General features: G+C 45.5%; 2 protein-coding genes and 1 long non-coding RNA gene across 4 annotated transcripts; 1 reads left to right on the top strand and 2 right to left on the bottom strand.

The window, feature by feature from the left end:
* Positions 1 to 12,710: 12,710 nt before the first annotated feature.
* Positions 12,711 to 60,292, bottom strand: P3H3 (prolyl 3-hydroxylase 3). Its single transcript, XM_084835186.1, has 15 exons — positions 59,628 to 60,292; positions 54,509 to 54,661; positions 43,687 to 43,873; positions 41,383 to 41,514; positions 41,116 to 41,249; positions 36,696 to 36,785; positions 25,097 to 25,149; positions 24,803 to 24,861; positions 23,459 to 23,583; positions 23,252 to 23,347; positions 19,651 to 19,801; positions 16,807 to 16,924; positions 14,641 to 14,716; positions 14,051 to 14,191; positions 12,711 to 13,756 (listed from the first exon to the last, which is right to left on the bottom strand). Exons 1-15 carry the CDS (start codon positions 60,060 to 60,062, stop codon positions 13,538 to 13,540), a joined length of 2,169 nt encoding a protein of 722 aa, XP_084691312.1. The 5' UTR covers positions 60,063 to 60,292; the 3' UTR covers positions 12,711 to 13,537.
* Positions 59,477 to 83,321, top strand: LOC146352932 (uncharacterized). Its single transcript, XR_014787889.1, has 3 exons — positions 59,477 to 59,648; positions 62,019 to 62,156; positions 82,532 to 83,321. It is a non-coding gene; the product is annotated as an uncharacterized LOC146352932 (long non-coding RNA).
* On the bottom strand, positions 82,118 to 106,286 carry GPR162 (G protein-coupled receptor 162). Of its 2 annotated transcripts, XM_084835187.1 has the most exons (6): positions 105,819 to 106,286; positions 100,888 to 103,000; positions 97,282 to 97,471; positions 94,775 to 94,929; positions 92,013 to 92,093; positions 82,118 to 83,065 (listed from the first exon to the last, which is right to left on the bottom strand). In XM_084835187.1, exons 2-6 carry the CDS (start codon positions 101,740 to 101,742, stop codon positions 82,526 to 82,528), a joined length of 1,821 nt encoding a protein of 606 aa, XP_084691313.1. In that variant the 5' UTR covers positions 101,743 to 103,000; positions 105,819 to 106,286; the 3' UTR covers positions 82,118 to 82,525. The 2 variants fall into 2 exon arrangements, with proteins under 2 accessions (XP_084691313.1, XP_084691314.1); XM_084835188.1 differs by lacking the exons at positions 92,013 to 92,093; positions 105,819 to 106,286 and having other exon boundaries at positions 100,888 to 102,484.
* Between the last annotated feature and the right edge of the window lie 24,524 nt (positions 106,287 to 130,810).

The raw sequence follows: 130,810 nt of genomic DNA, 5'->3' as shown, positions 1-130,810 counted from the left end.
ACGTCAGGAAGCCATCAGTCTAATCAGCTGGGCCACTTCTGGGCCAGAGGTAGCCACCATGCTGCTGCAAGGGCCAGCCACCTCACATGTACCTGAGTGAGAGCCTCCTACAAAAAAAGCATAATTTACAACCAGATTCTAAATTAGCTCTGAAGATATGGAAAAAGGCACTTGGATGGGGAAGATCAGAAAGGGGCAAACTTGAAACACATTTAGTTTTCCTTCCCTGTCTCTGCTCTTTCCCTTTAGAGTATAATAACAATAAGACTTCGCATTATATAGTTCATTACAAGCATTCTAGGTGCTTAACATATATTGCTTCAGTAATGTAACAGCCCTGTATGGTTCTGCCATGCCCAGACTAGAGGAGTCCTCCTCAGGGGAGGAGCTAGAGGCCCCAGAAGCCCAGGATACCCCAGACCAGGGACTGCCACCAGACCACAGGAGCCTGAACCCTCAGGGGAGGTGGCTGCAGGGCCATCCTTGTCAGGAGAGAGGGACTCTGCCTCTGAGGCAGAGGCTGAGCCACCTCCTGATCCTGAGGAACGTTGTTGCCTCAAGAGACAGGCTAACAGGGCTCCTGTGTGAAGGAGTGCTTGCCTGCAGAAGAAGTCTCCTTGGGAGAAAGGGACTCCTCAGGAGTAAGCTCTGGAAAGGGAGCTCTGACTGCCACAGCTGAGCTCTGGGTGGGGTCTGGCTGGCTTTGGGCTTAAAAGCCTTTACTGAAAACTCACCCAGCGTTGGAACAACTTGGTCCTTCCAGCCTCTGCTGCGTGCCTTTCCTCCTGAATGGTGCCCTGTGTCTGATGCTCTGGTTCCTGACCTTTTGGACTGCTCAACGACCCTGCTTCTGGACCGAGTACGGTAGCTGACTGCTTTACTGTGTTTGACCTCTTACTTGTGAACTTGACGTCTGCTGCTGCCTGTTCCTTGTTGCCTATGATTGTTGAACAATCTGTGAACAATCTGCCTGGATTGTTGACCACTCCCGCCTTAGCTTAAAACTCCTTGGACTGAAACCTGTGGGCTTGACCATTTGTTTGCCATCTTGACTACTCTATTGCCTCACTCCCTGTACGTGCTTGCAAACAGCCAAGACTTGATCTAGAGCAGGACAGGTTCCCCCCAAAATGTCTAATTTGCCCTAACATGCTAAAATATTTAAGTTATTCAAGTAATCGCACAATAGTATTTAAACAAAAAAGCACTTTTGAGCAAATTAGAAAATTGATTTTAAATGGTTTTTTAAAGTTAGCATGCTCAGGTGAATTGTTCCTTCCCTCCCACACAACTATGTCACCTCCCACTAATGTAAATGGTATACAGCCGAATGTATGCAGTAAAAAAAGGTGCTATGCCCCCTGAAGTGTGGAAAGCTACTGCAACATGTAGCTTATAGGGGTACATCAATGCTTGGATAGTATTTGGAGCCACCAGCCAAGAAGCACCTTCTCCCACCCAAGGCCTAACCCATCCCAGGAATGGGGTTGTTGTATAGGTAGCAGACTGCAAGAATCAGCAGGCCTCAAACACAACTGTTCTTTTTCAGCACACACAGAAGTGAAGAACTTAGCAGAAGCTCAACCCACTGTTGCTACTCCCAACTCTACAGGAGCTGTCAAGGTTCAAAAACAATACTGTAACTAAGCCACAGTACCCCCCTAGGATACATAACATTCCTCCCCCCTTTGCTATCATAGTCTTCCAACTAACGAGGAGGTACCCTTTCACGGCATAGTTTCTGCACTCAGCTAGTAGATGTAGATTGCTAAGATGACATTCTTTCAGTAACTGCCATAGGTAAGGAAGGAGTATTGCTCATATCACTTAATGGCCCTCGTGTTTCAACCAATGGTGAGAGAAACACATCAGTTCCAGATAGATCTTCAGCAGCTACCTCTGCTGATGACAACCCACGCCAAAACACCTTCTCAGCTGGGCAACATGGGGATGCCACACTGACCCATCTGCACACTGGACCTTGTATAACACAGGTCCAGTAACCTCAGAGATAGAGGAAGGAAGCCCTCTCAGTCCAGCACCGTAGTTCCTTGCAAACACCTGATTTTGTGGGACAAATGAACGGAGAGTAGGAGCTGAGAAGGCAGTATCCAGAGATTACTCCCGTTTGCTTTATAAGTCTTTAGCTAAATCTGGGTGGAGACGGTCAAGGCAAGTTTTTAGACACTGCCCCAAAATTAAGTCTGCAGGACTGACTCCTGTTGTTGCACAAGCAGTAACATGTAGAGCAATGAGAAACTTGGCAAGGCATGTTGGCCAGTCTCCTCCTGCAATGTGTTTCAGGGCATTTTTGTTGTCTGCACCATTCATTCAGCTTGTCCATTTGCTCAGGGATGACGAGATGCAATGGTGACAGCCCAAATAAGGTTCTTGTCCACAAATGTTCTAAATTCAGCAGATGTAAAAGCATTTCCATTGTCTGAGACGATAGTATCAGGCAACCCATGGGTTGCAAATAAGTGGTGCACTGCTGTGATTGTTGCAGCGGCTGTTTGTAATGGTACTAAGACTACTTCAAGCTGCTTGGAGTAAGAATCTACCAAAGTTTTTTCCTTGAAATGGTCCTGCAAAATCAATATAGATCCTTGACCAAGGCTTCTTGCTCACTTCCCATGGAAAGATACGTCCCCTTGGTGGATTGTGCCTAGTGGCTTGACAAGTACTGCGCTCATTTACAGTTTTTTCAATATCTGAGTCAATACCTGGCCACCAGACATAGCTCCTGGCCAGTGCTTTCATAAAAACAGTCCCTCGATGAGCTGCATGCAGCATGGTCAAGATGACAACACGGTTTCCCCATAGCAGACATCCCTTATGGGCAGGCATCTCACGCTGTTGGCGTTTGAATGGCTTAAATTCCTCTGGCAGTAACTCATCAGGCCATCCCCTCCATACCCAGTTTAAAACATGAACCAGTACAGGATCTTGAACAGTCAGCCTAGCAATTTGATCAGCCTGAAGAAGTGGGTCAGGAAGGGCTTCTAGCATCAAGACTTCCAGTGGAGGAGGTACAACAAAATCTGGAATTTGATGTGGTACCCAACTCAATCTGTCAGCACTAGCTATTGCCTTTCCTGGTTTGCAGACAAGTGTATAATCATAAGCATTGAGCAGGATCCAGCATTGCATGCAAGGTGATAGTATGCAGGAAGTAGACTTACCAGGTGAGAAGATTCTTAAAAGAGGCTTGTGATCTGTGCCAAGAGATTTCCAAAAACATGGCCATAGAGATAGTTGTGGAACTTGCTGACATCTGCAGTAACAGCCAGGGCTTCTCTGTCAATGTGTGCAAACTTTCTTTCAGTGGATGACATAGTCCTTGAATAATTAGCAATTGGTGCCTCTGTACCTTCTGGGAATTTGTGGCTTAGCACAGCACCAACCCCATAAGAAGAAGCATCAGTAGTAAGTATTAGTGGCTTTTTTTCATCATAATGTACAAGCATAGAATTTGAATTTAACAAGTGTTCAATGTTTTGGAAAGCATTCTCATACTGGCTGGTCCATTTCCACGGAACTCCTTTTCCCAGCAAGCGATGCAGTGGCTCAGCAATGGTAGCCTTTTGTGGAAGAAACACATGGTAGAAATGGAGAAGTCCCCCAAAGGCTTGAAGTTCCTGCTTTGCTTTTGGAGCAGGTGCATCGTGAATTGCACATATTTTGTCTTCAGTGGGGTGAATACCAAAAACATCAATATGATAGCCCAAAAATGTTATGCTGGAGGTTCCAATTTCACATTTCTCCTTTTTTACATGAATACCAGATGTGTCAAAATGATGTAGGACTTCTTGAAGTCGTTCAGCAAGTTCTTCCTCTGTTGATACCATGAGGTTATCATCAAAATATAGTACAACACCTGGAATTCCAGAAAATAGGGTTTCCATGAATTGTTGGAACATTCCAGGAACCACAGAAATTCCAAATTGCAGACACTTTACTTGGAATGCCCCTCAGTGAGTGATTATTGTTTGGGCATCTGCTGTAGAATCATCAACAACCAACCGTTGATATGCGTGGGCCAGATCAAGTTTTGCAAAGACCTCCCCTCCACCAAGAACAGCGAGGAGTTGATTGACAGCAGGCACTGGATATGGACGCTGCTTAAGTGCCTTATTCACAGTGCACTTGTAATCCCCACACAGTCTCATCTTCCCATTAGGCTTTCATACCAGCACAATGGGCATAGCCCACTGGGTCTTGGTAACTGGTTCTAGCACACCTTACTTGATGAGATGCTCAAGCTCTTCAACTTTTTCCCACAATGCAAAAGCCACATTCCTGGCTTTTATGCAGATTGGTGCAATAGATGGATCCAGATGGAATGACACTGACTTCCCCTTGTATTCTCCCAGTTCTTCAGAAAATACCCCTGGAAATGTATTAATAATTGCTGCAAGCTGACCTGTAGTAAGGGCATGAATTCTGATTCCTATTGATGAGAACCAATTTCTCCCCAAGAGCTTTTTTCACTGCCCCTCCACAATTATAAGTGGAAGTTTCCCTTGGAAGGAGCCATACTGTACATCTATAGTGTAGCATCCAGCAACATCAACCTTCTTTGCATTGTCATCATGCAGAATGCATGGTGGACTTGACAACTTTGAGCAAGAGTCCCAGAAAATATACACTTAAAGGTGTCCCTGTTAATTACGGATACCCCTGACCCTGAATCCACTTCCATTTTGCACCTCCAGCCATTGATTAATACTGTTGCATACAGCACAGAATCATGAGGTTGCTTGCCACAGACCTTCTGAATGTGATATACGTAGCTGTTGAGTTTCATCATCGTGTGGATAATCAACCTCATGGGACGCTAGGTAGAGTGACTCTTTGCTATAGTTCCTTGGCCTTGTGCTGACAGATTTAGAATGGCAGACTCACTCAAGGTGACCCTTCTTCTTGCAAAACCTGCACTCAGCATCCTTGAATCTACACAGAGAGCGCTGATGTGGCCCTCCACAGTCTGAGCAGGAATAGCTACACCATGGCCTATCTGCAGATTTTATGGAGGGTGCATTTCCTGTGTTCTGTTGACCTCGCTGCCCAGAATTCTCAGCCTGCTTGCTCCAGATGGCATTTACATCCTCTGCATCTCTCTAGTTCTGTGATATATACTGATGTAGTCTCACTGGCTAATGACTTTTCCTGAGCCATTGCAAATTTCAAGTTTGGCTCGGAAGGGAGGCATTGTTGTAGTGCTTCATCATAAACCCCACAGACAAGGTGATCCCTCAACATATCCTCTAGAAAATCCCCAAAGTTACTGTGTTGAGAAAGATGACGCAGTTCTGCAATATAAGCAGCAATGCCCTCTCCAGGTTGCTGCATTAGTTTGTGAAATTTAAATCTCTGCACAATAACTGAAGGATTTGGTGAGAAATGTATCTTCAGTAATCCTAAAAGTTCATCAAATGTCTTAGTTTTGGGTGAGCAGGAGCAGTGGGGGATCTTATGATGGCAAATGTCTGTGGCCCACAAACAGTTAAGAGCACGGCTCGCTTTTGTTCAGCATTAGCTATCTGATTTGCTTCAAGGTAAAATGAAAGCCATTCTGCATAAGAATCCAAGGAAGCAGGTTGACCCACATCAAACTCTTCAATATGTCCAAGAGCAATCATTTTTATTTTTGCTTGCGCAGGAGTTGCTCAAGTTCTTAAGTGGGCCTAGCTGAGTGCTTACCAGTTAGCTGTATAATTGGATTCACAGTCCTTGCTGCCTATATAGCTCTCAAATCCCACCTTGGTCACAAAAAAATATTGTATAGGTAGTAGGAATGACTGTAAGAATCAGCAAGCCTCAAACACAATTGTTCTTTATTCAGCACACACAGAAGTGAAGCAGAAGTTCCACCCGCTGTTGCTACACCCAACTCTACAGAAGCTGCCAGGGTTCAAAAACAATAGCTAAACCACAGTAAACCCCCCCCCCCCCATAACAGGAGTAATTGTCATTCTTCCCTCTCAGCTTGTTTGGTTACAATATAATCCCATCTCTGAATGCTAATCCTCCCAGGCAGTAACAGTGGATTGTATTTATTCCAGCCTGGAAACAATCCAGAAAGCCTTGTCCTTCCTACTGTTGACTGTGTGATCTAATACAGATACAGCCTGTGAAAATCTAAATAACTCTCAGTAGGAAAACTTTGCTAAAAGTCAAGCCTTACCTACAACTCTCCTCCTAATCTCACCCAATTTGTATTTCCTGAGGGAAGGGCTATTCATCTGTTTTCCCTTTTTCCAGGCCTGTCTCCCACAATCATTTGTTAATTAAATCTTTTCTTTCATCAGCAACACAGATGCCTCACTGCACCCGTTCTCTGCTTTTTTCCTGTTGTGATAGCTCCTAGCAAGATAGTAACACTCATCAAATTGGCCCTGTTGGTTTTCATCGGACCTCAGCAGGAGCTGGGTTTTCTCACAGCCACATTTAGTACTAGAAAGCTGTGTTGTTGTTGTTCAGTCGTTCAGTCGTGTCCGACTCTTCGTGACCCCATGGACCATAGCCCGCCAGGCCTTCCTGTCCTGCGCTCTCTCCCGGAGCGTGCTCAAGTCCATATTCATTGCATCGGTGATGCTATCTAGCCATCTCATCCTCTGCCGTCCCCTTCTCCTTTTGCCTTCAGTCTTTCCCAGCATCAGGGTCTTTTCCAGGGAGTAAGCTGTAGTTTTCCCCTTTGCTGCTCAAAGCTGCAAAATGCCTCAGGTGCCATGTAGACCACTGAGGCTGAGTTAGTAGAAAAGTGTGATGGCATGGCTAATGTGATGCCTATACTTCTAGCCATTTCTTTACTTGAGAAACAATTCACATAGCCACATCTAGGGCTCACATTCGGTCTGTGCTGACTTTTGGGGGTGGAAGGCTGTCAGTCCAGAAAAGCAGTTTTCTGGGTGCTCCACTGTAGATCATACTACCACATAGGAAGGAATCGTCACGATAGGGGAAATAAAAATCTGGTTGCCTGTTGCAGCAATCAGACACCATCTACATCCATATCCAGACCCCCATTATGTCTCTGTATACTCAGTCAATGGGAAAGCTTTTGTCTGTGCAGGAGCTGTATATGTGCATCAAAGCTTCTCCAAGCACCAGGAACCTCTAGGTAAGACTTGATGTCTATATTACTGAAGATTGCTGAATGGTTTTTCAGTTAAAGATAGCATGAAGGAGGGATCCATACATTCTTCCCATTTCTGGTAAACTGCTTTTGCAGTGTTTCAAAAGGTGTGTGCGTGCGTGCACATACACATACCATGGGAAGACTTCCAAATCCCTCCCAGTTCTATGAAAATGATTGAACTGCTAATTGTTCTGTCTCCACTAGAAGCTGTATTTTTATTTTATTGGAATATTGGTCAGTCCTAATAAAATCCTGAATTTTGGATTTTTATTCTACGTTTTTAGTTATTGTATATTTCAAATTTAATACAGTATTTGTTTTGCTTTTTGCTCTCTAATCCACCCAGAGATGGGGAATGGCCATATAATTCTAATAAATACAATTTACTGTCTTCAGACAATATGTATTTAGCCCAATAATCTTCAGCTGGTTTTAAAAGCCCCCATGACTAGTGAAGTAAAGAGCATAAGAAAAAAAATATTTAGTTGTTTGCACTTCCTAGCAACTTGATGTCAGATTGACCATAGGAAGTCTTGAGCATATATGTTATCCTCATGGAACCACCGGAAGCTAACAGTTTATACCATTTTGAGATTGAGGTAGTGATGGTTCTCAGCCCACGTAGTTGTGCGATAACAGAAGCGAGCACTTTGGGGGGGGGGGTGTTGAACAAAAGTTCTTTCCTTTTGTATACACTTACTACACTTAGGGCGCAATCCTATGGCCACTAGTCAGCGGCTGGACGGCCGTAGGATAGGTCAATTCCCTGAGAACTGACCTCCACCCCCTCCTGCACTGCCTCGTAGGCAGTGCGGATCAGCCCTGTGCTCATAAGAGAAGTGCAGAACAGCAAAAACAGGGCGTTTCTGGGGTTGGGGCGGGCAGATGTGCCTTTCTGACACTTCCTATGTGTCGTCCAGCGTCCGCCCCCCCCTCCGCTCTGATTTCCTGTGACTAGAGAGCTGAAATCGGCTCTCTAGCCACAAATGCAGGGCGGCTGAAGCATGGAGGAGAAGATGCCTTCCGTGCTGCTCCTGCCCTGCATTGGATAGGCAGTTGCCTCCGAGTTTGGGGGCGGCTGCCTATCCCGATAGGATTGCACCCTCCCTATCACAGTTCTTGTAAAAAGATAAGTAAATCCTAGATTCCTTGGAAATACCACTTTCAAAACCAGAACTGTACAATGCAAATACATGCAGATTTAAGTAATTTGTGATACTGATAGTGACTAATATTTTCTGCAAATTCATGTAACTGCAGAAAAAGAGATGAATGTAATACTGGGTGCAGAATCAAAATCCTAAGAATTAAAGCATTTATGGGTTTTAAAATTATGTTACTAGATCTTATGACTGAAATCAACCAGCAAACAGAGCACTGATCTACTCAGGATCAGGTGCAGACATCATGAGCTGTTCTTGGGATATACTCCAGAAAATTATCTGGAAGAAACCCACCCTTAGCATTCCTCTTCTGCTTTTGGTACTTTCATATAAACATGTAAAAAAGAGCTAGGAAAATGATATTTAACGTTTATTAAATTAACCGAATAACTTTTGGACTGACATGTGTCAAGAGATGTCCATGTTCACTCAAGCTCCAAAACGGTGGGAAATTGCGGCATCTTACTCAGGCAATATGGATACGGTCCGGTATCCCATGCTGTGGTTAGTTGCAGCTTCACCATTACCTTGAAGCTGGATTTATTGTGTTGCTTACGCTGAAAGAGACTGTCTTTCTGCATGTGTGTAATGTAATTCAAATAAAATCTTGTGCGTTACCATTCCATTGCCCCCTCAGCCACTTACCTAAATGCAGATTCTTGGTGCTCTTCTTCTTAGGATACATTCTTATGCCTACTTACCTGGGAGTAAACGCCACTGAAGTCAATGGGACTTATTTCTGAGTAGACACGAAACGGGATTGCATTATTACTCCTTTCTCAGAGGTGTATGGGGTATTTCAAGTGCAACCCAAATTGACAAAGTGTGTTGCTTTAAACCAGGGGTGCACAAGCTTTTTGGGCTGAGGGTCACATAGGGGGTCTGCTGGGGTGGCAGGGGCCACATATAGGCGCACCCCTCCTACACGTATTCACACACACACTCCAGAAGAAACGGGTCTTGGTCTTGAAGCAACACCATCTGTTCCATGTCACAGTATCATGGTGTTGAACCCCCTCTTATTGCCAAAGAAATGGTCTGGAAACGGGCTCCATGGTTCCTGCCATAGAAGCCTCATTCCTAGACCATCCTAGGAAGTTGGCAGGTATCTTCAAGAATGGCTTCCTAGGATGTTCCAGGGATACTCTAGGAATGGAGCCTTTATGGCAGGAACCATGGAGCCTGTTTCTAGAGCAGTAGAAACACCCCCCCATCTCTCTTTTGGGTGGTGGCAGATGTTGGGGGTCTGGGACCTGCCAAACAAGGCTTGGGAGTAGCCTCCACTTTTTGCACCCTTTTTCTAAACTTTATATATCTCTATAAGGGTACTATACAACAGGAGAGGAGGAGTGGATACTGGAAGAGTTTAATGGCCAGAACATTATTTTGTTTTATGTCCACTTGGATTTTTAAAATAGTAGTAGTAATGATGATGAAGCAAACTTCAGGGTACCCCCAGTTGGGTATTTTCCCATTATGTGCACAAAACTGGAAGCAAATAACACTGAGGTGTTGGGCATACTTTTGAGTAGACCCACAAAGAATCGGGAATCTCAAGGATGAAGCTGGAACACCAGTTCATCAGCAGTGCTGATTTATGTTGCTCTAAGAATGAGGTTTAATGAAACCTCTTTGAGTCTCTTTACCATGATAGCCAGATGGAAGCTCCATGTTCAAAGGCATTATACCTCTGATTGAAGGAGAAAGAGACATTTCCCACACACACAGGGGCCCCTATGAAAGAGCTGAACATGACGGGGTCCACCTGTCACAAAATTGTAGTGCAGGGGTTGAGACAGTCACAAAATGGAGGCAGAGTTTGGCATTATCAGCTGGAAGTTACTGATATAATTTTATGTTAATACTCAATCCCTCTTTGGAAATTGCTAAATTCTTTGCCAAAGTGACTTCCTTGTAGCAGGGAGTTCCATAATTCAGCTTTCCTCAGGTTGTCCAGACATTGGTTCTGGAGGTATCATGACCTATAATACAGATGCACACATGGATACAGAGAAAAGAAATTGTGTAGACAGTCACTACCTTAGATGACTGTTAATTTAAAAAACACACTAAACAAATTCATACAGGACAGATCAATCAGCACTATTAACCACGACAGTAAGACAGAACCTCCACATTCTTATCTACCTCCACAAGGAAGGGTTGATGCCCCTGTTTGTGGACTTCCTAGAGGCATCAGGCTGACCACCGCTGGAAACAGGATACCGGTCTAGATGGCCTTTGGTGTGATCCAGCCAGGTAATTTCTTACCGTTTCATTTATAGTTAGATAAAAGAACCTCCACGTTCAGATGCAGTTTACCTCTGAATAGCATTTGCTGTCGGGCAATCAATCTGGTCACCCACTGTTGGAAAACCGAATGCAAGACAAGATGAACCCACTTTGGTATGATCCAGCAGGACTCTTCTGTTGTAGAAGTAAATCCCTGCTATTCTTTCTTAGTAAGCGTGTGCAGGATAGGGCAGCCTTACACCCTGACCCTATCTGTGTTTACTTGGAAGTAAGTCCTACAGTGTTCAAATGCAGCTTACAGGCGGAGAGAGTGACTTGCTCAAGATGTATTGGTTACTATTTTTTTTCTTTTTGGAATCTGCCAAGACAGCTAGACAGTAGAAGGAACCTTGGATGCAATCTACCATGCAACTTTGTATGCAGAGGAAGACTTGCATCTGAAGCTGGATGTTCTGCTAACTAGCTGTCATGGTTTCTCCCTTGTGTTTCACCGACTCCAACCCTGCTCCCACAAGGTTTAACACAAACACATATAAATGTTGGGTGACTGAATTATTGTGCAACAAGTACATCCATCTCGGTATGTTTTTTAAAAAAAATGTTGTTTTGTCTCTTGAGAGAAGCCAAGCAAGGAAGATTCTAAAAATCCCCCAAACCTCCATGTTCAGCCACAGTCTACCACGCAAACATGTTTTGAGCAATAGACTGCACCTGATCATGGTAGTTCTACTATCTAGCTGTCATGCTTTCTCTCTTGTAGTGCATCCCCCACCCCACCCCACCCCGAGGTAATTCTGAGGTAATTTTTCGTGTGTGTGTGTGTAATATACTCTCTCACTACCATATATAATTTTTCCAGACGTAACTATAAATGGTTTTTCCCCCTAAGGTAAATATATATACACATAGTGATTAGGTGACTGATTGGCTGGGCAAGTAAATCCCATTGCTTTATCATATTTATTTTAGTACTCAGAAGTATTTCCCCCGCTTTTTAAACACCAGTTAAGGTGATTGTCTGGACAAATACATCCAGTTGCTTCAGCAAACTCCTTTTTAAAAACAATTATGGTGTTCTGATTATTGGTGGGAGGTGTCTTAGTATAAGACAGAAGCCATGAGAGGTAGAAAGGAAAAAAGAACATCTATATTCAGATATAGCCTACTATGTAGGGATGGCGGAGAATTTCTCCCCGAATCTTCGGGAGGCCGAGCGCCGAGGCATTCGGCCCCCCGAAAGTGTTGGGGAAATTCTCCGCCGGCCCCCTGCCCCCCCCCCCCGGGATGGGACTTACCTTCAGCGAATGTCCCTCTCGGCGGCGGTTCAGCGGCATTTTGTCGGGGGGGGCGGCTGGTCTCCCGACCGGCTGCCACCACCGCCATTACAAAATAAAAAAGTAAAAAAACCAAAAAAACACCCGTGATAGGCTACGTGACGATTTACGTAGCCTATCACGGCTAGATTTCCAAAGTCAGCCGTGATAGGCTACGTAAATTGTCACATAGCCTATCACGGGTGACTTTGGAAAAAAAAAAGCGCGTACGTAAATGGCGGCGGCCCATGGGCGCCACCATTTGCGTTCCTTATTTTGGCACGTCTAGTCTACGTAAAGATTTACGTAGACTACGGCGAAAATAAGGGCACGCTATTTGCGTACGCTCTTTTTTTTCCCCCCCAAAGTCACCCGTGATAGGCTACGTGACGATTTACGTAGCCTATCACAGCTGACTTTGGAAATCTAGCCGTGATAGGCTACGTAAATCGTCACGTAGCCTATCACGGGGTTTTGTTTGTTTGTTTGTTTACTTTTTCTTTCGTGGCCGGGGAGACGGGGCGCTTCTCCCCGGCCTGAATTTCGGCCGGGCGAGGCGGGACGCCTCCCCCCCATCACCTGAACTTCGGGGGGAGAAGTGAAGCGCCTCCCCCCCACCGCGAATCATCCCTGTGAAAAGGTAAGTGACTTTCGTACATCCCTACCTATGCAACCTAATTCTGAAGTAAACTGTGGCTAAGTTCGAAATATAAACCCTACCTACTGTCCCCCCCCCGCCCCGCATTGCCTAGCAATTTGTAACCTGTTGCTAGGCAACACAGGTTTGTTCTGGGCATGCCTAGCAGGACAACTTAAGAGCTCCCATAGAATAAAATGGGCCAGGGGGAGATCATATTTTTAATGAAACTTACAAACACTTTATACTACTACTAGGACACAGCACATAGGAGATATTTCCCCTGACCTAGCACAAAACCCGAATAGAAACGGACAAATTGGCTGGCACAGGCTAAGCGCAGCAAAGCCTATGGGAAAAAAACCCTGAAAAAAACAGTCAGACTGCTGGAAGTCACTTGTTGAACTTTAAACTCCTATAAATACACCATATCTTACCCCTTTTTATTCAAAATGAGCATAAACCATCCTCAAACAGACCTCTCCTAAAATGTCAAATTTCAGCTCAATCCACTGAGCTGTTTTCTGCTTATCAGCCATAGCACCTACTGCACCCATCCACCCCAATTTTTGGTTATAATGGTGGAATGCAATTCATCCAACTCAAGACTAAAAATGTGATAAAGCACTTTAGAATGTTCAAAGCATTGCTCATATTACCTCAGTTATTCTTGCAACAACCCAGTAGGTCAGTATTTATTATTCCAGTACTGTAGATGAAGGGCTCTGCCTGAGAGTAGTGACCTGTGAGTACATGGCAGATTTGAACTAGGGTTTCCTGATTCACAGCTCAGTCTCTTTTAGCAATTATTGTGCACTGGCACACTTGCTGGCATCCTTGCTGGAATAAAATTATTCTCAGGCTAATGTGGTGGGCATGGTCCTGGGGCCCAAAGTCACCTTCTGATGTCATCTCTTGTGATGTCACAAAGAAGCAAGGCAGACCTTTTTAGTTCATTGTACAAAGGCCAACATTCATTCACTTGGGAGCCACTTACAAGAGCTGCAAGGTTGGTGCATGCCCAACGTGCTCAGAATTCATCTCTGGCTCGTAGCCCCATGGACTGTACCCCAGACTCTGAATTTGGTTTGGTCCTTCGGCTAGTGGATCTGGCTCTTCCCTTAGGAGCAGGGGGCTCTGGTGAGTCTCCACTGCTATGTCCAATGCTTGTATTCTCCTTGTCAACTGAATGTGACTGTTCCTGTTCTTTCTCCTTCCGTCTCATCAGCTCTTCCGCCTGGGCCCGTTCCTATAACCAGAGAGAGTGCCTATGAGTGGGAAGGGGGAAGGAGTCTTGTAGGACAGCACTTTGCCGTTTTAGTCTCCTTCTTGTCAAACCCCATAGAAAGATGTTTCCCAATGTGGTTTCAAACAAAAGCCATTTCCTCCTCTGGAAATCCATACAGTGCTAAATTCATCCTATTGTTGCTTGTATGCTCCCCACACAGGCCACCCACTCCATTTTACCCAAATATATGTATTTGGACATGGTTACTGGGCTCTCTCCTCCCTCTCTCTCCCACCTCTTCCCTTCCTTTGTTACCTGTTCTGCATGCTCTGAAGAGAGGGTGTACCAGAGGGCAATGGCACAGCGCCTTCCACGTGTCACGGCCCACACACCATGGGGGTTCTCCCCACCAGAGCTGAAGGCCACCAGTCTTCCACACTTAGGGCGGACTTGGGCCTGGCAGAGGCAGAGGCAGAGGGAGAAAGAAAAAGAAAGAAAGAAAGAAAGAAAGAAAGAAAGAAAGAAAGAAAGAAAGAAAGAAAGAAAATCAACATTTGTCCCTGCTTTGTAATCATCTTCTCCTGGGGTCCCATTTTGAATGGCAACTCTCTGAACAATTGAGGATGTGCCAATATCCACCTGCTCTGGAACAAAGAGTACCATGCAGGACTGGAGAGGGACAAAAAGAAAAAAGAAATCCAGACAAACAGGGAGCTGGGCATGTCAGTAAAGGAGGATTACATGTCTGTTACACTGTGAAATTTGGCTGAATTTGCCTTTGACTGCCCAGTTTGAATCTCCTGTTTGCCTGGGACAGATCCTGTTGGAGGGGAGGGGCACAATCCCAGTCCCAGCTGCCCTTCCTTCTCCCCCATTCCCACACTCGGGCCTTGACCCAGACTCACTGTAATGGTCACAGCATCTGTCTCAGTGAAAAAGAGGTTTCCCCCTTGGAAATCATCATTCAGGTAGAGGATTGCACTGCAGAGAAATGGGAGAGCAGTTAGGGTTGTGGGTATCTGGGAACTGTCCCATGATTCCTCACTCATCCTGAAGAGCCAAGGTACACAACAAAGTTGTTACAGAGGCTCACATCCCTGAGGTTGAATTTTCTACATATGCATGCCAGTACCACCAGAACGTTCGACAGAACTCACTGTGTGAGTCAGAGCCATATGGATCAAGGTCTATCTATCCAAATGCTGGTTCACACAATCAAACATGCTGGGTTGTAGTGTGTGCTGGTGGCCGTTCAAGCTGTGACTGTGGCTTGTCATGTTCTCTGAACGTGGGGACAATGGGTTATGTGAGGACTGTTTAACTTTTGTATAACCCACGTTCCATGGGTTTGGATGAAACAACAAGCTGCAATGGGGCTTGAATAATCAGGATGGCGCCTGCAGGCACCACAGCTTGCTGTGGCTTAAATCAATCCATGGTGCTCATGCAAACCAGTCATTCTGTTTCTAACAGTTGGCTGCAAGATTCTTCTAGGAAACTTGCAAACAGGTCATGAAGACAACATGTAAAGCCATCTAAACCAGTGAACTAACCACATCTTTGGCAGCAAATTCGATGTGATAATTAAGAATAGCGTAAAGTATTCAGCCTGTCCTGAAACTGCTGCTGATCAGTTTTTTCAGGTGACCATGTGTTCTAGAGTTAGGCGAGGGACAAAATGTTTTCTCTTTCCACTCTCTTTGCACCATTCGCCTACTTCCATCAATTAAGGCTATTCCATCCATTGCTCCCCAACCCGCCACATCTTTCTCCTCCTGCCTCCTTTCCCTGCTCTTTCCTCTCACAGATTTTTGATGGGATTTGCAGGCAAGAAATCAATCTTTTTGTTGAGGCTATTTTTCACTGTGCAGTGGTGAGTAACCACACCATTTAATTTTAAACCCGCATTCCTGCACAGCTGTGAAGGTGCACATGCAGTTACCGGACAATTTTTTAAAAGCAGCCTGAAATGGTAGCTTATCCTCTTCTCTTGCAAGTGTAACACTATACTGTGGCTTGTGCTCACAAAGGATAAAGCACACATAAAACACAAATGACCTTTCATGCTCTACCTACGTCTCCCATGTTTACAACACCATGCATTGGCGTGTGGTACTTGATCATGTTATAAAACAGTAGGTACTGTGCTGCATTCACTAGCATGTGCCCACAGAGCAGCAACTGCAGTTAAAAAAAAAAAAAAGCCTGCACAGTGTTGCCTCAAAAACAATAGAAGTTCTAGCATTGAACCCACCCTAGACACTATGGGGTGTGGCTCAGCAACAAGGAATAGGGAGGCAGCCTATACGAGGAACTGGGCGAGGTGAGCAACAGCATGTGCTTCCTACGTTTAGAGAGGCTCCTACTTCTCATCATCAGCTTATTCTCCCAGCTGCTCCCCTGGGCAGCGGGTGGTGACAAGAAGCAGCAGCAGCAGCCAGTGCCAGAGCTGGGGTCAAAGACAGCAGTGGTAGCTGCTCCTCCTTGGCACAATACAAGAGAAACAGAGTGAGAGAGCAAACTAATGATGAGGAAGAAAGCAGTGCAGAGCCGCCTGCAGCAGCTGCTGTTCTCGTCCTCCTCTTCACCATTGATGCAATCCCCCAGCCTGTCCCTCTGAGTGGCAACAAGGAGAAGCAGGAGTCCTTCCTTCCTGTGCAGGAGGGAAGTGGAGGCAGGAGAAGATTCTGTGCAAAATGGTGGCGTCCTGTCTGCAATGGGCCCCCAGCAGATCGTGCTGACCTGTGACACAGGACCTGTGTGTACAAAGGTACTGCAGTGAGCGTAGCAGAGGCTGTTTTGTTACTTTGTAAACAGAAGTGCTTCCACTCTAAGACAAGTTCTTCAAAAACGTGCTTGTGCAAGTTCTCAATGTGGTGAAGCTTGAATGCGGAAGGTCTATCTACTGGCTGGCATTAATAACATGAACAACCTCTCTCCCCTCCCCAAACCCCAGAGCACTTTTGCAACTCTTCTAAAAATGTTTGCAGAGTTATTGTTGTCTTTAAATAAGGTGAAGACATGTGGCTCTTTAAAAATTATTACACCAGTCTTCATCCACAGCCTGTCACCTGTAGTCTCTGTATATGTAGGCAGGGGGCTCCATCCAGCATGTGTTTCCCTCTGGATCCAAGAGGCAATTGTCAGCATGGACTGGGTGGCTGAGGTCCATGCGACCTTCCTGTTCTCCTGAAGGAAGACCAATGGAAGTTGTAACCATCTTGCTCCTGACACCAGCTTTTATTTATTTATTTAAAACATTCCTTGGCCGCCTTTCAGGGCAGAAGCCCTCCCAAGGCGACTTACATAAAAACAGTTAAAATATTAAAAGTGATGAAAACATAAAAGCAATAAAAACAACAATACAAGCAAACAATAAAACCAGCAACAGTAACAGCAGTAACAGCAACAATAGCAGTCAAAAGTCACAAAAAAAGCAAATGTCCATGCTTCACTTTCTTCCATAGCTTTGTTCAGAATTTAGAATGAAGACTGAAGCTTTTTGACCATAAGAACCGCATCTGGGTGACTGGTACAATTCTGCTAAGACAGTGCTGGCTCATTTTGGTGCTTGAGACAGCAAATCCAAATTGCTCACCTGCCCATCCCCACAGCAAAATTTCTGTTGTTCCCATTCATTTCAGTGGGAATTGAACAGGAGAGGTGTCACAACCCCAGCTACAAGCACAGACCCAGACCCTGACTCAGAAGAGGAAATGTCAGAGAACTCAGGGGGCAGACATCCAGCTTAATTCTGCAGGAAAGACAGGTTGCTACCTGTAACTGTAGTTCTTCGAGTGGTCATCTATGCATGATGATCACTCCCACTAGGGACATATGCACTGGGACAGTGGGAGAAGGGTTCCAGCAAAAATTCCTCAGTTATAGAAGTTTCCCAAATCAAGGCTCTGTGCAGGCGCAGAGCTCATGTGCGTGATGCATAGAGACCACAAAGAAAAAAGACAAAAACCAATTTGAGTATTGCCTTGTGAAAAAGGCCTTAAACAGCATCCTACCTCTAACAGACATCAGTGTTAGGGATTCCTCTTGCTATTGGATTGGTACACAAGAAACAATACCCCCACCCCCACCCCCACCCCGGTACTAACGTTACACTGAGTTTTGCGTAGAGCTGAAAAGAATCCTGTCCTGAAACCTTTTCCTACAAATTCCCCTCTATGAACTTTGATTTTAAATATTCATACGATATTCTCTGAATGTCATAATCTTTGTCAAGCATCAAGAGTCAATGTAATGTAATGTAGCGGATACAGTACTGAACACAGACCAGGGCCCCGTCTACATGGCACTGCTTTCACCCTTCACCCCGTCGCAAATGCGCAGCATTTCAGCTTCAAATTAGCTTCTGCAGGGATACACTCGCAATTTACCACGGGCTTCCCTAACAGACTCCGCCGTGCCCTTTTTTTTGCCATTATACTTTAATGTGCAGCTGTGCAGTTCTGTGAGCGTGGGGATGCAACACTTCAGTGGCTGTTTTGTATTTTAGGGGTTCTGTTGTGTTTTTCTGTCCCTCATAAAAAGTGGGTGTTCTGTGCTCCTTCATTTCCATGCCATCTGTTTGTCAGTTCCCCAGCTTAAGACTCTCGCGATGGTTCGCACTCACAAGCGTAAGCAGTACGTGCCTACCCATCGCTCCGAAATGGTGGCCAGAGGGAAGCTGGTCCTCCCCCAATGCCCCCGCCCTGGCCCTTGGGCACCGAGTCCAAAAGCAACCATTGCGAAGATACGAAGCAGCAGAAATGTGCAGAAGTGTGATTGATTAAATAAATGAAAAAGCCTCTCTGTGCCTCTCTAACTGTGCAGCTGTGAAGGGATGGGGGGAGTAAAAGGGGCATCACAGAGTGACCCAAGCACTGCACACGCCTCCAATACGCCCACTGCAAAATGCGAAGTCGGTTTGGGGAAGGGACAGATAGCTTGCAACTGTGGGGAAACCTGCAGCAAACAAAAAACATTGCAGCAAAATGCCTCCTTGGAAATCTGCATCGTCTGTCCCAACGGACCTCAACTGGCAGCTGCCCCAGAGTAAAAGGCTTGTGTAGATGGGGCCCAGGGTTGAGGCCTATTCCTAATGCCATTAGTTAGCATTAACTAGGCCATGATTAACTAATTGCTTAGTTAGCAAGAGGAATACAGGTGTTTAGCAATCATCTTATCACGACTATGTTCTGACCTAATAGGAATATTACACAGGGAGACCAATATACAAATCCCTGTTCAGCTATGAAGCTCACCTTGGCCCAGTTACTCTCTCTTAGCCTAAGCTATCTCACAAGTGGTTACAAGGCTAAAGGTTGTGGGGGACCAAGACCATATACGCTGGCTGGAAGAATAGGATAAAAATGTAATGAAATAAAACAAATATCCATGAAATATTTTATATCAGAATTTGATATCCAATTTTATTTCAGTATTTTATTATGTTTAATAGTTAGCATGCAATGATATTTCAGCCACAATCTAGCTATACCCACAGGCATAATGGGTCATGCATAATGATGGGTGGCCCCAGATGGGGAAGCATAACTGCATCAAAAAGAGATGCATCCAGACACTTCGGTGGGGCCCAAATGAACACTGCAGTGCCAATGGTGCTGCATATTCAGATCACTGATGACGCATATGGAAAGCTGCTTTATGTGTGTGGGTCTCTCTCTCACTGGAGTGAGACAAGTATATTTGATGGTTGTCAGTTCATGAGATTTCATGTTTGATACATGCCCCCAAATCATTGTTGATCTTGCAGCAGTACATTTATCAACAGACTGAGTGCGTAGATTCTACACTGTAGAATAATAAATGCTAATTGTCAGTGAGGAGGACTCTTGATCAGTTGGAGCATTATGTTGCAGGTCCTAAGCATGCAAGGAGAGGGGTCAAGAGTTCCTTACCTTCCATAGCTGTGCGACACACAAGATGTGTGAATGAAAAATAGAGACCTTTCCCTGGGGTGAAATAGGATTCCACAATTTTTCGGGATTTCTCGCTGGCTTGAAAGAGTAGTTTAGCATCCCTCCAGTTCACAGCACTTTCCTCAGCCAGCTAGAAGACAAAAACACATTGGCAACAAGCCTCACGTACAGAAGTGCTTATTTTGTATGAAGGTCCAGGCATATGTGTATGTGAAAAAGATAAAGAAAAATGACAAAAACAACATGTAGCAGTACCCTTAACAAAATATGATGAAGGAGGAGATGGCTTCTGCAGCTTTAACAGTTGGGCGACAATTTCTGCTGGTGCTGCTTTTCTTACTCTTTCAAGTTGCCAGATTAATGTGTGTTTTCAAGACCTCAAAAAAAGTGAGAGAAGAAAATGCTGTTGCTGTTCTTTCCCTGGTTCTTTCAGTGTCCTGCTCGAACCAGGTTCAGCTCTTTGCTATGCAAACACAGAGTAAATTACAATAAAGAAGTCAACTAAGCAAGGCAAAAATCAAGCACAGGCAAATATGGATTTTCCAGAGACGTCAGAGCAGGAGCCAAGATCAAATGCACAGGATATCAGTCAAGTAGAATCAGAATCTAAAAGGCAGAATCAGGCAGAAGTCCAGAGACTGATATCACAGGGGTCGGAACCCAAGTCAAGGTCTGAATACAAGATACTGGAGCTGAAGAAATGGTGCTGTTTCCATTAATGACTAGACTGGTATGGAAGGCTTATATTGCCTGAGTTTCCTGAGCCCCAGCAAGGGCTGAGCTGTGCTTCATTATAGGCCTTGCTCCCGAGGAGTCCTTTCTTCTTGAGCTGTCCTCCCTTGCAATCAAGCACTTCTTCTTAAAGGAGCCCTACAGGCCTTCCTCTTGAGGCAACAATACTCTTGTGGGCTAGGTGGTCATTCAACCTCTGCCTCAGAGGCAGAGTTCCCCTCCTCCTTGAGGGATGGACCTGTGGTCATCTCCACTGAGGGCCCAGGCTCCCCCAGGTTTGCTGATATGGGTGACTAGTTGGCACTGTTCATCTCTGGGAGCAACAGCTCCTCAGAGGCGGAGGATTCCCCCAGTGGAAGCATGACATTCAGGTGCCTTCTTCACTTGCCTGAAGCATGGCAAACGTGGACCCTTATTTGTCCCTGCATGACGAGTTGCGCCACCTGCCAAAATTCCTTCATCTGTACAACTGTTTAAAGTACAGGAGCCTTGTCATCATCCTTTACAATTTTACAACTGGCCATCCTCTAGGGCTGCAGAGAGGGCCTAAAGACAAAGCATGATGGAAGAGATCTTCCACTGGTTTTCATGAAATGGGGCTGCAGCATGAATGCTCACAAAACACTGTGCATAACCAAGCATAGGAGAGAGCAAGAATGCCAGGAGGCTTCGCTGCCACGAGACAGGCACACCCTGTGAATGAAGCACACTTGCAACGCCAAAAATGAAACACAACTTAAGAAATATCTGGCACTGGAAAGGAATGTGTGGCATTACCCCCACCAGATCACTCTTCTCCAAGGCTCTTGCCAGCAGTCAGTCTGTCCAATTACTATGGACCATCCTTCTGTTATCTCCTGCAGATTCTGTTCTCAGATGCCTCCCAACAGGATTCTCCATTGTTCATGAATGCTCATAATATGGCCTCAGTCTTTTTCTCAGGGCTTCTGTTACCTCTCATCTCTCATTCTTGATGATGTCTACATGCAAACTTGCAATATTTGGAATTGCTTGGTATGAGTTAGTAACACTTTATTTAATGTCAGCTATGGGTAAATGTTTTTAGATGGGGCCAAGGAGAAGTGTGTACTTTGTAAGATGTGTTGATTTTAATGTATTTGTCCATCTCCATCTACTACAAGTGTCCCCAGCCTCCTTGGGTTGGTGGGCACATCTGGAATTTTGAGAGAGTGTTGTGGGCATTCTCACAAAATGGCTGCCACGAGGGGCCTTGTTCATTAACAAAATGGCTGCCACGAGGGGCCTTGTTCACTAACAAAATGGTGGTGGATGTGGCACCAAGAAGGTTAACTTGTGAGACTAAAAGAAAAGAAACTTGCCCAAAAACCTATGTACAAGGCAGTGGTGGGGTCTGAGCTCCAAAACACAAAACCCCTCTTTGGAACCCACATTTTTCTTCTTTTCCCATTTTAAAGAAGGCAAACTGATGAGGCTCAGAGACAAGTAACTTGGCCAAGAAACTGCGTACAAGCCAGAAGTGGGGTCTAAACCACTAGTGCCAAATCACATATTCCCCCCCACAAAATATTGATTTCACAGAAGGCAAATTGATAATACTCATACATGCACATCCAGGCAAAACACAACCATGCCAAAACAAACAAGCCAGCTGACACACCACACAGAGGCAAAATACCCTGCCTTGCTCCCAAGTACATGCTCTACCACCATACCGCTTACCCTTTTCTTTGGGAAGGGGGCATCTTTCAAATGAAGTGTTGGGCTGCAGCCACTGACCATATGGGGCCCAGAAGCATTCTTGGAAATAGATATGGTACTGGAGGTCAGCAGTTCACTTTGCAGCATCATAGCCTCCCAGTTAAATTATTATTGAATGATGTAATAAGATGAAGATGGTATGAGGGAGCAACAGCTGCCCATAAAGGAGATTCATTTTTTCCATCTCTCCTCACTTTGGGTAATGGACACTTAGAGGTACATCAGACTTTTTATAATCTGCAGTGGGAGCAAAACTAATAATGGTTCTGGGGGTGAAAAGAAGGGGAGAATCTAATGGACCAAATCCAGGGTATGATGCCATATGTAATAATGTCGATAAATTCTTTGTTCTTGCATAAATTAAAAAGTAAATGAAACAGGTTTTTGTAGCATTTCAAAAACCTGCAAAACCTATTTGGTGAGGGATGATAGTGGGAGAAAAGGAATAAATACGTACATCACAGGCCTGTTAAATACATAAAGGAATAAATATGTACTGTACTGTTACATGCAAATGTGTTTAGTAGAACATGTATTTTACAAGGAAAAGCAGCTTCCAGAAGAGGCTGTTTGGGGTCAAGAAGCATATTCTGTGTGCTTAATAATTTTTCTGCCTGCCACTTCTGTGCTCCAAATCACACACCCCAAGCTTCTTTTTCCAATGAGGAACTCCAAACAATGTGTTTACCCTTGTATGTATGCATTTGGCACCCTATGGGAGAACAGTGTATTCACTAGGGTGTTTTGGAGTGGAGAAGTAATGGGCAGGGGAAGGCTTAAGCACTGCCTTGCCACTTCTCATTTGAAAATCACCCCTCCTGAAATTTATTTTCCCTGTAAGAAACAATTGGGTTTTTTTCCACACAGTTGCATATAATATGCAGTTCCACCCACAGTGAGAGAAAATGTGTGTGCCCGCAACACTGGCTCACATATTGCCTTCAGCTCTCTTAAAGGATCTCACTGTCTTTTTAATTTGGCTGTAAGAACCAGAGGCCACAGTACATTGCCCAGTTTTGGGTTCTCTCTCTAGCTTCTGAGAACCTCCAGTGAAGCCCACAGCGTAGGACTGGGAAGTTACCCGTTGTGAAGTCACCCAGAGATTTACCTGCAAAGCCTTTAACACCGTTAAGCCTTCAAATCTCTCATGTGGGGTGTGAGGTGAACGCCTGCCACGATAGCCATTTCCTGTACCTCCAGCTGCCTGAAACATGTATGAACATATAAGGGATTCAGTATTGCTCTTGCCTCCCCTCCCCCTTGGCCAGTGCCAAACGTTTCCTGTTGGAGGGGGTGACATGGCACTTGTCCTCACCTTAGCCAGGCGGAGGATGTCTTTGCATTCAGATTCAGTCAGTATTCTGTCCAAGACAACCCTCTGGGAACCATTGAGTTGTTGGGAATCCATGGTGATGGTGATGCCCTCAAACGGTAGTGGTTCTGGGAAAATGAGATGAGCAAGATGCTGTAGATGTGCACATATGAGGAGAGCCTTTCAAGCATTATAGCTGTGCCCAGGGAGTGCAAATAAACAGGGAGGAAATGTGTTCTTCCTACAATCCCCAGTCAAGTATGTGTTGTTTCCCTAACTTGTAACCAGCACACCTGTAAGGTTTTTCAAAAGGCTTCAAGGCCACTCAACTGATCTGCACCTGCAAGTTTTTGTTAGAATGTCAATGGTATAAATATACTTTGCTGCTGTATAATTCAATCCACTGTTGCCTACTGAGCTCAGAATTTAGATGCAAAGGTTTTCCCCATTGCTACTTTGCATCTGGTCCAAGGCTCACATAGCCTTCTGTTACATCAAATAGTCAATAGCAGCCAGAAGGACCATGACAACTGGGACCTAGATTATTTTACTTTATTTTACTTAAAACTTTTAAACCCTGCCTCTTCAAGGCTCAAGATGGCTTCTAACGGAAAGTTAAAAAGCAATAAACAAAATTAAATGATCCATTGGTTTGGTACCTAACTGAAATTAGAGAAACAGCTGCCCAAACAGGGGACAAGACATGGTGCTCAAGAGCATCACACCTTGGGTCATGCAGGCAGGCCATAATGCTTGCTCTAGAGCAAATCTAGATCATTAAACAGGGATCAGCCAGGATCCCCCCACCCCCTCAAGGGCAGGATCTTGTCCTAACTTCATGTTACCTCTCTGAAATGCAGCACGAGGTCAGGGAAAAATCTCCAGCCTGGGTCTTGGAAGCTGGGGAGAAAACATGTCCCACCCCCTACAGTTCAGCACTGGGGGGAGCAGAAGCTTGCTCTGCCTCTGCATGTCTGCTACTTCAGCTTGGAACTAGAAGGGAGAGGTGGAGGTGTGTTGTATTGTCTTGCCCTGCCTCTGAACCTGATGGGTACTCTAAGCACATGTCAGGTGCAGAGGCAAGGTCACATGCCTCCACCTCCTCGCTCCAGGTCTCTGCAGGAGGCAGGGGCTTGTTATGGCTCTGTCCTTGTGCCCAGCAAGTGCAGAGCCAAAACAAATCCCAGGCTTCAGCTGAACTTTGGGGCTGAAGAAGTTCATTCCCTCTCCTCTTTAGCTCCAGGTCTGAAGGAAGCCCCAAGCTTATCTTGCCATGATGAGTGGGGCAAATTAGATTATTGAACACTAGCCTTCCTCCTGCATATTAGCTCTTTTACTGCTACTCACCACTGTGTTTCTCTTGTCCCATATCTGAGGCTTTCAGACTTTGCTTCTCCTGATCTCCTCTTGGGATTAACAAAGACAGAAAGACCATCAGTAACAGAATTGTATGGGTTCTGTTATCTCTCCACAATAAAGAAGCTCAGCAATAAACCAAAACTATATCTTCTATTGTTTGTCTTTAATTGTTCATATTTTTATGCTCGAGCCAGGCCTCTCTACACAGATTTTGAAGCATTTCCCTTCCTCAAGCCATCCCAGAATTCCCTCTACATCTTAAGTTGTTGCTTTGGATCTTACTTGCGTTTTTCCTTCATGTTTTCAGGGAACAATTCCTCAGGAGTCCACGATTCCTAAAGAAACAAACTCACGGACTTAGTTGCACAACAAGACTCTTCCACAGTGTGGCATATCCACAAAGCTCTTTAGTCTAGTACCACACCTCCTTCTGCATATCACAGTCTGGGGGGCATGTGCTCCCCCTCTGTACACACATTCACCCTGCCTCTAGCTAGTCCACATTACAGGGATCTTTGTGGAACCACAACAGGCTGAGAAGTTTCACTAGCTAGCTCCCTTTGTTGACCATGGAGGTACCTAGTGAAAGAGAGTAAGCAGTACATTTCTTTCTTTAGGAAATCTGCACACTTTTGGCTTTAGGAATTTATCACCTAACAGGCAGCAGCTGTCTGGAAGCATCGTTCCCTTGACATCTATAACTGGAGCCGTCTTGGTGGTGGCACCCCATCTTTGGAATGCCCTCCCCATAGAAACCAAATTAGCACTGCATGTTATAAATCTGGCAGGTACTTAAGGTGGGGTTGCCAGAGGCTGCTGAGAAGGAGCTTGCAGGAAGAGGGAATTGGACCAGCTGTACCTGTTAGATCCTGAGGCTGTGTTTGTGTCAGGAGTGCCCTAGCAGCCTCTTTCAGTAGACTCCAATAGCCAGCTCAAGACACAGATGAAAGGATTCTTTTCAAGGCTTTAATACTTTTACAGCTTAATGACTCTTTCAGATGCTAATCACCAGCGACTAAGCAAGGAACAGCAGAGTGGCCTATGCTCTGGGTAGGCAGTTGATCCCCGTTTGAAGGAGAGTCACTTGAAGACCCTGAACTTATGGGCTAGGGAGAGATCCTCCCTTTCCCTTGGGTCCACGGGAGGCGGCCGTTGCTTGCGTGCCAAACAGGTGCTACGCCTCCTTTCCGTGGCCTCCATCGCTCGTCACTCCCTGTGTCTGTGTCGAGCGTCCAGCAAGCCCCCTTCCCGCACTATCTCACTGCCCGGGTCACTATCTATCTCAGGAATGCCGGCAGGAGGAATCTCTGCCAGCTGCTGTGCCTTTGAGGGATGAGCTGGCTCCTCTCCCACGGATTGCTGATCCTCCTCAGAATCAGAACTGCTCTGGGGTTCTATTGGCTCAGTTTCCACCCTGACAGTTTGCTTCTCTCCCTGCCCAACCAGGTATTTAAGGGAGGACTGCCAGAGGTTGCACACTTAGCATTGCACTTGGTGTTGTACAGGAGGTTACACACATCCTATGGCTTCTGTGGTGAGGCAGCGACTGAGCAATAGACAAAGGCTTTTCTTCCTACCATGCCCTCCATGCTCATGAGAAGATCCTTTCCAGACTTCCCTAGAAGCCCCATCTTATCTGGCAGAGGCGAATCCTCCAACAGAGACTATTTGGGCATAACATCTGCGCTTTCTGACTCTTCCACCCACATGTTACTCACATGTTCTTCAGATTTTGATGTTTGTTTGTTTTTAGATAGTTTGTCTCTTTTACTCCTGCTTTTATCTGGGTTCAGGAAAGGGGCACCTGTGTTCAATTGTTATTACTTTGTTTATAGTAAGGACATTTTATTGGTTGGTTTATTTATTTGATTCTGTGTGTAATGGTTTTCACTAGACAGGGATACAAGAAGAAGGGAATCTCTGCATGAGAGAGAAAGGGGACAAAAGAAAATTACTAATTTCTTCTCTTCTGAAGAAGCAGCAACTGGTAATAAATACAAAATTCCATCTTCCCCCATCCCTAGCATGGGCTGGTCTGTTGATCACACAAGAGGTCAATTTGGGAGAAGGTGCTATTAATTCAGCTATGGAAATGGCCTTTGCAGAGTTTATTCACATAAATACAATTGGACAGATTATAATAACTTACTCTTAAGTAAGGAGGCCGAGTATATTTTCAAATTGCAATCTGTGATCCCCAAAGGTTTGAATGTCTCTCTGAATTTGGCATCCTATTTGTAATATACATAGGCATTTGTATCAGTGATACTTATTTGACCTTGTATGAAGACATACGTTATATCTTTAATGGGAATGTGGATGAATCAGCATTTTTCTAACATGGGTATTTAAAACCTTTTAGGAGTAGAATATCCACAGCTGCCAACTCAACTTACCACCATTAGAGCATGCAAAATTATCAGCCTGTGGTTTGAGGTTCATTTGTTTGTTTTCTGTCTCATTCTAATTTTATCAGTACTGCACTGATATTAGATTGCTTAAAGTTTCTTTTTTTTCTTTTTTTAAGCTCTGTGAAGCTGTACAAGACAAAATACAGACAAAGCAGCCTAGTTCATAAAAAAAAAAACTTTGCAGTTTGCATCATTGCCATGGCATTGAGTCTGAGGCAGTGAGTCTTAGGGCGCAGTCCCATTGAGATAGGCGGTTGCCTCCGAACTTGGAGGCGACCGCCTATCCAAAGCAGGGCAGGAGAAGTACGCACTTCTCCTGCCCTGCTTTTTCGGAGCGGGGAGCACAGAGTGGGGAGGGAGGCTGCTGTACGACACATTGGATGTGTTGTACAGGCAGCTACGCTCTCCCCGCACTGGAACGCCCCCAGCCACACCCCTTTCCAGCTGCTCCGTGCTCCTCTTGCGAGTGCGGAGGATGGGGCTGTTCCACGCTGCCTCCAAGGCAGCACGGAAGTTGGGGGAGGTTGGTTCTCCAGGAACCGACCTCAGAGCGCAGGCTCCGAGGTTGGTTCCTGGAAAATGGCATATCCTATGGCCGTCTAGCCACTGTCTAGAGGCCATAGGATTGCTCCCTAAGTAACTTCTTTGTTTGTAAATTGTAGCCCCTGGTTTTTGAAAATGTTATTGCAATAATTATTAAAAAAAATAATTTCAGTGCTTATTTGCAATAATTCTTAAAAAATTATTTCAGTGCTTATTTGAAAAAACGCTCTTATATATTTGTAATTATAATGATTCATAATGAATGTTGGTATATTCATTTTAAAGAAATTCATGCACAGATTTTATATTTGCAATATTTTTACAGTTTTTTCAATCTGAAGAAGCTATATATATGCGAAACAGAATCATACTGGCTTCCTGTAAAACTTTCAGAAAAGACTTTTGGAAAAAAGATCTTTTTTAATATACTTTTCAATATAGATGTTTAAATGTTCTACTATTACATGGATAATATTATACCTATATTATTTTTCACAATTGTATTATTTCCTTTCAAGCACTAATTATTTTCACTAAACACTATTAGATTAATATACTTACACCAGTTTTCAGTTAAGTGCTAATTGCAGTTTCATAATTGGTTCTGTACAACTGTGGCCATATTTTTTGTTCAATGGCCTTTGGAGAAAATTCATCTGCTGCTGGTAGGCTGGTACTTGCTGAGAGAGGGAAAATATTGGATGATTTTATGTTAAAACAGGTTAAGGAGCTGGCACAGCATCCTACTCAATCAGAGAATGAAGTTTCTTTAAAGCTGAGAAGGGTGAGCAGAAAGACAGTAATTCACTGTTTCAATGGGTTAAGATATTTTGGAGGATATGAAATTGATAAAATTATTTCTTTGTGAGTCCCATGAATTGCTAACTACACTAATTGGATTGTTGAGTTAATCAGGAATGATAGTGGCCAATTTGACACAGGAACTACAAATATCCAAGACATGCCCCCTAGGGATAAAATCTCTCTTTTAAAAAAGGAAACTGCTTATAAGTCTAAAGGTGAAAAAAGAATGGGCCCATTAAGGCAAAGCAGAGTAAGAATATCAAGGATTAAAGCAAGGTCCAAAAAAAAAGCGTAAGGAAAATGAATTATTATAACCTATTTAAATTACTGTAGGGGAATCCTAGAAGAGCTCCTAAGTCTGAAAGGAAGGGCAGAACTCCAAGAGGGAATAAGAGCCCCCCACACACACACATATGCTCAATATATTTCTAACTCCCCTCCTGTAACGGATAACAAGGAAATGGCAATACAGGACCCTTGGTCTGATGTCCTAAAAGAAAACAATATTAGAGAATTAAATCAACACTACTGCCACAGTTAGCAGATTCGAAATATAGCAGCAATTGGGATTTACAATTAATACATCATACTTTGGTCATTTGTGGTTATCCAAAACAGAGGGGGATGCTTTCCCAGAGAGAACATAAAACCCATCTAACCAATATATTGCAACCTGTAATGATTGGTATACTTACTCCTGCTAATATTTGGAAGATGGGATATTTGTTTTATAATTACACCCATGCTCGTGCTGTAGTAACTTTTAAGGACAGCATAACAGCTAGTAGGATAAGAGGGAGGATCTGCTAGGGCTGGGCATAATAGTACCTATATACTTCAAGAATGTGACACATCCCTCACCACTATTGAAATTATGCCCAGATGGGGTAGACAGAAGTATATTAGTTTTGGCTGGCAATACAGCCAGTGAAGATCTTATATGAGGAGGGCTTTGGATAGGGGTGAATGCTCCTTCCTTGTTCTCCTCGACCTCTCAGCAGCTTTTGATACCATTGACCATGTTATCCTCCTGGACCGCCTGGAGAGGCTGGGCACTGGAGACATCATATTACGGTGGTTCCGGTCGTTCCTCTCCAGCAGGTACCAGAGGGTAGCACTGGGAGAAGACATTTCGGACCCATGACTGCTCACTTGTGGGGTGTCACAGGGTTCCATCCTCTCCCCGATGCTATTTAACATCTATGTGAAGCCGCTGGGGGGGCTATCATCAGGAGGTTTGGGGTGCGGTGTCATCAATATGCAGATGACACGCAGCTCTGCCTCTCATTCAGATCTTCACCAGGGTTGTCCGTAGAATCCCTGTCCGAATGTCTGGAGACGGTGAGTGGCTGGATGGGGAGGAATAAGCTGAAGCTGAACCCTGACAAGACCGAGGTACTTTTGGTGGGAGACAAGAGGAGGTTGGGTGATGCTGACCTGGTGTTGAATGGGATACGGCTACCCTTGAAAGACCAGGTCCGCAGCCTGGGGGTCATTTTAGACTCCCAGTGGTCCATGGAGGCTCAGGTGTCAGCCGTGAGCTGGACAGCACTGTACCAACTCCATCTGATATGGTGGCTGTACCCCTACCTTCCTGACCATCTGCTCCCATCGGTAGTACATGCCCTGGTCTCCTCTCGTCTAGACTACTGTAATGCGCTCTACGTGGGATTACCCTTGAAGACGGTTCGGAAGCTGCAGCTGGTGCAGAACGCAGTAGCTCGCCTGATTAAAGGCAGCCGCTGGCGTGATCACATCACTCTGGTGCTGAAGGAGTTGCACTGGCTACCAGTTGTTTTCCAGGCCAAATTCAAGGTATTGGTTTTGACCTTTAAAACCCTATATGGTTCCAGCCCAGCCTATCTCAAGGAGTGCCTCCAGCAACACCAGACAGGACGCTCAACAAGATTAGCCTCGGATGGCCTTCTCTCTGTCCCATCAGCTAGGACAGGTAGGCTGGTGAGGATGAGGGAGAGGGCCTTTTCTGTGGTGGTCCCCACTCTGTGGAACTCCCTCCCTAAGGAACTCCGCCGTGCCCTCTCTTTAATGAGCTTCCGCCACGCATTGAAAATTTGGTTGTTCAGGCAGGCATTTGGGGTGGGCTAGGGTATTTTTAGACAATGTTTTAATGTGTGATTTTACTGATTAAATTGTATTGTTGTACATTGCCCAGAGTGGCTGGGTGACCGGCCAGATGGGTGATTAAGAAATTTAATAAAATAAATAAATTATAAATAATTAACTTGTGGGACACACATGAAACTATTCCACTTACAAGCTGTGAAAAAAATTGGAACATAGTTCTGAAAGAGCCTAAGGCAGCCCTAGAATCCCAGTGGGATGATCAGGGGTTGAGAAACAAGCTTAGTCTGAATGAAAACAACCTTCTGGAGAACCTCTGCATTGTGCCTAATCAGATTCAGGCTGACAAATCAAAGGCATTAAAGAATGGGTCCTGCTACATTCCAACAAATTAGACTACAGTGAGGCTCTAAAGTAGTACCCAAATGGAAGACCAGAGAATGCTGGTAATTCCTATCCAATACTAAATCCTGATGCTGCACCAATCTGTAATGGGAGGGGTTAGCTCTATTTTCCCTATTCTGTCATACAGAGTTATCTCCAGCTCTTGAATTCATAGGGCTTATACTGCTGCCTTCCTAAACTATTACAATATCATCTATGTTAAGGCAGCACCTTGTGTTAAATTCTGGATTGACTGTAAGATGTTAGCTGCTTGCAACTGGCTCAAAAGGCATGCATTAGTAGGCCCAATTTCATCCTTATCAAGTATCTCATCGCCACCCAAGAAGGGGTGGAACACACCTGGTGGCCCTTTAGAAATGAGAGAGGGGATCGGGCTAGATCCATTTGACAGGAACCCTGCTCTGCAGCTCCTGCTAGTGAATTAATTTCCACTGGAACCACTATTTGGGAGCTACCCTTTCTCAGACCAGACAGAAGGTAATAGACTACAGCTTTTAACTCCCTTCTCAGAATTAGTAATATTAATTTGTCTGAACCCGTTCACCTCCCTATCCAAGGTCGCTGCCCTCCCTTTTTCTACCCTACTACCTCACTTCCTTTCTGATTATATGATAGGGTTCCCAACTCTACTACTTCTAAGGAAGTAGTCACCTTTTTGAAGAAATATTCTATTATCTGTCTTCAAGAAACTTGGATATGCTCTGAACAGTCTGGCATTAGTCTTAAGGGATTTAATTATTAGTAAAAGCCTGCTCGTAAATTGTTAAAATATAGGTGGCCGAGCAGAGGCTTAATTACTTATGTATATACTAAATACAATATTAAAAGTGCTGAGATTAGGGTAGCTAGCCCTAACATTCAGTGCCTGAATATATATATAATTTAGATGCTCACCTCAATATCTATTTGGTAAATACTTATATTCCACCCAGGAATTCCAAATATAACAATGGCAATGTTTGGGGAGAATTAGACAAATTTATTGAACATCTTGAGTTCACAAGTAAGGGGCCTCCATTATCCTAATGAAAGATGTAAATGCCCGCACTGTTCCAAATGAGGAGTGTCTTCTGAACGAGATCAGTTTGCTACTCACAAGCCCAATTATCCCCTTAAAATGCAGGCAAGGGATTGAGGGACAGAAGATTAATCTTTATAGTAAAGTCTTTTACAGTATAATTATGAAATATAATTTTATATTCTTGACAGGAATCGCCCTAATAATAAACCTGGTAATATAACCTTTTTTTTCTGGCCAGGGTCGAAGTGTCATTGATTATGTGGTTGTCTCTATTGTCCTGATTCTACATATTAGTAGCTTTAGTATACTGCAACCTTGATAGTGATCACTACCCAATCTGTTTATCACTTACTGTGACATCTAAGGTGCTTCCATCACAAGGGTGTAATATTAGGAATAATTTATCTATTAACTTTTCTAAAAGAATTAGATGGTCAGTACAAGTAGAGCAACAAATGCTTGAGATTTTGTAGGATGAGAAATGCCTTGAGCTACGTAGCAATTTTATCCTTAACCCTGAGCAAAAGGATCTGATTTTGTGGTTTTCTGATATTTTACAGGTAACTGAAACCTGTTTTCTAAGAAAGGGTCCCTCAATCCATCTACTTCCTTTTTTTCTTCTGGGTGAAATGATAGAGAATGCAAATTGGTTAAATCAAATCTCCCAGCGTTTGCAAGAATAGTTCTTAAGGTTCAAGCCCCTAGGTTAATTTTGTATTATAGCCAGCTATGATGTAACTATAAGAAGCTATTAAGATATAAAAAGTCTTTATATGTTAAGACACAATGGAATGAGCTCTTAATGACTGCTCAAAGTAAAGATTCACAGAGATTTTGGCAACTAATTAATAAATTGAGCGCTAACGATCATTTATTGATGGAACCAAATATTCCTTCACATGTATGGGAGGCTCATTTTCGAGATTTGTTTAATGAATCCCCCAAGACAATTTATTGAAATCATACTCTGATAATGCCACACTTGCTATCGCTAAAGAGGAATGTCCACCAGCATGGGATCCTGTTTCTCCTAGTGAAATAATTACTATCTTAAAGACTGGGAAGGTGCCTGGGGAAGATGGAATTGTTGGGGAGGTTTACAAAGTGTCCCCCAACTGGTGGGCCTCTATCCTTGCAGCTGTATTTACAGAAATTAATAACAGCAGTCACTCCACCACCCCCAATGGAATATCAGTATAGTGGTTCCTATATTAAAAAAAAGGTGACCCTAGTAAACCAGCCAATTACCACCGTATTAGTTTGCTGGATATTTCATCTAAAATGTATACTAGTTATCTATTATAGAAATTAAGTCATTGGCTTGAGTCTTAACGAGCTGATTGCAGAAGAACTGGCCGGTTGTTGTTGCAATCGCTCAACAATGGATCATTATTTTGTTCTTTCCCACTTGGTCCACAAATATGTAAAATTGAAGCACAGATGTCTATGTGTGGCATTTATTGATTTCTCAGTGGCATTTGATTCAATTAGCCATGATCAACTTTCAGATAAATTAAACCAAACCTCAATCAACAGAAGATTATTGATGTTGGTGTGGAAACTGCATTCTGATACTAAGGTTCCGGTTACGGCAGATCTTTCTGGTTCCTTCTCAGATTTGATTCATACTTCATGAGGTGTCTGTCAAGGTTGTTTATTAGCTCCAACATTGTTTAATATTTATGTCAATTCCTTAATAACTGACTTAAGTAACAATGATTATTATGTGTCCTGCAAATTGGGATCTAGGAAAGTTACAGTTCTTATGTATGCTGAAGACATTATTTTATTATCTCAGACACAACGAGGGCTTAGGAGACTAATACAAGCTTTCAATCAATTGGCTGTACAAGAAAAGCTGAAAAATAACTATGAAAAGATAAAAGTACTAGTTTTTGCCAATAGATTCAAAAAAACATAAGTGGCAAGTTGAGGGATACCCTGTAGAACAGGTGAAATATTTTAAATATTTAGGCTTATGGTTTCTTCAACAGGAAACTGGAATAATGATGTAGATAATGCAAAGAAGCTGGCCACTAATACAGTGAATTCTCTATTAAGGTTTTATTCTGGTAAAGGACAGACTCTTCCAGCTCTCAAAATCTACATATGAGGCTAAAGTTATAGCACAAATTTGCTATGGTGCTCAAGTGAATCTGGAAACACCCCAGAAAAAATACCTATGAGCTATTTTGAGCTCCCTAAGGCTACTGAGTCTTCTATTCTCCGACTGGAAGCTGGCCTTTGTACGCTGAAGGTTAGAGTATATATTCTTGCCATCAGATACTGGTTGAAATTGAAACAGGGGATAGGGTCTACTTTAGTATTATCTGATTTCAGGGAGATGTTGAATTTTAATAATGGAGTATTCTTATCCTGGAATCAGGAAATATTAGAAATTATTGAAATATTACAAATTATTGAGACATATGGACTCTCTCTAGATATCTTGAGCTCTTTAAATTTTGAAACGACATCATATTATCCACTATCTTATATATTAAAACAGGTTTTTCAAGCCAATTGTGTCTCAGTCTGTCGAAATGTGCCCCTTGGTATGCCAAATTACCCATTCAAACTCCTTACCCACACTACATAACCAATATCACAAATTCCAAATGGAGAAAAGCTTTTACAGCCTTAGGATTTCAGTCTGGTGTACTTGAAGGACTTTTAACGTCAGATTCCTTACAAACAAACAGTCTGTTCATGTGAGGCCATGTGCCTGGAAACCTCCCTCATTTTCTACTTGTTTGCCCAATTTATGAGGACTTGGGAAAAGCCTTGTTTAGAGATCTAGACCTGCCATCAGGCAGCTCTGTTAGTTACTTGATTAATTTTTATTGGGGGACAAGTCCTCTCATGTTTCTGAAAAGGTGGCCTGCTTTGTTTTTAGAACAGCAATTTTAAGGGGAAAAGTTTGTAATAAGTTGAACTGTCTTGATGAGCAATCCTTTATTTCTTAGAATGCTAGCTTTTATTATTTTAACTGACCAATGTATTTTACTCAGTTCTTGTATTTGATGTGCTCTGTTTTTGTAATGGCTGCTGCTATACAAAATAAACTATATTTGATTTCATTAAAATGTACTTATTTGCCCAGGAATTTTAAAAAGTTTTGTCCTGGGGGCTGTCTTCGCAAGTGATTTAGTGCAAAGTTAGAGCAGTCTGAATTCCTTCATGACAGATGACATCATCACCAATCCACTGCCAACCAGACACTTCCCTCTTTCTGAAACTCCTTTTACTCCAACTTTTTTTTTTATTGAAAACAGCTCCCTGGTGGTTTTACCACAGCGTGCCATGTCCCCCCCGCCATTAAATCCTGGGTGTGCCTCTGTGACTTGGCAGTGATGTGGTCAAGGGAGTGGGATGCCCCATTCCCTCTTGTTTCCCCAACGGAAGTAGTTTTTCCCATTGAGAAAATCTCCAGGAGCGCAGCAGCGACCCCTCACATTACTGCATTAGTGGGGATGCTCATTCACTTTAGGTAGTCTGCTTTTAATCTTTAACATATCCCTCTTCTGTGCATGTTTACTCAGAAGTAACAAATCTTGCTCCCCTGAAGGAAAGGCTAACCTTAGTAACCTGCCCTAAAGCGTTCTTTCACTTCTCCGATGCTTTCTTAAATCGCTACTGTGATGGTGTGCTTCTTTGATTTTCTGTAGTTTCTCTGATGTAAAGTCATTTCTCTGTTGTTATATAAAGTCCCTTCTCACTTTATCGCAGTAACAATCTTTGGGTTTATGTCATTACAAGCAGGGAAAAGGAGAAGGGGCGGCGTTGGAATCAATAACTCTGTGCCACAGTGCTGGAATGGGGCAAAATTGGGGGAGTGGGCTGCTCTCAGGGGGAGTCTTCAGATGCTGCACTCAAGAATCAGGGATGTTAGCTTCTCAAGGCAAAAGTGCACACATGGGGAAAATTAGTTGCTCTCCATTCATAATAATGTAGTAGGAGGGGGGAGCCTGGACAGGGGCGGGAAACAAGCCTCTCTCATTGGTTGAGCAGCGCCTGCCAGTTTGATGGCATTCAGTTCTACTCCCCCCACCCCACCAGGACGTTCCTTTCAAGTGCTGTGTGACTACTAAAACCGGATTTTAAAGGGACGGTGCACTCAGCTTATCTTGGTTCGTGTGTGTGTGATGGACCAAGGCCGATTCCATGAAAATCCAGGTAATACTCCAACGCGCTTCTCATTCCGTTGTTGTGAAGATTCCCCCCTTTTATGTTTAGTCTGCTCTGCTGTTTTTATGTCTCTAATTTGTTTTTATTATGATGGTGTTTTATGGTTTTATTATATTGTGGCATATTTTGGTTTTTATATAACTTATATACCACCTTGATATTCTATGATTAAGGGCAGTTTAAAATTACATTTAATAAATAAACAAACGATTTACTATGCAGCAGTTAACCAATGAACAATTGTCCTTAAAATAGGAGTTCTTCCTGCTTGTCACTTATCTCAGGCACTTGGTACAGGAGGAAAGAAAGAGGTTCCCCACATAACATTTTGCCAAGTTGAATTTCACAGTTGAATAACATGAATAAATCACTCTGATGCAATAAGGCCATGAAAAACCCATCTCCAGAGAAGACTATGGCTACTTACAGGGTCATTAAAAGTTTCCCCAAGGTGCTCCATTGCATAGTAAATCAGTTTCTTCTCCATGAGAGACCTCCGCACATAATGGCGGATAATCTGTAGATGAAATGAAGCTGTTAAAATAACACACAATTTGACAAAAACATACACTACAAAATGGTTTTGGCTTTGCTTGCTTGACAACGCAGGCTCTGCCACTAAATATGCTGCTGCCACCAGTTACTCACCCCTCCCTGGCCTAATTTACCAGGTATAGATCTGCAACAATGAAAATGAGCTCCATTTTTGGATGAGAGCTGAGCTGCAACTTAGTTCCAGTCCAGAATGAGCGACCACCATCTTAGATCCCTCAAAATGCCATGCCCAATGGCAACATTGCAGTGCATTTTGGGGAATCTAAGATGGTGGCCACTCACCACAAATCAGAACCAAGTGGCAGCCCATCTCCTTCCCATCCAAAAGTGGTCACCCACCAGGAAACACATCCAGGCGCATGAGGAAAGTGGTAAGAACACCCTGCCCCCTCTCTGTGCTGCCCTGTTACGGACTGGGAGGGAGAACAACTTTCTGTACTGATAGACTCCCTTCTATACAAGGGTCCCCTCACAAAAAAGAATTCCTGATAGGCTGCCACCAGTCAGAATGAACCTCCTAATGCACCCTAGTCTGTCCAGCTGCTTGGGGAGTTTCTGAGCCCTATTGCCAAGGAGCCCTCCCTTCAGCTTAGCCTTGGGATTATTATTTTTTTGAAAAAATAATAATCTTGTAAAAATCCTCAGAACACAAGCAGTCGCTTTTAACTGTGCACCTCTCCATGTGGAGAACAGTTTTTAATGAGAATTCCTGTTTAAAACAAAGCCAAATGAATAAATATAAAAACAAGTTTATTTGGGGGGAAAAGAAAACAAAGGGGGGGAAAACAAAGGGAAGCAACAATCACACATACACAGAATCGCAAATAAAATCAAATCAATCTAACTTAATAAGCTACATGTTACCTATATGATTAAAGTCTTGGATTCCAGAGCATATGCAGAGTTAATCACAGAGAGTGTGGTCTAAGAGATAGCATCTTGGCCAGATAGATGTTAGATGGAAGGCTTACCTGGAGTGAGCAAACTCTTACTTCTATAGGAAACTGAGCTCAGTAAAAGCCAGCCCCTTACTGGGGACAGATGCTTGTTTTGTACATTTTTTAAAAAAACTATTTTTATTTGTGACACTTATATACCACTGAATATAATAAAGTCCCTCAGCGGTTCACAACAAATATTAAAATTACATTTAAAATGCAGTATTAAAAACCCAACATTAAAAACACTTCCAACTACAATAAAAAACAATTCAGGAGCAGTAAAATGGAGTGGCATGATTGATTTAATTACAGCCCAGGGAAAGCCTGGGTGAACAGATGTGTTTTCAGGAGGCGTTTAAAAGATACCACATTTTCTGCCTCCCGAACTGCATGAGGGAGAGTTTTCCAAAGGGTGGGGGCCACTACAGAGAAGGTCCACCATCAGGGTACCGCATGGCGACAGTTTGTTTTGGAATGACCACAGCAAGGCCTCCTCTGAAGACCTTAAATGTCACCTGGGTATGTATAAGGGAAGGCGGTCTGCTAGGTACCCTGGTCCCAAGTTGTTTAGGGTTTTCTATGGCAAGAACGTAACCTTGTATGTGGCTCGGTAGCTAATAGGCAGCCAGTGCTGTTCTTTTAACACAAGTGTTATGTATGCATAGCTAGGGTGTCCCAGTGAGCGCTCTAGCTGCTGTGTTCTGCACTAGCTGCATCTTCCGAACCACACACAAGGGCAGTCCCACATAGAATGCATTGCAGTAGTAATTGTGAAGTTACCAGTCCATGGGTCACTGTGGCTAGGCTATCCCTATTTAGGAACAGTCGTAGTTGGTGTACCAACTGAAGATGGTAATGGGCGCTCTGGGCCACCGAGGCCACCTGGGCCTCCACTGGCAAAGATGGATCCAGGAGCACCCCCAAACTACAGACCTGCCCCTTCAGAGGGAGTGCAACCCCAACCAGTTCCCAGACCTGAGAACTGTCAACCCATAGGGTCTCTATCGTATCAGGAACCAGCTTCAGTTTACTGGCCCTCATCCAAGCCATATCTGCATCCAGGCACCGGTTCAGAATGTGCACGGCCTCTCCCGATTCAGATGTCACAGAAAAATAGAGCTGGGTGTCATCAGCATACAATCATGCAAGAGCCTCCATTTCTGAGGTCAGTGGTCTAGCCAGGAAATTAGAAAATTACTTAGTGGCTGGACCCACCTTCCTAATGACTGTAAACTTACATCTCAAAATGGCCAGCTGGTTTGTACCAGTTAGCCCATTATAAAGAGAGCTTAAGTTTCGGGATATATCTTGGAAAAGAGAGATGAGATAACCTATTAATATTGCCTGGCAGGGTGCTAATTTACCAGGGGCCACTGTTGAGATACATCAGAATTCAGGGGGGTTGTCACACACCCTATTCACTCTGAGGTGGTGATTTAGCTTGTTGCTGCACACACCCCTGGTGCAAATGGTGTGACTGTCAGAAGGTGGGCAGAGGCAGCAGCAGGTAGCTCCTTTTCCAGAAGGATTCCAGCTGCTGTAAATGGTGAAGAGGAAAAACTTTGATTTGTGCCCCTTCCCTTCCTGATTTTGCTGTCTGTTTTTTTCACTAGCTTTCCTCATCTCTCTCTCTCTCCTTTTTGACTTCCACCCCTTGCCCCATCCTTTTTTCTTCTCTCCCTTTCCACTGCTGTCTTCCTCTTTTTGTCTTTATTTTTTTCCTTAAGCTGAAGCTCAAATATTTTGGCCACCTAATGCGAAGAGAAAACTCTCTGGAAAAGACCCTGATGCTGGGAAAGACTGAAGGCAAAAGGAGAAGGGGACAGCAGAGGATGAGATGGCTAGATAGCATCACTGATGCAATGAATATGAACTTGAGCACGCTCCGGGAGAGAGCGCAGGACAGGAAGGCCTGGTGTGCTATGGTCCATGGGGTCACGAAGAGTCGGACACGACTGAACAACAATTTCTCTCCCTCCTGATTTCTCTTCTCTCCGTTTGCCCTTGGGGTGAGGAGGGCATACATACATGTATGTATGTGAATGAGTGAGAGAGGGGTGTGTGTGTGGATGGTATAAGCAGAGCAATCTAAGGCCCAAACTACACATTTTGCTAATCGCAACGCTGTAGCTGAGCCTGATATTTTTCTTTATTCCAGTGTAACTGCATTCAGTTCCAATTCAGATCAGGACCAGTGCGCTCTAGAAGGGAAGGATTAAACCTTCCCAACCTGTTTTTTTCCCTGAGGTTCCCCACACAGCCCTGCAGGGGTGGGAGTGGGTGTGTTAAAAAAAGAAAAAAGTCTCAATTGACTCCAATAGAAGTACATTTATTGGATTAATGGGAAGTTCATTTATTGAAAAATTGTTTTGCATGGGAAATTAATTGGCTTGCATTTTGTGAAATTGATGTGATGTTGCAGTAGCAAAATAAATGTTAAATATGTGGCTTGGTGTTCTGGGGCTCAGATCTCACCTCTGGCTTGTATTAAATTTGTGGTCTTGAGTAATTCATTTGTCTCCATCTAGTCCAGCACTCTGTTTGCACAGGTGGTCAGCCAAATGCCTTTGGAAAGCTTAAAAGCAGCAAAGCATGAGGTCAATAGCTTTCCTCACTATGCAGTTTTTGTATTTCTATTTAAATTTTGTGAATGGTCATGCCGCCCACAGCAGCCATTTTGTGCCTAGCCATGCCCCTATGGCAACCGTTTTGTGGTGGTGTGCGCAACATTTTCTTAAAATTCCAAATGTGCCTACAGGTCTGAAAAGGTTGGGGACCCCTGCCTTAGTAAATGAAATCTTAACCAAATTTCCTTTTCCTTCTGTCCTCGTCCCAGACCTTTGGGAGAGTTACATGGAACTCATTTTCACTGTTGCAGTTCTCTACTGGTTTAGTGTGAGGAATAATTTCCTTCCACAGGTGCTGTATGAGTCTGGCACGCAAGACTTGTAGTATTAGGGTGCAATCCTATTCATGTTTAGACAAAACAAAAGTCCTACAACTCTCAGCATCCCCTAGCCAGGCATGCTGACTGGGGCATGCTGGGAGTTGTGGGACTTTTTCTATCTAAACATGCATAGGATTGCACCCTTAGTGTATTAGGCACTTAGACAATTCTCTTAAGTTATTTTCAATAGGGACATAGCGTACCTAATTTTATTTATTATTAACATTTATATACCACCTTATCTGCTCAAAGCCATCAGGGCGGGGTAAATAATTTCACACAATAAAACTTTAAAATAATAACAAGAACATTAATTCTCTCTGGACTGCACCTTATCTGAAAAAGATTATATTAATTTGTATAGTGAGAATCAGATAGCCAGATGGGGGACACATTTCTGGTACCTCTCTGGCTGCAACAGGCGATTCTTCTCTCAGCTCTGCTTGATACCGTTTCAGCTTCTCCAGCATCTCCTCATCTGATGGGTAGAATAGCAAGTAGGTAACTGCACATTCAGCAGCAACGGCCAGATTCCCAACTGAAATGCAGAAGACTTGGTCATCATGGTGGCTCTGTCTACCATTCCAGCAATGCTCCACCCCATCGGTATCCTAAGCAGAGCAGAGATAGGCAGGCCAGCACTCCCTCTTAGCAGAGCATTCCTTGCTTACCTCTGTCGTAGGCAAACTGCAGCAAATCAAAATGAGATGGGATAAAGTCTTCCGTGGAAGACACCCTCCCAGGCTTGGTGGCAATGTCAAGGATGCATTTCTGCCTGCACTTCAAGACCTGGATGTAGCGCGCTAGAAGGGAAAAGGAGAACAGATGGGCCTCCTGCATCTCAGCTGAATTGCCTGCTTCTACAAACTGTGGTGCTTAAACGGCCAAAGGCATTTCTCCAAGTGCTACTAGAAGTTGCCTATTCCAAAGGAACTCTTTTTCTCTCATGACACCCAACAGAAGACAAGAGTTTAAAGAAATATCACTAATATTCAAAATGTCCCAAAATGTCCGAGTTCGTCACTCCATTTCTGAACATGAAATTTCACCTCAACACTTGAAAAACTGAGTGCTTTAAGGCAATCCTATGCATGTTTAGATAGAAAAACATCCTACAACTTCTGTCTAAACATGCACTAGATTATGCCCTTAGTCTTGTCTCGGCATCTTGTTTTGATTTTGACAAGCTTTGAATATGACAACTCAGATGTTAACTGGCTGAATTAGGTGCATTGCAAAACATTAGTACCCCCCACTCCCACCCCAAGAAAGGACTTTGGCAGGAAACAGACTCAAGAGAATGGGACCAAATAGGAGTAGAATGACTGGGAGCAGTGCATGTAGCTGTCCCAAGTAACACAGTAACAGGGTGCAGAAAAGAGAAGGTGGATAAAGGAGAGGCTAGGGACCAGAGACCAATGCATGGGAATATCTGGTGAGCCACACATATAAATTCTGAGGAGTCAAATGCAGTTTGAATTGTCTGATGTGAAAACAGCCCGATCCAAGCATGCCCCATGTGCAATGGGATAGAGATGTATTGTTTTGCACTTCGTGAATAAATTTTTGAACTAAATTTCTGATGTATTTAACTGCCTTTTCAATAATAACATGTAAATTTAGTTCACATTTGTTCATATTTCTGCTAAAAAATGACATTAACAAGAAGAACAAAGAGGGATACATTAAATTTGGCTATATGCTTTAAAGGTATTTCACCCAAATGGAGAAGTTTGTTAACTGACAGATAAAAAATAAAAGGGTGGTCACTCGCTGGGGTTCAAAGGCTCATTCAAAACTAGTTCTGCAGCAGCACAAGCCATTTTTAAAACTGAGCGGACATTCCAAAGGCATTTGTAACATGGGCCAGGGGTCTACTTTTCAGGAGTAGGAAAAGTTAAAAAAAAATCATAGCAGACAATCATGTTGAATCTCTTGTGTGAGCCTAAGATAGCTCTTTTAATCCCAGTCTCTCTCTTGGCTTCCTTTTTTAAATTGCAAAAATATAAAAATACATAAGCAGAGATTCATAATGTAGGAATAGAAGCCAATGAGAAGAAACGTATACATTATTATTTTAGTGATATTGCCTAAGAAAAGATTCAACATCTTAATTTACATAATAGAAAATGTCTGTATTTTAACATATCTAGATTCTAGACTTATTTCTCCTTAACTCAATACAAAGAAACCATTTTATGCAAAAAATCTCAGCTGTAATTTTTCCCACTCTAATGTGAATAAATTCAGTCAATTTCATCATTGTTGCCACTTTCCATAATTTAAGTAACCTTTTCTTTAGGTAGGGGCCTCGGGATTATACCATTATTTTCCACTAACATTTTGGAAGCAGCCAATTTTTATTTATTTCTTGAAGAAAACAAATAATATATATTTTTAACAGAACGGAGGCAACAAAATCCTTCTGGAGAAGCGAAAAAGTACGCTCCCATACCTTACCTCCCTGCAGTTGGCTACTCCAGCCATTTCTCTCCCTTTTTGGCTCTTGATACCAGAGCAATGAAACAAGAGAAAAGTGGCTAGACTTGGGGCGGCGGGGGGGGGGGAGGAAAGGCAAAGATTTAGGCCTCCTCCCCTGTGCACTCCTTCTTTTACCATTACAGTAAGACACCCACCTACCCACCACCCATCCCACCCCACTTCATATGCAAATAGGGACAAAGACATGACAAGGAACATGTTTCCACCACTGTCACTTCTACTCTGGGTGCTCAGACTCCAATTCCCTACACACCATTTTGTGAGAAAATACCACTGAACTTTGCGGTAATTATTTCCAAATAAAACTGCCTGACATTAAAATAAGTCAACATTAAAATAAGTGGAGCTTTTTTAAGTACATACATTTCCTTAAGATGTTCCATAATTCACGACCTTTTGGCCTTCATAAACCACATGTAGTCAACTCTACAGCGTTCATAATACTGACTGCTCCCTCAGAGTTTTGGTGCTACCTGCAATGGCTTCATAGAGGCCAAGTTGCATCTCCTCCTCTTTATCCTCATCCTCCTGGGGCCCTTCACAAAGGGCTCTGCAGTCCTCCAGCGCCAGCAGCCCCTCTCTGAGTGATTCCTCCAGCTTTGTCACTGCCTGTTCATACTCATCCATACTGTAATGATGCACTCCAGCTTCATATGCCACCTGCAGGACCACAAAGCCAAGCTGCCTTATAAAAGGTTTGAAGAGAGGTCAGGCTGTGACTCTCTCATAGGGTAGTAGTGCTATCAAGAGGCTCAGTTCTCAGGCCAAACTGCACATGGCATGGGAGATCCATGATTAGATGACATCCCAATGCCTTTGTAAAAACTTTAAAAGAGTCACATGGTGACAGTGAAAATAGGCTTGGGTGTGTACATCTTTAATCTTTTTCACCATGCCATTTAAAAATGAGATTTCCCCCCTCTGAAGCCACTATTAGTCCTGCTAAGGAAAAAAAAGAGAAAAAAAGACAGGTATTATTATGATTATAATATTTATATCCCGCCTTTTTCCCCAATACTGGGACTCAAGGCAGCTTTACAACATTAAAACTTGCACAATTAAAACCTATAAATAGAAGTATAAATAGAAGTATACAAAAATTAAAAATATAATTAAATCATCGAAAATATTATTAAAATTGTATAAAATATCAAAACGTTAAAAGACAACAAGAAATATAACCACAGTATCCACCCGTTATATTCTCACATATCCAGACTAGCTATCCCTAAAGGCCTGCTGGAACAAAACAGTTTTTACATGCCTGCAAAAGCATATCAAGGAGGATGCCACTCTTGCCTCCCTGGGAAGGGAGTTCCAGAGCCTTGGGGCAGCCACTGAGAAGGCCCTCTCCCACGTTCCCACCAGATGTGCCTGTAATGGTGGTGGGACAGCAAGAAGGGCCTCCCCTGAAGATCTCAGGGCATGAGTAGGCTCATAGGGGAGAATATGGTCTTTCAGGTAACCTGGACCCGAGCCACATAGGGCTTTATAGGACATGACCAGCACCTTGAATTGTGACCGGAAACAGACTGGGAGCCAGTGAAGCTGTTTTAGCAGGGGAGTTGTATACTCCCTGTAGCCAGCCCCAGTCAACAGTCTGGCAGCAGCTCTTTGAACCAGCTGAAGTTTCCGAGCACTCTTCAGAGGCAGCCCCACGTAGAGCATGTTACAGTAATCCAAATGGGATGTCACTAAGGTGTGTGTTACTGTGGCCAAGTCAGACATCTCAAGGAACAAGCGCAGCTGGCACACTAGCTTTAACTGTGCAAATGCACTCCTGGCCACCACTGACACCTGGGCATCCAGGCTCATGGCTGAATCCAGAAGCACACCCAAGCTGTGAACCTGTGTCTTCGGGGGAGTGCAACTCCATCCAGCACAAGCTGAATCCCTATTCCCTGATCTACCATTCGACTGACCAGGAGCACCGCTGTCTCGTCTGGATTAAGCTTCAATTTGTTTGCCCTCATCCAGTCCATTACTGCCGACAGACACTGGTTCAGCACCCCAACAGCTTCCTTGGAATTAGATGGAAAGGAAAAGTCGAGCTGGGTGTCATCAGTGAACTGGTGACACCGAATCCCAAAACTCCAGACAAACTCTCCCAGTGGTTTCATGTATGTATTAAATAGCATGGGGGACAAAACAGAACCCTGAGGAACTCCACAAGCCAATGGCTAGGGAGTCGAACAGAAGTCCCTCAGCACCACCTTCTGGGTCTGCCCCTCCAAGAAGGAATGGAGCCACTGTAAAACAGTGCCTCCAAGTCCCATCCCAGCAAGGCGGCCCAGAATACCATGGTTGATGGTATCAAAAGCCACTGAGAGGTCCAGCAGAACCAAAAGGGACACACTCCCCTTGTCTAGTTCCTGGCATAGGTCATCTGAAGCCAGATTGAAATGGATCTAAATAATCTGTTTCATCCAGGAATCCCTGGAGTTGGGAAGCCACCACGCGCTCCAATATCTTGCCCAAAAATAGAATATTGAAGACTGGCTGATAACTATCCAATATGGTGGGTTTCAGAGAGGGCTTTTTTTTAACAAAGATCTCACCACCGTCTCCTTCAGGCAGGCAGGAACTCCACCTTGACTAAGGTACCTGTGTTGTGCCTGTTTTCTATCCCCAGTGAGACTGTTAATAGATTCAGGGTAGTGGTGGTGGTCAAAAATGGCACAGGAGCAAAGATGAAACACTCTTCCCCTAATGCCACAGCCTTGAATCAATCCCAGCTGCTTTTAAGGTTTAAAAGAGGGGATCAGGACATCCATCTGATCACAGATTTTTCACACCACATGAAGCTTGACTCTCACTGAAGTGGCAAGCCTGTGTCTGGACTTTATCACCATGCCCCCTCTTTAATGAGCTTCTGCCGCGCATTAAAAACGTGGTTGTTCAGGCAGGCATTTGGGATGGGTTAGGGTATTTCAGAAAATGTTTTTCCTGTAGAATTTTATTGTTTTAAACTGTTTTATTATATACTTTGTACATCGCCCAGAGTGGCTGGGTGACCAGCCAGATGGGCAAATAATAAATTTAATAAATAAATAAATCACTTCAGACTGAAGATGGGTGCTCATGTGATGGAATGCTCCCCAATTAAAAAACAACAACAACAACCTTGCACACAGATATCTGACATGCCAAGGAGAAGGCTGTTGGGGGTTTGCTTGTTTGGCACAGCAGCATACAGTCATGTGAGCTCCCACCCACAATCTGAAGTGGTATAGCCCAGACCACAGGCTTTCAATCTCAGTCAGGTCTGAGATTTGCTCTTCCCACAGACACTTTAGGAAGCAGGTCCCAAAATGTGAGACAAGGCACACTAATGTGCTGCAACAAATAAATTAAAAAATTAAGGTCTTCCATGAGCCCAAAGTACTGCTCTCCCATCCTGAGGAGGCTGCCTTCTGTATGATTTATTGTTCTGGCCTTGCCTCCTTTAACTCAGCCTCTGGTAGCAGCAGGAATAATTCTGCTGCATCAGATGTGATTGTCTGACTGACTGAATCAATCTTGATATAGACGAATTACCTGCACTCTGAGAGAAATACACCAAGACCAGTGACTCAGGCAAAAGCAACAGAGAGCTGGCTCCTCTGAAGGCAGGTTGGTCTTATTCTTACACATTTGAAAAGTAAGCCTATTCAGGTACCTAAAAGTGCAGTGGTAAATTTTGAAGTGCAGGCAGTTACCATGACGGTCCCCACAGCCATGCCCCCAGGGACAGTCCGGAAATTTAGGCAATTGTATTTACCCATGTGGCGATTCAGGTCCTCACAATCCATCTCAACAGACCAGTTCTAGCAGGGCTTTTTTTTGTACAGCTAAATCTTAATTGCTCATTCAAGACCAAGCCACATGAAAATAGTTTTGCATTACAACAGGGAATATATTGTTGCTGGAAAAATCCATTTCCGCCCAGCTACTTTGAGAATTGCAGCTAAGCTTAGAAGGAACAGGGAAGTCTGGGTGGTGGGGAGGGCAGATGATGTCAGCATCCCTGCTAATAAAAAAAGTGCCAGTGCTGTGTCCCTTTGAGCCCTAACTCAACTACAGGTACCAGAATGACATGTGCCCCTAATTTGGGGGTGGGGGACGAGGGGATTCAGCTATCAGAACTTTGGGAAACTCTGCCTCAGGGCTCTTCCAGACATGGTTATTGTGGGGCCACGGCTGAACCAGCTAGCCACCGTCACTCCTAATTTATGGAGAATCCTAATTTACCAGCAATCAAACTGCAAGCTCAAGATGCTGATAAATTGACATCCTTGGGATCAGCAACTAAGACTGTACTCTGGCCGTTACTACATGAGGCATTTATTGTGCGCTCGTGATTGCCCACTCACGGAGGTTTGTGGGTCCTTTACATGATGTTGTCAACCTCCAGGACATCTCCTGTGGTTTTTCCTGGTTATCCTGCCTTAAAAAAGATTGGAGATATGCTGGAATATAACACCCCCAGCACCCCCACACACAATTTCCACAGCATGTATTGCTGGTGTACTGTGATAATTCCACCACTAGATGGCGCTGTTCCATTGAAAAATATCGAAATCTTCCTGGCAAAGCTGCTGAGAAAGGGCATTTTTTCAATTCCACATCACGTTCATCGTCTAAAGGAGCCAATCCTAATCGCAGCAATGAAATGGAAGCAAAATGCTCCAGTAGGGCTGCAGGATTCTCCCTTAATGTAGAGACACCCTATGTTATCCTTCCCTGTGGAGAAGTTAATCCCACTACTGTCATTGCCATACTGGATTTTCATTTTTTTGAAAATGTCCATGGCCCTATTAAAATGCTGGGGGGGGGTCTGCTCAGCCCAAGAAACCATGTGCCCACCCTTTCCAATAATGCTTATTTTGTACATTTTTTAAAATTACAGGCTATTCCCTTCTACCTGTTCCACACCCCCTTTCCATGCAGTGGGGCAAAGAGAAGACTGCAGATGGCTAGCACTACTATAGTACTGACCTGTCAACACAGCCTTGCTACAGTGTAGCCTTGAGTCTTCCTGGTATGTCTGACATACAGGCAAGCCCCTATATTTCTGAATACCTAAAGTTGCGGATGGACACAATCGCAAATAACCAAAATAATAATGTTAAAAAGTAATGAGGCCATTTGTGCACATAAAACAGGGCTGGGAAAATGAGAAAAAATATTTCCCAGCCCCATTTTTGCACAAAAAAGAAAAATAAATAAAGAGGCTCCGACCTCGATTCGGGTTACGGATGGGGATCTTGGAAGGGGGGGCAGCAGCAGCCGCCCCTCCGAAGTGTCGTTTGGGCACTTTGGAGGGGCTGCCACCGGAAAGGGTAAAGGAGTGCAAAAAAAGGGCTCCAACCACTATCCCCAGTCGGAGTGGGGAGGGGGGCTTAGCAGCAGATAAGACTGGTTCTGCTGCTAAGTCCCCTGGGGTGCTGAGCAGAGCTGGCTGGAGGACTGAGGGGGGGGGAGGAAACAAGCCATGAACTGTGGGTGGTGCCCCCAATTGTCTGTCAGGCGCACCAACCGCGTACTGTGGGTTGTTCACAAAACAACCCTCAGTGCATAGCTTGCCACCCATCATGGGTTAGCATGTCGTGCAAACGTGCCCATTGTGGAGATGTGGACACCACAATGGGGAGTTTAGGGGAAGAGGATAATTTCAGTCAAGCTTCCCCAACTTGGTGCCCTCTAGATGCTTTGGACTTCAATTCCCATTAGCCCCAGCCAGCATGGCTAACAGTCAGGAATTCTGGGAGTTGCCCTCCAAATGTTTTGGACTACACCAGGTTGGGGAAGGCTGATTTCCGGGATCGTGTAAGTTATTTCAGACACTCTGGTTCTTGTAGGCCAAATGTGTTGATGCTTCAGCCCACGCTGGCCCCTGTCAGGAACCAGTCCTCAGCCTGTCTCGCCTTACCTTGCAATTCAGGCTCACCTGAGGCTGCTTCCTTGGCTCCAGCCTCTCAGCAGCCCTTCCAAAAGCAAACAGGTGGAGGTTGCTGGCAGCCTGGCCAGCAGATCCAATTAGAGCTCCCTTGCTGTGCTTCAAACATGTAGTGGTTTCTGCTGTCCCTCCCTGAACAATACTTCTTTTGTATTCCACCTGATCTGTTTGTATCAGGACCAAGGTATGTGTGCAGTCTGTGGGGGTATCCTTCTTCTCTGTACCACTGAAGCTGCTATTTGTTTTCCTCAGCAAGGCAAGTAATAGCTTCAATAGGGCAATTTAGATCAGGAAAATTAGTTATACCCAGTTTACATGTAACGGCAGCAAATTATGGGTTAATTAATCCACCGTTTTCTACTGTTCTCACTGGGTGCATTCTGTGGCCATTTTGAATATTCAACCTCCGATCAGAAGTTGCTACATGACGTCCAAACCTGGACACTATGTCTACGTTTGCACGATCGCCATAGCCCACCATAGCTTATTTAAGCCACGGTGGGTTGTGGCATGTGCCAGTGGCTATTTTGAATATTCAGACTACAGTCAGGGGGTGCCATGCTTTGTTGTGTCATCTGAACCCAGGCAGTGGGGGTTGTTTGAGGGTTAAACAACTCTCTGATAACCCATAGTCTGGGTTGCCGCCGATGTTTTAATGACATGACAGACTATGACAACCCCCACCAGGGGCTGAATATTGAAAATAGCCACCAGCACATGCCGTAACCCACCATGGCTTAAATAAGCCATGGTGGGCTACAGTGATCATGCAAACTGGCCCTATAGGTTAATTGTGGGTTAAACAACCCACAGTTAACCTACAATAAATAGTTAGGTTAACTATGGGTTGTTTAACCCACGATTAACCTTTAGCATCTGGGTTCGGATGTCACATAGCAAGCCCTGATTGGGAATTGAATATTCAAAAAGGCTGTGGAATGCACCTAGCTTGAGCTGTGGCAAATCGTAGGTTAATTAATTAACCCACAATTTGTGGCCATTAAGTACAAACAGCCCCATACCCTTCCCAGCACCACAGTCCTGATCCAATCCCATTCCTGTGGCTGCGAAGAAGAAGAAGAAGAAGAAGAAGAAGAAAACAATTGTTGATCTCACACATCTTGTCTAGTTTGGCTCTGAATCCATGTAAGATTATGTAAGGTTTTAAAAAATGCATTAAACCATGTTTTTCATTTTTTAAGGTAACAACATCAGAATAACAATGCTAGAAAAAGTACATGTCCCTCAGATATAGTTTAACATCTGCTAAGGTACTTAAAATGAAATGCAAAATACATTAATTACAAAAAATTAGAAATGTTTACTACTGTCCAGCCCATACTGAATTTATCACTGTAGTCTTTAATGATGAACAAGCTGCCTAGTTCTGTTTTAGAGGAACTGGCCTATCAGAAGCCCTGCTATCATCAGAGGGTTTTTCCAGACTGGTGGTTCCTAGAACTATCAAATCATTGCTCTCCGCTGTAAGGTACAAGCAGACTTCCTACACTTGGGTGTGAGGGGTGTATAGTATTTTGTGTGTATCCTGCTACGTTCTATCCACACTAGACAGCATAACATAACTATATGTTATATTATGCTGCGGGTGAGGAGGAAAGATTGGAAAGGCAATGTTTTGTTTTTTAAATCAATTTTTAAATTTATTAATTTTTTTCATTTGAGAGCTCTGTTAACTCCGAACCCCCCAGATTAGGATCTCCTCCAAACCTATGCCAAAGTTTTGTGCTAGTTTTGTGCTATTTTTGTGCCACATATCCCCAGTTTTCTGCTGCCACCCAAAGCGTGAAAGCAATACACCCTTAGGTGTGACCTGGCAAATGGTAAAAAATGCACATTCTCATATCAAATGGCCTGGCAAATGATAAAGAAGGCACATTTCCATATCACCTCCGAACCTGTGCCAAAGTTTTGTGCTTGCTTTGTGCCATTTTGTGCCACAAAGCCTGAGTTTTGTTTTGGCACGAAGGGTGTGAAAATGACATATGTTTATGTGGGGCCTGGTGAAGGCTGAAATTTGAGCATTCTCATATCACCTCTAAACCTTTGCCAAAGTTTTTTGTTAGTTCATGCTCTTTTATGCCACAAATCCACGGCCGGCTCTAGGATACATAGTGCCCTCGGCGAGGAGTGCCTTTGGTGCCCCACTCACCCCCTGTAGTCGGTTTTGCAGAGCCACCCAGAGGATTTATGGGGCCTGGTGCAGGGGTTATTTTGTTATTATTTATATAGTGCTTATAGCATTTACAGTATTTGAAGTGTTAAGTGCTTGGTAATGTTGCCTCAAAGAAAAGCTGTATTCCACTGATTTTTACCTAGTGCAAATGACATCAAAGTGGAAATTGAAAAAGAAACATACTTTAAAGCTAATTGATCATTTTTGTAGTTAAAATCCGAACAACCCGTAGAACCTTGAAAAAAAAGTTACAGACACTTGCTTTTTGCCACCCTAGCTCACTGCAGACAGTACATTAAAAAAAAAAAAAACAGCCACTGAGCTCAGCTTGGTATCCCCCTCAGCTCGGCGCCCCAGGCAACCCATCAGCTCGCCCACCCCCAAGGCCAGCCCTGCAGAAATCCCAAGTTTTGTGTTGCCGCTATTTACTGAAGGCTTGCTGAGTTCAATGTGGCTTTCTCCCTTGTGAATATGGGGAGAAGTTGCCCTTTTAAAATGTTTGCCTGCCAGCCAGCTGTTAGGAGCCGGCCAGGAAAAGGTGGCAACCCTCCTATGCCTACATCAAATTCCCCACCCTCCCTTTCCATTCAAGTATAAAAGAGTATTTTAATGACACTGATAGCAGTATTGAGAAGTACTACTGAGATGCTCTTGGGATCCACAAATCAACCTCATGTTTGATATGTATTTCCTAATCCTATTTATAGCCCTAATCCTATTTACAGCCTGGTATTTATAGCCCAATTCTTTGCATGTTCATGCATATATGCTCTGTTACATGTAAGTAACTGTACCTGTCTGGAGATAAGCAACTAGGGTTCACTGACTGTACACAGACTGAACGTTGTGTGTGAGTATCTGTACCTGTGTTCAGATCTACTATTTATGTCTCTCTCACACACACAGAGTATATGAATTGAGTGTAAATTGTAAATGAAATACCCATTCTATGTACAATGACCAGAAATTGTGATCTTGTTCATAGTGACTTGTGATCACCCTTTCTGTCTTTCTAAATGATCAGTCAAAGTCAGCTGATGATATCACCCAAGTATATTTTGATGTATGTGTGTGTGTGTGTGGGGGGAGGGGGGTGTTGTATTTCCATCAGTAGTCTTAGAAATTTTACTTTTACTGTTATCTTTTGCCTTTGTCTTTCAAATTGGACCACTTAAAAACACATTCCCAGTACTGAAACTGTTGTTTGCCTTCTTTGTGAACCCCAATCCGCTATTGCTCTGGGACACTATAGTGTACAGTAAATAAAACTCCTTATAACAACAGCCTTCAATAATACAGATTGCCCACACAGGAGGAAATTTTGCTAGGAAATACTCCTCCCCTCCCTCTGTTCACCTTCTGGATCACAATTTGGGCAACATATATCTACATCATTGAACTGACATCGCTCTCAGTAAAATTTGTAAGGATTTCTTGGAAGGTAAGACCATGTTTGCTACAACAAACATGGGTAAATATGCATTTTGGGGGGATAGGGTTACATAGAAGGAAGTTAGCCTTCTCCTCTTACCATAACCTGGAAAGGGGAGATCCTTTGTTATGGTCATAAAATATCCCTGAAATTACAGCAAAATGCTGCAGCATCCTTCGTAATGTGCAACTGCTACTCAAGTGAGACAGTATATTGTTATGCATTCTTCAAGGTTTTCAAAATGGATGGTGTGGAGAAAGTGGCTAGGGGAGGTTTTCTCTCCCTCTCTCATAAAACTAGAACCCAGAGGGGTCGTCCCATGAAGCTGATTGGTAGGAGATCCAGGACAGATATAATGAATTACTTCTTTACACGGCACATAATTAAATTATGGAATTTGCTACCACAAGATTTTATTTTCATGTTTTTTGTGCCGGCACAAAATCTGAGATTTGTGGAACAAAATGGCACAAAACTAGCACAAAACTTTTGCATAGGTTCGGGGGAGATATGAGAATGTGATTTTTTTTTATCATTTGCTAGGCCACACCTAAGGGTATGTCAGCCTTTGGTGCTGGCACAAAACTCAGGATTTATAGCACAAAAATGGCACAAACCTTTGGCATATGTTTGCAGCTGATATGAGTATGTGAAAATTTACATATTTGCCAGGCCCTACATAAGAGTATGTCATTTTAACGCCTTTGGTGCCAGCACTAAATTCCAGATTTCTAGCACAAAACTAGCACAGAACTTTGGCACAAGTTCGAAGATAGGAGAATGTGAACATAACAACATAAGAAGAGCCATGCTGGATCAGACCAAAGGTCCATCTAGTCCAGCATTATGTTCACACAGTGGCCAACCAGATGTCTGTAGAAAACCCACAAGCACGACATGAGTGCAACAGCACCCTCTCTCCCATGTTCCCCAGCAAGTGGTGTGCATAGGCATACTGCCTCTGATACTGGAGGTAGCATGTAGCCATCAGGACTAGAAGCCACTGATAGGATTCTCCTCCTGGAATTTGTCTAACCTCCTTTTAAAGCCATCCAAATTGGTGGCCCTCACTACATCTTGTGGTACCAAATTCCATAGTTCAACTATGTAGTGTGGATTATTTATCATTCCGTATGCCATCCCTAACGGGATGTCATTTTCCTGCTTTTCCAGCACACAACTTGGGATTTATGGCACAAAACTAGCACAGAACTTTGGCTCTGGTTTGGAGCTGATATGAGAATGTCGTTTTCACGCTTCGGGTGGTGGCACAAAACTTGGGATTTGTGGCACAAAACTTTGGCACAGGTTTAGAGGAGATCCTAGCTGGGGGGTTTGTAGTTAAGCATGTTGCACAAATATATTAGTATTTTAAAAAAATAAGGCAAAAAGAACAAATCAAAACATTAATTTAAACAAGATGGGCTTAAAATGAAGCTGACTAGAAAAGTAATAGTGGATTGTGCTAAGGTACTGGTATGTGACTCCTGAAAATTACAGAAAAGTAACACTGAGCTGATCCACAACTGGAGAGATAGTGCTACTGTTCCTTTTTTTCCAAAGAAGTTGGATTTTCTGAAGTCTTACAAAAGATGAAAGAAGCATGAGGAAAACAGATTGATGATATCATGTAGATGCTCTTAAAAAGTGGGTGAATAAAGCATGGCTATTTCACAGTAAACAACCTTTCTAATCTGCCCTGTAGTATCCAAACTTCCATAAGTGTCTCACCCAGTGTGGCATGGCCTCAAGATCCCGAAAGCTTTCTGATTTCACCCCCGCCATGCGATGGTATTTTTCCATGTCCTCACGCATTTGTAGGTGCTGTGGATTGGCCACGAAGAACGTGTAAGCAGAGGAGACTGCTTCATCCAGTTTCTTCAGCTGTAGAAATAAACAGTTCCATTTAGAAACAAATGTAAGCCACAATGGCACCATCTCAGATTGAAGGGAGGGGGCAGTGGTGCAGCTAGGTAATTTTCGGTAGAGCTGTGCACCAACGGCATCTCAGAATTCTCCACCCTATTTGTGGGCAGAGAAATTCACCAAATTTCTCCAGGGGGAAAAAAATTTCCAACAGTTTCTCACAGGTAGGGTCCACCATTGGCAGGGTTGTAACACAGCTTCTTTTTTCTTAAGCGTTTTTTGTGTGTGCTGTCAGTGCAAGTGGTAACAGCAGCAACTGTGTTGGCAAACTACTTTGGCCATTTTGCATCCTCCACAATGCAGATGTGATGGGGACCGTGTTGTGCCTAGTTCCAGAGAAGAGGTGGAGCAAGTGCTGTGCCAACACTTTCAATTTCCTGAAAATTTTCTTCCCCCATAAGAGGCTTCCATTTTTATGCCTCATTCTCAAGGCATTTTATAATTTGAAGTAAATTTGTTCTGGTGGCGTTTTTGAGTTTGCCTATTCACTACGAGGTGGCCAAGAGTGCTGTGTGTCTTTTCTTTCTATTATATATCTCTGCGTTGCTCTGCAGCCTCCCAGGCTGCCTATAGTTCCTGATCTGAAAAAGCCCTGTGGGAGGTATTGCCTCAAGTTTTCCCCTGGGCTTTAATTGAAGTGCAGGAAGCTGAGGAGGCTACAGGGTGCCATTCAGATGACTGCACAATGGAAGACAGGACACCCATGACGCTCCTCAGCCACCTCATCAGTAAGGTAAGCACCAGAACCAAACCCATGAGAATTTCTCCAAAATTTTCTCCTCCTCTGAATTTCTTTTTGAAAGCAATTTATTTTCTAGCAAATTGAATGAGAACAGTCGGAAAAAAATGTGGAAAAATTTCTCAGCGCAGCACTAATTTTGGACCCTAGACTTAGTGGTCTTATAGGGAGGCCCCTTTAGGTGGCCATGTGTATTACTTCAGTTATGAAGTACACAACTAATATTTCTCTTCTTCCCTGCCCTACTATTCCGTACTTTACAACTGCTTCTACATTCCCAATATGTTGGGGGGGGGGGGGACTATTTGCCAACTCTGATTTAAAAAACAATCATCTGAGCATGGGCAGTTTTGCATTTAAACTCACATAATAGCACAGTGACTACAGAAATAACATGTAGTTTGCTTCTGCTGCCCTGATACTGTTGATAGTGCAGTTCCAGTCGAGGTGTCTGATGCCACCATTTGCCTGATTTTGTACAGCCTAATGATGTGGACAAGGTGCTTGCAGCGATGTGGCTGACCACGTGTCCTCTCAATCCCTGCCCCTCCTGACTAATAAAAGCTAGCCAAAGGGGTATGACTGGGTGGGTCCAGGGTGTGGTGAATGCTTCCCTTCAGGAAGGGGTGGTCCCTGCTGTCCTTAAGGAGGCAGTAGCGTGACCACTCCTGAAGCCCACTCTGGACCCAATGGTATTAAACAACTACTGCCCAGCGCAAATACCCCTTTTTGAGAGAAGGTACTTGAGAGCGTTGTGGCGGAGCAACTGCAGGCACTCTTGGAGGATGCTGATTATCTAGACCCATTCCAGTCTGTGTTTCGATCTGGTTACGGGACAGAATTAGCCTTGGTCGCCCAGATGGATGACCTTTATCGAGAGAGGGACAGGGGGAGTGCAACCCTGTTAATTCAGCTCGATCTCTCATCAGCTTTTGATACCATCAACCATGGTACCCTCCTGGATTGACTCTGTGGGATGGGTATCGGAGGCACTGCATTACAGTGGTTCTGATCCTACCTATGGGGTTGATTCAAAAAGTAACATGGGGTGACCATTCCTCAGCCCTTGGCAGCTGAGCTATGGGTTCCACAAGGTGCCATCTTGTCCCCAATGTTATTTAACATCTATATGAAGCCACTGGGAGCAGTCATTCGGGGATTTGGAGCCAAATGCCATCAGTATGCTGATGACATGCAGCTCTTTCTCCCTGTGGCATCTGAATCAGGAGAGGCTGTGCAAGTCCTGATCAGTGCTTAGACTCAGTAATTGGCTGGATGGGGGACAATAAACTGAAGCTGAATCCTTGCAAGATGGAAGCCCTGTGAGCAAGTGGCTCCTGAGTCCGGGAAATAGGCTCGTTGCCTGTTCTGGATGGGGTTGCACTCCCCTTGAAAGATCAGGTTCGTAGTCTGGGGGTATTCCTAGATCCATCACTGTTGCTGGAGGCCCAAGTGGCCACCATGGCTTGGAGTGCCTTTTATCAGCATCGACTGGTTCGCCAGCTACAGCCTCTCCTAGTCAGGGATAGCTTGGCCATGGCAGTACAGGCATTAGTAACTGGATTACTGCAATGCGCTCTTATGTGGGGCTGTCCTTAAGGCTGGTCCGGAAGCTGGAGCTAACACAGAACATAGCAGCTCTGCTGTTATCAGGAGCTGCCCCGTTTCAGCATGCAACTCCTTTGCTGAGGGAACTGCACTGGCTGACTGCCTATTTGCTACTGGGCCAAGTTTAAGGTTCCAGTACTAATGTACTAAGCCCTAAACAACTTTGGACCAGGATACCTGAGAAAGCGCCTTCTCCATAACCAACCTTAGTCACTGTGGTCATCAGAGGGCATGTTCCTGGTGGTTCCACATGGACCCATGGCCCGATTTGAGTCCACCAGGGCCCCATCAGAGCTTTTTACTCCAGGGCGGCTGCGAGTCGAGGTCCTTCAGGACAGATGACACAGTCACTACTTCACAGCCATCCGTTGCTTTCTCCCAGAAAATGTGGATTTCCAAGGAGGCATTTTGCTGCGATGTTTTTCGTTTGCTGCAGGTTTCCCTGCAGTTGCGAGCCATCTGTCTCTTCCCCAAACTGACTTTGCATTTTGCAGTGGGTGTGTTGTAGGTGTGCATAGTGCTTGAGTCACTCTGTGATGCCCCTTTACTCCCCCCGTCCCTTCGCAGCTGCACAGTTACAGAGGCACAGAAAGGTGTTTTCATTTATTTAATCACACGTTCGCACACTTCTGCAGCTTCATATCTTTGCAATGGTTGCTTTTGGACTCAGTGCCCAAGGGCCAGGGCAGGGGGAAAGGACCACCTTCTCTCTGGCCACCATTTCGGAGAGATGGGTAGGCACGTACCGCTTACGCTTGTGAGTGCAAACCATCACCAGAGTCTCAGGCTGGGGAACTGACAAACAGATGGTGTGGAAATGAAGGCGCACAGAATACCCACTTTTTACGAGGGACAGAAAGACACAACAGAACCCCTAAAATTCAAAACAGCCACTGAAGTGTTATACCCCCACACTCACAGACTGCACAGCTGCGCATTAAAGTATAATGGCAAAAACAGGGCACAGCGTTGCATGTTAAGGAAGCGTGCAGTAAATCACGAGTGTATCCCCGCAGAAGCTAATTGGAAGCTGAAATGCTGTGCAGTTGCGATGGGGTGAAAGCAGTGCTGTGTAGATGGGGCCCAGGAAAAGAGACTTCAGTCTGGTGGCCGCCTTCCTATGGAATTCCCTGCCTTTGGAGGTCAGGCAGGCACCAACATTATGTTACTTTCAGCACCTCCTGAAAAATTTGCTGTTTCAGGAAGCCTTCCTCAAGTGACTGGCCACGGTTTTTAAACTTGGTTTGATCAGAACTCAGTTACTTAAAAAAAAAATTAAATTATTTTAACATGGTGTTTTTACTCTTTATCCTGATTGCTGTTCACTGCTCCAAGGTCTTTGGATGTGGAGCAGTAGACAAATACTGTAAATACATAAACAAACAAACGCATTTACTTGGGAGTAAGCTCCATTTTGTTGTAGAAAAAGTTAATATATTTTTAAAGTAAAAGGAATAAAATCAGGTTGCCCCTGATTATAAAATGTTTTGAAAAATCAGAAGAAAGGAAGGATATTGTGGTGAGTGAGCAGCATCAACCCCAGTGGGCCTTGGCATGCTCATGCCATCCAGATGGTGACACCAGGCCTGTTTACCACTGACCCCATTACTTGCAGCTTTCTGGGTGGTCATTTGGGCCCCCCTGGGCTGTGGGACCCTGGACTTCAGCCCCAAGGTCCAGCCCTAGCTGCAGAGGGTGGGAAGGGGGTCAGACTTGACCTAGGCAATCCCTCTCTCGGATTCAATGGCAAAATAAGTAGTGTACCTTAAAAGCATTTGTTACAGCACTGTTACTGGCTTAGGTTAAAACAGATACCCTTTTTAAGGAAAAGAGATTTGTGCCTTTGGCATGCATAACTGGCACATAGGGCCACTACATTTTTTAAAGCAATAGTTACTGAGCATGTAGAATATGGAAATATCGGTAGCCCTGAGCAGGGCTGGCCCAAGACATTTTGCTGGCTGAGGTGAAGGATCAAATCCCCCCCCGGCCCCCAAGGTGCATAACACCCAAGGCCAGACACTCTGAGAAGCACCTCTCCCTGTGCCTGGCCAATTTTTCCCCGATAATATTAAATAACTAATAATTTGCTGCCCTTTCATTATACCCCAAATCAGCTCCCTAAGGCATCTACCTCTTATTATTAACCGTATGCACTCTGAAGTTTAGGATATGTGTTTGTGTGTACAACTACTTCTCCCTCTCCCAATTATACCCAACAGATCTCCTCACCACTTTCCCTAGCTTTTAAAACTCTCCTCCTCAACCCACCCTTTGCTGTGTACCAGAGAGCTACAAATACAATCCAAGAATTCGTCGGAGAAAGGCCTGCTTCGAATAAAAACCAAGGGAGTCTGCAGGGGAAAATGTAAAAGCCACCAGCTATATTGGGAGGGGAGGTGTTATTAGGGAATATTTTGAGTTGTATGCTAAATTTCGAAATGTTGGTGGCAGCTGCTCGTTTCTGCTGTGCTCCAAGCCAGCCCAGGCACAGAAGGCGAGGCCGAGCCACGAGAGGCAGCCACATCAGCAGCAGCAGCAGCTCCGGGCCCCAGCCCCAGACTGTCCCTCACTCACCTTGAAGAAGGCAACCTGCAGGTAATTGTAGGGTTCCCTCTCCTCAAAGTCCTGCTGGATCTCTCTGCTGGCCCTGTGACAGGACGGCTGCCCGCCCAGACTGCGCCCCAGACACTCCTCCAGACACTCTGCCCGCTGCAACACCAGGTCGAAGAAGCCGGTTTCCCAAGGCCGGGAAGGTGGCCGCCCGGCAAAGCTGGCTTCATCCTGGCATCTGCCCCGGCACTCTCGGCGCGCCCCTACCAGCTGCGAGTAGCTGTGCAGAGAGCGCTGCAGGAGTTCCGCAGCCCGAGGCCAGTCCTGGGCAAAATATGCCCGCACCCCGTCGGCATAGAGCAAGTCGTAAGGGGTCAGCTGGCTTGACCCTCGAGAGAACGGGCATCTGCTCAGAGCGGGGAGGAGGGGGAGGAGGGGGAGGAAAGCGAAGGCCAGCATGGCGGGGGCGAAGAGCGGGAAAGAGGAAGGACGCTGGAGCTGCGGTTGCAGCGGGAGTCAGCGAAAGGCAGAAGCCGAGTAGGAAGAAAGAGGGGCGAAGTAGGGAAGCGCAGCGAGGAAACGCAGGCTGCAGACGTGGGCCGGGGGGGACGCGGGGCGGGCGGCGTCTGTGCTCTTTTCCTCCCTTCTGTGTGGCTGGAGCATGAAAGGGGCCTGCGCTGCCGGCGGAGGGGGGGAGGGGGGCGGGCTCAAAAACGAGAGAAAGACTCCGGGGCTGCCTGAGGCCAGGAAATCCTCCCAGAAGCAGAGCAAGATCTGAGGGGCGAAGGCGCGAGCGAGCCGTCGGTGCGCGCCGCTTGGGGAGGGGGCAATGATCACGGCAGGGGGCAGGTAGTAGAGGACGCCTCCCCTCCCCCGTTTGCAGGAGCCTGACAAGCTGTCCCTGGCTTGGAAATAATGAAGTTATGAGGGAAGCGTCGCCCACTTCACTGTGGCCTAGGGCTGCTTCCCACGTTACGGTTTTAGGTATGCCCATAAAGGCAGAGTATGAACGCAACAAATACACGTTTAAAAACGTACTGTTATTGTACAAGCACTCTTTCAGCAAGCCACGAGTGGCTGCCACTCTCCATCAAATGTAAGGTTTGCTGCTACACCTGGCTTTTTTTGCTGATTAATGTGTGAAATGGCCCTCTGGCTGTGCTTTAATGTATGAAAGGGGAACCAATTGGTTGTGGTGGTGGTTATTAATTTGCTTTTCTGCCCACCAAGGCTAATGAACAGTTGTGATGATGAAGGAAGTGTGATGCTGTGCTTCAGGGATGTCATCCTTGAACACTTTTTTCCTGGCCTAGGTGCATGTGTGCAGTCCTCAACCATGAAGCTTCCCGGTGACGGTGGGCCAATCATTTTCTCAGCCTAGCCTACATTGCAGGGTTATTCTGAGGATTAAAACGGGGGGAGGGGAGACAATTGAGCTTCTTGGATGTAAATCTAATTTTAAAATGTGAGGTGCATAGCTCCATCACTTTAACTCCTCACTACGGTTAGCTTCACCTGAAAAATGTGAGAATCAGGCTGCTGTGGAAATCACAGAAGGGCTAGGGGAAAAAGAGGGTAACCCTAATGCAGTCAAAAGCCATATATCATGCCAGGGTTTAAAAAAAAAAAGCCTCCAAGACCAGATGAAACATGTCTGTGGATTTTACAAAAAAAATTAAACCTCAGGATCCATCTCATGCTGCCCATGAATGCCTCTTCATTCACTGATGGGGGGGGGGGGTTTGCTGTAGCATGGTCGACTTGGGGAAATAGCATCATTTTAGAGCAGACTGCCCCAATCTGGCATCCTTCGTATGTGCTGAACCACAGCTCCCATCATCCCCATCCAACATGTTCAGTTGTCTCCTGGCTGGGGTGATGGGAGTTGCCCAGTACATCTGGAGGGCACCAGGTTGGAAGAGGCTTTTTAGAGGATTGTGTCAGGGTAACAGATTGATTGGCATGTCTTAATTCTCTTAGGGTGCAATCCAATGAAGTTAGTTGGCCACCTCCAAGCTTGGAGGCGGCTGACTATCCAGTGCAGGGTGGGCAGAGTGCAGAGGGGCTCTTCTCTGCCACACTCCAGCCACCCTGCATTAGCGGCTAGACAGCCGATTTCAGCTGTCTAGCCGGGGGGGGGGGGGGAGGCCAGATGATGCATAGGAAGCGTTGTAGCCAATGTTCCCAATTCACAGCAAATCCCCCATGAGGACAGCCCTGGATAGGATTATTATTTCCTCTAACAACAAGCTTGGGTGGTTGAGTGCCTATCACTTTGGAAATGGGGCCGCTCAAAAACAAAATAGTGGTTTCTATATATTGGGAGACTTTCTAGGGATGCTTCCAAATGGAGAGTTCCTAGCACTACCAGACAAAAGACACTGTGCAGATATTCCATCTTTTCCTCCTGAATAGGGTTTCCATGGTAAGAAAAAAGAAAGAAGCAGTGGGAAAACACAGGAGAGTGGAAGACATCATCTGGACCCCTTGTAAAAATTCTGTGAATGAGGCAGAGTGATGGCATGATAAAAGCCTCATCTGGAAGCACCCTAGGTATGTAGAAGCATAGAAGTATGTACATTAAAATGTTTTTTAAAAAAGGAGGAGGAAAAAGAACCAGTACTGCCTGACAAGGACCTGTGAGCTTTCAGAATGCAGGTGGCAGTTGAACCTATCAAGAGAACTGGAGGGGGTCTAAAAAAACCCCCAGAAGTCAGGCAGACTGTAGCCCCATTTGGGGGCTTTCTTCCCCCTCATGTGATTAACAATGTAAGGGGGAGAGCGGGCCTCACCCCTGCATCCCTGCCAGCCCCTCCTCCCTCCACACACACATTGAGCACTTCTGTAGAGGGGAGCGTGCTGTCTGTGTGTTGTCTCCCAATGCAACTCCCAACACAAGGCCAGCAGGGATACAATGGCATGGGTGAGTACAGCGGGTGCAGGCCTGCTCTCCCCCTCACACAATCGCGAATTACATGAGGGAGAAGGCCCAAATGCGGTATATGGGAGTCTAAATTACATCTACGGTTGAGAGCAGATGAGACATGGAATGTTGGGATGTCAATTGAAAGCAACCCAAAGTAACATGGAGCATGAAGAACGAGTGTTTGCCCTGCTCAAGCCCCTGACAGCTTAAGCGTTGTAGGGGGTGGGGGGAATTAGGTGGGTGGGGATATGCTGCATGCCATGAGATTAAAAACATCCACCTCTGCGCTATTCAGGGATGCCTCAGTCTCCAGAATGACATCAGAATTGGGGCTGGCAGTCCAGTCTAGTGCTGGGGCAGTGGGGAGAGGTCTTTTATTTCTTCCCCACTCCTGACCTCCCCCCACCCCACCAACCCTGCAAAAGCCAGAAGAGCACTACAGAGTTTCTGTTTCAGACTAGCTGGAGCCCTGTACTCCCCTTAGGGGTGGGGATACAGAGTACAGCCAGACAGATGATTCCTAGCACTACCAACCAAAAGACATCGAGCAGCTTTTCCGTGTTTTCCTCTTTAACAGATTCTTTTGTGGAAAGAAAAAAAAAAGCAGTGAGAAAACACAGGAGAGTTACAAGTGGAAGCCAACAACATCTGGACATGCTCCACCCCCCATAAAATTCCATGAATGAGCCAGCATGATTGCACAATAAAAGCTTTGTGTGGAAGCACCCACACTGCAACTTTGTATTGCAGTCCCACTTGTTAAGATACTGTTACCCACCAGGGGTGTTGCTAGGTTCTTAAAAGATCCAGGGCACAGGCCCATAACACAAATTTGCATGCATATACAGTCAGGGCCAGAAATATTGGAACAAGGATAACTGTTTTGGCAGTTGGCCTCTGTACACCACCACATTGAAGTTGAAAGGAAACTCACCCAGATGGGAGCGAAGTCCAGACTTTCAGCTGTAATGCAAGGGGGTTGACAAAAGTGGGGCACTAACCATTCAGGAAGGACAACCAGTGGCATACACACACACATCCATCATTGGCGGCTCATAAGTAATGGAACAAACCAACATCATTTCAAACTTAAAGATCACCTTTAATACCTGGATGAAAATCCTTTGCAGTCAATGACTGCCTGAAGTCTGGAACCCATGGACATGACCCAATGCTGAGTGTCCTCCCTCAAGATGCTTTGCCAGGCCTTTACTGCAGCTGCCTTCAGCTGCTGCTTGTTTGTGGGTCTTTCCACCTTGTTGTGAAGCCTCTGTATTTACATTCATAAAGCTGTCTCTTGACTGTAGATGGGGACAATGGGATGCCTACCTCCACAAGGGCATTCTTGACCTGGCTAGATGTTGTGAAAGGGTTCCTCTTCACCATGAGCAGAATTCTGCGGTCATCCACTTGAGTTGTCTTCCGTGGTCTTCCAGGCCTTTTGCTGTTGCTGAGCTTGCCAGTTAATTCCTTCTTTTCCAGGAAGTTCCAAACTTGTGTTGGCCACTCCCACTGTTTTTGCTATCTCTGTGATGGGTTTATTTTGTTTCCTCAGCCTAATGATGGCCTCCTTCACTTGCATGGACACCTCTTTGGACCTCATGTTGGGAGTTCCAGTGAACAGCTACCAAATGCAAATGTAACACTCAGAACCACCTCCAGGCCTTTGATCTGCTTGGTTGGTCATGGGGTACCCAGGAAACAGGCCACACCTGGCCATGCAGCTGCTTGTCAGCCATTCGTTCCATTACTTATGAGCCACCGATGATGGGGGTGTGAGCATGCCACTGGCTGTCCTTCCTGAATGGTTAGTGCCCCACTTTGTCAGGCCCCTTGAATTATAGCTGAAAGTCCTGACTTCACTCCCATCTGGGTGTGTTTCCTTTCAACTTCAGTGTGGTGGTGTACAGAGGCCAATTGCCAAAACAGTTACCCTTGTTCCAATATTTCTGGCCCTGACTGTATGCGTGTGTGTGTGTAAGTGCACGTCTAATATACTTGTGTGCGTGCAGTGTGCTTGCGTGTGTGTATAGATTACACACATACATAAGAAGTGTGCACTGACCCCCCACCCCACTTCAACTCAGACCCCAATTCAGCATTTTAGAAAACATCCCACTTCTGTTCTGACCAATTTGTAGTCAGACCACTTCAGCTCAGCACCAAACCTGAGTCAATGTTTGGAAAAAGCCTGGCCCCAGAGGAATCGAACAGAGGCAGGTGAGCCAACTTACCATCTTATTGGCCCTGCCTGGGACTGTGTTTGCTGCCGGAGAGAAGAAGCCACCCCCCTGGCTGGAGCTGGAGCTGAAAAGGGAAAGAAAAAAAACTCCCCTGGGCTAATTACAGCTGATTGGAGCCAGCTGGGTCTGAGTTCCCTTGGAACACTCTTATCAGCTTTATCGGCCCAGCTCTGAGACGGGGTGGCAGTGCCCCAGTGGCAGCAGTGCTGCTGTTTTGGGGTGCCCAAGGGCCACCCCCCTAACACTGGGTTGACTGGTTTTGCGGCTTTTATGTGTGGGGTTGGTTGTTTGCTTAGGATCCTGTTATGTGCCTGGGAGAGAAGACATCTGGCCAAGTTGGGGTACTTGAGGGGGCCCCAATTAATGTGCTTACGGGTCAAGGGAGATATCGGGAGGAGGGCTAGCCAGGTTAGGGGAATATGGGCCATACAGTTAATGGCTGTGCCGTGTTCCAGCCCTCCCTCCAGCCTCAGCAGTGGTTGCCCTGTCAGCCTGCCCTTGGGTCTCCAGATGCTGCTGTTAAATGCCTAATCGGTTCAGAATAAGACCTCTATCATCCATGATTTAATAGTAACACTGGGGTATTTGGTTCAGCATCAAGGAAGACCTGAAGGCCAGGGAGGTGGGGTTGCTGTGGTCTATAGGAGTTCCATCTCCCTCTGCAGGCTCCCTGTCCATGTGACTACTGGTCTGGAGTGTTTGCACCTTGTGTTGGGCCGGCAGGACAGATTAGGGACTCTGCTCGGTGGTATACCACAGAGCTGAGAGCAATGAAACAAAATAGGAGACGGCTTGAGTACAGATGGAGAACTAGTGGATGCAATCGAATGCTGGTATGTGCCTATAGTAAAGTATATTCAGGGGCAGTGAGGGCGGCAACACAACATCATCTTGCTGCCTCTATTGAATCTTCTGTCTGCTGCCCAGCAGAGCTGTTCAGAGTTGTCCAGGGGCTATTACATGCTGGCCCCAAGGACACTGTAGACCCCTCTGAGGCCTGCTGTAGTGCATTTGCTAGGCACTTCCAGGATCAGATCTCTTGCATCCGCAGGGACTTAGACTCCAGTGTTACAGAAGATTAATCTGGTGAGGTATCCAGAGCACAGCCTTGTCCTGTTCTCCTGGATGAGTTTCAGTTGGTGCAGCTCGACGTGGACAAGGTTCATGCAACCACTTCCGTACTGGATCCTTGCCCCTCTTGGCTTATAAAATCTGGCAGGCAAGGAACAGCTGGCTAGGCCAGGGTGGTGATTAATGCCTCCTTGTGAGAGGGAGTGGTCCTGGGCCACCTCAAAGAGGCGGTAGCGAGACCACTCCTGAAAAAACCCTCCCTGGACCTGGAAAATCTTAGTAATTTTAGGCCAGTGGCAAATGTTCCTTTCCTGGGCAAGGTTCCTGAGTGGGTGGTTGCTAACCAGCTCCAGACACTCTTCGATGAGACCGATTATCTGGATCCATTCCAGTCGGGGTTCAAGCCAGGTTTTGGCATGGAAACAGCCTTAGTCGCCCTGTATGATGACCTATCTCGGGAGAGAGACAGGGGCAGTGTGACCTTGTTGAGACTCCTTGACCTCTCAGCGGCTTTCGATACCATCGACCATGGTATCCTTCTGGGACGATTATCTGAACTGGGAGTGGGAGGCACTGCATTGCAGTGGTTTTGCTCCTACTTGGAGGGTCAGCTCCAGAAGGCGGTGCTGGGGGAATATTACTCAGCCCCATGGATTCTCCAGTATGGGGTTCCACAGGGGTCGGTTTTGTCCCCCATGCTGTTCAACATCTGCATGAAACCATTGAGTGTGGTCATGCGGAGTTTTGGAGTGCGTTGACATCAGTATGCTGATGACACACAGCTCTATTATTTATTTATTTATTTATTATTTTATTTATTAATCGCCCATCTGGCTGGTCACGCAGCCACTCTGGGCGATGTACAACATAAAACAATAAAATTCTACAATAAAAACATTTTCTAAAATACCCTAACCCACCCCAAATGCCTGCCTGAACAGCCACGTTTTTAATGCACGACGGAAGCTCATTAAAGAGGGGGCATGACGGAGTTCCCTAGGGAGGGAGTTCCACAGAGTGGGGGCCACTACAGAAAAGGCCCTCTCCCTCATCCCCACCAGTCTAGCTGTCCTGGCTGATGGGACAGAGAGAAGGCCATCAGAGGCTGATGTTGTTAAGCAGCCTGTCTGGTGCTGCTGGAGGCGCTCCTTAAGATAGGCTGGGCCGGAACCATATAGGGTTTTAAAGGTCAAAACCAACACCTTGAATTTGGCCTGGAAAACAACTGGTAACCAGTGCAACTCCTTCAGCACTGGAGTGATGTGATCTCGCCGGCGGCTGCCTTTAATCAGGCAAGCCGCCGCATTCTGCACCAGCTGCAGCTTCCAAACCGTCTTCAAGGGTAACCCCTCGTAGAGCACATTACAGTAGTCTAAACGAGAGGAGACCGGGGTATGTACTACCGATGGGAGCAGATGATCGGGAAGGAAGGGGCGCAGCCACCGTATCAGATGGAGTTGATACAATGCTGTCCGGCTCACAGCTGACACCTGAGCCTCCATGGACAGCTGGGAGTCCAAAATAACCCCCAGGCTGCGGACCTGGTCTTTCAAGGGTAGCCGTACCCCATTCAACACCAGGTCAGCATCCCCTAGCCTCCTCTTGTCTCCCACCAAAAGTACCTCAGTCTTGTCAGGGTTCAGCTTTAGCCTATTCCTCCCCATCCAGCCACTCACCGTCTCCAGACATTTGGACAGGGATTCTATGGCCAACCTTGGTGAAGATTTGAATGAGAGGTAGAGCTGCGTGTCATCCGCATATTGATGACACTGCACCCTAAACCTCCTGATGATAGCCCCCAGCGGCTTCACATAGATGTTAAATAGCATCGGGGAGAGGATGGAACCCTGTGGCACCCCACAACTGAGTGGCCACAGGTCCGAAACCTCCTCTCCCAGTGCTACCCTCTGGTACCTGCCGGAGAGGAAGGACTGGAACCACCGCAATACAGTGTCTCCAATGTCCAACCCCTCCAGGCTGTCCAGGAGGATACCGTGGTCAACGGTATCAAAAGCCGCTGAGAGGTCGAGGAGAACAAGGAAGGAGCATTCACCCCTATCCAGAGCCCTCCTCATATCTTCTACCAAGGCTGTTTCTGTCCCATGCCCAAGCCCGAAGCCTGACTGAAATGGGTCTAGATAATCAGTTTCTTCCAAGTGTGCCTTCAACTGCACCGCCACCACCCGCTCAATCACCTTGCCCAAAAATGGCAGATTCAAGACTGGGCAAAAGTTGTTCAGAACTGGAGGATCCAAGGAGGGCTTCTTTAGGAGCGGTCTTATCACTGCCTCCTTGAGGGCTGATGGCATCACTCCCTCCTCAAGGGAGGCATTCACCACCGCCCTGATCCCCTCACCTAGTCTCTCTCTGCAGCCCATAATGAGCCAAGATGGGCAAGGATCAAGTAAGCAGGTGGTCAGCCTTACAGATGAAAGCACCTTGTCCACTTCATCAGGAGGAAGAAGCTGGAACCGATCCCACAAAACCAGTTTGCCACAGGCTGCCTCTTGCTCACTAACTGCATCCACAGCGTGCAGAGTAACACACCTAATCTGATCAATTTTATCTGCAAAGTGCCTTGCCAAGGCCTCACAGGAGGCCTTAGAATGCTCCAGTGGTTCCGGAGCCACAGGACCGACCAGGCTCCGGACCACTTGGAACAGCCTCCTGGGACAGCACTCTGCAGATGCGATGGAGGCAGAATAATATTCATTTTTTGCTGCCTTCACCGCCACGTGATAGGCTGAAGATACAGCTCTAGCCCGTGTCTGATCATCTTTGGAGCGAGACTTCCGCCACCGGCGCTCTAGCCATCTCACCTCCTGTTTCAGAGCTCGTAACCGCGGATTGAACCATGGTGCAGTCCGAGCCCTGTTCAGGGGGAGAGGGCGTTTCGGAGCCACCTGATCTAATGCCCCAGTGATTGCGGCATTCCAGCCACCCACCAGGGTCTCGACCGAATGGCCGTTGGTGTGCCCCAGAGAATCCCCAAGCGCGTTTGTTGCAGAACCCAGAGTCAGAGAGACCACGGAGTGAGGGAAAAAGAGATTCTTTATTTAACGCGCGGGCTTAAGGCTGGAATCGTTTCCAAAGAGCCAGAAGCCCCGATTTACATTAGCACATTGGTTTTATAGACATTGTGACACATATGAAACGGCTCCTCCTCCCCCTCCCGCATGGGGTTGCAATCCTTAACATTTCTTCTCTTAGCACTATTGTTTATAATACAAGAACTGGGTTATAGGGTAGCCATGATAAGGAGAGAACAGAAGAGAACAGCAGAGAACAAGATATACAACTGTATGACCTTTGACAAGATAAGGAATTCCTGTGTCTCGTCAGCTTACAACAATATATTCAAGGGAGAAAGAGCTCAGCAAGAACATGAAGCATGAGACTGCATGAGGCTACTTAGTCTGACCCCTGATATGGCTGCTACATTCCCCCCTTAAATGCATAATTTCATTACAATTATAGCATTACTGATAACTATACAAAGCTTTTTGTGACATACATATTACTTAGCCTCTTGTTGGGCTATTAGAGCATAGAGGGCAGCAGTTTTATTAGCTGAGACATAAAACAGATTGGTTAAACAGCGCATAAGACAAGGAACGCAGAGACATAACAGAACTTTTATGAACAATACTGGTAGAATTAGGATGAACAATGCTTTCAAGCTAGCTAAGATCTGGAAGCCAAGGGGTTAACTAATTGAGCTAATTGTTTTGTTTTATTGTTTTGTAAGCTACTATATTGTGCAGCTTGTTGATTTGTTTATTTACAGCATTGCCATTATCAGTTAAGTTAAAACAACAGAGCTTTTGGTGTGTCTCACAACTTAAATGATGAAGAAGGAAGAGGTAATCTATACCAGCTCTATTTTCTAGAACTGCACCTCTTAGATCACGCAGCTTTTTATTTAACAATGACAATGCTTGTGAGGTGGCATTTATGCTTTTGGCTAAGCTGCAAGCTAACCGGTTGATTTCCAGACCATCAGCCACGGCTAAACCTGGAACCTTAACCAGTGACATTGCTAAGGCCAATTTTTCTGAGTCAAAATATAACTGCACATGACTATTACAATTTTTAGTTAGTTGGAGTGCTCGAGGCTGCCGTTGACGGATTTTCTCGGGCTACAGGGGAAGAATTGGCACCAGTTCAATTGGCGGCTGAGGCAACATGGGTGGTTATCAGACAAGTTGGCAGGAATGAATGACCAAGTGCGGGAATTACATGTCTAAAACTATCCATGAGGCAAAAGTATGTGGGCATCATTAAAAGATATGTTTTGAATTTTATTACAGTGGAAGGGGGCCAGGGATAGCTTTGTATTTTCTGGAAAAAATTTTGAGAATTAAGCATTTGTGCACACGTAGCATTTGTTTCAGCAATGATGGGGGTGCATAGAGTGAACTCTGTAGGGGGTAGGATCTTTGCAACCACGCCCCAATTAGCATTTTGGGAATAAGTTAAACTTACACCATAAACTTTTAACATGGTATCTTTTTGAATTTTCCCAGGATGTCTACAGACAGGTATTAAGCAAGAGCTAATAAGCCTGTCTGCAGGTATACCTTTTGGTAAACAAAAATGTTTTACTCTAGTGATGTTAGCCAGGTGAAGCCAGTAATTATCAGCAAATCACTGGGACAAACTTCTTTTTCCAAGGGCAGACCCCCCTTTTTGCACCTTATTAAGGAAACACAATGCAACACTATTAACACTACAACACTACAATACGCATGTTTGATCTTCTTTGGGATCTGACCGTACGCTGGGCAGCTATTCACCTGGCAAGCTGCAGTAGGGTCTAGTCCCCTTCTTCAATTCTCCAGTTGCAGGTCTGACCATACGCAGGGGGACAGTTTCCCGGTGTGTCCACAGTAAGGTCTAGCCTGAGTCTTCTTACTGCTTTTTCAGAATGATTTTTAAAGGATTTTCAGGATTTCTGTTTATGGTCTACTTTCCCCCTCTCGCTCTCTTGACTCGTGTCCAATGTATCCAGGGTTTAATTCTAGCTGCTTTCATAGCTGCGGGGGTGGAAAGTATGACAGTTTTCAGTCTTCTCTATCTGGGAGTCAAAGGGTTATTTTTCCCTCTTTAACTCATACTTTAACTCTTGGTTGGAAAGGATGAACTTCTGTGATGGGAATTGGGGGCTTATTTTTTTAAGACAAAGCGACGCTGGGCTTGAAGACCTTTGCTCAGTGTTTGGACTTCTTGTTTAAGGCTAACGTTTGCTTGCTCTTGATGCTGCTCCAGTGTCAATTATGAAGTCAATGTCACGGCCCCTCACAGTCAATGTCACGGCCCTTCTCAAGCTGTCTCCCTCTTCGCCCATTCTGGCCCCTTTGTTTTTTTCTTTTGTGTATTTGATTTATTTTATTTGGGCATTCATGCCACTAATGTCTATCTTGTCCACACTGGGCACACTGGTTCTTTTTTAAGAATCTTCTGCCTCTGCCGGGTCTTCTTTTTTTTTTTTTTCGTTCACGTCTTCTTGGGCCTCTGGGTCGAGGGAGGTGTACTGGCGATAGGCATCTGAAAGACGCTCCAAGTACGCTCTGGGGCCTCGGTGGCACCTTGCAGCACTTTAAACACTTTGGTCATATTAATTGACTTCTTTATACCTGCCTTTACGGCTTTTAACAGCAGGGTTTGATATTGGGTGAGGCGCTCTAGCCCAACTTGTGTTTTGGGATTCCAGCAGGGGGGGGTTACTTACAAGGAGACTTTATTGGGTAACTTACAGCACACAGGCGTACTTAATTTTTGGATCAGACAGCTTCTCTGAACCACGAGCTATTGCACTAAATGGGTTTTTATACTATACATGTTACCCATGAGGCAGCACAACACTAGCAAGCATTTTCAGCATAGGCTAGAAGTGTTTGGTTCTCAGGCACAGCTTCCTGTAAACAACTTCGCTTCCCAAAGTGCTTGATAACACTTTTTATTTATTAGTATGGGAAGACAAATTTTTTCTTTCTTTTGCTTTCTTTTTCTTTGCTGATCTGCCTGTATTGCAGATCATGTTTCCAACTTTTTACACAAAACTTTCTGCTCCATGCACCAGCCTTGTCCCTTTATTTGTCTTTTTCAAGTTAAACTCACTTACTTAAACCTTTCTGCCTTACACTAGTCTCAATGACACACATTTGGGATAGGCTCTTCTTCTCCTTCTAGTTACATTTTCTTTATCTTAAAGAACTATTACATTATTGTGGCTACTTTACCCCAGGTAATAAGCTCCAGGCACAATCAGCTGCTTTTAATTTACCCTGGGGGCAACTATGGCCACGCTTCTTTTTTATAAATGTTTTTTCTTTGCCTTTTCTTTCTTCTTTTTTTCTCTCTTCTCTATCTGTCTGCTACTTTCTCTATTCCTTCTTTTTTACTTGCTTTTGTCTTTCTTCTACTTGACTTTGTCTTTTCTCCTCGTCATCCATTGGGAACCACACTTAGTATTATTTGGAGTTGCAACTAACACTAATCTGCAAATATCACATATATTTTATGATATCTAAGAAATCATAAAATATATACAACAAACTTTTTCTGCAATTTAACACAATGAATGGAAAACACTTCTTGCATGGTAAGGCATGATGGAGCAGATCCAGCAATTATACTGCTCTTCTGGCTGAAAGCTCAGGGCTCATTAAAATCAAGGGACGGGCATACCCACACACGCAGAGTTCTAGGTCACCATTTTTGCATCGGCAACTCTATGCTGCATGAATTCTGGCAAAAGGAAATCTAAAAGTCACAGATCAAACTCAGCCTGCTGTACACTGAGCTGACTACAAACACAGACACATGGTCCACAGCGATGAGAGTTCAAGTTTATCAAAAACTTCACAGCACTGTCCATGGCAAGTCTTTGACAATTTAAAATTTTAGTTCATGTGCAGAGTGTCTCTAAAAAGCCCAGATGATGATGGAGGCAAACAGTGAAGGCTCTGGGCAATGAATATGCGATGTTTCCAGCAAAGGCTCTCCACTTTTGCATCAGTTTAAAAAGGGAAAGTGTGGCCCTACACCCCTTCTGACAGACAAGGGCCTTTAACTTTTTAGCAAGGCTTCTGTTTAAACAGAGCGGCACAGCTCAGCTCTCTAGCCATGATGCTTTAACTTGGGCAACTCCTCTGTAAATTTTATTTTACTTCTGTCAGGTTCTCTCACAGACATTTTAAAAAACTTACTCTTTTTTTTTTTTCTTCTAACCTGGTACACGAAAGCACTGAAACACTGAGTGCCGAAACTCAGGACGCTGGGGGGTGATGGGCATCGCCTTATACTTGCATTTTTCAGGCAGCCATTAATCTTCGTGGAGGCGGTGGGGTGATTTGCAGGACTTCAAAGGCAAGCTTCTCAGTTTGTTTGTATTTGTAAATCCCAAGCTTAAAACAGGACACGATGAGGTACAGGGCAGCCAAATTCTTGCTTTGGCACGGGCAACAAATAACTCGGTTCAGCTTTCTTCGCTGGGGTCTCAAACAGGAAAACAGTCTTAATTTAAAGTTGTAACATCACTGACAGCGTCAGCCAGCCAGCTACACAGATCTCATTGTTTTTTAAGACAGTTGCTCCAATATCTTCTTTTCTTCTCAATCAGGTTGGGTCTCCCAGCTTACACAGTTTATTGCAGCTTTCAGGAGCATGGAAGTAGCGTGATTTTGGCTTGGCCAGGAACATGCTGTCTGGTTTCTCGGTCTCTTTAGCACACACACTTAGGCAGTGTAACACTGGACACTCAAATCAGTGAGATTTCTTCATTGCAGGGAATCCCACGGCAAAAGCTTAATGGTTACGCTCTTCAGAAATCATATAGCTGATGGTCAGTAGCTACAGGCTCTATGCAATTTTAACACAGTTCAAAGCTAAACACGGTTACCTTGACAGAGATCTTCAACATGGTCTTTCTGCTTCATTCTGCTTTGGGACAGTCTTATGGCACACTTTTCACTCGAAGAGGGGTCTAGCCTGTGCTCTGGGGGCTGATTCTTCACCTTTATTTTCTATTTTGCCTTCATCTTCTGGGTCTTCATTTTCAGTTTCCATTTTTTTAGGGATTTTATCTCAATTAGGCGAGGTGATGATGTTGCACAACTCAGAACATTGTGGGCAATTTTCCTGCCCCCCCCCCCTCTCGGCGCGCTAGGCTAACAGCTACTTCTTCGGCCTTACACTCTCACGCTCCCACGCTTTGTTAAAAGCCAGACTGTCCTGCAACATTTTTCTAATTAACAGCCTCAGATCTTGTTTTTTTTTCCTCTCAGCTCGACCTTGAGCTTTTTGCTGTTTTCTCTTTCTATTCTGAATCTTTTTAAAAAAACCTTTTTCCTTCTTTGTTTGACATACATCTCAAGGGGGTGCAAGGTTTGCTTCCCCCACCACCCATAGCCTCCCTCCTAAATTGAAGACAGACACAATTAGGGAATGGGAATTGGTCAGTGAGTAAGGGGTCTCACTGGCCGACACAAGAGGATTTTTCACACCACGCACTTTGCTACTGGCCTGGGCACCCGGACGGTCAACGGTATGCTTCAGAAACCGCAGTAGCCACTCACACAATCATCAATCTCTCCACTACATCCATATGTCCCTGCCACCCACTTTTCCCACTTTTTACCAGAGCGGAAAACGGCTTCCCCAGCTTCCTCAGCTTCCTACTGAGTACTGGCGTGCTAGGTACTGGCGCCCACTCGGGGGTGTGATCAGGCCCCCCTTCTACCCGCAAGGAGTAGGTTCTTTTGTATACGTATACCACCAGCACTGACCTTCTTCATAAGGCGGGGCCCTCTTTTTTTCTGCCCAGTGGCCTTTCTCCCTAAAGGCGGGGCCCTCTTTTTCCCATATACTTGCCTTTCTCCTGAAGGCTTCCAATGTGGGTTTCAACTCAATTGCAGCTGCGATACAGGCAGGGCTCAAGTTCCTTCCTCCGCTTCCCAAGGTTCTCTTGCTGCTCGCTGCCGTTTGGGCGATCCCAGTGCAGGCTTTCTCCCATTCACTCGACAAAAAGGTCGGTGGCGCCAAGAAAGGGAGGCATGCGCCGAGCTCGTCTTCCCGGTGCGGCGATCAAGAGCAGGCAACTGCCACCTGTCTGGCTCAGAGCCTGCCACATCCGAGTCACGGCACCATTTATGTTGCAGAACCCAGAGTCAGAGAGACCACGGAGTGAGGGAAAAAGAGATTCTTTATTTAACGCGCGGGCTTAAGGCTGGAATCGTTTCCAAAGAGCCAGAAGCCCCGATTTACATTAGCACATTGGTTTTATAGACATTGTGACACATATGAAACGGCTCCTCCTCCCCCTCCCGCATGGGGTTGCAATCCTTAACATTTCTTCTCTTAGCACTATTGTTTATAATACAAGAACTGGGTTATAGGGTAGCCATGATAAGGAGAGAACAGAAGAGAACAGCAGAGAACAAGATATACAACTGTATGACCTTTGACAAGATAAGGAATTCCTGTGTCTCGTCAGCTTACAACAATATATTCAAGGGAGAAAGAGCTCAGCAAGAACATGAAGCATGAGACTGCATGAGGCTACTTAGTCTGACCCCTGATATGGCTGCTACACGTTCAGGAATCCATTTGGATCCATAAGATGCCTGGGGCGGACCATTTTAATGGGTCCTCCACCCCTGCGGAGGGGTTGTGGAACTGAGAAGTCCAACATCACCAGATAGTGATCTGACCATGACAAGGGGTAGTGGATATACCCCCGACTTCCAGATCACTCCCCGCTTCTCCAGAAACAAACACAAGGTCTAGCGCATGACCGGCTACATGGGTGGGCCCAGTTAATAGGGTACAGCTCCCAGGAAGCCATGGTCTCCATGAAGTCCCGAGGTGCTCCTGTGAGGATGGCCTCTGAATGTACATTGAAGTCCCCCAACACCAATAAGTTAGGGGACTGCACACGCACATCAGAGACCACCTCCAGCACCTCGGCCAGGGAGTCAGTCGTGCAGCGGGGTGGACGGTACACAAGCAGAATCCCCAGACTGCCTGTCAGGCCCAACCTCCAGTACATGCACTCAGCAACCTTGATCTCCCGGAGAGGGGGTCTGGTGAAGACCAAGGACTCCCGGTAGATAACAGCCACTCCCCCTCCCCGATCTCCAGCCCTCGGCTGCTGTGCATATGAAAATCCAGCTGGACACATGGCTGCAAGGGTTGGAGCAGCAGCCTTGGCCAGCCAGGTCTCCGTAATACATGCCAGGTCTGCACCCTCATCCAGAATCATGTCATGGATGAGGGAGGTTTTCTGGGTAACAGACCTGGCATTGCAGAGCAGCAAACAAAGGCCAGAAGATGGGGTCACGCCTCCCCCAGCCATCCTTTGGCTCTGGACAGGCCCAGAGCAGGGGACAGATATTACACATCTCTCCCTTGTTCCCCTTACCTGGCATGGCCTGCCCCTAGCACTCTGCCAGCGCCTGCCGCCCAGCCTCAGTATGCTCTGGCCCCCAACACTCCCCCCACTGCCTCCATCAGGTGGACACATGCTCCCTCGCTCCCACCTATCAGGCAGGCTACCCACCCCTAAAAACACAACACAATCCCCCAGAAAAACAAACAAACAATTAAAAATCCCCTTAAAAATGCCAGGCCGGAGTCCACAGGGAAGGCCTGGTGGTGGTGGTGGTAGCAGCAGGCACGCCTCTTCCCCGGTGGTGGTGGTGGCCTCTCCTGCAGGCCCTGGCTCTCCCAGGCCACCTCAGCCAGCCAGCTTATGTAGCCCCTCCAGGGAGGGGCAGGTGGAGCAGCACAGCTGGCTCTGTACCTGGGGGCCTGGTCCTGCAGGGACTGGCGGTCTGCCAGGCAGAAGTCTACAGGGAAGGCCTGGTGGTGGTGGTACTGGCGGCGGCAGCAGCAGCAGCAGCAGGCCCACCTCTTCCCCAGTGGTAGTGGTGGTGGCCTCTCCTGCAGGCCCTGGCTCTATTTCTCCTTTTCATCTTCTTCAGGTGAGGCTGTGGATGTGCTGAATCAGTGCCTGGCTGCGACAATGGGCTGGATGAGAGCTAATAAACTGAAGCTCAATCCAGACAAGACTGAGATGCTGTTGGTGGGTGGTTCTGCTGACCGGATGGAGGGTGTTCAACCTGTTCTGGATGGGGCTGCACTCCCCCTGAAGGAGCAGGTCTGTTGCTTGGGGATCCTCCTGGAACCATCTTTGTAACTTGAGGCTCAGGTGGCCTCAGTGGCACTGAGTGCCTTCTACCAACTTCGGTTGGTGGCCCAGCTACACCCCTATCTGGACAGGGATAACCTGGCTTCAGTTGTCTATGCTCTGGTAATCTCCCAGTTAGATTACTGCAATGCACTGTACGTGGGGCTGCCTTTAAAGATGGTTCAGAAGCTGCAGCTTGTGCAAAATGCGGCGGCCAGATTGATAACGGGGACCAGAGGGTCTGACCGTATGAGACCAATTCTGGCCTGCCTGCACTGGCTGCCTGTACGTTTCCAAGCCCGATTCAAGGTGCTGGTTTTAATCTATAAAGCCTTACATGGCTTGGGACCACAATGCCTGATGGAGCACCTCTTCTGACACAAACCTACCCGTATACTACGCTCAGCATCTAAGGCCCTCCTCTGGCTTCCTACTCCGAGGGGAGCTCAGAAGACGGCTGACAAGGGAGGGAGCCTTCTCGGTGGTGGCCCCCAAATTGTGGAATGATCTCCCCAACAAGGCCTGCCTGGCACCAACATTGTTATCTTTTCGGTGCCAGGTTAAGACCTTTCTCTTCTCCCAGGCATTTGGCAGCATATGATAAGTTTTAATTGATCCTGGAATGGCGTATGGTTATGATTGCCTGCTTTCAGATTGCTTGTTGAAGTTGTTTTAGATGTATGTTCTTGTATTTGTTCTGTTCATGTGCTTTTTATGGAATTGGCTTTTAAAATCTTGTTTACTGTATTTTTAAATGTTTTAATCTTTGTAAACCACCCAGAGAGCTTTGGCTATTGGGTGGTATAGAAATGTGATGGATGGATGGATGGATGGATGGATGGATGGATGGATGGATGGTCTTTAGGCTGCCTGTTGACTACCATGGGACATCAGAAAAAAAAACTGTAACTATTTTCTCTTGGTCAGAACTGGATGATAATTTCAGGCATAGTAGCCCCGAGAAAAGGGATTACACCTGCCCAATGTCAGAAAAACAGGTGCAGGGTTTATATTTTGATTTTCTTTTAAAGGGAACTGCCAATAACATTTTAATTCCTTGGAAGAATTGGATAAAAAATTCAGGATTCATTGCCTCATCAGAGGAGATCATGTCTGCCAAATTTCAGAATGCTAGCCACAAAGGTTTTTGTGCAAGGGTGGCCTTGACATTTTGAGGTTGCCAAAAGAGGACATACTTCTCTCTCTATGTTCCTTGTGGACCATTGTTCTGAAAATTACAGACAGCCTACAGTTGTCCCTAAGTAAGAAACCAGCAAAGTTTCAGAAGGATAAGTGCAACAGTTCATGTGGAAGGGGAGATCTCCAATTTGGACAAGTGATTTGCTTTCCCTTCCATTCACCCTTTCCCCAATAGTTTTTGGGTAAATTTGTATGAAAATGCACAGGTCATTAGAGGTGTCCCCCAGGCAAGAAACCTGCAAAGTTTTGGAAGGATATACATGCATTCTAATTTAGAATTACTAGAAATTATTTACATTTCACCAATGTTAGTAGCAGGGGAATTTGGGTGGGAAGGTGCTATTGCACTCATGTCCTGCTTGTGGGTTTCCCATGGGCATCTGGTTGGCCACTGTGTGAACAGAATGCTGGACTAGATGGACCTTGGTCTGATGCAGCACGGCTCTTAAGTTCTTAAATATAGAGTTCCTCTGAGCATGTGCAGAATATTTTTCTTTCACTGCTGAGCACTTACATTCTCCCCCTACCAATTCTATTCCCCTCCATGCAACCATCCCTCCTCATTCTACCATCCTCCAGCAACTCTTCATAAAAACAGATGTCTTGTGTTGTGCAACTCCTCTCTACCTCCTCGTTATGCACAAGCTCTCATTGTATCGTCCTCCCCATAACTTCATTTCTGCCAAGACTTCACCAGAATTCAGCCAATCAGTCTATTTTCAAAACTAGGGCTAAGTTATGGAGAAACTCTGAGCATGTACTAAGTGCCTTTCCCTCACCGCTGAAGCTAGAGTCCATGCAAAAAAACAAAACAAAACCCAAATGCACAAATGACAAAACATGCATAGGACTGAGCTGAAAGGGTAGTAAATTCATTAGATGGAATTGGGTAGGCACTGTATTAAGCTTGCAGTACCATGCTCACAACTCAGGACATGTTTCTGAGTAAACATGCAAACCTCCCTGCAAAAGTAACTTGTGCTGGAATCCTATGCACACTTTCCTGAGGGTAAGCCTCATTAAACATAATGGGACTTCTCAGTAGGCATATGTAGGATTGCATAAATTAGCAATATTTATCTCCCCTCCACTTAAAAAACAAACCAAAAACTCCTGTTTTTTAATTAAAGCTTTCTGTTCATAGAAACATAGGAAGCCGCCTTATACTGAATCAGACCATGGGTCCATCTAGCGCAGAATTGTTGACCCTGACCAGCAGCAGCAGATTTCCAGGGTTTCAGGCCAGATTCTTTCGTAGCCCTGTCTGGAGATGCCGGGGATTGAACCTGGGACCTTCTGCATGCAAAGCAGGTGCTCCACCACTGAGCCACAGCCCTTCCTATTGCTGGGTAATGGCAACTGACAGACAAAACAGCCCCAGGTTTGTTTCTCTGCGGCCATGTGAACCCACTCTTCTCCAAGACTTGAGTGAGGAAAAGGAGAAAAACCAACCTCTTGTCTGTTTGCACAAAGTCAAATACAGTTCAGAACTTCTCTTGCCTGCCAAAGAGAATGCTCTTTAAGAATTCCCCAAGATATGCCCTGGGTGGAAGAAAGAAGAGAAAGAAAGAACAGGATAGGGGGGAGGGAAGAAGAATGGTGATTGGAAATACATCGGGGGGCGGGGGCAGTAGAGAGAATTCCCTAAGCCAAGTGGCTCCTTTTAGAGAGGTAGTACTTCAGAGGAATTTAGGAGGCTGTGCTGGTTTTGCAAGGATTGCACGTACTTAAATGAACTTATGAGGTGAGGTGTCTGAGGGCTTTTTCTAGCTTTTTAAAACCGTAGAACCTATTTAAAAGCCCCAGCAGTTTCTCGATCATGACGCCACATTGTCCTAACCCTCCCTTTGGGGTTATTTGAGTTCTACAGCTATTTAGGAGAAATTAAAGTGGAGGGGGAGAAAGAAGTTTGTGGAGGCTGATTGGATCCTTTGCTGTACTGAAGCTACTAAACTTCTGCAGAAGCCAAAGGTTCCAGTTTGGGGCAGTAAAATCAGATGCTGTGAAATGCCAATATTTCACATGGAGCTCTTTCTTCCCTTCCTTCTCTCGCTCCAAAATTTCATTGCAGGCAAGCTCCCGACAGAGGGCATGTAGAGCAGAAAAGTAGGGGGAGAGAGGTTGTTTGCACCTCAAAAAAAAAACCCAACACCAGAGATTAGGGATAGTGACCTCCTAACGGTCACTTAAACACCTTCTGATTAGGATCGCTAATCCCCTGGGTGACTTGACAGTTTTTACTTTTTATTTTAGACTTTGAGAAAAGGAAACTTTACACATGGCTACTGCAAAAGCCACTGGACCTAACTGTCTGAAATTTGGTAGGTTCAGTCAGCTCCATAGGGCCTGCAAGGTCCCCAAATTCCATGAATTTATGTGGAAGCACAAAAAAAATTATAGCTCTTTACTTTGACAGATTTTCTTGGAAAAAGCAAATTTTACCTGTGACTAGCACAAAATCCACTACACCTAACTGTCTGAACTTTGGCAGGCTCAGTCATCTCTATAGGGGCTGCCAGGTCCCCAAATTTCATGCATGTATGTAGAAGCGCAAAAAATATATAGCTCTTTGTTTTTACACATTTTCTTGAAAATAGCAAACTTTACCTGTGACTAGCACAAAAACCACTGGACATAACTCCCTGAAATTTGGCAGGTTCCACCATCTCCATGGGGGCTGCCAGGTTTTCAAATCCCATACACAGATGTGGAAGGACAAAGAAATTATAGCTCTTTGCTTTGACACATTTTCTTGAAAATAGCAAATTTTACCCATGACTAGCACAAAAGCCACTGGACCTAACTGCCTGAAATTTGGCATATTCAGTCAGCTCCATGGGGGCTACCAAGCCACCAAATTCCATGTATCATACAAACTAAAAAAGTTATGACATTTTTTGTTTTCCAATGCAAGTCAATGGGGAAATGTAAAAAAAATGGCAATTAGGACAGCTCAAAAGATCTGGGGCACAGCTCAAAAAGATTCAGGGCCTGTGCCCAGGTGGCCTCCTCTCAACAACACCCCGGTTACCCACCCTGAACCTTTGAGATGGAGGTGGGTTCTAAGTAAAATGAAATAGCTGCATAGTAATCCTTAAATGTCTGTTTATGTCTGCAAGAGAAATGCATGAGATCCAGCACAAAGTCGAAATACTGAGAATATAAATGAAGTTACCAGGAAGGAAAATTAATTTGGAATTACTGGCCTGGGGTCTGAATTAATTCTACAGCTCTTACTTTTATGAAATACATCCTTTCAGTTCCAACAAGAATTCTGGCTTTAGAACAGGAATGGCTGAGTGAATTTCTGTGGTCTGGGTTATGTAAAAAGCAGGCTACATCAGACTAATGGTTCCCTCTGGCTTTAAAATCAATGAGAATTGCACATTCCTAGCACAAATAAACTGATAATATTACATTAAGGATTAAAGGAAGGTCTAAGCTCTCATATATACAGTACTAAGGTGTTTGAACTAAATTACAGTTTGGGCTGAGGTTATAGCCTTTTCAGGCAAAAATGAGAGCTGGAGCAAGCAGCAAATAACATGAGATCTGAGCTAAAAGTCTCCAGTTCCAATTAGCACAGCAGTTATGAACCCTGAGTTAAGCCAGTATCTCTCCATTTTAGCCACTATACCACCATGTTAAAAAGTAACAAACTGCACTGTATTGGTAGGTAGGATTAGCCATGGCTGACCATTACGTTCTCCCTTCCCGCTTGGCTCTGTGGTGACTCATTATGCACTTACTAACAGATTTCACATACGTCCTATTGTTTTCAAGGGGCTTACACCCAGGTATGTATAGGCTTGCAGCCTGAATCACTTTTATGGCATAAAAACATACGTAGTTAACACACTAAAAAAAAAAGCCAGACAGCTGTGACACTCCAAATAAAGATTTTTTAATACCTTTCTTTCCCACACTTGGCAACCAATGAGGGTTTCTCATAATGGGTGGAGCTAAGAAAGGGACGGGTGGGTGGCACTAATTGCTACCGAAAGGATGGAGCTGACAAAAAGTGCCCTCAATGAACTGCGGTGGTCTCTGCTCACATTTATCATCGGAGAGCAAGGTGCTGTAGCTCCTTCCAACAATGCCATGTCTCCCTCCCCCTGTACACACTTCTTTCCTCCCCACCACATCAGGACCCACAGTAGGCACCATTCTCCTCCCTGCCAACATGGTGAGAAACATGAGGACCTAAATTATCCCTTGGGTCCTGGGACTGGGGAAACATGTAAAGTTTTACTTAAAAATCCCAAGAACAGCAAATGCTTCTGGTGTCATTTCATAGGTTGAGCTCCTGGAAGGTCTGTGCCTCGTGAGCTGCCATGGTCCATTTGCTGGGCTCCTGTTCTCCACTGAAGAGGTATAGATTTTTGCCACCAGTCAGTGAATACCGCCGATCCCTGTCAGGGCCATCTTCCTGCTCGGCACCACTGAGGGAGTGGCGCCTCTCACGCTGCACTGTGAATGGGAGGCGTGAGTGGCGTGGACTGCTAAGTGGGGAGGGCACTGGTGTTTCATCGATGAAGGTGGTAATCTCATCACGGAAGAAGCAAGCATTAGAGCCCAGTCCAGTTCCCTGGGCGGCCAGTCCAGCTTCCAGGAACTGCCGAAGCGTGGTGAACTCATCTTCAGGAGGCCGTCGACGATGATGGTAGTTGCGGAGTTCAGAAGGCAGAAAGCCAGAAGCTCCTCCAGGTTTGTGGGGGGTAGCTACTCGGATGTCATCAGAGGAGGACCACTTGTGAAGAAAAGAAGGAGTAGAGCGATGGGAGGAGAAGATGTTGGTTTCATCATGGGACATCCTCCGAGAAATAGGGACCTAAAAGGAAAGAAGGCGGAGAGAGACAAGGTGCAAGTAGAAAGTAGATTGTTTGCCACATCCAATATGTATGTCCAATAACAAAAAAGGTTTATTAGAATAAATGAAAGAGAGCAAACTGACCAATGCACTCCGAGTTCCTCCCCCATCTTTTCATAACAAGTCCAAGATGACCCATAGCCAGATTTTTGTGGTGGTGGACCTTAAATGTACATGTTGTAAAGTGTGTGCAGTTAGTAAACTTATTTAATGATTTTAATTAAATGCTAATATTATTTGTGTCTGGTATACTGAAGTTAGCCCTTTAACAGCAGGAACCTACAGTGGTGGAAGAGGATTTTTATAGCACCTGAAGCTGGCACTTTATTCTCTGAGGTTTCATCCCCTCCAACTACTGGGTAAAGCTACCTAACTTGGCTTGTATTGCCTTTTTTTTAACCCAGTACAGCATCAAAAATCATCTTCAGCTTTGTTAATATAAGAACGAATATAAGTGTAAAGTGGTGCATGTTGGGGCAAAAAAATCCCAATTTCAAGTATAAGCTGGTGGGATCTGAGCCAGCAGTGACTGACCAAGAAAGAGATCTTGGGGTTGTGGCAGGCAAGTCAGTGAAAATGCCAACCCAGTGTGCGACTGCTGTAAAAGGGCAAACTCCATGTCAGGCATAATTAGGAAGAATTGAGAATAAAACTGCTATCATTTATACAAATGTATGGTGAGATCACACTTAGAATACAGTGCACAGTTCTGGTCACCACATCTAAAAAAGATATTGTAGAGATGGGAAAAGTGCAGAAAAGGGGCAACTAAAATAATAATGCAGCTGGAGCAACTCCCTATGAGGGAAGGTTACAACAGCTGGGATTGTTTAGCTTGGAAAAAAGGAGGGTAAGGGGAGACATGATAGAAGTGTACAAAATTATGCATGGTGTGGAGGATGTGGATAGGGAGACATTTTTCTCCCTCTTACATAATACTAGAACCCAACAGGGTCATCCCATGAAGCCGATTGCTGGGAGATTCAGGACAGATAAAAGGAAGTACTGCTTCACACCATGCATAGTCAAACTATGGAATTTGCTACCTCAGCATGTAGCGATGGCCACCAACTTGGATGGCTTTAAAAGAGGGTTAGACAAATTCCTGGAGAAGTCTATCAATGGCCTATGTACACCAGTTGCTGGGAAACATGGGCGGGAGGGTGCTGTTGCACTTGTGCCTTGCTTGGGGTTTCCTCTTTACAGCTGGTTGGCCACTGTGTGAACAGAATGTTGGACTAGATGGACCCTTGGTCTGATCCAGCACGGTTGTTCTAATGTCTGCCTAGTGTCTCTCAGTTTCCACCAAAGGAGCCTGTGTGCTTTGGCCAAGATGGAGACATTTCTGAGTAAAGAGTTGAATTTTATATTTTCAAAAATTTTTAAAAATCAAACAGATGTAGCAAAGTAGATTGGTTTTAGAGTGAACCAAGCAGAACCTGTCTTAGTCAGAAAACAGTAGACAGAATGCGTTCACATACAGCCTCTGCAAGGCAGAAAAACACAGTAGTTCTGTTATGTACGCCAGACTTCATTGAACACCATCCAATTCTAATCAAACTTGCAAATGTACGAATGCCCCAAAGGAAAAAGAGGGGGCAACATTGAACAAGGTACCCCCCAACAAGGCTTCTCCTTACGGTGGTGGCCACCATTTTTAATATTTGGGCCACAGCAGGGGCATGCTGTAGCATCTTGTTATGTTTGAACCGGGCGAGGGTGGGTTGTTGGGGTGGTTGACAAACCACCTGCAACCCTAAAATGGCCCATGACCTGGTTTGCACGTAATGAGAAGCCACCATGGGTGAATTTCCCTGCAGGGCATCTTGTTGTGGTGGCCACTGCCATTTTGAATATTCAGGGCATGGCAGGGGCATGCTGTAGCAAACCCAGTGAGGGTAGGTTATTGGGGTGGTTGACAAGCCACGCAGAACCCATGGGCTGTTTGAGGATTGCAGGTAGCCTGTGAACTGTCAAAGACCCATCAAACTTTTGTCTTAAAGCAAGCAAAGTAAAAGGAGCAGGTTTTGCAAGTTTTAACCAAATTGTAATACTGGTTGTGATGTCAATTCCTTTGTGTAAAAAAGGATAAAATGTAAAGTCTTCAAGTCATAAGTGTGCCATTTTTCTTTGGTGAATTGGTGACCAACTGCAGCTGTGCGGATCTCTCACTGGAGGGATCCTGCCACAGGACTGTGCCTAGACTCCGAGGAGTTTGCTCCAAGGAAGAGCTCCAGGATCAGTCAGGGAGAGCGGCACACCCAGCATGCAGCTACCGCCAGACAAGCCCAGCTAGCCACTGCTGCAACCTAGGTAGTGGCTATGCTGCTCTGCCTAGCTCAGTTTCCACCAGACCATGGGCTCCTTCACACGGAGTTTTTATCCTGCAATTGAGATGGCTCCTTCACGGAAGTTTGCAGGCTCTTTACATGACGCCATGACCCTGCAGGGCATCTCCTGCACTAAATGTTCTTTGTTCTGTTTTTAAATAGATCGCAGATAATGAGCTATCAAATTACCCCGCTGTGTTCCGCTTCAGTTTCCTCCGTGAAAAGACTTAAAGCGGCAAGAAGAGGAGTGAGATCAATGAAAGATAATGGAAGACTCCGATACGGGGAGAAGGAAGGGGGTGGAGGGAAAGGAAGCACGTGAAAAAAGGAGTTGTGATCCTGCATTTATAATGGAAGCAGGAAGCCCCGTTTTAAATGCAGGATTTTAGGTTGGTGTAGAGATGCTCCTTTTGTCCACCTAGCTAGCTAGTAGACTGGCAGGAGAGGTCTGTGCTTTGCGCCCTGCAAACATAAGCCTCATTTCTAAAAGGGAAAAACTGTGGGTTCAGACTGCCAAGCCAAGAAGCTGCAATGCTCCCCAGTATCCTATCTGCAGGAAAGGATTTCAGCCCAGAGAAAAGGGTAATTCTTGAAGGTCCTACTACACACGTATCCTCCAGCCCACTTTCAGTGTGTGCATGCATGTGTAGTTTGTGTTAATTATCCCTTGTTTCTTCATCAAGCCATTGCAGCCAAGACAAACTGTTCTGGAAAGGTTGTCTGGACAGTGCAGTGGGTTTTTTGCCTGGTCACCACAGCAAATTTCTAGAAGAAACAAGAGGAAGCCTCCTGAACTGAAGTGAGCAAGCTATGTCCCCTAGAGAGACCCTCTTTCTCCTTTCTTGTTACAGTGACCAGCCAAACTGCATCACAACAAATTCCCCTTCCACCTGCTCGTTTCACTCCGCTCCCTATGTTAACCCTGACCCTGTTGTTCCTCTTTTCCTTTTGCTCCCATGAGTATTAGGGACTACTGGTTACCCAGTCCCCTCCTCCTTCACCTCTTACCCCAACATACTCCTTTTTCAAATCAAACAGTCAATGCATGTCTGCAGCCTTGCTGTTAGGCCTAAAGCCTAGCTTCTCTGAGAACGCAGCTAATTTTCCTATTGAAGTAAAGTTCTCATTCCAGGCTGGAGTGTTTGCTATTGTTGTTGTGTTTGAATCTGTGTTGTTACTGCTTTGCTCAGCTAATTTCCCCAAAATTGGCTCATGAATTTGAAATTCATGTTGTATTCAATAAACGTGCTAAATGACATTACCCCCAAGTCTTGTGTAAGTGTGGATCTTTTGGCTGGGGACTTCCTTCTTACACACAGGCATGCTATTGTGCATGTATGTCTCCTGAGAATGTGCACAGTTTTGTACATGCGTCTAAACGGTCAGCACATTTGGTAACACTTATCTACCTTTTTTCTCTCCCAAGAGCCATAGGATCAGCTCCAGGTGAAACCTGAAACCATAACATCACCTGCTAGAGCTTTATTTGAATGTCTGCAAGCCCTTCCTCCCCCACACCCATCTCAAGACTGTGATCATGCAGACACCATGATGTCAACATCAAGTCACCTCTTCCCCCCGCCCCTCCTGCTTTCTGTAACATCTTGCCTGATTAAGAGATCTGGAGATCTCAAAAGCTTGCACATTTTTGTGATCTTCTGGCTGGCCTAATAGAGGTATTACACTAATATGGATTTGGAATTTTTCTCATGGCCAGCGCAGCTACCTTTGCTGTTTGCCAGCAATAATGGTATTCACAGTGCATGTGTATATATACACATGATAATGTGAAAACAGCATATAGTTCAATTAGCTGCTTGGAGGAGTACTGTGCAACATTCCTGCAAGAGATGTGCCAATTGGACTGCACGCCATGAAGGAAAAACAGCTGTACATTTATTATACTGCCCCATTCAAATGATAGTTGAAGAAAAGCCAGTAATTGTACAGATGGTAGTTTGACATTAAATTGGGGATACACTGTTAGTTTTCATATTATAGTATAACTGTGTTAGGGTGCATTCCTATCGGGACAGGCGGCCACCTCTGAACTTGGAGGCGACCGCCTATCCAATGCAGGCAGGAGCAGCGTGGAGGGGATTGTCCCCTCCGCTCTTCAGCCGCTCTGCATTTGCAGCTAGACAGTTGATTTCGGCTGTCTAGTCATGGGAGGTTGGAGCGAAGGGGGACAGGCGCCGGACAATGCATAGGAAGCGTTGGAATGGCATGTCCGCCATCCCTGCCCCAGCCCGCTCCCAGGAACACCCCATTTTCACCACTCTGAGGTCTTACAAGCACAGAGCGCAGGGCCAACCCACGCTGCCTACGAGGCAGCTTGGGAGGAGGTGGAGGTTGGTTCTCAAGAAACCAACCTCAGAGCATGGGCCCGAGGTCGGTTCCTTGGAACCGACCTATCCTATGGCTGTCTAGCCACTGACTAGCAGCCATAGGATTGCACCCTTAGCCTTCTGTTTACAAATTCAAGGGTGAAGTGTAACACACATATAGACTAACTGCTAGTTGTTTAAATATTTTAATACATTAGCATGAGCTTTCATGAGTTACAGCCCACTTCATCAGATGCTATATCACTTTCACTTATAGCATCTGGTAAAGTGGGTTGTAACCCATGAAAGCCCATGCTAATTTATTAAAATATATGAAGAATTAAGTTAGTCTATATGTGTGCTACACTTCACCCTTGAACTGTTTGTTTTGTTAGACATAGATATGTGCTTATAAAAACAACAAAGCTATTCTTTTGCCTCAACTTAGAAAACCAGGTTGACAATGGTAGTAATGACTTAATGTACACACAACTGTATTCTCATTTGGGCTTCAGCAGAGACACTTGTTACCTGCATGCTTGCAACAAGTTGCAGAATATGGCATCAAGTATAGAAACTAGTGTTGGATTTGAGAGCCAAGGCTGTGCTGGATTCAGTGTTGGATTCAGAACAAGGAGAGTTCAAATCCCCAGTCGGCCATAAAGCTTCTTGGTTGAGTATGGGCCAGTTACTCTCTCTCAGCCTAACCTACCTCACTGGCTTGTTGTGAAGAGAAAATGGGATAACCCCATGTATGTTACCGGATACAAATGTAATTGACTGATGTAACTAATGTGCAAAGTCTCAAATGCAATTGAGGGTGTGCATTCATTTAGGCTCAAATGCTATTACCCATATCCCTCTCCTGTTTCTCTGATAACCTCCAGTGAAAGATGTCTGCCAGCAGCCAGTAAAGTGAAGCAGGAGCAAGAAAATACAGAGCACTAGCAATGCACATTGGATTCAGCTGGACCCCATGCCAAATCAGGCTGCTTCAGATTGGTTCTGAGGCTTCACGGGGAGAATTAGGCTTCCTCCCTAAGTGACCAGAACTTAATCTACACTCACATGAAACCATGCATGATTAGGAAATTTGGAAAGATGGGCAGTCTGCAAAAAACAGCATCTTTTTAGATTCAATATCTCTGAAAACACCCAGGGTGTGGGAGAGGGTGGAGGGAGGAAGCTGAGTGACTGATGGGTTCACCTTCTCATTGTAGGGCATGTTTTACCAGGGGTCTCCAATCATTGTGCTTTAGGGGAGGGATTGTGAGTCTCATAAAACCAGTGCTCTTAGCTTCCTGTGCTCTGTTGCTATTTTGTTCTGGCAGCAAGCAAACAGCAAGTCTGGGGAGCCGTGGTTCTTGGTTCAAGTGCTGTTTGCTTTCCTTCCTTCATGATTTCAAAATTCAATTTCTTTCCTTTTTCCTGCCCAAATCCTTACATCAATCCTTCTCTCAGTCTTCTTCCTGCAGTGCAAATCTTTTGGTTAATCATGATGATACCCTTATCTTTGCTGGAGTTCTTTACTGTCATAGAATGCAATTCTATGCATGTTTAGACAGAAAAAAATTCCTACAACACCCAGAATGGCCCCAGATACAGATGCTGGCTAGGGTATGCTAGGAGTTGTAGGACTTTTTTCTGTCTAAACATGCATAGCATATGTTGTGTATCTTCAATGGTATATAATTTAGGCAGTTAATCCACCCTCCCTTCTCCTAGTTAGGAAAAAGAAATAATTTACATTGAATTCGGTTCTGTTGTCCTTCAGCTCTTCTAATATGTGCGTGTGTGTATTAGTAGTAGTATTCCCCTATTTATTCATCTGTGTTATGCGTCTCTCTTCCTCTGCAGAACTTTAATCTGAGACAGGTAGTGTAATCCACCACTACCCTTTCCCTTTCAGAATTGACCAACTAAGTTGTTTGGAATTCCAATCAATTTTTGGTTCCATTCTCCTCTGTTCCTCATCATAAATTTCACAGCTTTTCTTTTGAAAATCCTTCCTTTTCAATTCCAATGTACTATTCCCTGATCCCTAATTCAAGTTTCATTTCTTGTGGCTTGCTGTAGTTTATTTGTGTGCACGCATGTACCCTTAGTATTTGTCAGTCTGCACTGTGTGTGCCTTGCTTCCCTTTCTGTAAAACAATCTCAGGCACGCAGTTTACTCCAACTTGTCTTTCCCCTTAGGAAAACAGAATTTGGAATCCAGTTTCTGCTCATTCTCCTTCAGTTCTTTGTGTGGTGTAATATGAAACCTCCTCTTTCTTTATTATTATTACATACATCTGTTCTCTGTCGCGTGTGTGGTGTCGGTTGGCTTTACCTGGGCCTCCCTCACCGCTTGACCAAGAAAGCCTGCCACCTCTCATGCTGGTGTTGGGGCTGCAAAAAGTGCCCTTCACTCTACGGCCACATATGGTGACCAACTTGTATGTCCTGTCCTGGCACAAGAGCACCAACTGATCTGCTACGCCAGTCCTCAGTTGCTGGATTGTGCCACCCACCTCTGGTTTGAAACTGGCAGCCTGACCTGGTATCCCCAGAATATGCCCATCTGTTCACCCTAGATACTTGCCCACAGGGATCTGAAGAGGGCAGTGCTGGAGCTGAATGTTTTGGTGGTCCCCAGAAAGGGCTTCAGGACAACCACCAGTGATATGGCATCCCACCAATGCCTCAACAATGGCCCTGGCACACCTAACCCCTCCCCTCAGCCCCCTGAATCATACATATGGTGTTGAGAGAGCCCCAACTCTGCCTATTTCTCCTGCAGCAGCCAAGTGCTCTTGATACTGTGGCGGACATAGCCTGTGATTTTCTGTCATGCATCAATGAGGTTGTGGATGGTGGCACACTGGGGTACAACCTTCTCCCCACCACAAAACACCCCAGAGTATCCCTCCTGGTGAGCTGGCATTTCTGAGCAATACAGCCAGTGCTCACAAGCCCAGTCTCTTGCACTGCCTTCACACCCTTGACTTTTCTGCCACTGTCAGGACTGGTCCACGCCCTCGGTGTGAAGGAGGGCCCACCTACACCCTGCCTTTAGAGCCCCAGTGCTGGCAGTGGCTCCAGATCCTGTCCCTACACAGGCTCCTACCAGTGTACTGTGAGGGACAGGTAGGTGTAAACTCCACTATGGCTGTCCCAAATATCAGAAGCTAAGCGCATCATCTGCAATTCTGCCCTCCATAGCTGAACCCACACTTTCTCCTTGGCTGCCTGGTACAGGGAGGGAACCACTGTCCTGCTCAAGGTGGTGCATGACAGCAGCTTGCCAGATGGGTCCATGAGCTCTATCAGGCACTTGAATCCGAGGGACTCTACCAAGTGGGATGGCTATTCGTCCAATGGCAACATCTCACTGATGCAGTTGTTGATCTGTGGTGGTGCTGGAAACTGCTATCTTGTGGTCCTACATTTCCTCCACCCCATGTGGAGCTGCCTACGCCTCTACACATCTTGGTGGGGAGGCTGACAGGGATGCTTCAAGCTCTGTCTGCCCCAGCATGATGCCCTTGTTCTTGATGCCTGCCTTTTCAACTCCTGGCAGGACCAACTGGTACTTCTGTCTCACGTGCATAAGCAGACTTGAGGTGGTGTAGTGCCCTGGTTGCTTCCCCTTACTCTGATCCTTTCCACAGCACAGGCAGGTGGCTGCAGCAACCTCAAAATGATCCCAGAAAACACTGTGCTAGGGAGTCAGTCCTGCTGCTGCCTCCTCCACGCAAAGCACCCGCTTTGCAGTGTCAGTGGGCTGGCAGCATCCTTGGAAATGGGGGTGAAGCTGCTGGGAGGGGGACTGTGCTACAGTGACTGCCTGCTGCCACGCACACAGCCTGCCCACCTCACTGCTCAGCAAGTTTTCCACCCCACCCCCCACCCCCGCCTGCTATCTTGGTGCAGCCAGTCTAGCCAGAGCTGGTATCTCATCTTTTGCCACCCAAGTAGCATTATTGTTGTTCCCAACAATGCTCCCTGACTGTGTGGCTACTTTCCACAACCACACCCCACCACTTAGATAAGAGCTGATTCCAAGTGTTAAGGCTTCAAGTAGTCCTCCTGCATTGTTACTTTATGTCACAGCCTCTTGGCCATTTTGATAACACAATAGTTTACTTAATCTCCCAATCTTGCCTTTACAAGATTTCCTGTCCTCACTGTAGTACACCTGTGTTCTCCCCACCTTCCTTGCTGCACTTTTAAGTAACAAAAATGGTAAAAACAGAACAACTAGTAAACCTTCCAAGTACGTTGCCTTTGCGTGGCTCCTGTCCTGGCTGTGGTATGCCTGCGGGGTTCTCCCCACCTTCCTTGCTGCACCTTTAAGTAACAAAAACAGTAAAAAACAAAATGTTCCAAGTACTTTTCCTTTGTGTGACTCCTGTCTATTAGTAAAACCTTCAAAGTTCATTGCCTTTACATGGCTCCTATCTAGTAGCAAAACCTGTGAAGTATGTTGTGTTTACATGGCTCCTTTGCCCTTTGGAAATCAATCCTTCTTTCCTGCAGTGCTCCTTAAACTTGACAATTTATACTCTGATCCTAACATGCTGTACAACTGTAGTTGTTCTTACTTCTTAGTCTGTGTCATGTGTCTTCTTCATTGTATACAGCTTATTTAGGCAGTTAATCCATCCTTCCTTTCCCCTAAAAAAGAATGTTGCTTTGTGTGGCTCTTATCTAGCCTTCAAGGTATAGCTTTGTGTAGCTCCTGGCTCAAGTAAAGTAGTAAAACATCAAAGTACATTGCCTTTTGCATGGCTCCTGGCTCAAGTACAGTAGCAGTAAACCACCAAATATGTTGCCTTTGTGTGGCTCCTGCCTCTAAAAATATAAGTAAAACTCCCCTCTCAAGACTGGTATTGCTGTACAATTATAAATAGAGCTTGACAGTTCATATGAAACCTGGCAGTCTGGATTCCCTATGAAGAGGCAACTATGCCTGCAAATTTCTGCCAATTTTGCCAATAATGAAAAAAGTTAGTGGCAATTCCTTTTTTTTTTTTTAATCTACAGGAGCTTATCAGAAAACCCACTGCACTGTTCTGTGTGAAATCTGGCAGGCTTCATTCCTTCATCAGGATCTACTAAACCTCCAAATTTCATCCCATTCTGTCAAAGAGCCAAAAAGCTTTAGTTTGAGGATTTTCTATGATGGTCAATGGGAGGCATGAATCTTCACTTTCCAAATTTTGCTTCAGTTTCGGGGCCCAAATCAAATTGGGCAGTCTCCAATTTGGTCCGAGTCTGATTGGGCCATTTTCTGAATTGGAATCTGAATCAAATCTTGTGGTTCATGCATCAGCCTACAGACTACAACGATATAATGTCCTGCACTAGACATTAATGAGGAGATGTCAGGAGGAGACCAATTGGTAGCAGCCACATGTCCCCTATAGCATCTAGTTTGGATTTATCCTTATTGCTTGGGCAAGTCCTAAGTCCTCCCTTTTTACTTTGGGGAGGAGGCATAGCTTAGTTGTACAGCACATGCTTCCCATGCAGAAGAACCCAGGTTCAGGCCCCTGGCATCTCCACTTTTAAGGATTTTAGGGAGCAGGGCTAGGAAAGATGTCTGTCTGTGCTAGGTAGCCTGACTCAGTATAAGGCAGCATCATATCTGTACCCATTCCAATTTGGGTTTCGTCCTGGCTACAGGGGTGAATCAGCCTTGGTTGCCCTGCTGTCCTTTACTGAGAGAGAGACAGGGAGAGTGCAACCCTGTTAATTCTGCTCGATCTCTCATCGGCTTTTGATACCAACGACCATGGTATCCTCCTGGACCGACTCCATGGGATGGGTATCAGAGGCACTGTGTTACAGTGGTTCCAGTCCTACCTATGGGATTGATTTCAGAGAGTAACATTGGGTGACCATTCCTCAGACCCTTGGCAACTGAGCTACGGGATTCCACAGGGTACTCTATCTTGTTCCCAATGTTGTTTAACATCTATATGAAGCCACTGGGAGCAGTCATTAGGGGATTTGGAGCCAGGTGCCATCAGTACACTGACGACACACAGCTCTATCTCCCTGTGACATCTGAATCAGGAGAGGCTGTGCAAGTCCTGGATCAGTGCCTAAACTCAATAATGGGCTGGATCAGGGCCAATAAACTGAAACTGAATCCTGGCAAGACAGAAGCCCTGTAAGTGGTTCCCAAGTCCAGGAGATAAGCTCATTGCCTGTTCTGGGTGGGGCTGCACTCTCTGAAAGATCAGGTCTGTAGTTTGGGGATACTCCTAGAACTATCACTGTCACTGGAGGCCCAAATGGCCATGGTGGCTCGGAGTGCCTTTTACCAGCTTTGGCTGGTTCCTGCACAGGGATAGCTTGGTCACATTGGTACAGGCGCTAGTAACCTCAAGACCGGATTACTGCAATGTGCTCAATGTGGGGCTGCCCTTACGGCTGCTGTGGAAGCTGGAGCTAATGCAGAATGCAGCAGCTCGGCTGTTGTCGGGAGCTGCCCCTTTTCAGCATACAACTCCTTTGCTGAGGGAACTGCACTGGCTGCCTATCTGCTACTGGGCCAGGTTTAAGGTTTTGGTCTAGTGTACTAAGCCCTAAACAACTTGGGACCAGGATACCTGAGAGAGCCTGCAGTGTGGTGGCCCCCTTTCTTTGTAACTCCCTGCCCCTGAAGTTCAGGCAGGCGCCAACACTGTGTTACTTTCAGTGCCTCCTGAAAACCGCTCTGTTCCAGGAAGCATTCCTTAACTGACCAGCCAGAGTTTTTATTGGCATTCTGTTTTTAATAAGAATAATTTTCATCATTGTGTTTTAATCCTTTTTATCATTTTACTATTTTACCTTTTATGCTCACCCCTTCAGAATCTGCTTTAGATATGAAGCGGTATACAAATGCTGTAAATAAAATAAATCATATGTTTGTACGTATGAATTCATACGTTTCAAATGTTGGCAGGTATGACCAGGATGTGTCTCAGACCAGTCACCAAACTCTCTCAGAGGGCACTTCAGGAGAGCAGACAGCTTACCTGCAGGTAGTGCACCCTGTCATGGGGCAACAGCATGTGATGCACCGGCAGCAGCTTAGCATCCCTGGGATCCCGTTTCAATGGGATCCCAGCACCATTGGCATCAAATCGCACCTTGCAGATCCTCCCATCACCATAATCATCACCAGCGCCATCTAGAGGATGACAGGGAGTTAACAATCTCTTCTCTCACCGGGCATTTCTCTCTCCTTCCAGTCCACCCACCCCACAGAGGGCAGACCTATAAAACCATGCTGCCATGATAGCATCTGGTTTCTTGTGCTTTTAGGTGGTTACCGTGTTTCTTTGGGATGGTTTTTCTGAGCAGTTTACCACAACTTGGCACCTACTGCTGCAAGACTGAGCTGGTCCTGCACATCAAATGTCCAACAATGCAGGCTTGCTTGTAATCTCTGTTTATACAATGAATGCAATGACCAGTTCACTTGTATGCACAAGGAACATCACAAGCACCGCCACACAGATTTGACCATGCCAAAATAGTTGTGTGAATCAGCTGTCTCATTTCTGTTTTTAAAGGAAATACCAGACAGATTTTGTGCAGAGATGTTACAGCCATAGAGTATAATATTGTCTAGGAGTATGGCGATGGGCAAACTGGTGCATTGGATTTTGTCTAGCTCCATGATTCTCTGTTTATGGAAGAGGAAATAGACACAGTCTTAGGATGAAGGCAGATGTAATATTTTTAGAATAATGGGAGGCATCCTGAAAGTGTCCTCACATGCAGTTCAAATTTATGTTTTTCTGTACTAGAAAGTGAGCTCTGAAAACCCTATTCTTCATGTTTACAGTGTGGTCAGTGTGAATGGAGGAAGAGCCAGCTGTGGAGAATGCCTATAGGCTAGCGCTGTGACATCTTCAGTCCATACACACAATCCATCAAGGTTACAACTGATTTTTTGTTAATGTTCTGTGATTTTTTTTTTGGTAAAGGTGATGGGTGGAGATATAAACAAATACATGTACCTGCGCTGCTTTAACAAACAAAAACCTAATGCATGAGGGCAGGGGTGAAAGTGGTATCTTACCCAGCATTTGACTAGCTATAATGAAAAGTATGAAACCAGGCTCACATCTGTGACTGCTGTTAGACTCTAACATCAAGCTTCACCCTTATTTTAAACTAGTTAATGAAGGCACACTCACAGCCTTTCTCTCCTGGGTGTTCAATTGAGAGATTGGCTGATGTCTTCTGATCAGTTAACTAACTGCCTGCTATTTGATTTCAGTAAAATGTTGTAATATATTTTAGCAAGCTAGGAATGCCACACATGAGGCAACTGGCTTTTTTATTGTATCAGTGCAAGTTTGTTAGCAAATGCAGAAATTAGTGGGCTGCATGCCTGTCTCCAGCCTTGTAGGAATCAAGACTTACTCTCCATTCCCACCACCTGCCCTGCCCCTGTATATATAGAGCATAACTCTCTGGGACATTCTTCTGTGCAACCCCAATTGAAAGAAATGGGAGCTACGCAAAAACTTAGATATGCTTCTGCAAAACTCAGTTCATTTCAATGGGGCTTTGGCAGAACAACCTCCAAAAGAAGATGCCCATAAATACCAGATTTTCTTTGCGTAGATATGTAGTTTTATCTGCCTACTGCTCTTAGTGGTATTTAACCTGCTTGCTGCTGTTAATATTTTATGCTTGAATTGCTATTAATACTATCACCATGAATGAATGCTAATTTAGCTAAGGGCTAAAACTACATGTGACATCAGAAGGGTTTTTTCAGATGTGACATTGGGAGTGGGTCTTTTGGGTTTTTTTTTAAGGTAAATGCAGTGGGGGGGAGGGTATGAAATGTGTATACTTCACCTTGTGGGGTGAATAGTAACTTCAGGGGTGATTTAATTTGGGAAAATGGTGCAGGGGAAAAGGATTAATCCCCCTCCTGCAGCACCGCAGCCCCAATATGATTCACACACCCCTGTGCCTTCATTTATCTTTAAAACCAAAACCATGGGAGATCTGAGCATGAATCTCTAGCTCACATCTAATTTGACTCTAATACCAAATGGTGATCCCACATCCCAAAAATGTTACCAACTGTTCTTGTTTCAAGGCTGGCGACTTCTTCACCCTCTCCAGTTTTGTGCCCCCTCTTCTACACACCTCATAGAGCATGGGTGGGGGACCTCTTTCAGCCCAAGGACTGAATTCAGTTTGGAGAAGCTCTCGGCTGCACTTCAGTGGTGGGTGGGGCCACAAGCAAAAGGGGCAGGGCCAAAACAGCAGCATGTTGTAGCTTAAAGCTCTTAGTGCCAGTAATGAAGGCTTAGGAGAGGCATCTCAACCTTTTAGAACCGGACAAAACTGCACAAAAGCTGAGAAACCACCAAATGACTGGTGTTTGGGGGGGAGGGGGATCCAGGGGAACCTCAGAGGGCCAGGTTGGGACCCCAGGATAGCCTCATTGGGACCCTGGGCCTGAAGATCCCCAGCCCTGTCATAGAGGGAACATGGGATTGGAGGGGCTCACCATCATCCCCATCTTCCTCTGACATTATTGCCACACATTGTTCCCACACAGTACGGACATCAGCTCGGTAACGTTCACAGGACCAGATGAAGGACGGCAGTAGCAGGGTCTGCACCATGGAGCACCAGAGCACAGCTAGCACCATCCAGGTGGGAGCAGTGTCATAGCGCAGGCTGAAGAAGCTCACCACCTAAATAGAGGGAGACAAGGAGGATGTAGCTGGTGCATCATTCCACAATCACGGTCTCTATGCACAGCAACCTGGACAACAGTTTTTTTGGAGAGCTGAAAGAGGGATTGTTGCTCATGAGATTTACATTCACCCATCTGATCAACAGGTTTTGCAAGTTTTATACTCTTTCAAAACCTTGTCAAACCTGTTTGATCAGTAGCAACAGTGAGACAAAATAAATACATATATACATCATGGAAAATGAAGCCTTCTTCAAACTACTTTCAGATCTTTGAAAATTGTCTTGTATCCAGCCCAAGTACTACCAGTGATACAAAAATACTCTTGGGGGTGGGTTTTTGTTTGTTTTGTCCTCTCTATGGAGGATAGGACACACAACATATATTTTGTGCTGTGCTGTGGCATTACCCCCTGCTCATAACAGTCATCTGACTAGTTCACCATGAGCATATCAGCACAGTCTCACTGAGTTGCGCGCTGCCTTGCAAAAGTTAAGCTTCTGCTTGTGGCAAGTCAGACAACCTAATTCATTGCAGACATGCACTACAGCACATTTTTTTTCTATTGCTAATAATGGTTGAAGTCAATAGCAATGCCTGAGCAAGGGCATGAGCAAAAAGCCAGGGCTGTTGCCCCAGAGAACTCCCTAGCCCACACACCATTGCCACTGGAGAGGGGACCTTTTTCCTGAAACTTTTTTCCAAGAAATAAATGTGCAGTTGTAGTTCGCTGTGACAGATTCAAGATACTGCATTTTCCCAGCACTTAAACAGCAATTTTTATTGGGAAAATTCAGCTATGGTGTCCATTGTAATCACAAGTGCTATGTGGCATGTGGCTGCACAAGTGTTACAAGCACCACAGAGTGCTGTGACATCACCAGATCAGTGCATCAAAATTAATGCCCACAGAGCTTTGTGACTTTATTTTAAAATGTCTTTTTATTGGTAATTTTTTTAAAAACATTATTGGCGTCTGTACACTCTGCTGCTATGCCAGACCACTGCAGGAGTATTCTAAATGCTAAGCACCAGCAAGGTGACCCCTTGAGTAATGCTCCCTAATTTGCTAACATTTTCTGTTATGTACCTTTTAAAAAACTACTATTGGAAGGCTGTGTGCTTTCACTCTCCATTCCTGAAGCCCACAACTAGGAGGAGGAACATTCCATCAGCAGTGTGGATTGAAACTGACAAGCTTTCCAGGTAGTGTCACTAAAATTGACAATGGCAGTAATTTTTCTCCTTGCCGCCTGCATCAACAGGCATGCCTTACCGATCTCCCCTGCCACCAGAATACTGGGTAGAGATGAATTCTGAGCTGCATTCTTTCAAAAGGGACCTGAGAGAGCGCTGTATGAAATGGAAAAGGCTTTGAAGATTGTGTGGACAAGCCTTGAAGCTTCAGAAACTGAACGATTCCCCATGCTCCTTTCTTAAGCATGTCAGAATTCCTGGAAAAGTGGCAATGAAGGGCATTTAGGGCCAAACACTGGGAACCTAATTTTCTTCCATGATTTAGGTATGCTGATTTAAAAATGAACATCTCATGCTGAAAGTATTATTGCAGTGTGTGTGTGCATGTGTGTGCACGCGCACGCACGTGTATCGCAGGGGTGGACAGTCTTCAAACTTACAGGATCAATCTGGTTTTTTACTCCACCAACTGGAGTCAGGTGAAAAATAAGAGGGGAGGGGAGATTTAGAATTAGAATTCTTAAAAGACTTAGAATTAAGGAACAGGATGCCTTCTTGTTTTAGTACCAGAACTAAAGGAAAACTTGTGTTCTCTCCCAAAAAATCCACTCCTCATTTTCTTTGTTTTAGCAGCCTAATTTAGCATGAGGGAAGCCTTAATGTTGTTACCATTCTAAAACAACTGGGAGTCAGAAACCCTTGCTGATCTACCATAAATCACCTTTCTGCACATGCCTGGTGTATACACACAAATAAGCCAGTCCCCTAGGTTCAACTGTACTCCAGTGTGACCAAAAAAATCAAATTCACCATGAAGCTGTACACATGAAGGGCCTCGGCTATATAAATAAATGATCTTCAATGGCTCCCATTAAGTTCTATGGAACAAAATAAATGGGCTGCATTCTGGAACTCAGTTCAGAGGGGACCAAAACTGTTTCTTGCCCTTGATACTGGGATTATTTAAGCAGGTTTTGTGCCCACCCAATGGTGTCCCCGAATGCATATCTTTACTTTCTCCCTAACAATGGTTCCCATTCACTCCTACAGGGAAAAATAAAGTGCTGCACTTGGGGACACAGTTGTGGTTAGGGCACCGATCTGATGCCAGGTGAACTGCCTCCCACTGACAAGGATCCTGCAAGCTTTCACAATTATCTCCCACTGCACCCTGCAATATTCTTTGCAATATACAGAACTTTCCACCATATACATAATGCATTTTTCTAGAGTATAAAAACAGATAGCTTTTGAAATATCACAGAACTTGTGCTTGGTGCTTGGTACACCAGGTCCAGTAGCTGGGCCTGGGGACTCTGTGTGTGTAGTCACTGAAGCATTTAAATTAATTGTCAAGGAATGCCAAAAGAAATGGACATCAAAGCTTAAAGCTGAATGGGTGAAAAAAATGGTTTAGGTACCCAAGATATAATCTACTAGGCTCTTGGGTTGCCAAATACTTCTTATTTTGAGATACTTTATTTCAGAATATCAAAGGTCCATATTTCAGAAAAAAAATCTGATTCACAGCTCTATGTGTGTGTGTGTAAGTGTGCATATCTGCTCATTACATTTTTGAAGTGATTTTGATCTGCCAATCCTAAAAAATTTTGTGAACTGCCCAGAGAGCTTCTGCTGCTGGGTGGTATAGAAATGCAATAAATAACAGGAATTCAGAAGACAGAGATTATGCCCTTTAAAGGCCATTCAGAGAAGCCTGTCAATGCAATCTGAAGTTGGAAACAGAAAGTAGTTTTGTTCAGAATGTTAAAGGTGGTATGATAGATGCATTGTTGCTTGTGGTGTGCGTGCTTTTTCTCACTTTTGCTTTTGGTAAACAGTTTTTGGCCATTTCTGTGGTTCTTCAAACCCCTGAAAAACGTGTTTGATGAGAAACAGTGGTGGAGCACAGAAACTGTGTGTATACATCAGGGGTGAGGAACCACTGCTAGATCTCCCACATCTGGTCTACCAGCTTCTACTCAAGCCCTGCCCATTCTCCTAGCCTACCTCCGGTCCCACTCCCCCCCAACAGCCTGTTTTCCCCCTATGTTATTTAGCATTTACATGAAACTATTAACATCTACACGTCCCTTGCACCAGGCTCTGGTTGGTGGATCTCAAGGTTCTAGCAAAAAAAAACCCCACACAAGGTAGATCCCGCAGGACTGGCCACCCCTGTTCTAGGATAATGGAGGAGGAGGAGGTATTTCTTACCAAAATGGGCACCCCAGTCAGTGTGTCATAGAGGAAAACAATGGCACTGATGAGATTGGTCATCTGCATGGAGGTCTTGGCAGATTCAGATCCATCCAGAGATGATCGTCTTTTGCCTCTGACGTCCTCTACCACAATGGCTGGCACATTGAAGGTGTTATGAGCTGAAGAAGGACAAGAAGCGGAGGCTTCTTCTGTTCTCTGGTGATGGCATCTGTGGTGCCTTCGGCGTGCCCACAAAGTCTGGTAGAAAGTGATGCCCACACACACTAAGCCCATGACTATCCCTCCAAGCAGAAGCAAACTGAAACACACACCAAAACCCAGACCTATCTTGCTGACAATGAACTGACAGCCGCTGGCATAGTAACGCTCCCCATTGTTGTGCCAGCCAATGGAAGGCAACGTAGAGAGAATGAAGGACACCATCCAGATGCCCATCACGGCATGCAGGGCCTGCTTCTTCGCATTGCTCAGGCGGTAGTTGACAGGCCACCTTACCATCCACATACGATGATAAGACAAGGAGGCCACAGTGAAGCATGTGGCCAAGGCCAATGTATAATAGGTAGAGACAAAGACCTTGCAAATGCTCTCGTTCCAGTCATAGTCAGAGGAATCACGTCGCAACTGTACCACTGCATAGGTAGTAAGCGGCACGGCAGCCATGAGGATGTGTGTCCCTGCCAGGAAGCACAGCAGCAGCTCCAGGGGCTTGTGCTTCTGTTGCTTGGCTGTGATGCTCAAGATTATCCAGGAGTTGGCTAGCAGAGCAAGGAGCCCACAAGCCAGCCACCACAGTGAATTATTGTGCAGGGTAGCCTCCATTGGGCTGCTGCCTCCCCCACGATTCATGGTGCTACCTCCTCCTCAGGATTTGGAAACGGACACAGATCATGCACAGGGTCCTCACAGAGGAGCCGGTGGTTGCTCCCTCATCTACTCCCAAAAGGAAATAGGAGAGAGGTGTAGAAGAAACCTCTGCAAGGTACTGCCATGAGGAGAATACACTACCTTACTCCATTCCTTGTTATTCCATCTTCCTCCCTTTTTTACTCTCTGTTTTCTCCACTTTCACTCTTTTGAGCCATACTTTATTTTCCCTGACTTTGTTTTCTTAGATTTTTTTTTAATTATATTTTATTCCAGAAAAAAACTGATTTGTACAGAACATACAAAAGGTAGGGAAACAAACAGAAAAACATAGTACCTTCTATGAGCAGCCTTCCTGTCTATTAACAGGGCCCTGCTTTATTTTTATGGAAAGTTAGCATCTACAGTGGGTATCAGGATCCTTACATCTCTCTACAGTGGTAAGCTTGATATTACTGAACAACCTCCCTTAGGATGCTGGCCTATACAAATCCCTCCTGGATTTTCAGAGAAAATGTAAGGCCTCTTCTTCAGGGCCTTTGGTCAGTACATGTGGTGTTTGCTGGCCTATGTAATTACTGATTTACTGCTGGTTTGAATGATAGTTGTGGGGAGGGTGATTCTATATTTCTGCTGCTGGGTTTTGGCGGGGGGTTGTATATCTGTGCTACTGGCTTTCTATTTTTTTACTGTTTTGATTTGTTTTATACCTGTATTTTAGATTATCGTTATTGTAATTAGCTTTTTAAAATTTTGCCTCACGTGCATAGAGAGGCAGGGTATATATGTTTAAAATAATAATTATTAAAAGAAAAATTAAAATAGTGGTGGAATTATTTTCCTTCACTGTTACCACCTCTCTTCCTGTTGCTCCCTTCCTTTTTCTCTCTATCTCAAAAAATTATTACCTTCCCTTAACAACTGAACTCTACTTTGCCTCTCCTGTGAATAAAGGATAAATGAAGGGAAAGTAGGCAAAGTGGAACTGAAAGCAGAATGAAAGCTTCACTTCTCACAGGGCACAATACTAGGCTTCCGTCACGTGAGCTGCTGACCAGTGAGCTCTTCAGCATTTAAGGAGACCAACATCCTCTGTTTTTCTGCCAGGCCCCTGGGCTCACTATCCCCAGAACCTTCACCTCGGGTCTGGAATCTGTAGATAGCCAATCAACAACTGCATGAAGGATTCATTCTTTTTCCAGGGTTCCTTGATAACTCGGGGTTTAGAGAACCCTTCTTACTGTAGAAAGAAAAAACACAACATAAGGAAAACATAAGAAAACAGCTCCATCTCTTCCAGCCTCTCCCTCACCCCAACTTCCTACTCACAGAAGTCATTCCAATTCACCAACCCACACAACAAGCAATTAAGGGAGTGTGTAGTCTATTGTGCCACATCACTGGACCAGCACAACACTGAAATACATGAAGTGAATTAAACCAAACGCATGCTGGCACATGTGCCTATTGTTGCCTGCTCTTTTGCACCCCACGGGAGTCCAGGCCAGAACAATTTCAGGAAAGATTAAGGCTGAGGGTAGGGAGGTGGAGGATCCTCGTATCCTCCCTATCTCTTAGGTACCTCTGTACCTCTTTTCCTTCTAACACTGCCCCTCTGCCCTGCCCTGTGGTCAGAGGCCATCTTACCATGAGCAAGGCAAGTCAGTGCCTCCGGCAGCATGTTTTATGCACTAATAAGGAGGGCAGCTTGGGAGACATAAATTCTAGCTCATAGGGTACAATTGACTGGGGCATTCCTCTGTGCAAGGCCCATTAACATGGATGGGAGCATTGCTCATGCCAATGGGGCTTAGGTTGAAGAATTTTCCTGGTGAATTGTGCATGTTAATTAGTGGAGAAGGGGATGCCATTTGGAATTTCTGCCATGGGCACCAAAATGTCTTGGATTAGTTCTTCATGCCACTTCCTGTTCAAGTACTGGACTACTTCGCAGCATTCTTCCCCCACCTGGTGCCCTCCAGATTTGGCTTTGCCAATTCACTTATCTCTTGAACAACAGGAGCCCAGGCTGTTACAGTCTAAAGATTTCCTTTCATCCGTTCTCAGTCCCTGTGTGCTATTCCAAGTCCTGAGCTCCCACCATGGTTCTGCTTCTGCTCTTCCACCTTGCCATACCTCCCCTTGCTGCTTTTGTAGTCCTGGATTCCCCACCGAGCTCCTCCAGTAGCCTCCTACCCTCCGAATCATCACCTATTGCAGTCTTGTCTCACTGCATGAATCTCAGCTGATAAAGCCCTATCTATCCTGATCCATGCCCTGCTCATTTTGCCCAGAGTTGGCTGATGACTGGTTGGAAAAGATTCTTCAGCTGTGCACCCTCTCCCTACCAGTAAGTTTGTGACTGCACGTGCAGCCTATTGGAATACTTCCACAACTAAAGACCACCCAAGAGACTGGATATTGGCTGGAGGGGGAGGGTATTGGGTGGGAGAAGATATATTCCTTGGGATACCACCTAACTTGACCTTTTAAAAAAAAAAAGGCTAATTGCTGCAATGCCATTCTGTTTCCTTTGAGACAGGTGGCAATTCCACCCCCAGCCCATGTATGCAAATACACATCACCAGCAACTCGTGATCAGCATTACCGAAGGCTGATGAAAGATCTGCTGCCTAGCCATCTCTGGAATCCTGCCTGCCTGGTAATTGAGGGTTTTCTGTACAGACATTGGTTTGTCAGAGTCTTGCAGGCATTGCTGCCCATTGTAAAGGTGGTCATTTTTTCCTCTCCTGCTATGGTCTCTGGCTTTTGCATGTTTTTGAAATGCTTCAGCATCATACCACCTTCAAGTATCTATAGAAATGATTGGCTGTACACAGCCTGTGTGTCAGGAGTACAGAATCAGTGTACCTGTTACCCAGAAGCCACACAGGGACATGCTGATACCAGTTCTGGTACCTTTTAGTCCAAATGACATTGAGGTCTAGCTGGATCAGCACAGCCCAAAACCACAATGGCTGTACTAAATGCAACAAAAGTTGATCACACTTTCTTGCATACCTTCCCCACAACTTCTGGTCAAGGCCCAGAACACTAAAACTGTTGTAGGTAAACTGCTGTCTAGATATGCCCTAATTTCTGCTGCCGTCTCCTGCTTTTTATACCTTGGGGCGTGGGCCTGCATGGTGCTTAGTTCTCAGCAAGCCTTTTGCTGGCAGATTCCCACCCCACCCCATGCTTCCTGTTAAATGCCACCTCCCACTATCCTAGTCGTCTTTCCAGATGGGAAGTTCCGCCTGACTAGGGAAACAAGTTAACTCACAGGCTTGTGACTGAAGGGAAAGAGGCAGAAAAAGGAGGGGGGACAAGATGGCCCAGAAATTTAATGAAATAAAATGTATGGTTGACATGAAGAATGCCTGATGGTGTTAGGCCTGAGGCCCTGCTGCTGCTGCTTCCCAGGGCTTAGGGGAAAGGAATATATACTAAAGAGGGGGCAGGCAGCCCCCCCCCCCCAAGCCTGTGGTCTTCAGCTTAAGCAAATTGCAGCTGGCAGTGGCCTCAAAGAGTTGCCATGGTTATTGCTGAGGGGATAGGCCTGGGGTTAGGGGGGTGGAGAGGGGAGATAGTAATGGCGAAGGGCGGCGGGGGCAGCACAGACTTCTCTTGCTCTTTCCTGTAAAGGTGGGGTACGAAGGGATGTCGGAGGAGCGCGGGGCGGGCCGCCTAGGCAGCCAGTGACTATACCAATGGCAACAGCAGGCATACAGGGAGGAAGAGGTGGGGGGTCAGGTCCTTGGGCGGGCGGCCGGGCGGGCAAGCAGGCTCCTCGGCTGGCTTCCGTTCTGCGAGAAGGGGGCAGCAGACCCCCTGACCCTGACCAGGCCAAAAGCTGCCCCGTATCCAGGAAAAGCAGGCAGACAGGGAGGTAAAGGGAGGGGGAAACGGGCAAGGGAGCAGCGAAGGCCGCCAGGGCGCGCAGGAGCAGACGGGGGCGCCATGGTCGGCCACGCGAGCCGAGGCCGCCAGCAGCAGCCCTTCCCGCGCTTGGCCTCGGCCCCCGGAGGGGGGGCGCCGAGCGAGCGGACCCATCTTACCTCTTGTTGCCGCCGCCGCCGCTGCCATGGCGACCGGAGCATCCTCTGCTGCTGCTGCTTCCACGGCCGCCGGGTGCGCGCGTCTCCCGCGCTTGCCCTCCGCGCCGCGCGCCGCTGCCCGCATCCCACCCCGAAGCGACGGCGGCCAAATCAGGGCTGGCGAGAGGGAGCGGTCTCCTCAGGCGGCACGCGAGGCGGACGGGGAGGGCACGCAGCCGGCGGCGGGCGGCGTTAATGGCCGCGGCCCCGGCCCAGCCGCCTCCGCTGGTGCGCGCGTGCCTGCCCCCTCCGGCGCGCCGCGCCCCACATCTGTCTCCCCGAGGGGGGGCAGCATCGGCGCCGCTCGGCGCTGCTCGGGGAGTCGCGTCCTTCCCGGGGGGAAGCGGGGAGTGCGGGGAGGAGACGCACGGCCCAGGCGGGGAGTTGGGGGCGTTGCGCGGCCACTCCCTCGCAGGGACCGGGCGGGATGGGTGATGCAGCCTGTCGGGGGTTGGCGTGACGGTTGTGACGGGAGGCTGCAGACGGGGGTAGGGAACGGGTCGGCAGCGGGGCTCGTGTGGTCACGGGAGCGTACAGGTGAACGCTGTGGAAGGGCGGCTGCGTGGGCATCAAGAACCAGACAGAGGGGCTGGGGCGCAGTCATGCACGCGGGTAAAGTTCGGTGGATGGGCGACTCTTTGGTATATCCCCGAGGCATTGTAAGCGTACACGGACATCATAAAACGAAATGCGGCCTCTGTTTTCCCCGAAGGCAGAAAAGCGGCTTGGGAACGGCCCACAGGGCAAGGGTGAAGCACTCCCCTTTCCCGCACTGTTGCTCCCATCGAAGCCCCCGCCCCTCCGCATTTCCGCGTTTTAGAAGCCTCTTCACGTGTCTTCTGCTTATGATCCTGGCAAACAGGATAGGTAGCTGCAAATACCTGTGCCATGCAGGGAACTTCTCAGGGAGCTAGGATTGGCTGCAGCTTTCTGTTGAGCACACACTGGAAGGTAATGAACCTGGATTTGCCATAGTGTAATGTGTACACTTTCTGACAGTTCCCGTGTCTTTTGCCATTGCCCACCAGACATATACACGCGCATACATTTTGCTCCATTCCACTGTCATCTCTAGTCAAGCAGGTTTTGCAGGTTATGAAGCACTACAAAATCCTGCAAACACAGACAATAGTGTACTGCGTGTGCATATCATGATACCTCTTCACGCTACCTCTTGTAAAGAAACAAACTTAGAAAAACTGCAAGAACACCACACAATGGTGGTGGCAAAGTAAATGATGAATACTTTGTAATGATGTAAAGTAATGATGTAAATTACATCATTATGATGTAATTTACATCATTACATCATAATGTAAAGTAATGATGGTAAAGCAAAGCTATTGCTTTACCATCACCATCATTGCCACAAAGTAGGCTCAATGATGAGTTCTTACTTGTGTTTGGTTATATTCATCACAAGTCTTTCTTCAACTGCACTCTAGCCATCACCCAGCCTGCTTCATTGCTCAGCTTTAGTTTATATCAAGGGGCTGGACAGGCTCTTCTCAGCAGGTGAGGGCTCTTGGGAGCTATCATGACAGCTGCCCAGGTCATCTCTGCATTCCACAAAGCGATCAGGGCTTCAACAGGAGTGCCAGCCATACCGGCTGGAAAATCCTGCAGAGCCCTAAGGAATCCATCAAATTCTATTCAACTCCAGGGTGCACAACTTTAATAGGTCCCTCACCCCTGCAGAGGGGCAAGGCTACTGTTAGTCTCAACAGGAAGTGATACGACCATAACAAGGGAGTTAAAAAATCACCCCATCCTCAGACCACCACCCTTCTGCCCAACTCACATAACCAAGTCAAGAGTGTGCATTGGGTCAATAACATGCTGGGACAGCCCCATGGTTGGCATGGTGGCCATGAGGCCCTGAGCCAGCCCAGACAAGGTGGTGGCCTCAGTATGGATGTTGAGGTCACCCAGGACAGGTTCTCAACATCAAGGCTGAGACTGCCTTGATCAGTTCAACTACGGAGACCACTGGGCAGCAGTCCCATCTCCTTGCCTCATCTTTAATTGGGTCTTCTAAATCAGGTGAGTGGAGAAGGCAGGGAAGGAAAGGATGTGACAGATGATGGCTTGACTGGTATCAAAAAGAGAAATATTTGAACAAAGTGATATCACCTGAGTTGAAAGGTTTGCACAAGACAATAGCTTTCTGGACTTTCCTTCTCCAGAGCCACCCCTAGCCATTTCTCTTACAACAGGAGGAAGGATGGAATGGGACTGCTGAGAGATCATCCTTCATTAGGCTGATGTCTTGCTAATAGTCAAGGATGATCAGCTAATGGTGTCACCAGTGGGAGCTAATGACAGGAGAAATTATCCTGAAAATTAGAAATCTATCTCTAGAACCTCAAAGCACCTGTATGAGTCCTGTATGTTTTGACGAGGAGAGGGCAAATTAGCAGCTATATTAATGATGCAGCCTGGTGGTGGTTAAACATTCCTTCCCCTGCACCACTGCTCTGATGAAATTCAGAGACCTCCCCCACCCCATTCAGCTGTTTTAAAGTAAAAAATCAAAATGAGCCCCCTTATAATGTGTAGCTTGATCCTGAGAAATAACCACAGAGTTAGTGAATAGGTTCATATAATCAAAGCTATGGTTTTCCCAGTAGCAATGTATGGCTGTGAGAGCTGGACTATATGGAAGGCTGAGCGCCAAAGAATTGATGCCTTCAAACTGTGGGGCTGGAGAAGACTCTTACGAGTCCCCTGGACTGCAAGGAGGTCAAATCAGTCCATCCTAAAGGAAATCAACCCTGAGTGCTCATTGGAAGGACAGATACTGAAGCTGAAGCTCCAATATTTTGGCCACCTAATGCGAAGAGAAAACTCCCTGGAAAAGACCCTGATGCTGGGAAAGATTGAAGGCAAAAGGAGAAGGGGACAGCAGAGGATGAGATGGCTAGATAGCATCACCGATGCAATGAATATGAATTTGAGCGCACTCCGGGAAAGAGCGGAGGACAGGAAGGCCTGGCGTGCTATGGTCCATGGGGTCACGAAGATTCGGACACAACTTAACGACTGAACAACAAAGTGAATAGGTTCCCATTGCTTCAAAGTAATAGGCAGTACTATGTCCAGCATTGATACAAATATTAACTTATTAAAGCACAATCATTACATTGTACAGTATTTTAAGTAAAACCAAATTGTACCTGATTTTTATATCTGGATCTTCTAATCAATAACATGTTTGAAAAGCAAACCTGATATGCAAAGGCGTGTGGGTGGGAGGGACAGCTAGCTTTTCTCTTTGACTCTTCCCTTTAAAAAAAAAATACTTAAGCATGCAATCCTATGCATGTTTAGACAGGAGAAAGTCCTACAACATAGGGTTCAGAGGAGGGCAACGAAGATGATCAGGGGACTGGAAACAAAGCCCTATGAGGAAAGACTGAAAGAACTGGGCATGTTTAGCCTTGAGAAGAGAAGACTGAGGGGAGATAGGATAGCGCTCTTCAAGTACTTGAAAGGTTGTCACAAACAGGAAGGCCAGGATCTCTTCTTGATCATCCCAGAATGCAGGACATGGAATAATGGGCTCAAGTTACAGGAAGCCAGATTCCGGCTGAAAATCAGGAAAAACTTCCTGTTAGAACACTACGACAATGGAACCACTTACCTAGGGAGGTGGTGGGCTCTCCCACGCTGGAGGCATTCAAGACAAGGCTGGACAGCCATCTGTCAGGGATGCTCTGACTTGGATTCCTGCATTGAGCAGGGGGTTGGACTCAATGGTCCTATAGGCCCCTTCCAACCCTACTATTCTATGATATGATTCTATGGCTGGCTGGGGAATGCTGGGAGTTGTAGGACTTTCTCCTGTCTAAACATGCATAGAATTGCACCCCAAACCTGTTTGTTTCAATTTCTTGTTAATATATATCATACAATAAGGAAAATAAAAAAATATTTTCAGGTTGTAAGAAACAGGGACCAGTTTCTGGTTTCTAAACACCAGTTTAGTTAGCATCTCTTTTGGATTCTAAATGTAACATCTGATATACATGTACTTATCTGCTTCTAATGCTTTATAGTAAAGAACATAGCTATGACAGTTATTGTGAAAAACTGTCAGTGAATGCCCTTCATCTGTAATTATTTAAGAAAAGATATTGTCTGGGATCCAAATAGCTATTTAGGCTCAACCTAGTAGAATTTTTGACTTTTTAAAATCTTTGAACAATTGATCCCAATGTCATATCACAAGCTGCTTTTTAAACTCCCCTCAGTTTCAAAAGTCCTTTGCAATGGAGCACAGAGCCTGTTGTTCAAGAAAAACAAATCTAAAACTTATGGAACTAGATTCATGATTCTTTGGATCCTGGCCTTTATGTGGATAGGAATTCTAGTTAAAGCAACTTTGAAGCAGAATCTAGCTAACTCCTCCCCCATCCGTCTGCTATTCATTGTACATTAAAAAAAAAAAAGACATTCAGCTTCTTATTCTCCTTCCATTTATGTAGGAAATGCACTTTCTATGAGAAAGGCTGCTTCCAGACAAGGCTTTTGTTGCACCATCACCCTGCCTTATTCAGGGAATTCTATGGAGGGGCCAGACAATGGTCTTCTGCTTGTAACCCTCCTGTGTTTTCCCACCACTTCTTCCATCTTTTTTCTGATGGGGGAAAAATTGTGAAGGAGGAAAAGACAGGCTAGGTGCACAATGTCTTCTTATTGATAGTATTAGGAGCCCTCTGTTTGGAAAGTATTGGGGTAACTCAAATATCTGTACTGGAAATTAAGCCGCTTCTCATGATCACCAACTCATCACTACAAACAAGTGGAGCAAATAGCCTTAAATGAAAGGCGCTTACAATGCTAGACAAGAAATATAAATAGCCATACATATGAGTCACTGAATGAACAAGCACAAAAGAGTGAGAGAGACTGGTAGAAGTTTCCATTGCAAACAACCAAACCACCTTACTACAGTGAAATGTGCAAAACTAAGGCACAATCCTATGGGGATAGGCGGCCGCCTCCGAACTTGGAGGCGGCCACCTATCTAAAGCAGGGCAGGAGAAGCAAGGAGGCGATAATTCCCTCCGCGCTTCTCCTGCCCTGCATTCGTGGCTAGACAGCCAATTTTGGCTGTCTAGCCGTGGGAAGGTGGAGCGGGGGAGGAGGCTGCTGGATGACACATAGGATGTGTTGTTCCGGCATTTCCACCTTCCCCACCCTGGAACGCTCCCCCCTGCCCCTAGAATGCCCCGTTTTGGCCACTCCATGCTCCTCTTTTGAGTGCAGGGCTGTTTGAAAGGGAGGGAAGGTCGGTTCCCAGAAAGCCACATATCCTATGGTTGTCTAGCCACTGACTAGCGGCCATAGGATTGCTCCCTCCAGTGGCTTTCCAGTAATCACACGGTCAATTATTACAAACAACCCCTGGAATTGATAAACCAAGAAATGTATCCACCACTGTGTATGGTAGATCTAATCTTCCTGGGACATCCAGGGTTAGTTCTTCACAGAGCACTGAACTTGCTGCTTGGTCCTGTGCAAATCTCTCTGAGTCTTAATTCATTCTCTGTTGAAAAAGCATTTTAATGATTCATCTTGCAAGATTGTTCTGAGGATGAATGAGAGGAGCATTACAAAATACTTTTCACAAAAAAAGGTGTGGCTGAAATTATTAATAATATCCCAGCTATGCTTAGGGTGCAATCCTATGTCTAGCGGCTAGATGGCCATAGGCTTTTTCAGTTTATGGGAACCGACCTTGGAGCCAGCACTCCGAGGTTGGTTCCCAGAAAACTGCCCCCCCCCACCTCATAAGAGGCACAGGTTGACCTCGGCTCCACACTTGTAAGAGCAGCAAGGAGCGGGGGAAAAGGGGGCGTTCCTGGGGCCAGGGGAGGAACAGCAGAAGCATCGTTACAACACTTCCTATGCGCCATACAGCCTCCCCCCCCCCCCATGTTCCAACCTGCCCCAGCTAGACAGCTGAAATCAGCTATCTAGCTGCTAATGCAGGGTGGCTGGGGTGAGGAGGAGGAGATTGGAAGCAACGTGCTTAGCTAGCAAATATATGTCACAGGCTGTTTTCTCATTGCTAGGACTAACTGATTCTTTTAAACCAAGAAAAAGAGAAATATAAAGTCATGCGAATGTATCAGGTGAATGTCTTTCTGTATTTTATATCCCACCTTTCTGCCAGAAATGGCGCTCAGGATGGCTAACAATAATAAAATCCAGATTAAAAACAGAATCTTAATTAAAACATAATTTAAAAACTCAGATCCATTAAAACACTATTATAAACACAACAATAACAGAAATTGAATGCATCCAACCAAATTAAATCCCCTTCAGCAACATACCAGCTTTCATGCCAAAGGCCTGCCTGAATGAAAATCTCTGCCTGCTGGCAAAATGAGCCAACCTGGCCTCCCTTGGCAGGGCGTTCCAGAGCGTGGAAGCAGCCACTGAGAAGGCCCTCTCTTGTATCCCACCCAAATGTACCTCCAATGGTGGTGGTACCGAAAGAAAGGGCCTCCCACAAAGATCTTAAAACCCTGGCAGGCTCATACAGGGGAAGGCAGTCTTTCAGGTAGCCTGGTCCCAAACCATATAGGGCTTTGTAAGTCATAGCCAGCACATTGAATTTTGCCAAGAAATAGACCAGCAGCCAGTGAAGCTGTTGTAACATGGTAGTCACGTGTTCCCTGTAAACAGCAGCAGTCTGGCTGCAGCATTCTGGACCAGCTGAAGTTTCTGAACAGTTTTCAAAGGCAGCCCCGCATAGAGTGTGTTACAGTTGTCCGAACAGGATGTAAGTAAGGCATGGGTGACCATAGCCAGATCAGACATCTCTAGGAACAGGCACAGGTGGTGCCTTAGCCTTACTGTCGAAACCAGGACATCCAGGTTCAGGGCTGAATCCAGGAGTATACTCAAACTCTGAAACAGAGTCTTCAGGGGGAATGTAACCCCATCCAGCAACAGTTGAATCCCTGTTCCCTCCCACCCCAGCTAGCTTGGGCAGAATCATCAGAATCCCAATTCTACTCTGAGCACCCACCTTCAGACACACACTCAAAACTGGAAGACTGCAGGATGGGGCACCTGGTCAGGGGGATAGAATCACAATAGACCACCACAACTCTGCCTCCCCACCCCCCAGGTCTTGCCTGCTGCAACATGGAGAACCCAGGTGGGGAGAGATTTACTCCCCCAGTCCCATCCAAACAGGTCTCCATGATACAGGCCAGGTTGGCACGGCCACCCAGGATCGTCATGGTTGGCTGTTGTTTTCCCATTCCAGACCTGACATTCAGCAGCACAAAGGCCACTGAGGTTCTTTGAAATGGGAGACAGCTTGGGAGCAACGAACATCCAGTGTGCTCGATCCCATAATGAGCTACGTCCCTCCAACCACGCTAGCTACCTCTGCCCTCTACTGTTCCAATGGCTGATCCCTGCTTTCCTCCACCTCCCTGCCTCTTCTTGAAACACATCTCTCCCACCAGCAGACAATAACCACAGCTGCTATAACAATATACAAAATAGGCAGATGTACAGGCAGCACTTCCCTCCTCCCCTCTGTCCAACAAATAGGCTGGCCCCCTCCCTCGTTCACCACCGAAATGGCTCCACCAAAGGAGCATCACCCTTGGGTGTATGTGTGTCCCCTACACATGTCAAATTTGAACTCTGAAATTTAAAGAGCCAGAGAAGAGTTCCTCAAATAAGTGAGCATGCAGGAGATCCATAATCATACAATCATAGAATAGTAGGGTTGGAAGGGCCTACAAGACCATCGAGTCCAACCCCCTGCTCAATACAGGAATCCAGGTCAGAGCATCCCTGAGAGATGGCTGTCCAGCCTCGTCTTGAACGCCTCCAGTGTGGGAGAGCCCACCACCTCCCCAGGTAAGTGGTTCCATTGTCGCATTGCTCTAACAGTCAGGAACTTTTTCCTGATGTTCAGCCGGAACCTGGCTTCCTGTAACTTGAGCCCATTATTCCATGTCCTGCACTCCAGGATGATCGAGAAGAGATCCTGGCCTTCCTCTCTGTGACAACCTTTCAAGTACTTGAAGAGCGCTATCATCTCTCCCCTCAGTCTTCTCTTATCAAGGCTAAACATGCCCAGTTCTTTCAGTCTCTCTTCATAGGGCTTTGTTTCCAGTCCCCTGATCATCTTTGTTGCCCTCCTCTGAACCCTCTCCAGTTTGTCTGCATCCTTCTTAAAATGTGGTGCCCAGAACTGGACACAGTACTCCAGATGAGGCCTAACCAGTGCTGAGGAGAGGGGAACTAGTACCTCTGGGGATTTGGAAGCTATGCTTCTATTAATGCAGCCCAAAAGAGCATTTGCCTTTTTTGCAGCCACATCATATTGTTGGCTCATATTCAGCTTGTGATCAACAACAATTCCAAGATCCTTCTCGCTTATAGTGTTGTTGAGCCACGTATCCCCCATCTTGCAGCTGTGCATTTGGTTTCTTTTTCCTAGGTGCAGAACTTGGCATTTATCCCTATTAAATGTCATTCTGTTGTTTTCTGCCCAGCACTCCAGTCTGTCAAGATTACTTTGAATTTTGTTTCTGTCTTCCAGGGTATTAGCCATCCCACCCAATTTTGTTTCATCTGCACATTTGATCAGCATTCCCTGCACCTCCTCCTCCAAGTCATTCACAAAAATGTTGAAGAGCACTGTGTCCTGCTGTACCCCACTTGTTACCTGTCCCCAGTTTGAGAAGGTCCCATTGATAAGCACTCTTTGAGTCCGATTCTGTAGCCAACTGTGGATCCACCGGATCGTTGTTTCATCAAGCCCACTTTGAGCTAGTTTCCTTATCAGGATATCATGGGGCACTTTGTCGAAAGCTTTGCTGAAGTCCAGGTATATGATGTCTACAGCATTCCCACAGTCCATAAGGGAGGTTACTTGATCAAAAGGTGAGATCAGTTTCGTCTGGCAGGACTTGTTCTTGACAAATCCATGTTGGCTTCGAGTAATCACTGCATTGCATTCAAGGTGCTTCCAGATGGATTGCTTTATCATCTGCTCCAGAATTTTCCCAGGGATTGATGTCAGACTGACTGGTCTGTAGTTCCCAGGCTCCTCCTTTTTACCCTTTTTGAAGACAGGGACAACATTAGCCCTCCTCCAGTCATCTGGCACGTCCCCCGTCCTCCATGATTTCTCAAAGAGAATAGACAGCTGTTCTGAGAGTTCTTCTGCCAGTTCCTTTATGACTCTAGGATGCAGTTCATCTGACCCTGGAGATTTGAACTCATTCATAGTAATTAGGTGTTCCTTGACCGTATGCCTATCCATCTCAAGCTGCAATCCTGCCCCTTCAGCCAGTACTTTGCCTTCGCCAGGGGGGTCATAGACCTTCTTTTGGGAGAAGACTGAGCCAAAGCAGGAACTGAGCACCTCTGCCTTTTCTTTGTCATCTGTTATCATTTTGCCATCCTTATTTAATAGCTGAACCATCATTTCTTTCATCTGTCTTTTACTATCACAATAATATGAGGAGATTCTCAAATAAGTGATGCAGGAGATCCATAACCAGATTACTTTAAAAGAGCTGCAGGGGATTCCAAATTTGATTGGGGAAGGCTTTTGTATGTTGACACTGTTATAAATATTTAGACCTGAAGTAGGTATAAATAATAGATTTCCAGAGGGGAAGATATGTTCATCTGTTGCACCAAAACCAACAAAAAGTCTTGTGTCACCTTAAAGACTTAACAGATTTATTATGGACTACAGTCCTCTTCATTAGATGCATGGAGCGTTATCCTGAATTACATAGTGGTGTGTGTGTGTGTGTGTGGGCGGGGGGGGGGGTGTTAAACCATGAGATCAGAGGCAAAATGAAGTGCCAAAAGTACCAACAGTGACAATTATGTTATTAACAATGGCCATTCACAAAACAGTTGTTGCTAACACAAACATCTTGGCAGGTAAGCCAGTTAACACATATAGTGTGATTTTAAAAAAACACCTTTATCCTGATTCAAGTAATAGGAGATACGGGGCTTTTCCACGTGACACTGTTAATCCACTGTATCTATTTTCAGTTTAGTCACAGAATTGAGATCCGAGCACTACACAAAGGGCATTTCCTCTCCGGCTTTTCCACTACACAACCTCTAGGTGGCACTGTGGTACATCAAAATAGCACAAATACACAAGTGGAAAAAGTGTTTTCTTTTGCTTTTTAAAATTATACAGCATTGTCCCTGCACTTTAAAAACCCGCTGAAAGGGGTTTTTACTTTTTACTTTTTATTTTTTATCCTTCTCTTAAATTTCTTCTTTTTCTTCTCCTTTCCCCCCTCTTTTTTAATTATCATAAATATTAGTATTACTATCATTATTATGGGATTATGATTATGATTATTTCTTGTTGGTTAAACTTTTAATGTTTACTAATATGTGTCAAATGGAATGATAATATATGGTTAATGGAAATGGACTGTTTGCTCCCATTTATTTGCTATAAGACTGAGGTTATAACGTTGAAAGACAAAACTCACAGTTTATGGAGCAGCGGATTGAAGATTTGATAATATTTGCAATGTTTGGAAGAGTCCTGTATAGGTATAATTTGCAACTGGACTTATATTTGGATATTTGGTCTGCTTTCACTGAAGCTTAGATATAATCTTTTTGTTTCTTTTTGTTTCTTTTTTTCTCTTCTTCTTTTGCTTCCCTCCTTTTTTCTTTTTCTTCCCATGAATACTGTAATGTTGGAAACTGTAGATTTTGACTATGTTGTTGGTATTGTTTATTTCACTTACAAAAAATAAAATAAACACAGATTCAAAACACAAACACACACATCCCCCCCCCCCGCTGAAAGTGCTCTTTAAAAACAGAAGCAAAACTGGAGGTTCATGTCATTGTCTAAAAAACCCGTAAATAAAAGTAAGTAGAATCATAGAATAGTAGGGTTGGAAGGGGCCTATAAGACCATCGTGTCCAACCCCTTGCTCAATTCAGTGCTCAAAGTATTCCTGAGAAGTGGCTGTCCAGCCTCATCCTGAATGCCTCCAGGGTGGGAGAGCCCACTACCTCCCTATGTAATGGGTTCCGTTGTCGTATTGCTCTAACTGTCAGGACGTTTTTCCTGATGTTCAGCTGCAATCTGGCTTCCTGTAACTTGAGCCCATTATGCTGTGTTCTGCATCCTGGGATGATCGAGAAGAGATCCTGGCTTTCTTCTCTGTGACAACCTTTCAAGTACTTGAACAGCACTATCCTACCTCCCCTCAGTCTTCTCTTATCAAGGCTAAACATGCCTAGGTCTTTCAGTCTGTCTTCATAGGGCTTTGTTTCCAGTCCCCTGATCATCTTCATTGCCCTCCTCTAAACCCTCTCCAGTTTGTCTGCATCCTTCTTAAAGTGTGGTGCCCAGAACTGGACACAATGCACCAGATGAGGCCTGACCAGTGCTGAGTAGAGGGGAACTAATACTTCATGTGATTTGGAAGCTATACTTCTGTTAATGCAGTCCAAAATAGTATTTGCCTTTTTTTGCAGCCACATCACATTGTTGGCTCATATTCAGCTTGTGGTCTACAACAATTCCAAAATCCTTCTCGCTTGTAGTATTGTTAAGCCAAGTATCCCCCATCTTGTAACTGTGCATTTGGTTTCTTTTTCCTAGGTGCAGAACTTGGCATTTATCCCTATTAAATTTCATTCTGTTGTTTTCTGCCCAGCACTCCAGTCTGTCAATATCACTTTGAATTTTGTTTCTGTCTTCCAGGGTATTAGCCATCCCACCCAATTTTGTGTCATCTGCAAATCTGATAAGCATTCCCTCAAAAATGTTGAAGAGCACTGCAGCCAGGACTGAGCCCTGTGGCAGGCACCCCACTCATTACCTCTCCCCAGTTTGAGAAGATCCCATTGATAAGCACTCTTTGAGTCCAATTCTGTAGCCAATTGTGGATCCACCTGACAGTTGTTTCATCTAGCCCACTTTTAGCTAGTTTGCTAATCAAGATATCATGAATAGGTAATCAGGATACCTAATCAGGATACCTGTCGTTAGTAGGAAATGACGAGTAAGGAACGATGAACAGGAAATGATGAGTAGAGAAAGATGAGCGCACAATAAATGTCTCTTGTATTATTTAAAGAAAGCTAAAGAAAACTCTGTTTCCACTTGTGCATTTGCACTATTCTGCTATACCACAGTGCCACCTAGAGATTACGTAGTAGAAAAGCAGGAAAGGAAATGCTCTTCATGTAGTGCTCGGATCTCAATTCTGCAACAAACCTAAACGTACATACAGTGGATTAACAGCCTCATATAGAAAAGCTCCAAGGCTTCTGAGAAGATTTAAGGGGCCCAAAGTAAACATGATTGTGCCCCCTATCCAAAGTTGGAAACTGACCGGCATTGTTTTCAGCATCCAGTCTGCTCCCCGGTACATGAGTTCCAGTCTGCTCCCTGGTACATGACTACCTCGATCCAGTGGCAACATCTGGAATCAGTCTGCAGCCTTAGCTAGAACTTCTCGTTCTCCACTGGCTACCCTCATCATCAACTGAGCATGTTTTTATTGCTGATGTATTCCAAAGCCAGTTCCAGCCCAACAATGACCAGGTTAGCATTCCTCTAGACCTCTGTCCTCTGTGGTCTCCTACAGCCCATAGGGACCAGGCCAGCAGCAAATTTTGCAATATTTTGCAATGAAGGATCTCCCACAAGTGCTCCTGTGTCTGCACCCTTATGAAAACATCTCCCTTATTCTATTAATCTAAACTGTTCTGATTTTCACCCCCTTATTTTGCTTCTCCCATTCTACTCATTACATGTGAGGGTGAAACTGGGAACTACAGCTTTCACTGGTGCAAAACCTGGTGATAACAAAAGTAAATTGAAAAGGAACTGCTGCAGTAATTTTCACTGTACAATGAAGAGAAAAAGGAAAGAGGATGAAGCATCTAGCATGCTCTCTCCTTCCATCTCCCCAAGGCTTTGGGAATATAAAGGGGGGGGAGGGGAATCCATCCATGGTCATTCAGACATCATTGACTCAGAGAGACAACATGCAGCTTTCCCCTTGAGGAAGATGAGTCACACGGGGGGGGGGGAGGATGGAGTGGATGGGGACATCATGGCTCTCCTCTCAGTAGCAGAAATAAGCTTGGCATTAGAAGGGACCCTCCCATTCAGGCCTCTTATCTGATTCTAAGCTAAGCTAATGAAGGCTGCCATTTTACTGGTTTTATTCCTTTTTCTCTTTAGCCCTTGTTCAGCATTAGGAAACAAACAATTTCTAGAAGCATTTAAAAATGTGAATGGAAACCTGCATTAGAATCAGGACACTGGCTGTGACTTGCATTTCTAATATAGGTGGGGCTCCGGGTGCCCATAGGCCAGCGCTATTGAAGTTTTTTGCTTCAACATGCCTGCGATATGCAGCCACAAGAGGATACTGGGAGCTCAGTCAGATGGCAGCCTTCCTGTGGGTGAGGGTTGTTGGTTGGCATCCTTCTTTAAATGCAGAATGATGCAGGATTTCACCGTTCTTTTCCACACTGCAGAAGGTCAGTTCCAGACCGCACTCTGAAGGCAATGGTGAAGCCCAATAGACCTGACTAGTGCCCAGCTGAACCGAACCGCTTAAGGATTTTATTATATTTAGCAGTATACTAAGATCACAAATAAATAAATAAATAAATATGCACCATAGAATTATTATTATTATTATTATTTTATTATTATTTATTGCATTTATACCCCACCTTTCTTCCCTTGCAAGGAACCCAAGGCGGCTTACATTATCCTCCTCCTCTCCATTTTATCCTCACAACAACAACCCTGTGAGGTGGGTTGGGCTGAGAGTCTGTGACTGGCCCAAAGTCACCCAGTGAGCTTCCATGGCCGAGTGGGGACTAGAACCTGGATCTCCCAGCTCCTGGTCCAACACTCTTGCCACTACACCACACTGGCTCTAGAACATTCCCTCTGCCCAATCTTTGACAACACACTGGGGTTCTGTGGCAGATGATTGGCTGTGAGCTCACCAGGTGCTTCTGAGAGCTCCAACTGAATTGGAGGGGTGTGGCCTGAGTACTCCCAGCAGCTGACTGGGCGGGAAGCTTCAGTCTGTTTCCCGCCTCCCAGCTGAGCAGAGCAGAGCAGAGCAGAGCAGGGCAAGCTGCTCCAGCTGGTCCAGGGACTACAGAAGCAGGCAAGCTCCCAGAGAGGGAGCGAACAGAGCGAGCAAACAGGGGGAGCAAACAGGAGTTGGCCAGGGGAGTTGCAGTGGTTGAAGAGACAAAGGAGACAGAGGCTAAGAGGTAAGTGGGCTGCAGGAAGCCCAGGGGGCTGCCCTTTATCCTTCTGATTGGCTGTGAGCTCACCAGGTGCTTCTGAGAGCTCCAACTGAATTGGAGGGGTGTGGCCTGAGTACTCCCAGCAGCTGACTGGGCGGGAAGCTTCACTCTGTTTCCCACCTGCCAGCAGAGCAAGCTGCTCCAGCTGGTCCAGGGACTACAGAAGCAGACAAGCTCCCAGAGAGCGAGCTAACAGGGGGAGCAAACAGGAGTTGGCCAGGGGAGTTCGGCAGGGGAGGTCAAGGGGGAGGCCCCTAACATTTTTTTTTAACTAACATTTTTCCATTTATTTGTCTTGTAACACACACTTTCACACCAGTGGGCCTCTGCTTTTAACCTCTACTGAGTAGAGGAGCAGGCACAGGTTAGTCTAGAACAATCACAAAGCTAGACACAAAAAGGGAAAAGAGGCTATGGAAGGACAAGACTCTCCAGTGGTGGTGACCTGCAAGTAGGGATGTACAAAAGGGACTTAACTTGTGCCGCAGCTTTTTTCGCGGTGGGGGGGAGGCGCTTCGCTTCTCCCCCTGAAGTTCAGGTGAGGGGGGGGAGGCGCCCCGCCTCGCCCAGCCGAAATTCAGGCCAGGGAGAAGCACCCTGTCTCCTCGGCCGCGAAACAAAAAGTGGAAAAAAACCAACAACCCGTGATAGGCTACGTAATGATTAACGTAGCCTATCACGGCTAGATTTCCAAAGTCAGCCGTGATAGGCTACATTAATCGTCACGTAGCCTATCACGGGTGACTTTGGGGGGGGGAAGCACGTACGCAAATGGCGGTGGCCCATGAGCACCGCCATTTGCGTTCCTTATTTGGGCCCGGGTAGTCTACGTAAAGATTTACGTAGACTACGGTGAAAATAAGGGCAACGCAAATAGCGTTGCCCTTATTTTCGCCATAGTCTACGTAAATCTTTACGTAGACTAGACGTGCCAAAATAAGGAACGCAAATGGCGGCGCCCATGGGCCGCCACCATTTGCGTACGCGCTTTCCCCTCCCCCCAAAGTCACCCGTGATAGGCTACGTGACGATTAACATAGCCTATCACGGCTGACTTTGGAAATCTAGCCGTGATAGGCTACGTTAATCGTTACGTAGCCTATCACGGGTTTTGTTTTGTTTTTACTTTATTTTGTAATGGCAGCGGCGGCAGCCAGTCGGAAGACCGGCCGCTGCCCCCGCCCCCGCCGAACCGCCGCCAGGACCTGCCGCCCATTCGCAGGAGGTAAGTCCCATCCCGGGGGGGGGCGGAGAATTTCACCGCCAATTTCGGGGGGCCGAATGCGTTGGCATTCGGCCTCACCGAGACTCGTGGAGAAATTCTTAGAAATTCTCCGCCATCCCTACCTGCAAGGTGTGTGCAATGTTTGTTTTCTTGCCTGAGAACAACATGGCCTACACCTGCAACAAGTGCAAGCTGATCACGCTGCTGGAAGAAAAAGTAAGTGGACTGGAGCGGCGACTGTCGACCCTCCGGGGAATAAGAGAACACGAAGAGTTCTTGGACAGAATGGGGGAACTACAGCAGCAAAGGGAAGACCAGAAGCTTGAAGAGCAACAGCAAGATGAGGCAGTGGGAAATGCTGAGGTGAAGAAAAATGGAGTAGAGGATACTCCTTGGAAAAGGGTGACAGTTAGGAGAAGAAGAACTAGACGCCACTCTGCACCAGTGGAAGCAGTGGAGCTGTGGAACCGATTCCAGGTACTTGCGGATGAGACTGGAGGACAGCCTGCAGAGGAAGAATCACAGGGGAACCTGCATGAGAGTGAGCAAGAGGCTGAAGGTCAGTCAAACAGAGGCAATGAAACCCAGGCCTACAAGAAGAAGAGAAGAGTGGTAGTAGTGGGAGACTCCTTGCTGCGTGGGATCGAGACCCAAGTATGTCGCGAAGACCCGTGGACTCGCCAGGTATGTTGTCTCCCAGGAGGACAGATTAGAGACGTGACTGAAAGGTTGCCTGCACTCATAAAGCCTACTGACAGGTATCCCTTTCTTCTCACCCATGTGGGAACAAATGATACTGCCAAGCGGAGCTATGAAGAGATCACGTCAGACTTTGAAGCTTTGGGAAGGAAACTCAAGAACTTTGGGGCCCAGATAGTTTTTTCATCCATCCTTCCAGTAGTTAGAAGAGGGATAGAAAGGGAATGAAAAATACTCCGGGTGAATGACTGGCTATGAAGGTGGTGCCGACGAGACAGATTTGGATTCTGGGACCACAGGCTATACTTCCTGGAAGATGGGCTGTTGGCTAGGGACGGGTTGCACCTCACAAAGGATGGGAAGAATGTGTTTGGCCACAGCATGAAGAACTTCATCAGGAGGGCTTTAAACTGAATCCTACGGGGAAGGGAGATGTAATGTTGGGGGTAACAATGGACGTAGGTGCATGCACTGCAACGGAGAGAACAGCTCTGATAGCGCCCAATAATAGTCTTCAGACACATGTAGGAAGAAAGCCAGACTATGAAGCACATGGTCTTCGATGTCTATATACCAATGCCCAGAGTATGGGAAACAAACAGAACGAACTTGAACTCTTAATACAAGAGGGAAATTATGACCTGATAGGTATAACTGAGACTTGGTGGGATGACTCTCATGACTGGAATACAGCAATTGAAGGATATAACTTGTTCAAAAAGAACAGGAGGAACAGAAAGGGAAGTGGGGTTGCACTGTATGTGAAAAATACATATCTCTGCACAGAAATACAGGAGGAGGAGCTTGGTAGCCCCATCGAGAGCATCTGGGTTGAAATAAATGGAGCAACGAATAAAAGGAACCTGGTGGTTGGAGTCTACTACTGGCCACCCAATCAAGGAGAAGACAAGGATGAAACTTTTGAAAAGCAAACAGCCAATGTTTTAAGGAAGCTTGATGTAGTAGTAATGGGGGACTTCAATTTCCCCAATATTTGTTGGGAGACAAATTCTGCAAAACATGGCCCCTCCAGGAAATTCCTGACTTGTGTGGCGGATAACTTCCTCCTACAGAAAGTAAAGGAAGGAACTAGAGGATCGGCTATCCTTGACTTGATCCTAACCAACAGAGATGACTTAGTGGATAAAGTAGCAGTTACAGGAACTCTGGGGGAAAGCGACCATGTTGTACTTCAGTTCTTGGTTCTAAGGGAAGCAAAAGCTGAGTGTAGTCAAACGCGTACCCTGGATTTTAGGAAAGCTGATTTTAATAAACTCAGAACAATGATCAGTAAGGTCCCATGGCAAGCGATGCTAACGAGAAAAGGAGTCCAAGATGGGTGGGAGCTTTTAAAAAAGGAAATTCTCAAGGCACAATCACAAACAATTCCAACAAGAAGAAAAGGTGGAAGACAACAGAAGAAGCCAATGTGGCTTCACAAAAAGCTTAGGGATGACCTGAAAACAAAAAAGGACACATACAGGAAGTGGAAAGAAGGCCAAGTAACAAAGGAGGAGTACAGACAGGTAGCACAGAATTGCAAGGATGGCGTCAGGAAGGCTAAAGCTGAGAATGAGCTGAGGTTAGCAAGGGATGCTAAAAACAACAAAAAGACTTTCTTCAGCTACGTGCATAGTAAAAGGCAGAGGAAAGAAATGGTGGTTCAGCTATTAAATAAGGATGGCAAAATGATAACAGATGACAAAGAAAAGGCAGAGGTGCTCAATTCCTACTTTGGCTCAGTCTTCTCCCAAAAGAGGGTCTATGACCCCCCTGGCAAAGGCGAAGTACAGGCTGAAGGGGCAGGATTGCAGCTTGAGATCGATAGGCATATGGTCAAGGAACACCTAGTTACTTTGAATGAGTTCAAATCTCCAGGGCCAGATGAACTGCATCCTAGAGTAATAAAGGAACTGGAAGAAGAACTCTCAGAACCGCTGTCTATTCTATTTGAGAAATCATGGAGGACGGGGGAAGTGCCAGATCACTGGAGGAGGGCTAACGTTGTCCCTATCTTCAAAAAGGGTAAAAAGGAGGAACCTGGGAACTACAGACCAGTCAGTCTGACATCAATCCCTGGGAAAATTCTGGAGCAGATGATAAAGGAATCCATCTGGAAGCAGCTTGACAACAATGCCATGATTACTCGAAGCCAACATGGATTTGTCAAAAACAAGTCCTGCCAGACAAATCTGATCTCATTTTTTGATCAAGTAACCTCCCTTGTAGACCGTGGGAATGCTGTAGACATCATATACCTGGACTTCAGCAAAGCTTTCGACAAAGTGCCCCATGATATCCTGATGAGCAAACTAGCTCAAAGTGGGCTAGATGAAACAACGATCCGGTGGATCCACAGTTGGCTACAGAATCGGACTCAAAGAGTGCTTATCAATGGGACCTTCTCAAACTGGGGAGAGGTAACGAGTGGGGTACCGCAGGACACAGTGCTCTTCAACATTTTTGTGAATGACTTGGAGGAGGAGGTGCAGGGAATGCTGATCAAATGTGCAGATGACACAAAATTGGGCAGGATAGCTAATACTTTGGAAGACAGAAACAAAATTCAAAGTGAGAAGGATGCAGACAAACTGGAGAGCGTTCAGAGGAGGGCAACAAAGATGATCAGGGGACTGGAAACAAAGCCCTATGAAGAGAGACTGAAAGAACTGGGCATGTTTAGCCTTGAGAAGAGAAGACTGAGGGGAGATAGGATAGTGCTCTTCAAGTACTTGAAAGGTTGTCACAGAGAAGAAGGCCAGGATCTCTTCTTGATCATCCCAGAGTGCAGGACACGGAATAATGGGCTCAAGTTGCAGGAAGCCAGATTCCGGCTGAACATCAGGAAAAACGTCCTGACTGTAAGAGCAATACAACAATGGAACTAATTACCTGGGGAGGTAGTGGGCTCTCCCACACTGGAGGCCTTCAAGACGAGGCTGGACAGCCATTTGTCAGGGATGCTCTGACTTGGATTCCTGCATTGAGCAGGGGGTTGGACTCGATGGCCTTGTAGGCCCCTTCCAACCCTAGTATTCTATGATTCTATGATTCTATGATTCTATGTGTGTGGATTCCTTAGCAGACAAGTCAATGTGAAAAGGGTTACCAAAAGACTCCCCATACGAGTAAGGAAGATATGATGTGAGGAGCAAGAAGTGGAACTAGTAGGTCTGGGAAATCAGGAGAAGGTTTGCGGAATCAAAAGGCTTTTATACATGAGGTTGTTAATCCGTTGCATCTACTTTCAGTTTCATCACAGAACTGAGATCCAAGCACTACACGAGGAGCATTTCCTTTCCTGCTTTTCTGCTACATAACCTCTAGGTGGCATTGTGGTATAGCAGAACAGCACAACACTGAAGGCTCTTCTCCTGGTGGACTCCAGTTGGGCCATGGGTCCATGTGGAACCACCAGGAGCATGCCCTCTGATGTCCTCAGTGACAAGTGCGTTGGTAAGGGAGAAGGCGCTCTCTCAGTTATCCTGGTCCCAAGTTGTTTAGGCCTTTGTACCCTAGTAGTAGAACCTTAAACCTGGCCCGGTAGCAAATAGGCAGCCAGTGCAGTTCCCTCAGCAAAGAAGTTGCATGGTGAAAAGGGGCAGCTCCCGACAACAGCTGAGCTGCTGCATTCTGCACTAGCTCCAGCTTCCGGAATAGCCTCAAGGGCAGCCCCGCATAGATCGCATTGCAGTAATCCACCCTTGAGGTTTCTAGCGCCTGTACCATTGTAGCCAAGCTATCCCTGTCCATGAGAGGCCGTAGTTGGCGAATCAGTTGAAGCTGGTAAAAGGCACTCTGAGCCACCACGGCCACTTGGGCTTCCAGCGACAGTGATGGATCTAGGAGCATCCCCAAACTATGGACCTGATCTTTCAGAGGGAGTCAGCCCCATCCAGAACAGGCAATGAGCCTATCTCCCAGGCTTGGGAACCACTCACCCACAGGCCTTCCATCACATGTATGCTGATGGGTTCTGAATTGGCTTTAACGACTTATGAAATAAATTCTGGGCTCAAACTAGAAAGCTCACTGAAAATGTCAACTTGGTGTTCAGCAGCACTGAACAAAGCAAATACAATGTTCTGAAATATTAGGAGGGGACTAGACATAAAAAGCAAGCACCATAATGCCATTATATAAGTCTACAGTGCTTTCATATTAAGAATGTTCTGTGTGATTTTGGTTGTCCTATTTCAATCAGGGTGGTGATGGTGGTGGTGGTGGTGGAGGAAAGTAATTTTCCTTATGGAAAAAAGGCGTAAGAAGTTGGGGCGTTATTGCTTAGAAAGGAAAAATGAACTAAAAAGGGACATAATTAAGGGTAATACAACCACATATGGTATGTTGATACAAGAACAGCCAATGTGCAAACTCCCTCTTTAGAAACATATACTACGAACGGATATAAAGCGAGATCGATTAAGAGGTTTATGTGTCCGGTGACAACAGAACGTCCTGTTGTGGCTAGTTGATCCCTAGTCAATAGGCAGACTGCTGAGCACAGCTACGCAGTTCATTGCTGCACAAGCAGCTGCTAGAGGCACGTGATGCTGCACGTGACCAGGCCAATGAACACGAGACGTGGCTTTCATATGCTACACCCATTGCATGGAGTGCTGCCCCGTGAGAATGCTCTTCAGAAATCACCCTCCAGAGGCTGTAACGTTTAAATCACCCACCAGTTTCTTGCTCTAACAAAGCACTTTCCATCTCTTAACTGTTAACATTTTAGCTAAGTTAGCCTACTGTTTTGTATGTATTTTCTCAGATGCTTGATTTGTGTGTATGTGTATCAGCCTTGGAGCCCTTCTTGGAGCCCTTCTTGGAGCATTTCAATATCATATTGCTGAGGAGGGAAACAATAAAGCTTGGGACCAACCTACACATTTCACCCCGATACTGGTTCCCTGATGGAGCATGCAACATACTCCCCAACCTGCTGTCTTCACACAATGGGCCAATCCAGGGGCCATTTTTAGGTACCTAAAAGATCCAGGGCTCAGGCCCACAAGCCAAAAAATTGCGTCTTAATTGCATCTGCATGTGCTAATTACATCTGCATGTGCTAATTTACATATGTAAATATATGTAAGTTAAATTTTGTAGAAGGCAAGCTAATTAACCTCTTGACTGTTTTCAGGACAGAACTGTGCGATGTCCCAAATTGTGCTTGCTTAAAATGTACCCTCTCTGCACCCACACTTTTCCTTGGTCTTTCAAGCCCAAATACAGATGGGAAGGACGAGGTGCCTGGGACCGACCAAGAGCTGTTTGGCACCTTAAACATTTCTCGATGAATTGCAAAATAAACCTGTCACACTGGCAAGGGAGGGTGTGGGAATATATTGTAGACCATAACGATCCATGCTGTTAGGCTGCAAACTTACACAATTACTCGAGAATAACCCCCATGAAACAGTGGGATTTACTTCTGAGTAAATCTCACTCGCTCTTCTCTCCAACCCCCCACCCCATCACCAACAAGCACAACAGCACTGGTCAGAGATTTCAAGACTGGAGGATATTGCTTTTCTGCTCCTGGTCCACAGACCAGTGAGGAGGCAGAGAGAGCTGCCGCCGCCTCGTTTTATTTAAAATCATTTGTTTTGGTAGTTTCTTGGATTCTGGAACACATTTATTTTTACAGTCCTTGGGTTCTAGCTTTCTGAAATCCTAAAATCGACACCAAATGTTACAATATTAAGTTTCTAGCCATCTCATCATGATCATTCAACTCTTAGGGAGCAATCCTATGGCTGCTGGCAGCAGCTAGACGGCCATAGGATATGTGAGTTTCTGGAAACTGACCTTCCCCCCCTTCCGTGCTGCCCCACAGGCAGCACAGAATGGCACCGTGCTCCACGCTTGGAAGAGGAGTGTGGAACGGCCAAATCAGGGCATTCCAGGGGATGTTCCGGGGCAGGGAAAGCGGAAATGCCGGTACAACACATCCTATGTGTCATCCAGCAGCCTCCTCCCCCACTCCGCCTTCCTGTGGCTAGACAGGCAAAATCGGCTGTCTAGCTGCAAATGCAGGGCAGGAAAAGCGTGGAGGGAACGATCCCCTCTGTGCTTCTCCTGCCCTGCATTGGATAGGTGGCCGCCTCCGAGTTTGGAGGAGGCTGCCTATCCCCATAGGATTGCGCCCTAAAAGTACCAAAATGCATAGTTGGAGACCTTTATTAGGACTAGAGATGTAAAATTTCTGGGAATTTTGAGGCCATGGGGAAAAAAACAGTTTTTTTCCATTTTTTTCTGGAAAAATTGGGAATGTTGGAAAAATTGAAAAATAAGTAATACTCTTTTTTTTTTTTAGCACTCTTTAAAATCCCTTTGTTGCTTTAAGACAGCCTTCCACAACCTGATGCCCTCCAGATATTTTGGACTTCAGCTCCCATCAGCCTCAGGCAGCATGGCCAATGGCCAGGAATGTGGGCACTGTGGTCCAAAACATCCAGAGGGCACCAGGTTGGGGAGGGCTGCTTTAGGAACATAAAGCAGCCTTTCTGTTCCTAAAGTTATTTTATGTAAGAGTTAGTTTGCTCATAGCATTATCATTATATTTTAAAACTTGTAAAAGTAAACTCAGTAAATGTGTAATTATTGTCTGAATAGTTTAGAACTACATTAAATGACTGCTAGAGCATCAGAAACACAAGACTCTCTAGAACAAAACCCAAACTGTCAAGAATTCACAATGGTGACTCTATTCACATGTTGGGAAACTGGGCATAAATGTCTACCAGTAAAATATACTTTAGGTCAATAATTTTAAAAGGGAATGAAAGTACAAACTATGCTGGGAATCTTACAGAGAGGATTAAAAACATTTTTCCCCATGGCTTCATTATTTCCAGACATTTAACATCTCTAGTCATTCTATAAAAGTGTTCTTATTACATAGTTTTTAGAAATCATTTTGGGGTGAGTAAAGGCTGGGTAACAATATATAAATATTTTGTCTTAAATTGTATAAGAAAATATTTCATAATCCAAAGCTGTTCAATTTTTCCAATTTTTCAGAAAAACAAAAAATGGTGCTCAAAAAAGTTTTTTTCCTCAAATTTTTCTGTTGCGGGGTGGCGGGGCTTCAAATCTCTAATTAGGACCAACCAAAATTCCAATAAAGGTATTGCCCAACTGTAGATTTTGGGTTTTTATTTCACATAGACCAGTATGGACACCTTTGTTTGTTTTGGTTGGTTGTTTTTTAAATTACCAAAGTTATCAATCCCCAGGTTTCTCTCTAGGCCCAGATATTGGAATTATCTTCAGGGTGGATAAGGCAAGTTGCAGCTCTGAGCTCATTTACTAAGGAGAAAGACTCCAATCCAGTCCTATATACACTCACCTGGGAGTAAATCCCATTGAAGTCAGTATGATGTACTTCTGAGTAAACATGTTTTGGATTACACAGTAAGTGTGATGTAATCCTGAGCATGTTTCCCCATCCACAGATCTCTCTGTGCCCCCAGTTGCTTCCCTACCCCACATAATTTCCTGTACCATCTCAGCTGTCTTTTCCCACCCCATAGATCTCTATAGCCGTGTCCAGAGCTGCCCCAAGACATTTTGCGGCCTGAGGCAGAGCAGCAAATGGTGCCTTCCCCACAACCCAAGTCAAGGTGCATAGTAGTACTCAAAACCAGTCAAGTTGTTTTGGCCCCTGAGACAGAAAATCTTACAAACACCTCTCCTCTTCCCTGGCAATGAAAATGCAATACATTAAATAATGAATTATTTGCTGCTTTTTCATGATGCCCAAAATCGGCTTGAGGCAGCTGCCTCAGGCTCTAAAATGTGTATGTGTGTGTCTTTAAAGGACCCTGTCTCCTAAAGACACCCCCATTTGTAAAAAAAACAAAAAAAAAACAAAAGGTGTATGGAGAGGTGAGAGGAGGGTATTTGATTTCAGAAAAAAAACCCTCAGGCAGAAAGATTCAATGGCGGCTGCAGGAGGGGAAGCAGATGTGGGCCAAAAGCCAGCTAGTCCAGCAGGATCAGATGCAACAGAGATCATCAGGGCTCCTGTACATTTATGTCAGCAAGTGCCATTTTTCTCCAGTTACATGAAGAGTGGATTCCAGTCCATGAAAGCTTATTATGCCCCAGTAAATTTGTGAGTTTTTAATGTGCCACAAGGCATTGTGGCTTTTGAACACAAAAGCAGGAAGCTCCTCTCCTCCCACGTCTATTCACCTTTCTCTTGTGCAAACCCCTGATGCCAAGGAGGACCACGCACCCACCAGAATCTGGCCACACGGATCATGCAAAAAGCAGGTGCACTCCAGAAAGATGAGTGCAGAGCCATGAAGCTCCAGACACACTTAAGCAAGCCAGGGCAAGCCACACACTCATACATTACTTTGCCCCAAATTCAGACATTGCTGCTCATTCAAACTCTCATTGAAAGCAACCCCACTTCTGTTTTCCCCCAAGGTAAGGCGCCTGGGCCAGCTTGGAGGAAGCAACAGTGGAGGAAGGCCTCTGGCACTCCATTTGTTATGTGACTGGCTACTGCACTTGCTCTTCCTCTTGTCAGGGCCTTGCTGCCTGCAAAGGCCCAGGGCACAAGTGCAATTGCCCAGTAGCAGCTGGCTGGGCAGGTCTCTGCAGAGTCAGGCACAGTCTGAGAACGCTGGGTGACAGTGGTGCTGTTAGGCAATTTTAGACTCTGGACTTAATG

The sequence above is a fragment of the Heloderma suspectum genome, chromosome 2, assembly GCF_057233095.1.
Source record: "Heloderma suspectum isolate Gila_16-S chromosome 2, 16-S_ref, whole genome shotgun sequence".
NCBI lineage: Eukaryota > Metazoa > Chordata > Lepidosauria > Squamata > Helodermatidae > Heloderma > Heloderma suspectum.
This window is presented reverse-complemented; position numbering and strand designations above follow the sequence as displayed.

Excerpts from the sequence above, each read along its gene's own strand:
- P3H3 (XM_084835186.1), bottom strand. The coding sequence starts at position 60,062 with ATGCTGGCCTTCGCTTTCCTCCCCCTCCTCCCCCTCCTCCCCGCTCTG. Across the intron at positions 19,802-23,251 it reads CGGTGTTAAAGGCTTTGCAG|CTGGCTGAGGAAAGTGCTGT; the intron begins GTAAATCTCTGG and ends TTTGTCTTCTAG. Across the intron at positions 14,717-16,806 it reads TACATATACAGAGACTACAG|TGCAATCCTCTACCTGAATG; the intron begins GTGACAGGCTGT and ends ATTTCTCTGCAG.
- GPR162 (XM_084835187.1), bottom strand. The coding sequence starts at position 101,742 with ATGAATCGTGGGGGAGGCAGCAGCCCAATGGAGGCTACCCTGCACAAT. Across the intron at positions 94,930-97,281 it reads AGAGGAAGATGGGGATGATG|ATGGCGCTGGTGATGATTAT; the intron begins GTGAGCCCCTCC and ends GTCATCCTCTAG. Across the intron at positions 92,094-94,774 it reads ACAGGGTGCACTACCTGCAG|GTGCAGCAAGGAAGGTGGGG; the intron begins GTAAGCTGTCTG and ends TGTTACTTAAAG.